At 47.0% G+C, this 144,179-nt stretch overlaps 2 long non-coding RNA genes across 3 annotated transcripts; one reads left to right on the forward strand and one right to left on the reverse strand.

Annotated features, from left to right (window-relative positions):
• Positions 1-22,533: 22,533 nt before the first annotated feature.
• Positions 22,534-90,894, reverse strand: LOC140471883 (uncharacterized). 2 transcript variants are annotated; one of them, XR_011957236.1, is made up of 5 exons: positions 90,741-90,894; positions 53,457-53,593; positions 49,334-49,462; positions 38,108-38,242; positions 22,534-22,809 (listed from the first exon to the last, which is right to left on the reverse strand). It is a non-coding gene; the product is annotated as an uncharacterized lncRNA (long non-coding RNA). The 2 variants fall into 2 exon arrangements; XR_011957237.1 differs by lacking the exon at positions 53,457-53,593.
• An 8,890-nt stretch (positions 90,895-99,784) lies between these two features.
• Positions 99,785-135,093, forward strand: LOC140471886 (uncharacterized). The gene is made up of 3 exons (XR_011957239.1): positions 99,785-99,839; positions 100,884-100,990; positions 134,650-135,093. It is a non-coding gene; the product is annotated as an uncharacterized lncRNA (long non-coding RNA).
• The last annotated feature ends 9,086 nt before the right edge of the window (positions 135,094-144,179 follow it).

Raw genomic sequence — 144,179 nt, forward strand, 5'->3', positions numbered from 1 at the left:
GGTCTGACATACCTCCCACTGTACAGTAACCATCACACCCCGACATACCTCCCACTGTACAGTAACCATCAGACCCCGACATACCTCCCATTGTACAGTAACCATCACAGCCTGACATACCTCCCACTGTACAGTAACCATCACGGTCCGACATACCTCCCAATGTACAGTAACCATCAGACCCCGACATACCTCCCATTGTACAGTAACCATCACACCCCGACATACCTCCCACTGTACAGTAACCATCACACCCCGACATACCTCCCACTGTACAGTAACCATCACACCCCGACATACATCCCACTGTACAGTAACCATCACACCCCGACATACCTCCCACTGTACAGTAACCATCACGGTCCGACATACCTCCCACTGTACAGTAACCATCACACCCCGACATACCTCCCACTGTACATTAACCATCACACCCCGACATACCTCCCACTGTACAGTAACCATCACACCCCGACATACCTCCCACTGTACATTAACCATCACACCCTGACATACCTCCCACTGTACAGTAACCATCACACCCCGACATACCTCCCACTGTACAGTAACCATCACACCCCGACATACCTCCCACTGTACAGTAACCATCACGGTCCGACATACCTCCCACTGTACAGTAACCATCACACCCCGACATACCTCCCACTGTACAGTAACCATCACACCCTGACATACCTCCCACTGTACAGTAACCATCACAGCCTGACATACCTCCCACTGTACAGTAACCATCACGGCCCGACATACCTCCCACTGTACAGAAACCATCACACCCCGACATACCTCCCACTGTACAGTAACCATCACACCCCGACATACCTCCCACTGTACAGTAACCATCACACCCCGACATACCTCCCACTGTACAGTAACCATCACACCCCGACATACCTCCCACTTGACAGTAACCATCACAGCCTGACATACCTCCCACTGTACAGTAACCATCACAGCCTGACAGACCTCCCACTGCACAGTAACCATCACGGCCCGACATACCTCCCATTGTACAGTAACCATCACACCCCGACATACCTCCCACTTGACAGTAACCATCACACCCCGACATACCTCCCACTTGACAGTAACCATTACACACCGACATACCTCCCACTGTACAGTAACCATCACGGCCTGACATACCTCCCATTGTACAGTAACCATCACGGCCCGACATACCTCCCACTTGACAGTAACCGTAACACCCCGACATACCTCCCACTTGACAGTAACCACCACGGCCTGACATACCTCCCACTGTACAGTAACCATCACGGCCTGACATACCTCCCACTGTACAGTAACCATCACGGCCCGACATACCTCCCACTGTACAGTAACCGTCACACCCCGACATACCTCCCACTGTACAGTAACCGTCACACCCCGACATTCCTCCCACTGTACAGTAACCATCACACCCCGACATACCTCCCACTGTACAGTAACCATCACACCCCGACATACCTCCCACTGTACAGTAACCATCACACCCCGACATACCTCCCACTGTACAGTAACCATCACACCCCGACATACCTCCCACTGTACAGTAACCATCACACCCCGACATACCTCCCACTGTACAGTAACCATCACACCCCGACATACCTCCCACTGTACAGTAACCACCAGACCCCGACATACCTCCCACTGTACAGTAACCATCACACCCCGACATACCTCCCACTGTACAGTAACCATCACACCCCGACATACTGTACAGTGGGAGGTAACCATCACAGCCTGACATACCTCCCACTGTACAGTAACCATCACGGCCCAAAATATCTCCCACTGTACAGTAACCATCACGGCCCGACATACCTCCCTCTGTACAGTAACCATCACACCCCTACATACCTCCCACTGTACAGTAACCATCACACCCCGACATACCTCCCACTGTACATTAACCATCACACCCCGACATACCTCCCACTGTACAGTAACCATCACACCCCGACATACCTCCCACTGTACAGTAACCATCACGGCCCGACATACCTCCCACTGTACAGTAACCATCACACCCCGACATACCTCCCACTGTACAGTAACCATCACACCCCGACATACCTCCCACTGTACAGTAACCATCACGGTCCGACATACCTCCCACTGTACAGTAACCATCACACCCCGACATACCTCCCACTGTACAGTAACCATCACACCCCGACATACCTCCCACTGTACAGTAACCATCACACCCCGACATACCTCCCACTGTACAGTAGCCACCACGGTCCGACATACCTCCCACTGTACAGGAACCATCAGACCCCGACATACCTCCCACTGTACAGTAACCATCACACCCCGACATACCTCCCACTGTACAGTAACCATCACACCCCGACATACCTCCCACTGTACAGTAACCATCACGGTCCGACATACCTTCCACTGTACAGTAACCATCAGACTCCGACATACCTCCCATTGTACAGTAACCATTACAGCCTGACATACCTCCCTCTATACAGTAACCACCACAGCCTGACATACCTCCCACTGTACAGTAACCACCACAGCCTGACATACCTCCCACTGTACAGTAACCACCACAGCCTGACATACCTCCCACTGTACAGTAACCATCACGGTCCGACATACCTCCCTCTGTACAGTAACCATCACAGCCTGACATACCTCCCACTGTACAGTAACCATCACGGCCCGACATACCTCCCACTGTACAGTAACCATCACACCCCGACATACCTCCCACTGTACAGTAACCATCACACCCCGACATACCTCCCACTGTACAGTAACCATCACACCCCGACATACCTCCCACTTGACAGTAACCATCACACCCCGACATACCTCCCATTGTACAGTAACCATCACACCCCGACATACCTCCCACTTGACAGTAACCATCACACCCCGACATACCTCCCACTGTACAGTAACCATCACACCGCGACATACCTCCCACTGTACAGTAACCATCACACCCCGACATGCCTCCCACTGTACAGTAACCATCACAGCCCGACATACCTCCCACTGTACAGTAACGATCACACCCCGACATACCTCCCACTGTACAGTAACCATCACACCCCGACATACCTCCCACTGTACAGTAACCATCACACCGCGACATACCTCCCACTGTACAGTAACCATCACACCCCGACATACCTCCCACTGTACAGTAACCGTCACACCCCGACATACCTCCCACTGTACAGTAACCGTCACACCCCGACATTCCTCCCACTGTACAGTAACCATCACACCCCGACATACCTCCCACTGTACAGTAACCATCACACCCCGACATACCTCCCACTGTACAGTAACCATCACACCCCGACATACCTCCCACTGTACAGTAACCATCACACCCCGACATACCTCCCACTGTACAGTAACCATCACACCCCGACATACCTCCCACTGTACAGTAACCATCACACCCCGACATACCTCCCACTGTACAGTAACCACCAGACCCCGACATACCTCCCACTGTACAGTAACCATCACACCCCGACATACCTCCCACTGTACAGTAACCATCACACCCCGACATACTGTACAGTGGGAGGTAACCATCACAGCCTGACATACCTCCCACTGTACAGTAACCATCACGGCCCAAAATATCTCCCACTGTACAGTAACCATCACGGCCCGACATACCTCCCTCTGTACAGTAACCATCACACCCCTACATACCTCCCACTGTACAGTAACCATCACACCCCGACATACCTCCCACTGTACATTAACCATCACACCCCGACATACCTCCCACTGTACAGTAACCATCACACCCCGACATACCTCCCACTGTACAGTAACCATCACGGCCCGACATACCTCCCACTGTACAGTAACCATCACACCCCGACATACCTCCCACTGTACAGTAACCATCACACCCCGACATACCTCCCACTGTACAGTAACCATCACGGTCCGACATACCTCCCACTGTACAGTAACCATCACACCCCGACATACCTCCCACTGTACAGTAACCATCACACCCCGACATACCTCCCACTGTACAGTAACCATCACACCCCGACATACCTCCCACTGTACAGTAACCACCACGGTCCGACATACCTCCCACTGTACAGTAACCATCAGACCCCGACATACCTCCCACTGTACAGTAACCATCACACCCCGACATACCTCCCACTGTACAGTAACCATCACACCCCGACATACCTCCCACTGTACAGTAACCATCACGGTCCGACATACCTTCCACTGTACAGTAACCATCAGACTCCGACATACCTCCCATTGTACAGTAACCATTACAGCCTGACATACCTCCCTCTCTACAGTAACCACCACAGCCTGACATACCTCCCACTGTACAGTAACCACCACAGCCTGACATACCTCCCACTGTACAGTAACCACCACAGCCTGACATACCTCCCACTGTACAGTAACCATCACGGTCCGACATACCTCCCTCTGTACAGTAACCATCACAGCCTGACATACCTCCCACTGTACAGTAACCATCACGGCCCGACATACCTCCCACTGTACAGTAACCATCACACCCCGACATACCTCCCACTGTACAGTAACCATCACACCCCGACATACCTCCCACTGTACAGTAACCATCACACCCCGACATACCTCCCACTTGACAGTAACCATCACACCCCGACATACCTCCCATTGTACAGTAACCATCACACCCCGACATACCTCCCACTTGACAGTAACCATCACAACCCGACATACCTCCCACTGTACAGTAACCATCACACCGCGACATACCTCCCACTGTACAGTAACCATCACACCCCGACATACCTCCCACTGTACAGTAACCATCACAGCCCGACATACCTCCCACTGTACAGTAACGATCACACCCCGACATACCTCCCACTGTACAGTAACCATCACACCCCGACATACCTCCCACTGTACAGTAACCACCACGGTCCGACATACCTCCCACTGTACAGTAACCACCACGGTCCGACATACCTCCCACTGTACAGTAACCATCACACCCCGACATACCTCCCACTGTACAGTAACCATCACACCCCGACATACCTCCCACTGTACAGTAACGATCACACCCCGACATACCTCCCACTGTACAGTAACCATCACACCCCGACATACCTCCCACTGTACAGTAACCACCACGGTCCGACATACCTCGCACTGTACAGTAACCATCAGACCCCGACATACCTCCCACTGTACAGTAACCATCAGACCCCGACATACCTCCCATTGTACAGTAACCATCACAGCCTGACATACCTCCCACTGTACAGTAACCATGACAGCCTGACATACCTCCCACTGTACAGTAACCATCACGGTCCGACATACCTCCCACTGTACAGTAACCATCACGGCCCGACATACCTCCCACTGTACAGTAACCATCACGGCCCGACATACCTCCCACTGTACAGTAACCATCACGGCCCGACATACCTCCCACTGTACAGTAACCATCACACCCCGACATACATCCCACTGTACAGTAACCATCACACCCCGACATACATCCCACTGTACAGTAACCATCACACCCCGACATACCTCCCACTGTACAGTAACCATCACACCCCGACATACCTGCCACTTGACAGTAACCATCACACCCCGACATACCTCCCACTTGACAGTAACCATCACACCCCGACATACCTCCCACTTGACAGTAACAATCACACCCCGACATACCTCCGACTGTACAGTAACCATCACACCCCGACATACCTCCCACAGTACAGTAACCACCACAGCCTGACATACCTCCCACTGTACAGTAACCACCACAGCCTGACATACCTCCCACTGTACAGTAACCATCACGGTCCGACATACCTCCCACTGGACAGTAACCATCAGACCCCGACATACCTCCCATTGTACAGTAACCATCACACCCCGACATACCTCCCACTGTACAGTAACCATCACACCCCGACATACATCCCACTGTACAGTAACCATCACACCCCGACATACCTCCCACTGTACAGTAACCATCACGGTCCGACATACCTCCCACTGTACAGTAACCATCACACCCCGACATACCTCCCACTGTACATTAACCATCACACCCCGACATACCTCCCACTGTACAGTAACCATCACACCCCGACATACCTCCCACTGTACAGTAACCATCACGGCCCGACATACCTCCCACTGTACAGTAACCATCACACCCCGACATACCTCCCACTGTACAGTAACCATCACACCCCGACATACCTCCCACTGTACAGTAACCATCACGGTCCGACATACATCCCACTGTACAGTAACCATCACACCCCGACATACCTCCCACTTGACAGTAACCATCACACCCCGACATACCTCCCACTTGACAGTAACCATCACAGCCTGACATACCTCCCACTGTACAGTAACCATCACAGCCTGACATACCTCCCACTGTACAGTAACCATCACACCCCGACATACCTCCCACTGCACAGTAACCATCACACCCCGACATACCTCCCACTTGACAGTAACCATCACACCCCGACATATCTCCCACTGTACAGTAACCATCATGGTCTGACATACCTCCCACTGTACAGTAACCATCACACCCCGACATACCTCCCACTGTACAGCAACCATCACGGCACGACATACCTCCCACTGTACAGTAACCATTACGGCCCGACATACCTCCCTCTGTACAGTAACCATCACACCCCTACATACCTCCCACTGTACAGTAACCATCACACACCGACATACCTCCCACTGTACATTAACCATCACACCCCGACATACCTCCCACTGTACAGTAACCATCACACCCCGACATACCTCCCACTGTACAGTAACAATCACACCCCGACATACCTCCCACTGTACAGTAACCATCACACCGCGACATACCTCCCACTGTACAGTAACCATCACACCCCGACATACCTCCCACTGTACAGTAACCATCACACCCCGACATACCTCCCACTGTACAGTAACCATCACACCCCGACATACCTCCCACTGTACAGTAACCACCACGGTCCGACATACCTCCCACTGTACAGTAAGCATCAGACCCCGACATACCTCCCACTGTACAGTAACCATCACACCCCGACATACCTCCCACTGTACAGGAACCACCACGGCCTGACATACCTCCCACTGTACAGTAACCATCACGGCCTGACATACCTCCCACTGTACAGTAACCATCACGGTCCGACATACCTCCCACTGTACAGTAACCATCACACCCCGACATACCTCCCACTGTACAGTAACCATCACACCCCGACATACCTCCCACTGTACAGTAACCATCACAACCCGACATACCTCCCACTGTACAGTAACCATCACACCCCGACATACCTCCCACTGTACAGTAACCACCACGGTCCGACATACCTCCCACTGTACAGTAAGCATCAGACCCCGACATACCTCCCACTGTACAGTAACCATCACGGCCCAAAATATCTCCCACTGTACAGTAACCATCACGGCACGACATACCTCCCACTGTACAGTAACCATCACGGTCCGACATACCTCCCACTGTACAGTAACCATCACGGCCCGACATACCTCCCACTGTACAGTAACCATCACACCCCGACATACCTCCCACTGTACAGTAACCATGACACCCCGACATACCTCCCACTGTACAGTAACCATCACACCCCGACATACCTCCCACTGTACAGTAACCATCACACCCCGACATACCTCCCACTGTACAGCAACCATCACACCCCGACATACCTCCCACTGTACAGTAACCATCACACCCCGACATACCTCCCACTGTACAGTAACCATCACACCCCGACATACCTCCCACTGTACAGTAACCATCACACCCCGACATACCTCCCACTGTACAGTAACCATCACACCCCGACATACCTCCCACTGTACATTAACCATCACACCCCGACATACCTCCCACTGTACAGTAAACATCACACCCCGACATACCTCCCACTGTACAGTAACCATCACACCCCGACATACCTCCCACTGTACAGTAACCATCACACCCCAACATACCTCCCACTGTACAGTAACCATCACACCCAAACATACCTCCCACTGTACAGTAACCATCATGGTCTGACATACCTCCCACTGTACAGCAACCATCACACCCCGACATACCTCCCACTGTACAGTAACCATCACACCCCGACATACCTCCCACTGTACAGTAACCATCACACCCCGACATACCTCCCACTGTACAGTAACCATCACACCCCGACATACCTCCCACTGTACAGTAACAATCACACCCCGACATACCTCCGACTGTACAGTAACCATCACACCTCGACATACCTCCCACAGTACAGTAACCACCACAGCCTGACATACCTCCCACTGTACAGTAACCACCACAGCCTGACATACCTCCCACTGTACAGTAACCATCACGGTCCGACATACCTCCCACTGTACAGTAACCATCACACCCCGACATACCTCCCACTTGACAGTAACCATCACAGCCTGACATACCTCCCACTGTACAGTAACCATCACAGCCTGACATACCTCCCACTGTACAGTAACCATCACACCCCGACATACCTCCCACTGCACAGTAACCATCACACCCCGACATACCTCCCACTTGACAGTAACCATCACACCCCGACATATCTCCCACTGTACAGTAACCATCATGGTCTGACATACCTCCCACTGTACAGTAACCATCACACCCCGACATACCTCCCACGGTACAGCAACCATCACGGCACGACATACCTCCCACTGTACAGTAACCATTACGGCCCGACATACCTCCCTCTGTACAGTAACCATCACACCCCTACATACCTCCCACTGTACAGTAACCATCACACACCGACATACCTCCCACTGTACATTAACCATCACACCCCGACATACCTCCCACTGTACAGTAACCATCACACCCCGACATACCTCCCACTGTACAGTAACAATCACACCCCGACATACCTCCCACTGTACAGTAACCATCACACCGCGACATACCTCCCACTGTACAGTAACCATCACACCCCGACATACCTCCCACTGTACAGTAACCATCACACCCCGACATACCTCCCACTGTACAGTAACCATCACACCCCGACATACCTCCCACTGTACAGTAACCACCACGGTCCGACATACCTCCCACTGTACAGTAAGCATCAGACCCCGACATACCTCCCACTGTACAGTAACCATCACACCCCGACATACCTCCCACTGTACAGGAACCACCACGGCCTGACATACCTCCCACTGTACAGTAACCATCACGGCCTGACATACCTCCCACTGTACAGTAACCATCACGGTCCGACATACCTCCCACTGTACAGTAACCATCACACCCCGACATACCTCCCACTGTACAGTAACCATCACACCCCGACATACCTCCCACTGTACAGTAACCATCACAACCCGACATACCTCCCACTGTACAGTAACCATCACACCCCGACATACCTCCCACTGTACAGTAACCACCACGGTCCGACATACCTCCCACTGTACAGTAAGCATCAGACCCCGACATACCTCCCACTGTACAGTAACCATCACGGCCCAAAATATCTCCCACTGTACAGTAACCATCACGGCACGACATACCTCCCACTGTACAGTAACCATCACGGTCCGACATACCTCCCACTGTACAGTAACCATCACGGCCCGACATACCTCCCACTGTACAGTAACCATCACACCCCGACATACCTCCCACTGTACAGTAACCATGACACCCCGACATACCTCCCACTGTACAGTAACCATCACACCCCGACATACCTCCCACTGTACAGTAACCATCACACCCCGACATACCTCCCACTGTACAGCAACCATCACACCCCGACATACCTCCCACTGTACAGTAACCATCACACCCCGACATACCTCCCACTGTACAGTAACCATCACACCCCGACATACCTCCCACTGTACAGTAACCATCACACCCCGACATACCTCCCACTGTACAGTAACCATCACACCCCGACATTCCTCCCACTGTACATTAACCATCACACCCCGACATACCTCCCATTGTACAGTAAACATCACACCCCGACATACCTCCCACTGTACAGTAACCATCACACCCCGACATACCTCCCACTGTACAGTAACCATCACACCCCAACATACCTCCCACTGTACAGTAACCATCACACCCAAACATACCTCCCACTGTACAGTAACCATCATGGTCTGACATACCTCCCACTGTACAGTAACCATCACACCCCGACATACCTCCCACTGTACAGTAACCATCACGGCCCGACATACCTCCCACTGTACAGTAACCATCACGGCCCGACATACCTCCCACTGTACAGTAACCATCACGGCCCGACATACCTCCCACTGTACAGTAACCATCACGGCCCGACATACCTCCCACTGTACAGTAACCATCACACCCCGACATACCTCCCACTGTACAGTAACCATCACACCCCGACATACATCCCACTGTACAATAACCATCACACCCCGACATACCTCCCACTGTACAGTAACCATCACAGCCCGACATACCTGCCACTTGACAGTAACCATCACACCCCGACATACCTCCCACTTGACAGTAACAATCACACCCCGACATACCTCCGACTGTACAGTAACCATCACACCTCGACATACCTCCCACAGTACAGTAACCACCACAGCCTGACATACCTCCCACTGTACAGTAACCACCACAGCCTGACATACCTCCCACTGTACAGTAACCATCACGGTCCGACATACCTCCCACTGTACAGTAACCATCAGACCCCGACATACCTCCCATTGTACAGTAACCATCACACCCCGACATACCTCCCACTGTACAGTAACCATCACACCCCGACATACCTCCCACTGTACAGTAACCATCACACCCCGACATACCTCCCACTGTACAGTAACCATCACACCCCGACATACCTCCCACTGTACAGTAACCGTCACGGTCCGACATACCTCCCACTGTAAAGTAACCATCACACCCCGACATACCTCCCACTGTACATTAATCATCACACCCCGACATACCTCCCACTGTACAGTAACCATCACACCCCGACATACCTCCCACTGTACAGTAACCATCACGGCCCGACATACCTCCCACTGTACAGTAACCATCACACCCCGACATACCTCCCACTGTACAGTAACCATCACACCCCGACATACCTCCCACTGTACAGTAACCATCACACCCCGACATACCTCCCACTGTACAGTAACCATCACGGCCCGACATACCTCCCACTGTACAGTAACCATCACCCCCCGACATACCTCCCACTGTACAGTAACCATCACGGTCCGACATACCTCCCACAGTACAGTAACCATCACGGTCCGACATACCTCCCACAGTACAGTAACCATCACACCCCGACATACCTCCCACTGTACAGTAACCACCAGACCCCGACATACCTCCCACTGTACAGTAACCATCACACCCCGACATACCTCCCACTGTACAGTAACCATCACACCCCGACATACTGTACAGTGGGAGGTAACCATCACAGCCTGACATACCTCCCACTGTACAGTAACCATCACGGCCTAAAATATCTCCCACTGTACAGTAACCATCACGGCACGACATACCTCCCACTGTACACTAACCATCACGGCCCGACATACCTCCCTCTGTACAGTAACCATCACACCCCTACATACCTCCCACTGTACAGTAACCATCACACCCCGACATACCTCCCACTGTACAGTAACCATCACACCCCGACATACCTCCCACTGTACAGTAACCATCACACACCGACATACCTCCCACTGTACAGTAACCATCACGGTCCGACATACCTCCCACTGTACAGTAACCATCACACCCCGACATACCTCCCACTGTACAGTAACCATCACACCCCGACATACCTCCCACTGTACAGTAACCATCACACCCCGACATACCTCCCACTGTACAGTAACCACCACGGTCCGACATACCTCCCACTGTACAGTAACCATCAGACCCCGACATACCTCCCACTGTACGGTAACCATCACACCCGGACATACCTCCCATGTACTGTCGCTCTGAGCTGGTCACTCCATGTTTGTACACACTCACTTTGAACTGACTTCAATGCTCACAAAATTATTGCCTTGCCTTACCCTGCCTTTAGCAGCGTTTCCCCTCAGCCAGAGCTACCAGGCTCACCTGTCTGCTGTATTGTCTTGGTGTTTAGCAGAGACATAAATCAGGAAGCTTGATATCATTGTCCACAGTCAGTCACTGTGCCCAGCACAGGGAGTCAGGGGGAGTCTCCGATCCCAGTTCGAGAGCTGGGACACGGTCTGTCAGCCTCTCATGGTTGTTGGGGTCAGGATTCTTCCCCTGTGAGGGGGTGAGGAGATGAATGTTAGGCTGCCCCATATCCCTCTTAGCTCTTTGTGCCCTCGTGTGGGATAGTTCCTTCTGGAATGTGAGAATTACCAAGGAGGATTAGGGAAATGGAAGTGGTTGGTACAGCTGTTAGTGCTGGGACAGTTGGGGGAAAGTTGTCGAGGGGTTCTGAGTGAGGGAGTGGGCAGCACAGACACCAGGCAGAGTTGGGCAGAGGGGCAGAGAAGAGATTAGAGAGAGACTGAGAGAAGGTGCTGTATTCACTGAGGGTGGGAGAAGTGGGGATGATGCCACTTACCCTGGTAGAGGGGAAAAGGTCACTGAGCTCCTTCCTACACTGCTGGGCATTCACCCAGAAGGCTGGAATCACACTGACCCAGGGGTCAGCCTCGGACCAAGCCGGAAGGGTCTGGTGTCACAGCTTCCCCTGCCAGCGCTGGAGGAAGATAATGTCCCTCTTATGCATCATGTCATACCCCAGGACCAGGGGCTTGTCCACAATGGGGAGCCCCAGTTTTACCCCCTCTGCCATGTCCAGGCCAGTTTCAGATTCACAATTCAAGAGTAAAATGACTTTTTAAAGATGGCTCCTGGAAACAGGGAGGCCGGTGCATTCTGGGATATCCAGTCAGAGGGCAGCTGTTATGACGAAGGGGAAAAATCATTGTGTTAGTATCAGATGAGAGGAAGACCACGCGGGCAGGGAGGGTAGTTAATGAGGCAGATTGGGGATGGTATCATGAGAAAATGCACTTCACCTGGTGGAGAGTAACCCTCCATGAAACCAGATTAAAATGATACTTGACCATATCATAAGATGGTTTAGGCCTCTGTCTGTCTGAATCAAAACAGGGATGAAATATTGGGTGCAACAAACTTGGAGTGGAGAATTATACAGTAGATTAAAATCCTCAAAAAAGGGGTAACACAATGTTCCAGACTGTTAAAAGGAGTCGGGAAAATCCCCTGCCTTATATTTACCGACATTATCCAATCCTGCAGCAATGATGCCGGAGGACAGGAAAATGGCTAATACTGCAACTTTGTTTACTGTGGAGCAAGGGACTGAGTGAATAGGTCGAGGCTGGAACTCTGAGAGTGAATAAACGGTCACTGAGGAAGTCCCAGGGACTCCAGGACAGTCGGTCTGGATTTGTTCAAGGAAGATCGTGTGTAATTAATCTGACTGTCTCGGTCTGAGGCACTAACCTGTAACTGCATGTGAATTATTTGGATTTGAAGAGAGATCCCATGGCAGACTGTTTATAAACAGAAATTATGGGGTCCAGGTGAATGAAGCAAACAACCCAGAGAAGAGTAAGGCAAGGCATTTCGGGACATCAGCAATAGAGGAGAATGTGCAATAAATGAGAACGTGGTCAGTGTGGGCAGATAAATGAAGGTAGCTGGAAACACCAAAAATCTCGTTAATGGAGCAAATGGCATCATTTCCTCTGTAAGCCAAAGGGCAGAATTTCGCAGCAGGAAGCTTATGTAGGAACTGTATGAAGAATGAGTTCAGTCAGAGCTTGGGGACTGTGTGCAGTTCTGGTCACCCCATCACATGGAAGGATGGGATTGGACTGGAGAGGGTACAGAGGAGATGCTTCACCCTGTGACAGTGGAAGTGTAGTTATGAGTAAAGATTGGAACGGAGGGTGCTGATAGGAGATTAGATTGAGGTGCACATATTGTCAGGATCCTGGGTCGAAAGGGAGAGAATACCTTGCACCTGTTGGAGAGCTCAGTTATCAGTGGAAATTATTTAATGTAATTGGTTGAAATATTAGAGAATTGATGAGGAAAGTTGTTATTTAACGCAGTTTATGGTCGGGATCTGGGAGTCACACATGTAAGTGGTATAGAGGCAGAAACTCTCAAACCATTTTAAAAAGGTGCCGGGATCTGCACCTGAAGTCCTACACTGTCTGGGGAGACAGAACTAGGGCTTTAAAAAACAACATTACATCTTGTCCAATGCAGACAGTGGACAGAGTGATCTCCTCTATACTGTGCTATTTTCTGAAGTTTGCAAAGGTTACCAATATCTGATAGGATTAATATGTAGGGATGAGGGGTGAGGGCAGGGAGGAGCAGTGTGTGAATTGATTAGCATCACAATAATACTGACCCCATCCTTTATACACAATGCTACTTCACTGTGTTGTCCTGTTTATCCTTCCTGTAGAAATGGGGAAAAGTTTTTGATTATCCAGGTCTGTCTTGGTCACACTGCAGCCATATCTCCATAATCCCAGCTCAATCTGACCTGGTTCACACTATTTAACGCTACCATTTCACTGGCCTTGTTCAAAATTTCCCAGCTTCATTCTTGCCCCATTGAAGCCTGCTCTCAATCAACTAATGTTTCTCAGTCACAATTATTGCATGTCATTCTCTACAACATCCTGAACTTTACAATAAAATGATCGCTGTGCCCCAAAACCATCCTCTACCGACACTGGATCCACTTGCCCCACCTCTTTCCCAAGGACCAGATCCAATAGTACATGCTCTCTTGGGCTGGATACATACTCCTGCAGTGAGTTCTCCTCCATGTAATCCAGGAACACTTGTCCCTCGTGACCTTTCACCAACAGTATCTCTGTCTATATCTGGCAACATTACGTTTCTCAGTATAACCGATCTGTAGTATTGTCATCGCTCTCAAATGACCCTGCATATTTATTCTCTCCATCAGTTCTTTGGTTCCTGGCAGACAGACTGTACCTTACAGTGTAAGTGTACACTTGTTGTTCTGTAGCTCCAGCCAAATTCATTCTGTCCTCGGACGGATCCTCTTTTTGTGGGCGGCACGGTGGCACAGTGGTTAGCACTGCTGCCTCACAGCGCCAGAGACCTGGGTTCAATTCCCGCCTCAGGCGACTGACTGTGTGGAGTTTGCACATTCTCTCCGTGTTTGCGTGGGTTTCCTCTGGGTGCTCCGGTTTCCTCCCAGAGTCCAAATATGTGCAAGTTAGGTGAATTGGCCATGCTAAATTGCCCGTAGTGTTAGGTAAGGGGTAGATGTAGGGGTATGTGTGGGTTGCGCTTCGGCGGGGCGGTGTGGACTTGTTGGGCCGAAGGGCCTGTTTCCACAGTGTAAGTAATCTAATCTAATTTTTCTCTTGGACCTCTTAACTAACACTAATCAAAACAAATACTTCTACCTTCATCTTTTCCCTTCACTTCTATCATTTCAGAATCCCTTTTCCCCAGCACTATTAAACACCCAGTCCTGCCATTCCTTGAGCCAGCTCTCGATGATCAGTCCATCAGATTTCCACACACCAATCTGCATCTGGAACTCCCCACACTGAGTATTCACGTCCATGCAGAGTACCTCAGATTAAGGCTTTCTTTCTTACTCCATCTTCCACTGATAAACTTGTTGTAAATTAGTACCAATTGTATCTCACATTAGTTTGAGAATTCTGGTAGTCTCCTCTTCAATTCCATTTTGGATCCTAAGCACACGCCAAGTTATTTTCAATCCCTCCCAAACACCGCACAATGAACTCAGTCCCAGCTCTGTCATGTTAGCCCATCCAGCTGGTACAGCTGCTGCCTTCCCCAGAACCAGTCTCAATGTCCCAGGAATCTGAAGCCCTTCCTGCTGAATCATCATTCCAGTCACACTCTCATCTCCCTAAAACCACGAGTCCTGTTCTCACTTGGACACGGCACTTGGAGTATTCCAGGGATTGTTGCATTTGCGGACCGGCTTGCTAACCATCCACCTTGCTCCCTAATTTCTGACTCGCAGACCACTTCGCCCTTCCTACCCAGGTCATTCCTACCAACATGAACATGGCCTTTGACTGCTCACTGTTCCCCAGACGAATGTCCTGCAGACACAGTGACATTCTTAACCCCACTATCCTGGAATTACAGACACACTGACACCTTCTTCACTTTCCTGTCTCCCCTGTGACTATTGCTCCTCCTTCCTTCTCCCTCCCCACCTGTACAGTCAGGCTGCTTGTGGTGCCACAGACATGGCTCTGACTGCTCTCCCTTGAGCAGCCTACAATGTACTCAGCTTCCAAACTGGGAAACTGAATTGGGAGGGAGATACCAGGATTTTCTTGTATTCCCTCATTGTTTCTCTCTGGTTGCCTCATCCCTCGGACCCTTCCTTCTTCCAGGCTGTCATGTCTGCAGGGTAATCTGCTGTGTGTGTGTACTATCCACCTAACTCTCAGCATAACAGATGTCCCATAGAGTCTCTAGTCACTGTCTGAACTCCATGACCAAGTGTCCATCTAGGACACAAGCAGGGGCTATGACTTCCCAATGTAACAGAACACATTTTCCATCGACAAACAAGTCTTGCCATGTCTTAAAATGCAACATGTCTGGAGTAACTTAATTAATTACTTAGAATGAAGTTAGCATTCGGGAAATAACAATATGGTTAAGTCCCTTATTCAACTGGGCTTACTGAGGTTAATTTATTATATTTGCTCACAATTTCAGTTCTCCCTCTTATTTCTGTGTTCAACCCTTATTTCAGAAGTTGAAAAAAAATTATAGCAATTAACTGACTGTCGCTAATAGCGGTGCATTTATCAGCCAATGAAATTACAGCCTTTTCTGCGATGGCTCTTGCACTTTTTTCAAACTCAGTGCAGGCAGGTCCCAGCAGCAGAAGTTATCTCTGTGACTCCCAGGGACGTGTAATCCTCCAGCTCCCACTCCACTCTGCTCCCTCACAGCGTCACCGTCTCTGTGACTCCCAGGGACGTGTAATCCTTCAGCTCCCACTCCACTTTGCTCCCTCACAGGGTCACTTGTCTCTGTGACTCCCAGGCACAATTAGGCTTCGATCCTCAGTGTTGATTTATATCCTCCCACTTTGCTGCCTCTGTAACTCCCAGGTGTGAGTGAGCCTCATGCTCCTGCTCCAAGTTGCTCCCTCACATGTTCACTCCCTCTGTGACTCGGTGTTAATTTCGAGCCTCCTGCTCTGCTGTTTCTCCAACTCCAAGTCCTCGACGGCCTCAAACCTCGCTACTGATTAATATTCTCCCGCTCTGTGCTGCTCTCTCTCAGGTTCCCTCCCTTTGTGACTCCCAGGTAACGATAGGCCTCAATACTCAGCTGAAATTTATAACATTCCATTCCGTATTGCTCTCTTATATGATCGCCGTTGTGCCTGGAAAAACATTAGAAAAGGCAGGACTAGACAAAGCAGAGAGTGTTACAGTGATTGAGCGTGCTATATGGGATGGAACAGGTATTCTGGGGAACTAGGCAAACCTGCAGCAACTCAAGAACGTTACTGGAAGATACAGTGAGAGTTTCAGACATTGAAGAAGGCAAGGGAAAAGAGAGATGGTGGCTTGTGCATGACGGAGCTTTGTAGAGTCTAAGTGACTTTTTCTGAGCTGCTTACAGAGATGTGTAGACTTCAACAAATGCAAATTGAGAGCCAGCAAGTGTTGTCTGGTCCTGGAGATTTGGATGGAGACTTGGATGTGACAGAGTGAGAAGACTTGCAGTAACTGGGGGGAATATAAGCCTTTGGGGCACTGGTAATTTTCAAGGACCCCCAGGACTTGAGGTGGTGTAGAAATTGTGAGCATTCCAAATAGTGGGATTGTAGGGGCTGGAAGTCCTGAGATGGATAGGGAGGAAGAAAAGTGCCACTTTAGCAAACACAATCATTGTAATTAGAGATTTAGGAAGGGAACCTGTGCTATCAGTGATTGCAGTTATATGGAGAGTAACAGAAACTGAAGGGGTTTCACATTTAAAATGGGAGAGATTTTGGATGATCAGAAGTTTAAACAAGAATAAAGTAATTTTAGTGATCTCTAGAACAGATGGGAATGGAGGAGGTGAGATATTGTGAGGAACTGTCAGATTTATATGGCGGGGAGGATGTGAGATAAAAAAGGGAGAGGTGCATTATCTGTTTGCAGTTACAGACATGAGGAGTGTTGTAGCGCCTGCTGGAGGGTACACGGATAACAACAGTTCCAACGGCTGGTGCAGTGGCTGAGGAAGTCAGCTCACTACCACCTTCTCAGGGACAACTCCATATCACCAATAAATGCTGGCCCAGCCAACAAAGCTCATCTTCATGAATAAATGAAGGAATAAAAGATCTACAAGTAGCTCTGAGGTCACTCAGGAAGGCCCTTTCAACAGCACTTCATAAACCCGGAACCACTATACCCTGGAAAGAGAGGAACTCCAAGTGCACGGAAACACCAACATTTCCAAGGTGCCCTCCAAGCCACACTCCATCCTCCCAGCACTGAGTCTGTCCCTACACCCAAAGGACTGCAATGGGTCAGGAAGGCAGCTCCCCACCACCTTCTCCAGGGAATTACAGATGGGAAGGTAATGGGGAAACTCTGCTGTTTACAGCCAGACAGAAAAATAAATCCAGCAGTGGGTGTGAAATGACATTTCCGTTTCAGAACAACATGCTGAGCATGGAGAGAGGATTTGTCTGATTGGCACAAGACAGAGAGTGTGAAGAAAGGGGTCTTTTTCACCATGGGAACTGGTGATGGGGGGAGCACCGCAGGGGTCAGTGTTGGGACTACACTCTACACGTTATTCATTAAGAGTCGGACCAAAGGATGTGAAGGGGTACGAGAAATGGGTTTCCAAGAAAGATCGCAGGGATGAAATTTGTGTCATATGAGGAGCAGGTGAAGTCTCTGGGACTGCACTTGTTGAAGTTTCAGAGGCGGCGGCAGAATCTCATTCAAACTTACAGAAAACTGAGGGGCCTGGATGGAGTGGACGGGGGCAAGATGTTTCAACGAGCAGGAGAGACCAGAGGCCAAGAGCACAGCTTCAGAGTGAAGGGACCACCCTTTAGAATAGAGATGTGGAGGTATTTATTCAGCCAGAGGGTGATGGATCTGTGGAACTCACTGTCTCATGGGGCTGTGGATGCTAAGTGATTCAGTGTATCTTACTCAGAGATAAGCAGGTTCTGGATGAATAAAGAGATCAAGGGTTACAGGGAGTGAGAGAATGGGGTTGAGAAACAATTCATACACAATCGAATAGTGGAATAGACCTGATGGATTGAATGGTCTAATTCTACCCCTATATATGATGGTCTTATGGACTGCGCTTATTCCATAAGTTTCTAAGTGTGCAGTTAGTATTTCTGGCATATCGTTTATGATACATTCCAGCACTTTCATGATTATTGCTGTCAGCTCTTGGTTTCAGATCAACTGCAGAAAGGTTCACCAGGCTGGTCTTCAAAATGGAGGGATATTGATGAAAAGAGGTGGAGAGGTTGAACTTGCAGTCGTTAAAATTTAGAAAATGAGTCAAATTTGTTGATACACCAAAGATTCTTGTGTTCTTACAGATTCGATACTGAGACATTGTTTCACTGAGCAAGGGTCTGTAACCGGAGATGAAGGGGAATACAGTTACCAGAGAAGCTAAGAGAGAAAAGCTGGGCTGTAGAGACTGGAGGATGTTACAGAGTTCGGTGGTTTGAGATCACTGTTGGTGGTTAGAGATCAGGTGGTTGTCGGGCTGAAAGATGTCAAGTGGAGTTACAGGATTATCAGTTCTGAAGGATTTACAGAGATCAGGAGGAATATAGGGACTAGAGATTACACAGTAGTAGTTGGAGCTACAGAAATGTTCAGAGAAAGGGAGGGTTATAGGCACTGGAGAGTAGACAGATGGGGTGGTATTTGGAGCTACAGGTGTTTATAGAAAAAGGAAGGACTGGAGGGACTGAAGATTACACGGATTGGGGTGGTAGTTGGAGCTGCAGGAGTTTATAGAGACTGGGAGGATTGTTGGTGCTGGGAATTACACTGACATGGACAAGAGTGGAGGGGAGGGTTGAAGGGGCTGGATCAGTTCAAACAGCCAGGGAGAAGTGTAGGGATTGGAGGAGCCAGAGATACTGAGGGTTGTAGGGCTGCAGGAGTTCAGAGAGTTACTGAGGACTGTGAAGGCAGGTCTGCAGCATTCCCATCAGTTACACAGAGATGTGGAATGCTGTTCTGGTGGGGGTTACAAAAATCGAGAGGGTTGCAGATACTGGAAGATATTACAAAGACAGTGAGCTGTAGTATTTGAGGAGGTTACAGCAACAGGATGCGTTGAGGAGTTGGAGGCTGCTCCAGGTGTTAAACATGCTACAAAGGATCAAAACCTTACATCGATCAGGGGATTGGAAGATCTGGAGATAAAGAATGAGAATTGCAGTGACTGAAGAATATCACAGAGATGGGGAGTAACATATGAGTTAGAGGAGTTATAACATGGGATAGGCTGTATTCAATGGAGTCAGGGAAGATACAGGGAGATCTGAAGGGACTACAGGCGATCAAAAGGTCAGTGAGGCTTCTCACTGTCGGATTGGGTCAGTTTACGCAGGCATGGGGTATTTTATAGAATTGAGCTACTTACAGAGATTAGGAGAGTTGCATAGAATTGAGGAAAGAACAGAGATATGGAAGGCTGTAGTTAATGAAGACTTTTGTTGATGTCAGATGCTGAGGTTCTGGAAAGTATACGGACTGGCAAGCTGTACAATCTGTCAGAGTTTACAGAGACAGGAACAGCAATACATCCTGGAGACACAAACACAGATAGGGAGTATTACAGACACTGGAGGAAGTTTCTTCTTTAGGGATGGTTGTAGAGGAGTGTAACGTTTACACAGATAGGGATGTAAGAGCTGGAGAAGATTATGGAGATGATTAGATTGGTAGGGGGACCGGAGGAGCTTACACTGACAGGGCGGGTGATAGTGACGGGAGAATGTTACTGAGATAGTAAGTCTTATACAAACTGATCGGGAGAGTCACAAGCATTGGAGCTGGTTCCACAGATCGGTAGTTTTACAGGGTCCTGAGAGGATTACGCAGATAGGGAGGTTTGTAGGATGCCCACATTTTCAGAGTGTTTCAGGAATGGAAAAGGTTACACAGTTAAGGAGGGATGTTGGAGCTGTGGGAGTTCACAGAGACTCGGAGGTTTGAAGGGGTTGGGGCTGATTATGGATAGATGGATATATTTAGGGGCAGTAATATGGAACGCAGAGGGAGAGTTTAGATTAGATTCCCTACAGCATGGGAACAGGTACTTTGGCACAACATGTCCACACCAACTCTCCAAAGAGTAATCCACCCAGACCCACTTCTCTCCGACAATGCACCTAACACGATGGACAATTTAGCATGGCCGATTCACCTGACCTGCACATCTTTGGACTGTGGGAGGAAACTGGAACACCTGGAGGAAACTCACGCAGACACAGGGAGAAGGTGCAAACTCTACACAGGCAGACAGTCACCGAACGCTAGAATCAAACCTGGGTCCCTGGCACCATCGCTCATCACTGAACCACCGTGCTGTCCCAAATTGCAGAATTACACAAAGAGAGAGTGTTTGAGGTGCTGAGAGGACTATAGGGAGTGGACGAGCAAACAGAGATGTGGAGTGCTGTTGTGGCTTGAAAAAGGTCTGGAGGTGTTCATATCGGTAAGGAGGTCGGTAGGGTTGGGAGAAGGTTACTGTGGTCGTGTGGTGCTATAGGCCAGGAGGCAGGAGTGTGATCGGACCTGCAGAAGGTTACAGTGATATCATGTTTTCTTGGGGCTTGAGGAAAGTACACAGGTGGGTATTTTGCTTCAGGCTGGAGGATTTTACAGAGACGGGGTTACTGTAAGTATTGTGCAAAACTATAGAAATGGGAATTATTGTACTGAGTGCAGAATGAGATTACTGAGATTGGGCATGTTATCGACATTGGAGCAATTTACATACAGGGAGAGTCGTCAGCATCGGAGTAGGTTTCAAATATACAGCGGGAATATGGGAGTGGTGGAGGTTACAGAAATAGGAAAACTTCTGGGAATTACAAGCATTCACGATATTGGCACAAACAAGTTAGACCGAAAGGCATGTTTCCTTGCTGTATGACTCTATCACATGACAAGAGACAGCGTGAGGAGGGAAGATAGAACAGAAAGATCCCAGGTTTCAATACCATCTCCTTGAGGGAGGCCTGCTTTCCCCTCTGTTGAACTGATCCTCACTAAGACAGCACAGGCCTGAATTGATAACTGTCAACTTAATGTATTGCAGCAGAGATGTAAATTAACAAGACGGTGGGGTTTGAGCCTGGGACCATCATGCTCTGTGTTTACCCTTCAACACTGTATCTGTGTCATGTCTTCTGGACCAAAGTTCGATCCCTTAAATCCACTCTGCTCTGTTCACTGTGAGTTATCTTGCCTCGCTGCAGGATTTACTGAAGGCTCCAGCTCTCACTCTCCACCTCTCTGGCTGACCAACCATCTTCAGTGTGGTGATGGACGAGACAGGAATTGGGAATTCTGTTGAGTCAAAAGCATCCTGAGTATCTACAGGAGATAGAGAAACAGACAGAATGGGAAATTAGACTGATGCAGTGAGGGTTACACATGGAAAATGGCACTAAGTCCCACAGAGATCTGGAAAATCCCTGTCTCCATCCCTGGTCTGTGTTGCCTCATCTCCCTGGAGTGGAGAATTCTGTTGGCTTAGGATCTGGAGTAGCTGCAAAAGGTGCAGTCACTGGCATCAATTAGACCCTCACAGTGACAGATACCACATGGAGAGAGACTGTGTGATATCACCAGAGTGCAGGAAGGTATCAGGATCAAACCACGGTCAGGAAGAAGGTGCACTGGGATCAGTACTCAGGGATGAGGGAGCTATCAGTAGACCAGGCAATGACCTCGTGTTACTCTCACTAGACTGTTCATCCAGAATTTAACGCCGACCAGATATCCTTTCCTAATTTAATGCCAGAGTCAGGGATACACATCTAACTGCTTAATAATACCCTTTCAGTAAGCAAATCTGTTATAGGCTGCCAGTCTGGCCTACATATGAATCCAGACCCAGCGCAATGGGATCGACGCTGAAATGCCCACTGTAATGATCTGGCAAGTCACTCAGCTCTAAGGCTGGTCAGGGTGGGCATGCGATGCTGGCCAGCCAGAGACAGCAACATCCCATGAGTGAATTAAAATCAACACTGCTGGGAGCAGTGTCCTGGCCAATCATGTCAGTAGGTTTATGGACAGGGCTTTAAACTGACAGAGAGGATGCAGGGACAGGCTTCAGGTGAAAGGAGCTTTCCAAATCCAGAGAGAAAAGGTGAAGCCTCAGAACAGCATGGGAATGTGGCTGAAGACAAGCAGAAAGGAACAGGAAGGGACAGAGTTTAACTAAAACTGTACATCAATGAATTGTTTTGTGACAGGACATTGTGGGGAAGAGGAAATTATAATGTTGTTTTGATTTGGAATGGACAAAGTATCTTCATTAAGGTAATAGCCTTGTGACACAGAGATAAATGAGACTTAGTCACCAGACAGACGTGATTACAGGGTGAACAAAAGGTGGAACATAAATATTCAACAGTAAACAACCTTACAGGATCTCAGGCAGAATGGAAAAGCAAGATGGGAACCCTGACACTAATGGACAACAAAGGCATTACAGAGAAAGCACTTGGTCTCAGATTATGCAGCTGAATCAGCCTGAATGCAAATTCTGGGTGCTATGTCAAAAACACAAGCAGGAAAACAGTTTTTAAACTGGTTAAAAACAATGACTGCAGATGCTGGAAACCAGATTCTGGATTAGTGGTGCTGGAAGAGCACAGCAGTTCAGGCAGCATCCAAGTAGCTTCGAAATCGACGTTTCGGGCAAAAGCCCTTCATCAGGAATAAAGGCAGTGAGACTGAAGCTTGGAGAGATAAGCTAGAGGAAGGTGGGGGTGTGGAGAGAATAGCATAGAGCACAATGGGTGAGTGGGGGAGAGGATGAAGGTGATAGGTCAGGGAGGAAAGGGTGGAGTGGATAGGTGGAAAAGGAGTTAGGCAGGTAGGACAAGTCCGGACAAGACAAGGAGACAGTAACTGAGCTGGAAGTTTGAAACTAGGATGAGGTGGGAGAAGGGGAAATGAGGAAGCTGTTTAAGTCCACATTGATGCCCTGGGGTTGAAGTGTTCCGAGGCGGAAGATGAGGCGTTCTTCCTCCAGGCGTCTGGTGGTGAGGGAGCGGCGGTGAAGGAGGCCCAGGACCTCCATGTCCTCGGCAGAGTGGGGCGGCGAGTTGAAATGTTGGGCCACGGGGCGGTGTGATTGAGAGGTGTGGGTGTCTCGGAGATGCTGCCTTGCAGTGTTTTATTGCTCATCCCTGCATTAAACAGGAATTCATTAGAAATTGTAGCAAAGGTGGTGTGATAATTTTTGAAGACTTCAATCTTTGTCTAATCTGGGACAGACACATTGGCAAGAGTGATATTATCCGAGATCCTCCTTGAATGTTTTTGTCAGTGTTTCTTTGAATAACACATTGTGCAAATAGCTAGGGATGTAACTATCTCAGATAGACTATTGGGTGATGAAGCTGAGTGAATGAGTAATATCACACCGAGATCCTCCAAGAAATTATACCGGAATTCAAAGAGATTATGACATTTTAAAATGACCATAAAGCACACCCGAGCATCAGTAACAAAGCCCATTATATGATTTTGAGAGAGAACTGACCAAAGTAAACAGGGGAAACAGACTGAAATGTCAGTCTGTAAATGAACAGTGGAAACCATTTAGAGCCAGAGAAACCTAGAGACGTACAGCACATAAACGGACCCTTCGGTCCAACTCGGCCACGCCGACCAGATATCCTTTCCTAATCTCGTCCCATCTGCCAGCACTTGGCCCATATCCCAATAAACCGGTTTTATTCATATACCAATCCAGATGCTTTTTGAATGCTGCAATTATACCAGCCTCCACCACTTCCTCTGGCAGTACATTCCCTACATAACCACACTCTGCGTGAAAAGGTTTCCCCTTAGGTCCATTTTAAATCTTTCATCTCTCACCCTAAACCTACGCCCTCCATTTCTGGTCTCCACTACCCGAGGGAAAAGACCTTGTCTGTTTATCCTATCCATGTCCCTCATGATTTTATAAACCTCAGGAATGTCACCCCTTAGCCTCTGACGCTCCAGGGAAAACAGTCTCAGTCGTTTCAGTCTCTCCCGATCGCTCAAATCCTCCAATCCTGGCAACATCCTTGTAAAACTTTTCTGAACACTTTCAAGTGTCACAACATCCTTCCAATAGGAAAAAGATCAGAACTGCATGCAATATCCCAAAAGTGCCCTAACCAGTGTGCTGTACAGCTGCAACATGACCTCCAAACTCCAATAATCAATGCTCTAACCAATAAAGGAAAGCATACCAAACACCTTCTTCACTATCCGCTTACCGAGGTAACACTTACGGGGGCATGGGCGTGGACATGGATTGGACGGTGGGTGTGGCGGGCGGGGGGGGGCGGTGTTGAACGGGTTTGGGGACGGGCTGAGGGTGATGTCGGACGTGTCTGGGAAGTGGGGGCAGGCGGCGGGTGCAGGGTGGTGTCGGACGCTTTTGGGGGCAGGATTCGCTGTTGGGTCAGTTTGGGGGGGCGACGTTGAGAGTCAGGTGGGGGCGGTGTTGGATGGGTTTGGAGGCGAGGGGGGTGTGCTTTTGGGGTTTGGCAGGGTGTGGGGGCTCGCTCATGGCTTGCTGCTGCCTAGTCACCTGAACAGGGAGCAGACTGGACTGAAAACACCGAGCCCCAGAGGAAAGGTATTGAATCGATTAACCAAATAATCAATTATCTGAACGGAATAGTGTCCGTCCATCTTGTTCAGACAATCGGGGTTCCTCTGTAAACCATCTGGACTATACCCTAGTGTCGTGTGAGTGTTACCTTCACCCAATCAACCCCTGCTCGATCCTGCTGAATGGTCCCAATATTGGCCCAGTTCCAGTTTAAGACCTAAATCTGTCAACCCGTCTGATCTTTCTCCACAACTATGTTAAAACAAAGACAGTTGTGGTGACTGGACGCAATGTGCTCTCCGACTGATACTTCAGTCACTTGCCTGACCTGGTTGTCTGAGGAGAGGTCCAGTTTTGCACCCGCCTGAGTAGCATAGAGCCCTCTACGTCTTGGTTTAGGAAACTTTCTTGGACACATTTTACAAATGCCACACAGTGCGGGCCTTTTACCCTCTGGGTGACCCAATCAATCCAGGGACAGTTAAAATCTCCATCCAATACTACTCTATTATTTTCATAGGTACCTGCAAACTCACTATATATTTGCTCCTCTCGTCCCCGCTGGCTATTTGAGGGTCTAGAACACGATCCCAGCAGACTGACCATCCCCTCTTTGTTTCTAACTTTTAAATTTATGCCCTCATTTGATGACTGCATAACAGAATTGTCTCGATACACAGTTGTTATGTCCTTCCTAATGAAAAGGACAACTCCCCTTCCTCACTTACTTGTCCTTCTATCACGCCTGCAGTTTCTGTATCCTGGAACACTGAGCTGCCAGTCCTGCCCTTCTCTCAGCCATGTTTCGGTTATGGCTATAATACCCCAGTCCCCAGAGCTAATCCATGCTCTGAGCTCGTCTGCCTTACCAGTCAGGCCTCGTGTGTTGAAATAAATGCCCTTTAAAACCAGATGTCTTTTCCCTCCCTCGACTGTGCCCCTGGATATCCTGAATAGGTAACTTGCTCTTGAATGCTGATGTATTTCCCCTGACTTTTCGATGGTCCCTCTCTCACTCAGAGTCTCAACTCCCTGCCAAACTAGTTTAAATCCTCCTGGGTAACACGAGCTAATCTCCTCCCTGGGATACTTGTGCCCCTTTGCTTCAAGTGCAAACTATCCCCTTTGTACAGGTCCCCTCTACCCCAGAAGAGATCCCAATGACCCCTGAACTGAAAACCCTGCCCACTATACCAGCTCCTCAGCCACACATCCATCCGGCCTACCTTTCTACTTCTATCCTCACTGGCACTTGGCACTGGGGGTAATCTGAAGATCATTAAGGTCAATATCCTGCTTTTTTTAACTTCTCACCTGACTCCCTGTACTCATTTCACAGGACCCCATCCCTTTGTCTACCTCTGTCATGTGGACCAATGTTCACAATGACCTCAGGATGTTCACCCTCCCCCTTCATAATGTTCAATAACGACTCAGAGACATCCTTGATCCTGGTACCTGGGAGGCAGCACACCATCCTGTGGTCTCTTCTGGAGCCACACAGTCTCCTGTCTGTCCCCCTCACAACTGAGCCTCCTATCAGTATCACGATCATTACAGAGGATCTGGCAAACAGAGACAGGGAGGAACTCCCTGCAGTTGGGTCCATGTTAGGAAAGTGGAGTATTTTAAAATGATGCAGTGAGACCGCAGGGGCAGCGTGCTCCTTGAAGAGTGAATAATAAAGGCAGCAAGTCCAGGGAATACTGATCAAGTGATATCGTGAGTTTGATAAAGAAAATACAGTGCAATAAAATCAGGTGAAGCCCTTCACAAGTATAGAGAGTGCAAGGGGATTGTGGAAAATGAGGGACAAACAATGGTCATGAAATATATTTGGCAGATACAATTGTGGAAAAGCCACAGGTAATTTATCAGCATCGTGAGAGTCAGAGGATTCCCAACGAAAGAGTGAGGCCTGTGAGAAACCAAAGGGACAATCTGTGCATAGAGCCAGAGGAAGCAGGTGAGGTCTTCAATGAATACTTCCCATCTGTATTCACACAGGAGAAAGACATTATTGCCGGGGATTTCATTTGGGATGCTGAGGTTCCAGAATATGTTAAGATCAATAAGGAGGAGGTATTAAATGTTTTCACAGGCATAAAGGTGGAGAAATCCCCAGTGCCCAGGGAAATGTATCCCAGGCTGCTATGTCATTCAGAAAAGGACATCTGCCCACCCTCACGTGGTCTGCACGACATAGCCACAGCAAAGTATTTGCCTCCCAATTACCATCTTCAAAGGCCAAGCAAGTGACTCAGTTCAAGGGCAGCTAGGACTGGGCAAGAAAGGCTGGTCAGCCAGAGACACCCACATCCCATACCTGATTTAATACATAATCCATTAGGATGGTCCCACTGGAACCATGCTGGGAGCAGTGTCCTGGCCGATCATGTCAGTAGGTTTATGGACAGGGCTTTAAACTGAGAGGGAGGATGCTGGGACAGGGTTCAAGTGAAAGGAACTTTCCAAATCCAAAGAGAAAAGTTGAAGCAATGGAACAGCATGGGGATGTGGCTGAAGGCAATCAGAAAGGAACAGGAAGGGACAGAGTTTAACTAAAATTGTACATCAGCAAAAAGATTTGTGACAGAAAATTGTGGGAAAGAGTAAGTTATGTTTTCTTAATGGACAACATCACTGTAATAAGGTCGATGGATTTGTGACACAGAGATAAAAGAGATTTAGACACCAGGGAGACATGGATACAGGGTGAACAAAAATATTCAATGGTTCACAATCTTGCGGAAACTCAGGAAAAATGGGTAACACTAAAAAATAATGGATAACAAAGGCATTACAGAGAAAGCATTTGGCTGCAGATCATGAAGTAGTGTCAGTCTGAATGTAATTACTACTTGCCAAGGACACAAGCAGCACAGCAGTTTTAGCCACTGAACAGTATGCCATTGCTCATCATTGCATTACACAGGGACTCGTTGCAATTTTTTTAACAAAAGCATTTTGATAATTTTGGAAAACTTCAATACTTGTATAGTCTGTGACAATCACACGGTCAACATTGATATTGGAAGAGGAGTTCGGTTAATTTTTTTTTCAGTGTTTCTTTGAAAAACACATTGTGCAACTGTTAAGGGACATAACTATCGCAGAGCGACCGTGTAATGAAACTTAGTGAATGAGTAATGTCACCGGGAGAGATCCTTCGGGAAATTGTGATAAAGTGCAGTTTATAGAAATATAAAGTTTTAAAGTGATTTAAAGAAAGGACAAGCTACAACTAGAAACAAAAATAGCCAATTACATGTGTGTGAGAGGAGAACTGACCAAGGTAAACAGGCTAAACAGACTGGAACATGTGTCTGTAAATGGACAGTGGAAATCATTTGAAGGAACAGTGTAAAACACTCAACAGAAGGACATTCCACTGAAACAGTAAAAACCTCAGCAAGAAATCCCCACTGGTCCCGCACACAGGACAAAAGGGACCATACTAGATTATGAGGCTGAGAAGATCCCCAAAAAGTACTTGAAATCCTGAAGTGATAGAGTGTTTTAGGAGTAAATGTTAAATAGATTGCAAAGGGTATGCTAGAAGGAGGAGGGCAGTGGGAAGGGGAGCCATGGTCAGGGTTTATTGACACAATGGGAACAGGGAGAGGTGAAGGTGCTGGAGGTGGTGAGAGTGTTACAGAGAGGGGTCAGGGTCTGAACGGTGTTACAAAGCCAAGATGGATTGCTGCAGCTGGATGTGTTTACAGAGGTAGGGAGGGATAGATGGATTTTTATTTATTCATTCCTGGGATGTGGGTGTCACTGCCTGGGCTAACATTCTTTGACCCAACTGCTAATTACCCAGAGGGTAGCTCAGAGTAAGCCATATTGCTGTGGGTCTGGAGTCAAATGTTGGCCAGACCAGGTTAGAATATTTAATGCCCTTCCTTAAAGGAAGTAAGTGACTTGAGGAGTTCTTCCCACTGATCAACAATGTTTTAATGGTGGCCCCACCAATGCCTTCTACAGATACAACATGACATCCCAACTCTTACTCTTAATGCTCTCCCCAATGAAGGTAACCACCTCAAACGCCTGCTTCACCAGCCTGTCTACCTGTGACACCACATTCAAAGAACTGTCTACCTGGGTCACTGGATCTCTGACTAAAAACACTACCCAGGGCCTGAACATTAACTGTACAAGTCCCACCCTGGTTTGTTTCACCAAAATGGAACACCTCACCTTTATCTAATTAAACTCCATCTGCTATTCTTCAGCCCACTATCCCAGCAGTACTGTCCATCCTGTTGTATCATAGATAACCTTCTCCACTGTCCAGTTTACCACCAATTTCAGTGTCACCCAAACACCTTACTTAGCAGGAAACCAATATTCCCAACCAAACCATTTATCCAAATGACAAACAACAGTGGGCCCACTCCACCGCTGGTCACATGTCTCCAGTCAGAAAAACAACAGGTCTCCCATCACCCTCTGTCTACAACCATCAAGGAAATTTTGTATCCAGTTCACTAGCTCCTCCTGAATGCCATATCCTTTTTCACTGATCTGAGCTTATTACCCAGTTTACCAGACAGAATACAGAACGCAGAACAGTTCAGCCCATGACCCTTCGGCCATGATGCTATGCCAACCTTTTATCCGACTGTAAAATCAAACTAGCCTACATACCCTTCATTTTACTACTATTCATGTGTCTGTTCAAGAGTCTATTAGATGTCCCGAATGTGTCTAATTTTACTAGAACCATTGACAGTCCATCCAACCACCTACCATCTCGATCCTCTTATCCATCTTCCAATCACCTTAAAATTATGCCGCCTTGTAACAGCCATTTATGCCATAGGAGAAAAAGTTTCTCACTATTCCCTCTCTCTGTGTGATTCTCATCATCTTGTTCACCTCTACCCAGGTCGCCCCACCTCCTTCCTCTCTCCCATGAGAAAAGCCTTATCTCCCTCAAACTTTCTCCATAAGAAATGCCCTCCATTCCAGGCAGCATCCTGGTATATCTCCAGTGTACGCTATCTAAAACTTGCACACCCTTCCTGTAAAGATGGGATGAGAACTGAACACAATATTCCAAGTGTGGTCTCACCAGGTCGCTATAAAGATGCAGTAAAACCTCACGGCTCTTGAAATCAATCCCCTTGCTAAGAAAGGCCAACACAACATATGACTTTTTAGCAACCCTATCAATATGCGTGGCGATTTTGAGGGATCTATGGACATGGACGCCATGATCTCTCTGTTCCTCCACAATGCCAAGTATTTTGCCTTTTAACGCTGTATTCTATATTCAGGTTTGACCTTCCAGAATGAATCACTTCACACTTTTCCAGATTGAACTCCATTTGCCACTTCCAGCCCAGCTCGGCGTCCTGTCAATGTCCCATTACAACCTACAACAGCCCTCCACATTACCCACCATTCCACCAACCTTCATGTTATTGGCAAACTTACTAACCCACTCTCCAACATCCACATCCAACTCATTTGCAAAAATCACAGAGAGCAGAGTCCCAGAGCCGATTGATACAGAACCCCACTGGTCACTGAGCTCCAGGCTCAATACTGTCCATCTACTGCCACCCTCTGTCTTCTCTGGGCCATCCAATCCTGTATCCAGACAGACAGATTTCCCTGTATCCCAATCATCCTTCTTTTCTGAATGAGCCATCAACGTATTCTGTCATATCCTCAAAGAATTCAATAAGGTTTTGTGAGGCATGACCTGACCCCTTACAAACCCATACTGACTGTCACTAAATTAACTATGGTTTTCCAAGTAGTCATAATTCCTTTCTTTAGAGTCCTCGCCAATAATCTGCACCACACAAACATCAGACCAAATCTGTAATTTCCAGAATTCTACCTCCGTAATATGGTCCAGACGCTACAAATCTTCTCTCCTCTGCCATGTTCCCCAGAAGGGCACTGGAGGGTGGTGGGGATTACAGAGATAGAGAGGAATATCAGGACAGGAGGATTTTGCAGACAGTAGGAGGTTTCAGTAATTGCGAGGTTTCATGGTGATGAAGGCATTTGAGGAGGGAGGGAGGGAGGATTGTAGGGAAATGAGAGGTTTCACAGTTTAGGTGTTTTGTTAGAGCTGCAAGTGGTTACTGAGTTCGGGAGGTTTAAGCACTGGTGGATATTCCATGAACATGTGGTTTTGATTGCAATGGCAGGAAGAGGATTCAGGAAGCTGGAGAGTATGGGGTCTGAACGAGGTTACACAAATGGGAAGAGTGGTCAGGAGTGGAGGTGTTTACAGAGACAGCAATGGTCTGATCTGGAGCAGAGGACCCAGATTGGGAGGGATGTGGGGACTGGAGGTGGTTTCACAGAGAGGGAGGACCATAGAGCCACAGGAGGTTACAGAAATGTGGAGAGCTGTAGGGCTGACAGGGGTTCATGGAGATGGGAATGTTGGGAGGGATAGAGAAGGTTACAGGGATAAGGATGTTTGTAGGACAGGGCTGGATTACACAGACAGGGACTGTTTTAGTGAGCTGAGCAGATTACAGAGATAAAGAGGTTTGTATCATCTGGTGAAACAAACAGGGATATGGAGGGTCATCGTGACTGAAGATGTTTATAGAGATAGGAAGGCTTAGGTTCTCGGGGTTATTTAGACATGGAGGCTGTGGAATCTGGATTCTTTTTTGAGAGATTGGGTAGCAAGTTTGGTTGGAGACATTTTCACAGATAAGGGAGCATAGCACAAATAGAAGGAAGTTCCTGCAGTAGGGAGGGTTTGAGTGGAGAGTGATGTTTACACAGATGGGGGTAAGAGCTGGAGAAGGTTATGGAGATGAGTAAATGTTTGGAGATACAGGAGAAGCTTACATTGACAGGGTGGGTGATCGTGACGGGAGGATGTTACATTGTTCATGAGTCTTGTAGGAACAAGATCAGGAGAGGCACAGGCATTGGAGTGGGATCTACAGATCGGGAGTGTTGCAGGGACCTAAGAAGATAACACAGATAGAGATGGTGGTAGGGTCTCCACAGACTGATGGCGTTTTAGGGACTGGAAGAGGTTATGTAAGAGCTGCAGGAGCTTATGGAGAGTTGAAGAGTTGGAGCAGTTCACAGAGGAAGGGTTCTCCCACAGGAGTAGGTCACAGATAGTGAGGGTTGTGTGGCCGGAGAAAGTTAAAGAGAGGGGAGTTTTCGGGACTGGTAGATAGTAGACTGACAGGGACAGTTGAAGAGACTGTAGCAAAAATGCATGGAGAAGGTTACACAGATAGGGAGGTGAGTAGGGACTGAAGGTGAATACACAGGCATGGAGGGTTGTATTGTTAGACGGAGCTGAGAGGGATAGGGACTGGTGTACGGATTTACACAGATTGGGAAGGTTGTGTTGTTGGAGAAGGTTACACTGATACAGACAGTGTTAAAGAGTGTTGAATGGACTACAGAGGAGCTCAGAGAGAATGTATTATGGGGAGTGGAGGAGATTACAGACACAGAGATGGCTGTCGATTTGAACAGATCTTCTACAGATCCTCAGTGCTGTAAGGCTGAAGGGAGGTTACAATAATAAGGGTTACCTACACTTAATGACTTTTTTGATATAGAAAAAGTCTCAGAACGGGACTGTCAAAAGGAAGTACAGACAGTCCAGATGAGTTGACAGAGATATAAATGTTTTTGGGGCTTTCAGGATGGGACAGTGATTGGGAGTGATGTAACAAATGGCAATATTTATAGAGAAGGTTCTAAAAGCAGGAGGAGGTGACAGTCATATCGATCGTGGTAAGGACTGGAGAAGCTGACATCGCCAAGGAGTGTTTTAGAAACTGTTGGAGATTACACATATAAGGAGAGTATTGGGGATGAGGCAAGGTTCAAGAGACAGGGATGGTTTACAGGACTGGACAATAACCTGAATAGAATCTTCACACAGTGTGGAAACAGGCCATTCGGCCCAACAAGTCCAAAACAACCTCTCTAAAGAGCATCCTAACCAGACCCATCCCTCTCCCTGTCCAATAAACCCTGCATTCCTCATGGTGAACTCACCTAAACCACACTTGCCTGAATACTACAGTCAATTTATGACGGCCCATCCACGTATCGTGCAAATGTTGGACTGTGGCAGGAAACCAGAGCACCTGGAAGCAACCCACACAGTCTGGGGGAGAACATGCAAAGTCCACACAGACAGTCGGCCAAGGCTGGTATTGAAGCCAGATTCCAGTCACAGTGAGGCTGATTATACAGAGCACTCCAGAGATTGGACAATTTCACAAAGTTCACAAGGGTTTATTAGAACAGGAGGAAAATATATAAAGGAACATTAGAAGCTTACATAGATGGTGTCCATGAGAGGGACTGGAGGAGGTTAACGCAATAGGGAGGGTTGTGCATTCTCTCGACAATTAGAGGTAGGGACGGTTGGGGAGACTGGATGAAGTTAGTCATACTCAGAGTTGTACACACTCTGAGTAATGGCAGATGGAGTTTACTTCTGATCACTGTGAGGTAATGCACTGTGGGAAGTCTCATAACCGAAGGATATACATCATGAAGGGTAGGACCTCCTGGAGAACTGAGTAACACCAGGACCTTGGTGGGCAAGTCCCTGGATGTCTGAAGGTGTCAGCACAGGTTGACAGGGTGGGGAAGGCACCTGAACTGGGAGGAGGGGGACCCACATCCTGATGGGGCAAATTGTTAGAGCTGCTTGAGAGGATATAATCTAATCTGGCAGGGTGTTGCACCTTAAACAGTGATAAGGCCAGAAAGAAGATTGAGGTTGGTGCACAAGTTAAAGACAGCAATTTCAGCAGACAAGGCAGGCAAGACCATAGCAGGAAATGGGGGAGGGGGAACTGATGATTAAACTGCATTTATTTCAATGCAAGGGGCCTGACAGCTAAGGAAGATGAACTCAGGGCATGGATTGGAACATGGGACTGGGATATTATAGTTAGTACAGAAACACAGCTGAGGGAGGGACAGGACTGACAGTTCATTGTTTCAAGGTGGAGATGCAACAGGAAGCATCGAAGGGGAGGCAGGAGAGGACGCGTGGTGGTGGGTTTTCATTGCATGAATCATTACATCAGTACCTAGAGAGGATATTCCTGTGGGATCACGCAGTGACACTATGTTAGTGGAACTGAGAAATAAGAATGGGTCATCACTCTGACACGATTGTCTTACTGACCCCGAATAATCAGTGGCAGACTGAGGAACAAACATATCAGGAGATCTCAAATATCAATCATAATAATAGGGCTGTTATCTTTGGGGTTTTTAAACTTTCCAATCCTAGACTGAGACTGCCAGTGTTCAGTGTTTGCAAGGGAGGAATTTGGTAATTGTCTTCCAGAAAACTCCCAATCAATATGTAAATGGCCTGAAAAGAGAATGGGGCAAAATCTGACCTCCCCTTGGGAAACAAGTTAGGGAAAGGGACTGAGGTGTGAGTGGGAAAGCATTTTGCCAAAGTGACTCAAGTCTATTAGTTTGAAAATAGCGATGGAAAAGGACAGGGCTGGTCCACAGGTTCAAGTTATAAAATGGGGCCAGACTAATCTTGATAATATTAGCCAGGAACTCTCAAAGGGTGACGAGGGAGTCTATTTGCAGGGAAAGGGAAGTCGGGCAAGTGAGAATATTTTAAAAGTGAGATAAGCTGAGCGATCAGCGCCAGCATGTTCCTGTTTGTGTGCAGGTCAATGCTGACAGCATTCGGAAACACTGGCTGTCTATTGAGGGTCTGGTCAAGGAAAAGGGGGCAACATGTCAGGTACAGCCAGATGGATCAAGGGAATCCCTGAGGATCACAGGGACTTTAGGAATACACTTTGGATAGAAATCAGGAATGCAGAAATGGTACATGAAATAGCCTCAGCAGAGAATGAGAAGGAGAATCCAAAAGTGATTGTATAAATAGATTAAGAATAAAAGAGTAACTCTAGACAAAATAGTGTCCATTATAAATCAATGAGACCATTGGTGTGTGGAACCGCAGGATATGGCATGCCTGACTATTGCTCAGTCCATTGAGTGGAGGATTTGGGATGTCATGTTGAGATTGTGCAGACATTTATGAGGCATCTTCTGCACTCCTCTGTCGAGTTCTGGTCGCCCAGTTATAGGGAGGATATTATTAAGCTGCAGGGGGTTCAGCAGAGATTTACCAGGACATTGTTGGATTTGGAAGGCTTGATTTCTGAAAAATGGCTGGATAGGCTGAGTCTTTTTTCACTGAAGCCTGGAGTTTGAGATGTGATGTTGTAAAAGTTTATTTTTTAAAAATGAGGTATAGATCGAGTTGTCTTTTCCGTAGGATGGGGGAGTCTCAACAGGAGGGACCACATTTTTCAGGTCAGAATAGAGAGATGTTCAAAAAAAAAGACATGGGGGCAAATTGTTACACAGAGGGTGTTTTGATTGTGGAATGAACTTCCTGAGGAAGGGTGGACGTGGTTACAATTACAACGTTTAAAAGACAGAGATACTAAACAAATATTTTGCATCAATTTTTACTGTGGAAAAGGATATGGAAGATAAAGAATGTAGGGAAATAGATGGTGACACCTTGCAAAATGTCCATATTACAAAGGAGCAAGTGCTGGATGTCTTGAAATGCATAAAGGTGGATAAATTCCCAGGACCTCATCATGTGTACCCTCAAACCCTGTGGGAGGCTAGAGAAGTGATTACTGGGCCTTTTGTTGAGATATTTTTATCATCGATAGTCACAGGTGAGATGCCGGAAAACTGGAGGTCGGCTAACGTGGTGCCACTGTTTAAGAAGGGTGGTAAGGTCAAGCCAGAGAATTATAGAGCAGTGAGCCTGACGTCGGTTGTGGGCAAGTTGTTGGAGGGAATCCTGAGCGACAGGATGTACATGTATTTGGAAAGGCAAAGACTGATTAGAGATAGAGATTTATGCGTGGGCGATCATGTCTCACAAACTTGATTGAGTTTTTTGAAGAAGTATCAAAGAGGATTGAAGAGGGCTGAGCGGTAGATGTGATCTATATGGACTTCAGTAAGGCATTCGACAAGGTTCCCCATGGGAGACTGATTAGCAAGATTCGATCTCACAGAATACAGGGAGGATTGGTATTTGGATACAGAACTGGCTCAAAGGTAGAAGGCAGAGGGTGGTGATGGAGGTTTGCTTATCAGACTGGGGGTCTGTGACCAGTGGAGTGCCACAAGGATTGGACCTAAGAATGGTGAATAGCCAAGGGTAAGGGAGTCCAAAACTCGAGAGTACAAACGGGACATGAGAGAGCAAAGATTTAAAGAGGGAGCTGAGGGGCAACATTATCCACAGAGGATGGTGCACAGACAGGACGGACTGCCAGGGGAACAGGGGAGAAACAAGAAAAATGACAACATGGAAAAGACATTTGGGCAGGTACATGGAGGGGAGAAGGTTTGAAGAGATAAGGGCCAAACGCAGGCAAATGAGACTCATTCATTATAGGAAACATGGAGAGCATTGATGAGTTGTACCACAGGTTCTGTTTCCGTGCTGTATCACTCTGTATCCAGTTAAAGAAGATTACAGTACTGAAATAAAGTATGTTGTAGACACTGAAGCAATTTCCAGCAATAAGGATGGTAGTCTGGAATGCAGTACATTTCAAATATGTGGAGGACGATCGGGAAGGGAGGGAGTTACAGGGACAGGAACTATTATAGGAGTTAAAACTTACTGAAGACACTGGTGCACAAACCATGCCATAGGCACAAAGTTGCAGAGTCGTGAGTCTTTGCACAGTGATGGAGGGAGAACACAGAACAGAAAGATCCCAGGCAGCATTCCCAACCTCTCGTCGGAGGCCTACTCTCCCCTCTGTTGTCCTGATGCTCACTAAGACAGCGCAGGCCTGGATTGATAACTATGAACTCGCCATGCTGTCTCAGTGCAACGTAAATTAAAGTAGAGGTGGTGATTGAGTCTGGGGTGTGTCTGTACTGTACTGTGCTCCCCATTCAGCACTGTATCTATATCATGTCCTGTTAGCCGATATATGGAGCCATCTCATTGCTCCCTGCTCTGTGCACTCTGATTGATCTTACCTCACTGCAGGATTTATTGAAGACTCCACATCTCCCTGCCCTTTGTCTCTCTGGCTGACCAACCATCTTCAATGAGGTGATGGACGAGACCCCCAGCAATTGGGAGGTCTACTGAGTCAGGAACTTCCTAAATACCTACAGGATACAGAGAAATAGACAGAATAGAAAATTGGACTGATGCAGTGAGGGTTACACATGGAGAATGGAAATGAGCCCCACAGATATCTGGAAAATCCCACTCCATCCCTGGGTTGTGCTGTTGCACTTCTCTGGAGTGGAGTATTCTGTTGGCTCAGGATCTGGAGTAATTGGAAGAGCGGGAGGAGCTGACAGAGGCAGCAATTAGACCCACACAGTGAGGGATACCACATGGAGAGAGACTGAGTGATATCACCAGAGTGCTGCAAGACTACAGGATCACACAATCATGTTGGAAGAATGGGTTTAGCTTCATGTATCAGTGCTCAGGGATGAGCAACCAGTGAGCAGGTGAAGTGATGGCTGAGTGTTATTATTGCTAGAGTATGTATCCAAAACCTCAGCTAATGTTCAGGGGAAGAAGGTTTGAATCCCACCATCAGAAATGGAGGAGTTTGAAATTAATAATTTTAAAAATAGGAATTGACAATCCATAAATAAATATGAAACCGTTGCTGATGTACAAATAAAAAACAAATACTTGTCCTTTAGATAAGGACATCTGCTCATCCTCACTAGGTCGACACGACATCCCCACAGCAAAGTGTTTGACTCTCAATTACCCTCTGAAATGGCCGAGCAAGTTACTTAGCTCGAAGGCAGCTAGGGCTGGGCAAGAAAGGCTAGTCAGCCAGAGACACCCACATCCCATACCTGATTTAATAAATAATCCATGAGGATGGTCCCACTGGAACTGTACCGGAACCAGTGTCCTGGCCAATCATGTCGATAGGTTTGTGGGACAGGGTTTTAAACTGACAAAGAGGATGCTGGCACAGGGTTCAGGAGAAACGAGCTTTCCAAATGCAAAGAGAAAAGGTGAAGTATGGGATCAGCATGGGAATGTGACTGAAGGCAAGCAGGAAGGAACAGGATGGGACAGAGTGTAACTACATCAGGGAATAGGTCTGTGACAGGAAATTGTAGGAAAGAATAAATTATGTTTTTTTGGAATGGATAATGTCTCTTCAATAAGGTAGATTGATTTGTGACAAAGAGATAAAAGAGGTTTAGACACCAGAGAGACGTGGTTACAGGGCGAACAAAAGGTGGGCATAAATATTCAATGGTTCACCACCTTGTGCAAACTCAGGCAAAATGGGTAACACTAACAATAATGGATAAGAAAGGCCTTACAGAGAAAGCATTTGGTCTCAGATCATGAAGTAGAGTCAGTCTGAATGTAAATTCTGGCTACTACTTGCCAAGGACACAAGCAGCAGAACAGTTTTTAGGCCACCGAACAGCATTCCATTGCTCATCACTGCATTAAACAGGAACTCATTGGAATTTTTTTTAACAAAGGCATTGTGATAATTTTGGGGAACTTCAATATTCACATAATCTGGCACACTCATACTGACAACAGTGATGTTGGAAGAGGAGTTCAGAAAATTTTTTTTTCGGTGTTTTTTTTTGAATAACAAATTGTGCAACTGGCTTGGGACATAACAATCTCAGAGCGACCGTTGTGTGATGAAACTTAGTGAATGAGTAATGTCACCTGGAGAGATCCTCGGGGAAATTGTGATAAAGTGCAGTTTAAAGAAATATAAAGTTTTAAAGTGAACCACAGAAAGTATAAGCTACAACTCAAAATAAAAACAGCCAATTACATGTGTTTGAGATGAGAACTGACCATGGCAAAGAGGCGAAACAGACTGAAATATGTGCCTGTAAATGAACAGTTTGAAGGAACAGTGTAAATCACTCAACAAAAGAACATTCCATTGAAACAGACAAAATCTCAGCAAGAAATTCCCACCAGACCCTCACTCAGGACAAGATGGATCATATTAGATTATGAGGCTGAGAAGATCACCAAAAAGTACTGAAAATCCTGAAGTGAGAGAGTGTTTTAGGAGTAAATGTTAATGGATTGCAATGGGTCTGCTCGCAGGAGGAGGGCTGTGGGAAGAGGAATCAGTGTAAGGGTTTAATGTCACAAAAGGAACAGGGAGGGGTGAAGGTGCTGGAGGTGGTGAGAGTGTTACAGAGAGTGGTAAGGGCTGAACGGTGTTACAAAGCCAGTCTGAATTGCTGCAGCTGGAGGTGTTCGCAGAGATAGTGAGGGACATATGTATTTTTATTTATTCATTCATGGGATGTGGGTCTCACTGCTAATTACACAGAGGACAGCTCAGAGTCAGCCATGTTGTAGTGGGTCAGGAGTCACATGTTAGCCAGGCCAAGTTAGAATGTCAGATGTTCTACACAAAAGGAGGTGAGTGAACCAGATGAGTTCTTCCCACTGATCAACAATGCTTTTATGGTGAGCTGACCAATGTCTTGTACAGATACAACATGACGTGCCAACTCCTACTCTCAATGCTCTGCCCAGTGAAGGAAACCATCCCAAACGCCTTCTTCACCAGCCTGTCTATCTGTGACACCACTTTTAAAGAACTGTGTACCTGGGTCACTGGGTCACTGATCGACAACACGACCCAGGGCTCTAACATTAACTGGACAAGTCCCACCCTGGTTTGTTTCACCAAAATGGCACACTTCACATTTATCTAATTAAACTCCATCTGCTATTCTTCAGCCCACTATCTCAGCAGGACTGTTCATCCTGTTGTATCACAGATAACCTTCATCACTGTCCAGTTTACCACCAATTCCAGTGTCACCCAAAAAACTTATTTAACTTACTTAACAATATTCCCATCCAAACCATCTATCCAAATGACAAACAACAGGGGACCCACTCCACCGCTGGTCACATGCCTCTAGTCAGAAAAACAACATGTCTCCCACCACCCTCAGTCTCCTACCATCAAGCCCAATTTTCTGTCCGGTTGACTAGCTCCTCCTGAATGCCATAACCTTTTACACTGATCTGAGCTTATTACCCAGTTTACCATACCCTTCGGCTATGATGATATGCCAATCTTTTATCCGACAGTAAGTTTAAAAAAAAGTGGCAGATAGAGTTTAATTCAGATAAATGCGAGGTGCCGCATTTTGGGAAAGCACCTCTTAGCAGGACTTACACATTTAATGGTAAGGTCCTAGGGAGTGTTGCTGAACCAAGAGACCTTGAGGTTCAGGTTCATAGCACCTTGAAAGTGGAGTCGCAGGTAGATAGGATAATGAAGAAGGTGTTTGGTATGCTTTCGTTTATTGGTCTGAGTGTTGAATACAGGAGTTGGGAGGTCATGTTGAGACTGTACAGCACATTGGTTAGGCCACTGTTGTAATATTGCGTGCAATTTTGGTCTCCTTACTATTGGAAAGATGTTGGGAAACATGAAAGTGTTCAGAAAAGATTTCCAAGTATGTTGCCAGGGTTGGAGGATTTGAGCTATAGGGAGAGGCTGAACTGGCTGGGGCTTTTTTCATTGGAGTGTCGGAGGCTGAGGGGTGACCTTATAGAGGTTTACAAAATTATGAAGGGCATGGATAGGGTAAATAGACAAAGTATTTTCCCTGGGGTTGGGAAGTCCATAGGTTTAGGATAAGAGGTGAAAGATATAAAAGAGACCTAAGGGGCAACTTTTTCACACAGAAGGTGGTACGTGTATGGAATGAGCTGCCAGAAGAAGTGGTGGAGGCTGGTACAATTGCAACATTTAAGAGGTATTTGGATGGGTATATGAATATGAAGGTTTTGGAGAGATTAGGACGAGGTGCTGGCAGGTGGGACTAGATTGGGTTGGGATATGTGGTCGGCATGGACGGGTTGGACTGAAGTGTCTGTTCCCATGTTGTACATCTCTATGACTCTAACTTCCATTCCCTTCATTTTATTATCATCCATGTGCCTATCCAGAAGTATATTAAATGTCCCTCATGCATCTAATTTTACTGCCAACGCTGGCAGTGCATTCCACATACACCACTCTACATGTAACAAACCTACCTCAGAGATCTCCCCTTAACCATCTGCTAATCACCAGAAAATTATACCCCCTTGTAATAGCTATTTATGTCAGGGTAAAAAATCTCTCTCTATTGACCCTATCTATGACTCTCATCACCTTGTTCACCTCTGCCATGTCACCCCTCACCCTTCTTCACTCCAATGAGAAAAGCCTTAGCTCCCTCAACCTTTCTTCATAAGACATGCTCTCCAGTACAGGCAGCATCCTGGTAAATCTCCTCTTTACCTTCTCTAAAGCTTCCACATCCTTCCTGTAATGAGGGGACCAGAACTGAACACAATATTCCAAATGGGGTCTAACCAGGGCTCTATCGAGCTGCAACACTGATTGGCAACTTTGAGGGATCTATGAATCTGTTCGTTCACACTGCCAAGGATCCTACCATTAACCAGGAATTCTGCATTCAACTTCAAGCTTTTAAAATGAATGACTTCACACTTTTCCAGATTGAACTCCATCTGCTACTTCTCAGCATCTTGTGAATGTCCCTTTGCAACCTACAACAGCCCCCCACACTATCAACCACTCCACCTACCTTTGTGTCATTGGGAAACTTACTAACCAACTCTTCCACTCACACATCCAACTTATTCATAAAATCACAAAGAGCAGAGGTCCTGTAACCACTCCCTGCAGAAAACCACTGGGCACTGAGCTCCAGGATGAATGGTTTCTATCATCGCCCTCTGTCTTCTGTGGGCCAGTAATTCTGTATCCAGAAAGACAGGTTTCCCTGTACCCCATGCCTCTGTATTTTCTGAATGAGCCATAAAGGTGTTTCGTCACATTCTCAAAAGATTCAATAAGACTTGTAAGGCATGGCCTACCCCTTACAAAACCATGCTGACTGTCTCTGATCAAACTATGGTTTCCCAAGGAATAATAAATCCTGTCTCCCAGAGTCCTCTCCAATAATTGCACACCACAGACATAAGACTGACAGGTGTGCAAATCCCAGGATCATCCCTATTCCCTTTTCTGAACAAGGGAATAATATTTTCCTGCCTCCAATCATCTGGTCCGACTCCAGTGGACAGTGAGGGTGCAAAGGTCATCACCCAGGTGCGCAGCAATCCATTCCCTCACTTTGTATGGTAACTTTGGACGCATCCATCCATTACAAAATTCTCAGCACATCCTCCTTCTTAACATCCACCTGTTCACGTACATCAGCCTGTTTCAGGCTGTCCTCACAAATGACAAGGTCCCTCTCAGCAGTGAATACTGAGGCATAGTATTCATTAAGGACCTTGCCTACCTCCTGTGACTCCAGGTACAAGTTCCTTCCACTATCCCTGACCGGCCCTATCCTCACTCTGGCCTTGCTCTTGTTGCTCCCATTAAGTGGAGAATACATTACGGTTTTCCTTCATCCTTCCCAACAATGCTTTTTCACGTCCTCTTCTCATTGCCCTAAGTCCATTCCATGGTTCCTTCCTGGTACCTTCAGAGAATCCCTACTGTGTGGAAATGGGCCATTTGGCCCAACACCTCCATACCAACCCTCCAAACAGTAAACAACCCAGCCCCATTCCCCACCCTATTACTCTCCATTTGCCTTGACCTATGCACCACACCTACATATCCGTGAACACTATGGGTAATTTAGCATGGCTGAGTCACATAATCTGCACATCTTTGGACTGTGGTGGGAAACCAGAGCACCTGGAGGAAAAACCACGCAGACATGGGAAGAATGTGCAAACTCCCCACAGACTGTCGCCTGAGGCTGGAATCGAAATGGAGTCCGTGGCGCGATGAGGTTGCAGTGCTAACCACAGAGACATCGTGCCACTCAATGCAACTCTCTGGAGCCCTGTCTGATCCTTGCTTCCTCAACCTTAAGTAAACTTCCTCCTTCCTCTTGACGAGATGCTAAAGTCCATGTGGACAACTTTGACTGCTCTGCCTTCATCTATCTTTGGCCACCTCCTTGAAGAGTCAATCCGGTTTGTGAAACATGGTTTTCCACTCACAAAGCCATGCTGACCATCTCGAATCAGCTATTGCCTTTGTAAATGTAAGGAGCTCCTTTCTCTCAGAATCTCATCCAACAACTTCCCCATCACTGGGCTGTCATTTCCTGGCTTTTCCCTGCAGTCCTTCAGTGATGGAACAGCGTTAGCCAACCTCCAGTCTTCCAGTGCCTCACTGTGTCTGTTGATAGTATAAGTATCTCTGTTAGAGACACTGAAATCTCTTCTCTAGCTTCCATTAATATTCTAGGATTGACCCAATGAACTACTGAGGATTGATCTACCTTTATTTGTTTTAAGATTCCAGCACTTTCTCTTCTCTGGTGAGGATTCTTTCCAAGACATCACTATTTATTTCCCCAAGTTCCCGAGCTTCCCTGTCTTTCTCCACAGTAAATGCTAACAACACTATTTTGTCTAATATCTCACCCACCTCCTGACAGTTAAGGTGCCCTATTCTCTACCAAGTTACTCTTTAGCCTTTAGTGAAACTTGTGTGAAGGTTTCTGAAAATTCAAATAAACCATATCCTCGGTACAGCCGCTCCTACACTGTATCTATTCTGCCATTGATATTCACACCAATAAAAATGAAATCCAACAGGTTAAAACACATTCTCTTTTTATTAAAAGTGTTTCGAAGGGTCCAGTTATTGTTCACTGAGACATACTTTCAAACATATTTCAGCTCCCGACCTACTATCAGGTTAACACGATTTGGTTTCAGACTGGCAGCAGAAAGGGTTATGGGAGTTCATGTTTATCAATCTGACAAAGGTAGCTTACAGGTTCAACAGGTAATAGATGTTTTGGAAATAAGGAGGGTCGTGGGGACTGAAGGACATTATGGAGATAGGGAGTGATGTCGGGCCTGAAAGGGGCCAAAGAGATCTGCAGGGCTGTTGGGTCTGAAGGAGGTTCATGGGGATTGAAGGAGGGTACTCTGAATGGGAGGGTCGTTGGGTCAGGATGAGATTATGGAGATAGGGAGGGTCGTGGGACCTTTTGGAGATTATGGAGTTAGGCAGGTTTGTGGGGAATGATTCGGTGATATGGATAGGAAGAGTCGTGGGGACTGAAGGAGTTTATCGAGATAGGGAGGGCTGTGGGTACTGAAGGAGGTTATATAGATAGTAAGTTTATAGAGAAGCACAGGAAAGAAGACCAGGTATCGGCCATTTGACCAGAGTCGGTCCCACCATTCAATATGATCACGACTGATCATTTAACCCAGGACAATATTCCTGCTTTCACACCTTACTCTGATATTATAGTGACTACTGGCATTTAGTGATACAGGGGGCTGTAGGAACCTGGACAGGGGTGTCGGGGGTGTCTTGCAGAGATAGGGAGGGTTGTGGAAGCTAGGACAGGTGACAGATACAGGGCGGGTTTTAGGAATGGGAGGACTTTACAGGGATTCGGAGGAATGCAGGGATGGGACGTGATAACAATCACAGGGAGGATTTGGGAGTTTGATCTGAGACGGGTACAGCTGAAAACAGAAGTGAGTCAAACATTCAGGACAGGTAGGGACAAGGTAGGACTAATAAATTAAGCTGCATTTATTTCAATGCAAGGGGCCTAACAGGGAAGGCAGATGAACTCAGGGCATGGTTAGGAACATGGGTCTGGGATCTCATTGCAATTACAAAAACATGGCTCAGGGATGGGCAGGACTGGCAGCTTAATGTTCCACGTTACAAATGCTACAGGAAGGATAGAAAGGGAGGCAAGAGAGGAGGGGAGTGGCATTTTTGATAAGGGATAGCATTACAGCTGTGCTGAGGGAGGATATTCCCAGAAATACAACCAGGGAAGTTATTTGGGTGGAACTGAGAAACAAGAAAGGGATGATCAGTTTATTAGGATTGTATTACAGACCCCCCAATAGTCAAAAGGAAATTGTCAAACAAACTTGTAAGGAGATCTCAGCTATCTGTAAGAATAATAGGGTAGGTATGGTAGGGGATTTTCACTTTCCAAACATCGACTGGGACTGCCATAGTGTTAAAGGTTTAGATGAAGAGGAATTTCTTAAGTGTGTACAAGACAATTTTCTGATTCAGTATGTGGATGTACCTACTCGAGAAGGTGCAAAACTTGACCTACTCTTCAGAAATAAGGCAGGGCAGGTGACTGAGGTGTCAGTGGGGGAGCACTTTGGGGACAGCGACCATAATTCTATTTGTTTTAAAATAATGATGGAAAAGGATAGACAAGATCTAAATTTGATGTTCTAAATTGGAGAAAGGCCAATTTTGACGGTATTAAACAAGATCTTTTGAAAGCTGATTGGAGGCAGATGTTTGCAGCGAAAGGGACAGCTGGAAAATGAGAAGACTTCAGAAATGAGACAACAAGAGTCCAGAGAAAGTATATTCCTGTCAGGGTGAAAGGGAAGGCTGGTAATTATTGGGAATTCTGGATGACTAAAGAAATTGAGTGTTTGGTTCAGAAAAAGCAGGAAGCATATGTCAGGTATAGACAGGATAGATCGAGTGAATCCTTAGAAGAGCATAAAGGAAGTAGGAATATACTTAAGAGGGAAATCAGGAGGGCAAAACGTGGACATGAGATAGGTCTGACAAATAGAATTAAGAAGAATGCAAAGGGATTTTACAAATATATTAAGGAAAAAAGGGTAACTAGGGAGAGAATAGGGCCCCACAAAGATCAGTAAGGCGGCCTTTGTGTGGAGCCGCAGAAAATGGGGGAGATACTAAATGAATATTTTGCATCAGTATTTACTGTGGAAATGCATATGGAAGATATAGACTGTAGGGAAATCGATGGTGACATCTTGCAAAACATCCAGATATACAGAGAAGGAAGTGCTGGATGTCTTGAAATGGTAAAAGGTGAATAAACCCCCAGGAACTGATCAGGTGTAGCCGAGAACTCTGTAGGAAGCTAGAGAACTGATTACTGGGCCTCTTGCTGAGAAATTTGTATCATCAATAATCACAGGTGAGGTGCCAGAAGACTGGAGGTTGGCAAACGTGGTGCCACTGTTTAAGAAGGGTGATAAGGTCAAGCTAGGGAATGATAGACCGGTGAGCCTGAACTCAGTGGTGGGCAAGTTGTTGGAGGGAATCCTGAGGGACAAAATGCACATGTATTTGGAAAGGCAAGGACTGATTAGGAATAGTCGACATGGCTTTGTGCGTGGGAAATCATGTCTCATAAACTTGATTGAGTTTTTTGAAGAAGTAACAAAGAATATTGAGGAGAGCAGATGATAGATGTGATCTATATGGACTTCAGTGAGGCATTCGACAAGGTTCCCCATGGGAGGCTGATTAGCAAGGTTAGAACTCATGGAATACAGGGAAAAGTAGCCATTTGGATACAGAACTGGCTCAAAGGGAGAAGACAGAGAGTGGTGGTGGAGGGTTGTTTTTCAGACTGGAGGCCTGTGACCAGTGGAGTGCCACAAGGATCGGTGCTGCGCCCTCTACTGTTTGTTATTTACATTAATGACTTGGATGCGAGCATAAGAGGTACAGTTAATAAGTTTACAGATGACACCAAAATTGGAGGTGTAGTGGACAGTGAAGAGGGTTACAACAGGATCTGGACCAGATGGGCCAATGTGCTAACTGGCAGATGGAGTTTATTTGAGATAAATGCGATGTGCGGCATTTTGGGAATGCAAGTCTTAGCAGGACTTTACCACGTAATGGTAAAGTCCTAGGGAGTATTGCTGACCAAAGAGACCTTGGAGTGCAAGTGCATAGCTCCTTGAAAGTAGAGTCGCAGGTAGATAGGATAGTGAAGGCGGAATTTGGTATGCTTTCCTTTATTGGTCAGAGTATTAAGTACAGGAGATGGGAGGTCATGTTGTGGCTGTACAGCACATTGGTTTGGCCACTGTTGGAATATTGTATGCAATTCTGGTCTCCTTCCTATTGGAAAGATGTTGTGAAACTTGAAAGGGTTCAGAAAAGATTTACAAGGATGTTGCCAGGGTTGGAGGATCTGAGCTACAGGGAGAGGCTGACCAGGCTGGGGTGGTTTTCCCTGGAGCGTCGGAGGCTGAGGGGTGACCTTACAAAGGTTTACAAAATTATGAGGGGCATGGATAGGATAGGATAAATAGACAAAGTCTTTTCCCTGGGGTCAGGGAGTCCAGAACTAGAGGGCACAGGTTTAGGGTGAGAGGGGAAAGATATAAAAGAGACCTAAGGGGCAACATTTTCACGCAGAGGATGGTACGTGTATGGAACGAGCTGCCAGAGGATGTGGTGGAGGATGGTACAATTGCAACATTTAAGAGGCATTTGGATGGGTATATGAATGGGAAGGGTTTGGAGGGATATGGGCCGGGTGCTGGCAGGTGGGACGAGATTGGGTTGGGATATCTGGTCGGCATGGACGGGTTGGACTGAAGGGTCTGTTTCCATACTGTACACGTCTATGACTCTATCACTCATAGAGGTTATAAAAATAAACTGTGTGGTCACGTCTGGAGGAGACTAAAGCTATAAAGGTTTGTAGTTACCGAAGGAAATTACATCAATCGGGACCAGCAGAGTTTACAGAGACTGAGTGCATTTTAGAGACAGGAAGAGTTCATAGTCATCATAAGAAATGCAGAAACTAATTTATGAGAGAAGCAGGGTCACTCTGCACTGTGCCCAGAGACAAGGAGGAGTCTCACAGCTGGAGGAGGTTACTAAGGTACAGAGCTTTTTTGTTGTTGTGACGGGGAAGGTCACAGAGATCATGAAGATAGTAGGAGTTCAAAAAAGTCACAAAGGCAGGGAGGTGTTTCAGGTCTGGAAAGGACTACACTGACCAGGATGGCTTAAGGAACTGAAGAGTTGTTTTTCTTCAGTTAAGGAGAGATGTGACAGAACCCGGGATTAAAGGCAAAGGCAGAAACTTGGAGAGTTTTACTGATATGAGGAGTTTACAGGGATAGGTAGGATTGTAGGGGCTGATAGAGATAGGGGAAGTGGTATCAATGAAACAGACAATGGAGAAACTGACAGACGTAGGGAGGGTTCTGTGGAACAGATGAATTTACAGACAAGATGGTGATAATGAAGCCTGAGAATTTTCTCATGTTCCTTGCCCAGCATTGTTCCAACATCATCCCCTCAGGGTCTGAATTAAAGTCCACTACCTCCTCCCTGTGCTGTTTACTGTGAGTGATCTTACCGGCTGCAGGATTTACTGAAGGCTCCAGATCTCCCTCTCCATCTCTCTCTGGCTGACCAACTGTCTTCAATATGGTGATGGACGATTCAGGAATTGGGAATTCTGCTGAGTCAGGGACATCAAGAATACCTACAGGAGACAGGGAAATAGACATAATGGTAAATTACACTGCTGTAACGAAGGTTACACATGGAGAATGGCACTGAGTCCCACAGAGATATGGAAAATCCCAGTCTCCATCCATGGCCTGTGCAGTTGCTTCCCTCTTGAGTGGAGAATGCTGTTGGCTCAGGATCTGGAGTAGCTGTTCGAGCGAGAGACACTGACAGAGGCAGCAATTAGACCCACACAGTGAGGGATACCACATGGAGAGAGACAGTGATATCAGCAGATTGCAGGAATGTATCAGGATCACACAATGGTACCATCAGAAGTGGTTCTGACCAGTGAGCACTGCTACCAGTACTCAGGGAGGACTGAGCTATTGTATTGGGATAGGTTCCTCTGGTACCAGGATTATGCAGTGTGCGATAAACGGACACAGATGAGGAGGGGGACAGGTCTGAGGTGAATGGAAATTCCCAAGTCCAAAGAGAAAGGTTGAAATATTGGAACACCATGGAGATGTGGATGAAGACCAACAGAAACAGTAAGGGACTGAGTTTATTTAAAATACGACATTGTCAAACAGATTTGTGACAGGAAATTATTGGTTAAAATAAAGTAAATGCCAGTTCCGCCCCTCACAATTCCTTATACACCACAAGTGACATCATTTCCGCCCATCACATCATCGCTGATGTCACACACTCAGTGACTTCCTCGCCCCCCCACTGCCGTGTTTGCCACCACTTCCACCCCCACCAACGCCACTTATCTGCATTCTGCTGACACCACCCCCAGGTCCCACCGTCATCATCCCTGCCCCCAGAACCCTGAGGGGAACCCCACCCCTGCTCATGACTCCATCCCCATCCCCCCGAACACCACACCCACTCCAGTTACAGGCTCCGTCGCCTCCCCCAGCTCCACACCTACGCTTGGTCCCAGCTACCAGTCCTGCCGAGTTTTCACCATTCCCCCGGACCTCCCCCTCACTGAGGACGAATGATCAGTCCTCAGCAAAGGCCTCACCTTTATCCCCCTCCGTCCACACATCAATGAATTTAATACACGCCGTGACATCGAACACTTCTTCCACCACCTCCACCTCAGAGCTTACTTTTACAATGAAGACTCCCGCCTATTTTCTGAGGACCCCTTTGCCACCCTCCATTACACTCCATCCACCTGGACACCCCGCGCTGGCCTATTACCTGCCTTCGATCTCTTCATTTCTAACTTCCACCGAGACATTAACCGCCTCACCCTATCTCCCCCCTCCCCCACTCCAACCTCTCACCCTCACAACGTGCAGCCCTCCACTTCCTCTGCTCCAATACCGACCTCACCATCAAACCAGCAGATAAAGGGGGTGCAGTGGGAGTCTGGTGCACTGACCTCTACCCCGCTGAAGCCATGATGCCAACTCAAAGACACCTCCTCCTACCACCCCCTTCTACCACGACCCACCTCCCATCACCAAACCGTCATCTCCCAGAGCATACAGAACCTCATCACCTCAGGAGGAGATCTCCCACCCACAGCTTCCAACCTCATTGTTCGGGATCCCCCACCGCCCGGTTCTACCTCCTTCCCAAGATCCACAAGCCTGACCACCCTGGCCGACCCATTGTCTCAGCATGCTCCTACCCCACCGAACTCATGTCTACCTACCTCGACATTGTCCTATTCCCCAGTCCAGGAATTACCCACATTCGTTTGAGACACCACTCACACCCTCCACTCATCCAAGACTTCCATTTCCCCGGCCCCCAACACCTCATCTTCACAATGGATATCCAATCCCTCGACACCTCCATCCACCATGACCAGGACCTCCAGGCCCTCCGTTTCTTCACCTCCCGACGTCCACAACAGTACTCTTCCACCGACACTGTCAGTTGTTTGGCTGAACTTGTCCTTACACTTAACAATTTTTCCTTCGAATCCTCCCACTTCCTCCAGACCAAAGGGGTAGCCATGGGCTCCCGTATGGGTCCCAGCTATGCCTGTCTCTTTGTTGGCTATGTAGAACAGTCCATCTTCCGTAGTTACAATGGCACCACTCCCCACGTCTTCCTCCGCAACATTGATGACTGCATTGGCACCACCTTGTGCTCCCTCGAGGAGTTTGAGCAATTCATCAACTTCACCAACACATTCCACCCTGACCTTAAATTTATCTGGACCATCTCTGATACCTGCCTCCCCTTCCTGGACCTCTCAATCCCATATAATGACAACCGACTTGACACCGACATTTTTTACAAACCTACCGACTCCCACAGCTACCTAGTTTACACATCTTCCCACCCTACCGCCTGCAAAATTCCCAACCCCTATTCCCAATTCCTCCGCCTCTGCCGTACCTGCTCCCAGGAGGGCCAGTTCCACCACAGAACACATCAGATAGCCTCCTTCTTTAGAGATCGGAATTTCCCTTCCCACGTGGTAAAAGATGCCCTCCAACGCATCTCGTCCACATCCCGCACCTCCGCCTTCAAACCCCACCCCTCCAACCGTAACAAGGACAGAACGCCCCTGGTGCTCACCTTCCACCCTACCAACCTTCGCATAAACCAAATTATTCGCCGCCATTTCTGCCACCTCCAAAAAGACCCCACCACCAGGGATATATTTCCCTCCCCACCCCTCTCCACTTTCCGCAAAGACCATTCCCTCCATGACTACCTGGTCAGTTCCACACCCCCCAAAAACACACCCTCCCTTCCTGCCACCTTCTCCTGCCACTGCAGGAATTGCAAAACCTGCGCCCACACCTCTCCCCTCACCTCTATCCAAGGCCCTAAAGGAGCCTTCCACATCCATCAAGGTTTTGCCCGCACATCCACTCATATCATTTATTGTATCCATTGCTCCCGATGTGGTCTCCTCTACATTGGGGAGACTGGACACCTCCTAGCAGAGCACTTTAGGGAACATCTCTGGTACACCCGCACCAATCAACCCCACTGCCTTGTGACCCAACATTTCAACTCCCCCTTCCACTCTGCCGAGGACATGCAGGTCCTGCGCTTCCTCCACCACCGGTCCCTCACCACCCGACGCCTGGAGGAAGAACGCCTCACCTTCTGCCTTGGAACACTTCAACCCCAGGGCATCAATGTGGACTTCACCAGTTTCCTCATTTCCCCTTCCCCCATCTCACCCCACCTTCAGCCTTCCAGCTCAGCCCCGCCCCCATGACCTGTCCTAATGGCCTATCTCCCTTCCCACCGATCCACTCCACCCTCCTCTCTGACCTATCACCCCCATCCCCACCCCCGTTCACCCATTGTACTCTTTGCTACCTGCCCCCACCCTCCTCTCTGACCTATCACCCCCATCCCCTCCCCTATTCACCCAATGTACGCTTTGCTACCTTCCCCCATCCTCCACTCTGACCTATCACCTTCTTCCCCACCCCATTCACCTATTGTACTCTATGCTACATTCTCCCCATCCCCACCCCCCTCTCATTTATCTCCCCACTCTGCAGGCTCCCGGCCTCTGTTCCTGATGAAGGGCTTTTGCCCGAAACACCGATTTTCCTGCTCCTCGGATGCTGCCTGACCTGCCGTGCTTTTCCAGCACCACTCTAATCTAGACTCTGGTTTCTTGCATCTGCAGTCCTTGTTTTTACCTTATTGGAGGAAGAGACTACCAAAGTAAGGCATGTAGTAGACACTGAACCAAGTGACAGGGATAGGGATGGTAGTCTGGAATGCAGTACATTTCACATATGTGGAGGGACTATCGGGAAGGGAGAAGGTTACAGCGATAGGATCTGTTATAGGAATTAAAAATTATGAAAGACACTGGACCACAAGACATGCCATAGGTACACTGTTGCAGAGTAGTGAGTTTTAATATAACAGAACTTACATTGGGATGGTGATTGAGCCTGGGGTGTGTGTGTGTACTGTACTCCCCTCCAGCACTGTATCTATGTCATGTTGTGTTAACAGATGTTTGGAGCCCTCTCATTGCTCTTTGCTCTGTGCACTGTGGGTGACCTTACCTCACTACAGGATTTATTGAAGGCTCCAGATCTCCTTTCCCTTTGTCTCTCTCTGGCAGACCAACTGCGTTCAATGAGGTGATGGACGATCCACCCAGCAGCTGGGAAGGCTATTGAGTCAGGACTTTCCTGAATACCTACAGGAGACAGAGAAATAGACAGAATGGGAAATTAAACAGATGCAGTGAGGGTTACACATGGAGAATGGCACTGAGTTCCACAGAGATCTGGAAAATGGAGTGATATTAAGTAATAGTTCCAGGTTGCTGGAAGAGGTCAGGATCACACAATTGTGTGGGAAGAATGGGTTTAGCTTCATGATGCCCTGGTATCAGTGCTCAGGGATGAGCACCCAGTGAGCAGGTGAAGTGATGGCCTAGTGGTATTATTGCGAGAGAATGGATCCAAAACCTCAGCTCATGTTCAGGGGAGGCAGGATTGAATCCCACCATCTGAAAAGGAGACATTTGAAATCAATAATTTTAAAAATAATAATTAACAATCCACAAATAAGTATGAGACCATTACTGATGTACAACAAATCCAAACACTTGTCCTTTAGAGAAGGACATCTGCCCATCCTCACGTGGTCTGCACGACATCCCCACAGCAAAGGGTTTGCCTCTCAATGACCCTCTGAAATGGCCGAGCAAGTTACTCAGTTCAAGGGCTTCTAGGACTGGGCAAGAAAGGCTGGTCATCCAGAGACTCACACATCCCATACCGGATTTTTTAAAAAATCTATGAGGATGGTCCCCCTGGAATTGTTCTGGGATCAGTGTCCTGGCCAATCATGTCGGTAGGTTTATGGACAGGGCATTAAACTGACAGAGAGGATGCAGGTGAAAGGAGCTTTCCAAATCCAAAGGGAAAAGGTGAAGCAATGGAACAGAATGGGAATGTGGCTGAAGACAAGCAGAAAGGAACAGGATGGGACAGAGTTTAACTAAAATCGTACATCAGGAAAAAGATTTGTGACAGAAAATTGTGGAAGAGAGTAGATTATGTTTTTTTTTAATGGACAACGTTGCTGCAATAAGGTCGATGGATTTGTGACACAGAGATAAAAGAGATTTAGACACCAGGGAGAACAAAAATATTCAGTGGTTCGTAATCTTGTGCAAACTCAGGCAAAATGGGCAACGCTAACAATAATGGATAAAAAAAGGCATTACAGAGAAAGCATTTGGCTGCAGATCATGAAGTAGAGTCAGTCTGAATGTAAATTCTGGCTACTACTTGCCAAGGACACAAACAGCAGAACAGTTTTAGCCACTGAACAGCATTCCATTGCTCACCACTGCATTAAACAGGAACTCATTGGAATTTTTAAACAAAGGCATTGTGATAATTTTGGAAAACCTCAATATTTGTATAATCTGGGACAATCACACGGTCAACATTGATATTGGAAGAGGAGTTCGGTTAATTTTTCTTTCAGTGTTTCTTTGAAAAACACATTGTGCAACTGTTAAGGGACATAACTATCGCAGAGCGACTGTGTAAAGAAACTTAGTGAATGAGTAATGTCACCTGGAGAGATCCTTCAGGAAATTTGAGTTTGAGAGGAGAACTGACCAAGGTAAACAGGCTAAACAGACTGAAATATGTGTCTGTAAATGAACAGTGGAAAACATTTGAAGGGACAATGCAAAATACACAACAAAAGGACATTCGATTGAAATAGTAAAAACCTCAGCAAGAAATTCCCACTGATCCCTCACTCAGGACAAAAAGAATCATACTAGATTATGAGGCTGAGAAGATCATCAAAAAGTACTTAAAATCCTGAAGTGAGAGAGTGTTTTAGGAGTAAATGTTAATGGATTGCAATGGGTCTGCTGGCAGGAGGAGGGCTGTGGGAAGGGGAGCCACGGTCAGGGTTCATTGACACGATAAGAACAGGGAGAGGTGAAGGTGCTGGAGGTGGTGAGAGTGTTACAGAGAGTGGTCAGGGTGTTACAAACCAGGACGGATTGCTGCAGCTGGAGGTGTTTGCAGAGGTAGGGAGGGACATCGGTATTTTTATATATTCATTCATGGGATGTGGGTGTCACTGCCTGGAACAACATTCTTTGACCCCTCTGCTAATTACTGAGAGGGTAGCTCAGAGTCAGCCATATTGTTGTGGGTCTGGAGTCATATGTCGGCCAGACCAGGTTAGAATATTTGATGTCCTTCCCTAAAGGAGGTGAGTGAACCAGATGAGTTTTTCCCACTGATCAACAATGTTTTAATGGTGGCCCCACCAATGTCTTTTACAGATACAACATGACATCCCGACTCTTACTCTTAATGCTCTCCCGAATGAAGGTAACCATCCCAAAGGCCTGCTTCACCAACCTGTCTACCTGTGACAACCACTTACAAAGAACTGTGTACCTGCATCCCTGGGTCTCTGACTGAAAACCCTACACAGGGCCCGAACATTAACTGTACAGGCCCCAACCTGGTTTGTTTCAAAATGGAGCACCTCAAATTTATCTACTTAAACTCCATCTGCTATTCTTCAGCTCACTATCCCAGCAGGACTGTTCATCCTGTTGTATCATAGATAACTTTCTTCACTGACCACTTTACCACCAATTTCAGTGTCACCCAAAAAACTTACTTACCAGGAAACCAATATTCCCATCCAAACCATTTATCCAAATGACAAACAACAGTGGACCCACTCCACCGCTGGTCACATGCCTCCAGTCAGAAAAAACAACATGTCCCCCACCACCCTCTGTCAACAACCATCAAGCAAATTTTGTATCCAGTTCACTAGCTCCTCCTGAATGCCATAACCTTTTACATTGATCTGAGCTTATTACCCCGTTTACCAGACAGAACACACAACACAGAACAGTTCAACCCAAGACCCTTCAGCCATGATTTCACGACAAACTTTTATCCAACTGGAAGATCAAACTAACCTACATACCCTTCATTTTACTATTATCCATGTGTCTGTCCAAGAGTCTATTAAATGTCCCAGATGTGTCTAATTGTACTACCACCATTGGCAGTGCATTCCAAACACCTACCATTCTCTATCGTCTTATCCATATCCATTCACCTGAAACTTTATGCCACCTTGTAATAGCCATTTATGCGATAGGAGGAAAAGTCTCTGACTATTCACTCACTCTGTGCCTCTCATCATCTTGTTCACCTCCACAAAGCCGCCCTGCCCCCTTCTCCAATGAAAAAAGCCTTAGCTCCCTCAATCTTTCATCGTAAGAACTGCCCTCCATTACAGGCAGCATCTTGGTAAATCTCCTGTGTACACTCTCTAAAATGTGCACATCCTTCCTGTAAACAGGGGACCAGAACTGAACACAATATTGCAAGTGTGGTCTCACCAGGACGCTATAAAGATGTGGTAAAACCTCACGGCTCTTACAGTCAATCCCCTTCTAAGGGGAGCCAACACAACATATGCCTTTTTAACAACCCTACCAACGTATGTGGTGATTTTGAGGGATCTATGGACACGGACCCCATGATCTCTCTGTTCCTCCACACTGCCAAGCATTCTGCCTTTCACCTTGTATTCTGTAATCAAATTCGACCTTCCAGAATGAATCACTTCACACTTTTCCAGATTGAACTCAATCTGTCACTTCCAGCCCAGCTCAGCGTCCTGTCAATGTCCCATTGCAACCTACAACAGCCCTCCACATTCCCCACCACTCCACCAACCTTCATGTTATTGGCAAACGTACTAACCCACTCTCCAACATCCACATCCAAGTCATTTACAAAAAATCACAGAGAGCAGGATCCCAGAGTCGATTGTTACAGAACACCACTGGTTACTGAGCTCCAGGCTCAATACTGTCCATCTGCTGTCACCCTCTGTCTTCTCTACGCCATCCAATCCTGTATCCAGTCAGACAGATTTCCCTGTATCCCAGTTTTCCTTCTTTCCTGAATGAGCCATCAACATATTCTGCCATATCCTCAAAGAATTCAATAAGGTTTGTGAGGTATGACCTGACCCCTCACAAACCCATACTGACTGTGGCTAATTTAACTCTCATTTTCCAAGTAGTCATAAATCCTGTCTTTAGAGCCCTCTCCCATAATCTCAACACCACAGGCATTCGACCAAATCTGTAATTCCCAGGATTCTACCACCGTAAGATGGTTTGGACTTTACAAATCTTCCCTCCTCTGCCATGATCCCCAGAAGGGCACTGGAGGGTGGTGGGGGTTACAGAGATAGAGAGGAATATCAGGACAGGAGGATTTTGCAGACACTAGGAGGTTTGCAGTGCCACAAGGAGGCTTCAGTAATTGTGAGGTTTCATGGAGATGAAGCCTTTGAGGAGGGAGGGAGGGAGGGAAGATTGTAGGGAAATGAGAGGTTTCACAGTTTAGGTGTTTTGTTAGGGCTGTAAGTGGTTACTGAGTTGGGGAGGGTGTAAGCACTGGTGGATATTACAGAAACATGTGGTTTTGATTGCAATGGCATGAAGAGGATGCAGGAAGCTGGAGAGTATGGGGTCTGAACGAAGTTACACAAATGGGAAGAGTTGTCAGGAGGGGAGGTGTTTACAGAGACAGCAATGGTCTGATCTGGAGCAGAGGACCCAGATTGGGAGGGATGTGGGGACTGGAGGTGGTTTCACAGGGAGGGAGGACCATAGACCCACAGGAGGTTACAGAAATGTGGAGAGCTGTAGGGCTGACAGGGGTTCATGGAGATGGGAATGTTGGGAGGGATAGAGAAGTTTATAGGGATAAGGATGTTTGTAGGACAGGGCTGGATTACACAGACAGGGACTGTTTTAGGGAGCTGAGCAGATTACAGAGATAAAGATATTTGTATTGACTGGAAGAACAAACTGAGATATGCAGGGTAGTCGTGACTGAAGATGGTTATAGACATAGGGAGGCTTACGTTATGGGGGTTATGGAGGCTGTGGAATCTGGATTTCTTTCAGAGAGTGGGATAACAATTTTGGTCAGAGACAGTTTCACAGATAAGGGAGAATCGCACAAACAGGAGGAAGTTGTAGAGAAAGGTGTTGTTTAACCAGATAGTGGTGTAAGAGCTGGACAAGGTTATGGAGATAGGTAGATGGTGGAGGCACAGGAGGAGCTTACATTGACATGGGGGTGATAGTGACAGGAGGGTGTTAAATAGATAGTGAGTTTTGTAGGGACTGGATTGGGAGAGGAACAGGCATGGAGTGAGTTCGACAGATCAGGATTACTGCAGAGACCTGAGAGGATTACACTGATAGGGATGGTGGTCGGGTCTCCACAGACTGTTGGTGTTTTGGGAATGGAAGAGATTTGGTAGATAGGGAGGGATGTAAGAGCTGCAGGAGCTTATGGAGAGTTGAAGAGTTGGAGCAATTTGCAGAGGTAGGTTTCTCAGACAGGAGTAGGTTATAGATTGTGAGGGTTGTGTGGTCTGAGTAAGTCAAAAAGAGGAGAGTTTTCGCATCTGGAAGAGGTTACACTGACAGGGACAGTTTAAGAGACTGAAGTAAAAATGCATGGAGAAGGTTACACAGATCGGGAGGTGAGTAGGGACTGAAGGTGAATACACAAACATGGAGGGTTGTATTGTTAGACGGAGCTTAGAGGGATCGGGACTGGTGTAGGGATTTACACAGATAGGGAAGTTTGTGTTTTTGGAGAAGGTTACACTGATACAGACAGTGTTAGGGAGTGTTTAGTGGACTACAGAGGAGCTCAGAGAGAATGTATTATGGGGAGTGGAGGAGATTACAGACACAGAGATGGCTGTCGGGTTGAAAAGACCTTCTACAGATTCTCAGTGCTGTAAGGCTGGAGGGAGGTTATAACAGTGAGTGTTGCCAAGACTTAATTATTTCACTGAAATAGAGGAGGTCTCAGCACGTAACTGTCAAAGGGAAGTTGAGACAGTCCAGATGAGTTTTCAGAGATACAAATGTTTATGGGAGTTTCAAGAGGGAACAATGATTGGGAGTGCTGTACCAAATGGTAATAGTTATAGGGAGGGTTCTAAAAGTAGGAAGAGGTGTCAGATATATCGATCTTTGTAGGGACTGGAGAAGGTTACATCACCAAGGAGTGTTTTAGAGTCTGGAGGAGATTACAGTGCTAAGGAGAATATTGGGGATAAGGCCAGGTGCAAGAGTTGGGGATGCTTGATAGGGCTGGACAATAACCTCAATGGAATCGCCATCGTGTGCAACCAGGCCATTCGGCCCAACCAGTCCATTCCAAAACTCTGAAGAGCATCCTACCCAGACCAACCCCTCTACCTATACATTAAACCCTGCATTTCTCGTGGTGAACTTACTTAAACCACACAGTCCTGAATACCACAGTCAATTTATGATGGCCAATCCACTGATGGTGCAAATTTAGGACACACACACACACACACACACACACACACACCAAGGGAGCGACACGCAAACACACACAGTGAGGGAGATACCCGCAGACACACAGCGAGCGAATGACATGCACACACGCACAGTGAGGGGGATACACGCAGACACACAGCGAGGGAAGGACATGCACACACACAAACAGTGAGGGGGATGTACGCAGACACACAGCGAGGAAAGGACATGCACACACGCACAGTGAGGGGGATACACGCAGATACACAGCGAGGAAAGGACATACACATTGAGGGGGATACACGCAGACACACAGCGAGGGAAGGACATGCACGCACACACACAGTGAGGGGGATACCAGCAGAGACATACGCAAATCGAGGGAGGGACACACACACGCGTAGCGAGGGATGGACATGCACACACACAGTGAGGGAGGGACACACACACACATGGCGAGGAGGACACGCACACACACACAGCGAGGGAGGGACACGCACAGACACGCAGCAAAGACACACAAACACACACATACACAGAGGGAGGGACACGTACACAAACAGCAAGAAAGGGATACGCACACACAACGAGGAAGAGACACGCAGTGAGGGAGGGACACGCACATACACTGCAAGGGAGGGACACACACACACATGTCGAGGGGGAGGGCATGTGCACTGAAATTGAGAGGGGGCACGCACACACACAGCGAGAGGGGACACACACAGACACGGCAAGGGTGGGACACACGCACACAGCGAGCGAGGGACACACAAACAGCGAGGGAGTGAAACACACACAGACACACACAGACACACACACACACACACACAGAGCGAGGGAGGAACGTACACACACACATGTACACACACAGCAAGGGATGGACATGTACACACAGCGAGAGAGGGACACACGCACACAGCAAGGGAGGGACACACACACACACACAAACACACAGCGAGGGAGGGACACAGACACACACACACACACACACAGCGAGTGAGGGAAGGACATGCACATACACACAGAGCAAGTGAGGGACACACACACACACAAAGTGATGGAGGGTCATACACAAACACGCACAGTGAGGGAGGGACATACACACACACACACAAACACACACGAAAACACACAGGGAAAGAGGGACAAGCACACACATAGCGAGGGGGAGGAAATATGCATGGAAAGTGAGATGGGGCACACACACACAGTGAGAGGGGACACACACTGAAACAGTGAGGGAGGGACATGCACAAAGAACAAGGGAGGGGGACATATACACATACACACTTCGAGGGAGTGACACACACACAAAGCGAAGGAGGGACATGCACATATACACACAGGTAAGGGGATACACGCAGACACACAGCGAGGGAGGGACACAAACACTCACACAGCGTGGGAGGGACACACAGGCACAGTGAGGAAGTGACACGCATACACACACACACAGCGCGGGAGGGACATTCACATACACTCCAAGAGGGACACACATAGTCAGCAAGAGGGAGACACACACAGCGAGGGAGGGACACTCGCATGCGCAAGCACACAAACACAGACAGACACACAGTGAGAGTGTGACACGCACACACACAGCGAGGGAGGGACACGTGCACAAACAGCGAGGAGGGGACACATGCACACACAGCAAGGGAGGGCCACACACACACGCACGCACGCACAGCAAGAGTAACACACACACACACACACACACACACGGCAGGAAACTGATACATAAACAGTGAGGGAAGGACACTCACATACACTGCAAGAGGGCAAGAGGGATACACATATTCACAGCAAGAGGGGACACGTACACAGTGAGGGAAGAACACACACATGCGCAAGCACACAAACACAGACACACAGCTTGAGGGGCACGTATACACACAGACAGTGAGGGACATGGACACACACACACACACACACACACACACACACACACACAGCAATGGGGTAACTCACACATACACAGCGAGGGAAGAACACGCACACACACACAGCAAAGAAGGGACACACACACACACACACACACACACACACACACACACACACACACACAGATACAGCGAGGGGGTGACACATGCACACACAGCGAGGAAGGGCCACGCACACACACGCACAGCAAAAGGGACACACACACAGAGCAAGGGGAGGGACACACACGCACACACACAGCGAGGGAGGGATACGTGCATGAGGGAGCACACAAATACAGACACACACAGCGAGAGAGGGACACGCACACACAGCCAGGGAGGGACATGCATACACAGCGAGGGAGGGACAAACACAAACACACAGAGAGCAAGAGAGGGACATGCGCATACACAGCGAGGGGGGAGACACATGCTCACACAACGAGGGAAGGCCAAGTACACACTCGCACAGCAAGAGGGATACACACACAGAAAGGGGGAAACTCACACATACACAGCGAGGGAGGGACACACACACCCACACACACAGCGAGGGAGGGACACGCAGTGAAGGGACACCCACACAGACACAGTGAGGGAAGGACATGCACGCGCACATACACAGAGAGCAAGGGACACACACACAGTGAGGGAGGGACACACACACAGAGTGAGGGAGGGACACGCTGACACACGCAGCGAGGGAGGGAGCATGGACACACACAGCGAAGGAAGGACAAGCACACACACCGCGAGGGGGAGGGCATGTGCACACAAATTGAGAGGGGGCACACACACGCAAAGCGAGGGAGGGACACGCACGTACACAGTGAGGGGGATACAAGCGGACACACAGCGAGGGAGGGACAGGGACACACACGCAAAGCGAAGGACGACACGCAAACACACACACAGTGAGGGTGATACACGCAGACACACAGCAAGGGAGGGGCATTACACACTGCGAGGGACGGGGACACACACACGCAAAGTGAAGGAGTGACACGCACACATACACACACACACACAAACACAGAGCAAGGGAGAGACACGCACACACAATGAGGAAGGGACAAACACACACACATACGATAATGGGAATACACGCAGACACAGTGAGGGAGGGACACGCACATACACTGCAAGGGAGGGACATGTGCACAAGTCGAGGGGAGGGAATGTGTACAGAAATCGAGAGGACACACACACACACAGCGAGAGAGGACACACACAGACAGGGTAAGGGTGGTACACACGCACACAGCAAGCTGGTCACACTCACACACACAAGGGACGGACACACGCAAAGCGATGGAGTGACACGCACACATACATACACACACAAACACAGAGCAAGGGAGGGACATGCACACATGCACACAAGGGACGGACACACACACAGTAAGGGAGGGACATGCACACAGATATACACACACACACACACATACACATAAACACAGAGCAAGGGACAGACGCGTGCACACACAGCGAGGGAGCGACATACAAACACACACAGTGAGGGAGTTACCCGCAGACACACGGCGACGGAGGGATTCACACACAGCGAGGGACAGGGACACACACACGCAAAGCAAAGAAGGGACACGCAAACACACACACACAGCGAGGAGGATACACGCAGCCACACAGCGAGGGAGGGACACACACACACAAATTGTGAGGGACGGGGACACACACACTCAAAGCGAAGGAGGGACACACGCACACACAAACACACACACACGCGCGCACGGCAAGGGTAGGACACACACACACAGCAAGCTGGTCACACACTCACACACAAGGGACAGACACACACGCAAAGCGAGGGAGTGACACGCATACATACATACACAAACAAACACAGAGCAAGGGAGGGACATGCACACATGTACACATGCATACAAGGGAAGGAGACACGTAAAGTGAGGGAGGGACACGCACAGGTTTACACACACGCAAACACAAAGCAAGGAGGGACACATGCACATACAGAGAGAGAGGGACATCCAACACACAGCGAGGGAGTGACACACAAACACACACAGTGAAGGGGCTACCCGCAGACACACAGTGAGGGAGGGACACACACACAAACACACACGAAGTGAGGGAGGGACACACACACACATACAGCAAAGGAAGGACACACACATGTCAAGTGGGAGGGCATGTACACAGAAATTGAGAGGGGGCACACACACGCACAGCGAGGGGACACACATAGAAACGGCAAGGGTAGGACACACGCACACAGCAAGGGGAGACATGCACTCATAGACACACAAGGGATGGACACACGGACACACAAAGCGAGGGAGGGTCACGCACACATATATACACATACAGAAACACAGAGCAAGGGAGGGACATGCACACATACACAAGGGATGGACACACACGAAAAGTGAAGCAGGGACACGCACACATACACAAACACGGATCAAGGGAGGGACATGCACACACACACACAAGGGACGGACACACACACACGCAAAGCGAGGGAGGGACACGCAAACATACACACACACATACATATATACACAGAGCAAGGGAGGGACATGCACACACGCGCACACACACAAAGGGACTGACACACACGCAAAGCGACTGAGGGGGACACACAAACACACACACACACACACACACAGAGCAAGGGAGGGACATGCACGCGCACACACGCACACACAAGGGACAGACACACACACAAAGCGACTGAGGGACACGCGCGCACACACACACACACATAGAGAGAGAGCAAGGGAGGGACATGCACACACGCACACACAAAGGGACGGACACACACGCAAAGCGACTGAGGGACACGCGCGCGTGCACACACAAACACACACACACAGCAAGGGAGGGACATACATAGGCGCGCGTGCGCACACACACACATACACACACAGTGAAGGAAGGGACAAGAACACACACGGCGAGGGAGGGACACGAACACACACGGCGAGGGAGGGACACACACACAGCGAGGGAGGGAAACACAAACACACACAGAGACGGAGGGACACGCGTGCACACACAGCGAGGGAGGGGCACACACACACGCACACACACAGCGAGGGAGGGGCATACACACACACACATACACACCCCGAGGGAGGGACACTCACACACACACAAACACAAACACACACACACAGCGAGGGAGGGACACGCTCACACACGGCGAGGGAGGGACACACACACACAGCGAGGGAGGGGCACACACACACACACACACACACACACTTACACACAGCGAGGGAGGGACACGCACACACACGCACACACACACACACACAGTGAGGGAGGGACACACACACACCGTGAGGGAGGGACACACAAACACACACAGAGACGGAGGGACACGCGCGCACACAGTGAGGGAGGGATACACACACAGCGAGGGAGGGACATGCAGACACACACAAAGCGAGGGAGGGACACACACACAGAGCGAGGGAGGGGCACACACACACACACAGCGAGGGAGGGACACATACACACCGCGAGGGAGGGACTTGCGCGCGCACACACACACACACACACACACACACACACACACACACACACACACACAGCGAGGGAGGGGCACACACACAGCCAGCGAGGGAGGGACAGACACGCACACACACAGAGCGAGGGACGGACACGCACACACACACACACACACACACACACACAAACAGTGAGGGAGGGACACACACAGCGAGGGAGAGACACACACGCTCACACACGGCGAGGGCGAGACACGCTGACACATGGCGAGGGAGGGACACACGGTCACACACGGCGAGGGAGGGACACCCACGCTCACACACGGCGAGGGAGGGACACACACGCTCACACACGGCGAGGGAGGGACACACACGCTCACACACGGTGAGGGAGGGACACACACGCTCACACACGGCGAGGGAGGGACACACACGCTCACACACGGCGAGGGAGGGACACACACGCTCACACACAGCGAGGGAGGGACACACACGCTCACACATAGCGAGGGAGGGACACGCTCACACACGGCGAGGGAGGGACACACACACAGCGAGGGAGGGAAACACAAACACACAGAGATGGAGGGACACGCGTGCACACACAGCGAGGGAGGGGCACACACAGACGCACACACACAGTGAGGGAGGGGCATACACACACACACACACCCCGAGGGAGGGAAACTCACACACACACAAACACACACACACACACAGCGAGGGAGGGACACGCTCACACAGCGAGGGAGGGACACACACACACACAGAGACGGAGGGACACACACGCTCACACACAGCGAGGGAGGGACACACACACACACAGCGAGGGAAGGACAAGAACACACACGGCGAGGGAGGGACACACACACACAGCAAGGGAGGGAAACACAAACACACACAGAGACGGAGGGACACGCGTGCACACACAGCGAGGGAGGGCCACACACACACACAATCACACACACACACACACTCACAGCGAGGGAGGGACACACACACACAGTGAGCGAGGGACACACACACACAGCGAGGGAGGGACACACACACCGCGAGGTAGGGAAACACAAACACACACAGAGACGGAGGGAGACGCGCGCACACACAGCGAGCGAGGGACACACACACACACACACACTAAGCGAGGGAGGGACACACACACACACACACACACACACACAAACAGAGAGGGAGGGACACACACACACACACACAGAGCGAGGGAGGGACACTCACACACACACAAACAGAGAGGGAGGGACACACACACACACACACACACACACACACAAGAACACACACACACAGCGAGGGAGGGACACACACACAGCGAGGGAGGCACACGTGCACAAACTGCGAGGGATGGACACACAGCAAAGGGGGGGGACACAAACACACAGAGAGGGAGGAACACACGTGCACACACAGCAAGGAAGGGGCATGCACACACGTACACAGAGAGGGAAGGACACGCTCACACACGGCGAGGGAGGGACACGCTCACACACGGCGAGGGAGGAACACACACAGACACACACAGCGAGGGAGGGACACGCTCACACACGGCGAGGGAGGGACACACAAACACACAGCGAGGGAGGGGCGCACACGAACACACAGCGGGGGAGGGGCACACACACACAGCTCGAGAGAGGGACACACACACTGCGAGGGAGGGAAACACACACAGACACAGAGATGGAGGGACACGCGCGCACACACAGCAAGTGAGGGACACACACACACACACAAACAGAGGGGGAGGTACACACACACACACACACACACACACCACACACAGCGAGGGAGGGGCACACACGCACACACACGCACACGCACACACACAGCGAGGGAGTGGGACACACAGCGAGGGAGGGAAACGTGCGCAAACAGCGAGGGAGGGACACACAGCAAAGGGGGGACACACAAACACACAGAGGGAGGAACACGCGCACACACAGAGCGAGGGAGGGACACATACACAGCGAGCGAAGGACACACTCACACACTGCGAGGGAGGGACACGCTCACACACGGCGAGGGAGGGACACATACACAGCGAGCGAAGGACACACTCACACACTGCGAGGGAGGAACACGCTCACACACGGCGAGGGATGGACACACACACAGCGAGGGTGGGGCACACACACACACACACACACACACACACACGCAGAGCGAGGGAGGGACACACACACACACAGCGAGGGAAAACACACAAACACACACAGAGACGGAGAGACACGCGCAGACAGCGAGGGAGGGGCACACACACATGCAGCGAGGGAGGGACACACACGGACACACAGAGCGAGGGAGTGACACGCTCACACACGGCGAGGGAGGGACACGCTCACACACGGCGAGGGAGGGACACACACACACACACACAGCGAGGGAGGGACACACAAACACACACAGAGACGGAGGAACACGCGCGCACACACAGCGAGGGAGGGACACACACACAGCGAGGGAGGGACATGCAGACACACACACAGCGAGGGAGGGACACACACACAGAGCGAGGGAGGGACACACACACACCCAGCGAGGGAGGGACACACACACACCCAGCGAGGGAGGGACACACACTCACCCAGCGAGGGAGGGACACACACACACACACACACACAGCAAGGGAGGGACACACACACACAGCAAGGGAGGGACACACACACACACGCAAAGTGAGTGAGGGACACACGCACACACACACACACACACACAGAGCGAGGGAGGGACGCACACAGATCGAGGGAGGGGCACACACACACAGCGAGGGAGGGACACACACACACCGCGAGGGAGGGACACACACACACAGACGGAGGGACTTGCGCGCAGACACAGCGAGGGAGAGGCACGTGCACACACACACACACACACACGCACACACACACACAGCGAGGGAGGGGCACACACACAGACACACACACACAGCCAGCGAGGCAGGGACACACACACACACACACACACACACAGCGAGGGAGGGACGGACACGCGCACACACACACACACACAGTGAGGGAGGGACACACACAGCGAGGGCGGGGCACACACACACACAGCGAGGGAGGGACACAAACGCTCACACACGGCGAGGGAGAGACACACACACACACACAGAGCGAGGGAGGGACACACGCTCACAGCGAGGGAGGGACACACGCTCACAGCGAGAGAGGGACACACACGCACAGCGAGGGAGGGACACACACACACCCAGCGAGGGAGGGACACACACACACCCAGCGAGGGAGGGACACACACACACCCAGCGAGGGAGGGACACACACACAGCAAGGGAGGGACACACACACACACAGCGAGGGAGGGACACACACACACACACACACACACACACAGAGCGAGGGAGGGACGCACACACAGATCGAGGGAGGGACACACACACACCCAGCGAGGGAGGGACACACACACACCCAGCGAGGGAGGGACACACACACACACACACACACACACACACACACAGCGAGGGAGGGACATGCAGACACACACACAGCGAGGGAGGGACACACACACACCGCGAGGGAGGGACACACACACACAGAGACGGAGGGACTTGCGCGCAGACACAGCGAGGGAGGGGCAAGTGCACACACACACACACACACACGCACACACACACACACACACACACACACAGCGAGGGAGGGGCACACACACACAGCCAGCGAGGCAGGGACACACACACACACACACACACAGAGCGAGGGAGGGACACACACGCACACACACACAGCGAGGGACGGACACGCGCACACACACACACAGAAACACACACACACAGTGAGGGAGGGACACACACAGCGAGGGCGGGGCACACACACACACAGCGAGGGAGGGACACAAACGCTCACACACGGCGAGGGAGGGACACGCTCACACACGGTGAGGGAGGGACACACTCACACAAAACAGCGAGGGAGGGACACGCTCACACACGGTGAGGGAGGGACACACACTCACAGCAAGGGAGGGACACACACGCACAGCGAGGGAGGGACACACACAGCGAGGGAGGGACACACTCACACAAAACAGCGAGGGAGGGACACACACGCACAGCAAGGGAGGGACACACACACATACAGCGAGGGAGGGACACACACACACAGCGAGGTAGGGACACACACACACACAGCGAGGGAGGGACACAAACACACACAAGCAAAGTGCGGGAGGGGGACACACACACACACACACACACAGAGCGAGGGAGGGACACACACACAGACCGAGGGAGGGACACACACACACAGATCGAGGGAGGGGCACACACACACAGCGAGGGAGGAAAACGTGCACAAACAGCGAGGGAGGGACACACAGCAAAGCGGAGACACACAAACACACCGAGAGGGAGGGACACACACACACAGCGAGGGAGCGGCGCGCACACACACACACATACACACACACACACACACAGCGAGGGAGGGGCACACACACAGACACACACACACAGCCAGCGAGGCAGGGACACACACACACACACACACACAGCGAGGGAGGGACACACACGCACACACACACAGCGAGGGACGGACACGCGCACACACACACACAGAAACACACACACACAGTGAGGGAGGGACACACACAGCGAGGGCGGGGCACACACACACACAGCGAGGGAGGGACACAAACGCTCACACACGGCGAGGGAGGGACACGCTCACACACGGTGAGGGAGGGACACACTCACACAAAACAGCGAGGGAGGGACACGCTCACACACAGTGAGGGAGGGACACACACTCACAGCAAGGGAGGGACACACACGCACAGCGAGGGAGGGACACACACAGCGAGGGAGGGACACACTCACACAAAACAGCGAGGGAGGGACACGCTCACACACGGTGAGGGAGGGACACACACGCACAGCAAGGGAGGGACACACACACATACAGCGAGGGAGGGACACACACACACACACAGCGAGGTAGGGACACACACACACACAGCGAGGGAGGGACACAAACGCACACAAGCAAAGTGCGGGAGGGACACACACACACACACACACAGAGCGAGGGAGGGACACACACACAGACCGAGGGAGGGACACACACACACAGATCGAGGGAGGGGCACACACACACAGCGAGGGAGGAAAACGTGCACAAACAGCGAGGGAGGGACACACAGCAAAGCGGAGACACACAAACACACCGAGAGGGAGGGACACACACACACAGCGAGGGAGCGGCGCGCACACACACACACATACACACACACACACACACACACACACACACTCACAGCGAGGGAGGGGCACACACACAGACACACACACACACAGCCAGCGAGGCAGGGACACACACACACACACACACAGCGAGGGAGGGACACACACGCACACACACACAGCGTGGGACGGACACGCGCACACACACACACAGAAACACACACACACAGCGAGGGCGGGACACACACACACTCACAGCAAGGGAGGGACACACACACACAGCGAGGGAGGGAGGGACACACACACACAGGGAGGGAGGGAAACGTGCACAAACAGCGAGGGAGGGACACACAGCAAAGGGGGGACACACAAACACACCGAGAGGGAGGGACACACACACACAGCGAGGGAGCGGCGCGCACACACACACACACACACACACACACTCACAGCGAGGGAGGGACACACACACACTCACAGCGAGGGAGGGACACACACACACACACACACACACACACACACACACTCACAGTGAGGGAGGGACACGCACACACACACACACAGCGAGGAAGGGACACACACACACCGCAAGGGAGGGACATACAAACACACACAGAGACGGAGGGACACGCGCGCACACACAGGGAGCGAGGGACACACACACACACACACAAACACACGCACACAGAGCGAGGGAGGGACACTCACACACACACACAGCGAGGGAGGGACATACACACAGCGAGGGAGGCACACGTGCACAAACAGCGAGGGAGGGACACACAGCAAAGCGGAGACACACACACACAGAGCGAGGGAGGGACACACACACACACAGCGAGGGAGGGACATACACACAGCGAGGGAGGCACACGTGCACAAACAGCGAGGGAGGGACACACAGCAAAGGGGGGGGACACAAACACACAGAGAGGGAGGGACACACACACACCGCGAGGGAGGGACACACACACATACACACAGACTGAGGGACTTGCGCGCAGACACAGCGAGGGAGGGGCACGTGCACACACACACACGCACACAGAGCGAGGGAGGGACACTCACACACACACAGAGGGAGGGGCGCGCACACACACAGAGCGAGGGAGGGACACACGCTCACAGCGAGGGAGGGACACACGCTCACAGCGAGAGAGGGACACACGCTCACAGCGAGAGAGGGACACGCACACACAGCGAGGGAGGGACACACACACACCCAGCGAGGGAGGGACACACACACACCCAGCGAGGGAGGGACACACACACACCCAGCGAGGGAGGGACACACACACACCCAGCGAGGGAGGGACACACACACACCCAGCGAGGGAGGGACACACACACACCCAGCGAGGGAGGGACACACACACCCAGCGAGGGAGGGACACACACACACCCAGCGAGGGAGGGACACACACACACCCAGCGAGGGAGGGACACACACACACCCAGCGAGGGAGGGACACACACACACACACACACACACACACACACACACACAGAGCAAGGGAGGGACACACACACACCCAGCGAGGGAGGGACACACACTCACCCAGCGAGGGAGGGACACACACTCACCCAGCGAGGGAGGGACACACACACACACACAGCAAGGGAGGGACACACACACACAGCAAGGGAGGGACACACACACACACAGCGAGGGAGGGACACACACACACAAGCAAAGTGAGTGAGGGACACACGCACACACACACACACACACAGAGCGAGGGAGGGACGCACACACAGATCGAGGGAGGGGCACACACACACAGCGAGGGAGGGACACACACACACCGCGAGGGAGGGACACACACACACACACACACAGACGGAGGGACTTGCGCGCAGACACAGCGAGGGAGGGGCACGTGCACACACACACACACACACACACGCACACACACACACAGTGAGGGAGGGGCACACACACAGACACACACACACAGCCAGCGAGGCAGGGACACACACACACACACACACACAGCGAGGGAGGGACACACACGCACACACACACAGCGAGGGACGGACACGTGCACACACACAGACAGAAACACACACACACAGTGAGGGAGGGACACACACAGCGAGGGCGGGGCACACACACACACAGCGAGGGAGGGACAAAAAGGCTCACACACGGCGAGGGAGAGACACACACACACAGTGAGGGAGGGAAACACAAACACACACAGAGCGAGGGAGGGACACACGCTCACAGCGAGGGAGGGACACACGCTCACAGCGAGGGAGGGACACACGCTCACAGCGAGGGAGGGACACACGCTCACAGCGAGGGAGGGACACACGCTCACAGCGAGGGAGGGACACACACACACCCAGCGAGGGAGGGACACACACACACCCAGCGAGGGAGGTACACACACACACCCAGCGAGGGAGGGACACACACACACACCCAGCGAGGGAGGGACACACACACACCCAGCGAGGGAGGGACACACACACACCCAGCGAGGGAGGGACACACACCCAGCGAGGGAGGGACACACACTCACCCAGCGAGGGAGGGACACACACTCACCCAGCGAGGGAGGGACACACACTCACCCAGCGAGGGAGGGACACACACTCACCCAGCGAGGGAGGGACACATACACACACACACACACACACACACAGCAAGGGAGGGACACACACACACACACAGCGAGGGAGGGACACACACACACAAGCAAAGTGAGTGAGGGACACACGCACACACACACACACAGAGCGAGGGAGGGACGCACACACAGAGCGAGGGAGGGACACACACACACCGCGAGGGAGGGACACACACACATACACACAGACTGAGGGACTTGCGCGCAGACACAGCGAGGGAGGGGCACGTGCACACACACACACACACACACACAGCGAGGGAGGGGCACACACACAGACACACACACACAGCCAGCGAGGCAGGGACACACACACACACACACACACACACACAGCGAGGGAGGGACACACACGCACACACACACAGCGAGGGACGGACACGCGCACACACACACACAGATACACACACACACAGTGAGGGAGGGACACACACAGCGAGGGCGGGGCACACACACACACAGCGAGGGAGGGACACAAACGCTCACACACGGCGAGGGAGAGACACACACACACAGTGAGGGAGGGAAACACAAACACACACAGAGACGGAGGGACACACACACACACAGCGAGGGAGGGGCATACACACACACACACAGCGAGGGCGGGACACGCTCACACACGGCGAGGGATGGACACACACACAGCGAGGGAGGGACACACACACACACAGCAAGGGAAAACACACAAACACACACACACAGATGGAGAGACACGCGCAGACAGCGAGGGAGGGACACACACAGACACACAGAGGGAGGAAGTGACACGCTCACACACGGCGAGGGAGGGACACGCTCACACACGGCGAGGGAGGGACACACACACACACACAGCGAGGGAGGGACACACAAACACACACAGAGACGGAGGGACACGCGCGCACACACAGCGAGGGAGGGACACGCACACGCACACACAGCGAGGGAGGGACACACACACACCGCGAGGGAGGGACAGAAAAACACACACAGAGATGAAGGGACACGCACGCACACACAGTGAGCGAGGGACACACACGCACACAGAGCAAGGGAGGGACACACACACACAGTGAGGGAGGGAATCGTGCACAAACAGCGAGGGAGGGACACACAGCAAAGGGGGGACACACAAACACACAGAGGGAGGAACACGCACGCACACACAGCGAGGGAGGGACACATATACACAGCGAGGGAGGGACACGCTCACACACAGCGAGGGAGGGACACGCTCACACACAGCGAGGGAGGGACACACATACACAGCGAGGGAGGAACACGTGCACAAACAGCGAGGGAGGGACACACAGCAAAGCGGAGACACACAAACACACAGAGAGGGAGGAACACACGCACACACACAGCGAGGGAGGGATAAACACACAGCGTGGGAGGGACATGCAGACACACACACAGCGAGGGAGGGACACACACACAGAGCGAGGGAGGGGCACACACACACACAGCGAGGGAGGGACACACACACAGAGCGAGGGAGGGACACACACACACACAGAGACGGAGGGACTTGCGCGCACACACAGCGAGGGAGCGGCACGCGCGCGCGCGCGCACACACACACACACACACACACACACACACACACACACACACACACACACACAGCGAGGGAGGGACACACACACACCGCCAGGGAGGGACATACAAACACACACAGAGACGGAGGGACACGCGCGCACACACAGCGAGCGAGGGACACACACACACACACACACAGCGAGGGAGGGACATACACACAGCGAGGGAGGCACACGTGCACAAACAGCGAGGGAAAGACACACACACACACACACACACACACACAGCAAACACACAGAGAGGGAAGGACATGCTCACACACGGCGAGGGAGGGACACACACACACACACAGCGAGGGAGGGACACGCACACACACACACACACACACACACACACACACAGCGAGGGAGGGACACACACACGCATAGCAAGGGAGGGACACACACACACACACAGCAAGGGAGGGACAAGCTCACACACGGCGAGGGAGGGACGCGCTCACACACGGCGAGGGAGGGGCACACACACACACGGCGAGGGAGGGGCACACACGCTCACACACGGTGAGGGAGGGACACACACACACACAGCGAGGGAGGGGCACACACACACACAGCGAGGGAGGGGCACACACGATCACACACGGCGAGGGAGGGGCACACACGCTCACACACAGCGAGGGAGGGACACGCTCACACACGGCGAGGGAGGGACACGCTCACACACGGCGAGGGAGGGACACGCTCACACACGGTGAGGGAGGGACACACACGCACAGCGAGGGAGGGACACACTCACACAAAACAGCGAGGGAGGGACACGCTCACACACGGTGAGGGGGGGACACACGCTCACAGCGAGGGAGGGACACACACGCACAGCAAGGGAGGGACACACACACATACAGTAAGGGAGGGACACACACACATACAGCAAGGGAGGGACACACACACATACAGCAAGGGAGGGACACACACACATACAGCAAGGGAGGGACACACACACATACAGCGAGGGAGGGACACACACACACAGCGAGGTAGGGACACAAACACACAGAGCGAGGGAGGAAAACACACACACAGCAAGGGACGGACACACACACACACAGCGAGGGAGGGACACAAACACACACAAGCAAAGTGCGGGAGGGACACACACACACACACACACAGAGCGAGGGAGGGACACACACACACAGACCGAGGGAGGGACACACACACACAGCGAGGGAGGAAAACGTGCACAAACAGCGAGGGAGGGACACACAGCAAAGCGGAGACACACAAACACACCGAGAGGGAGGGACACACACACACAGCGAGGGAGCGGCGCACACACACACACACACACACACTCACAGCGAGGGAGGGGGACACACACACACACACACTCACAGTGAGGGAGGGACACACACACACACACGGCGAGGAAGGGACACACACACACCGCAAGGGAGGGACATACAAACACACACAGAGATGGAGGGACACGCGCGCGCACACACACACACACACACACACACACACACACTCACAGTGAGGGAGGGACACGCACACACACACACACAAACAGCGAACGAGGGACACACACACACACACACGCACACAGAGCGAGGGAGGGACACTCACACACACACACACAGAGGGAGGGGCGCACACACACACAGAGCGAGGGAGGAACACACGCTCACAGCGAGGGAGGAACACACGCTCACAGCGAGGGAGGGACACACACACACCCAGCGAGGGAGGGACACACACACACCCAGCGAGGGAGGGACACACACACACCCAGCGAGGGAGGGACACACACACACACACACACACACACAGAGCAAGGGAGGGACACACACACACACACAGCAAGGGAGGGACACACACACACAGCAAGGGAGGGACACACACACACAGCAAGGGAGGGACACACACACACACACAGCGAGGGAGGGACACACACACACAAGCAAAGTGAGGGAGGGACACACGCACACACACACACACACACACAGAGCGAGGGAGGGACGCACACACAGATCGAGGGAGGGGCACACACACACAGCGAGGGAGGGAAACACAGCAAAGCGGAGACACACAAACACACCGAGAGGGAGGAACACGCGCACACACACAGCGAGGGAGGGATACACACACAGCGAGGGAGGGACATGCAGACACACACACAGCGAGGGAGACACACACACACAGAGCGAGGGAGGGGCACACACACACACAGCGAGGGAGGGACACACACACACACACAGAGACGGAGGGACTTGCGCGCAGACACAGCAAGGGAGGGGCATGCGCGCGCACACACACACACACACACACGCACACACACACACACACAGCGAGGCAGGGACACACACACACACACACACACAGCGAGGGAGGGACACACACACACACACACACAGCGAGGGAGGGGCACACACACAGACACACACACAGCCAGCGAGGCAGGGACACACACACACACACACACAGCGAGGGAGGGACACACACACACACACACACAGCGAGGGAGGGGCACACACACAGACACACACACAGCCAGCGAGGCAGGGACACACACACACACACAGCGAGGGAGGGACACACACGCACACACACACAGCGAGGGACGGACACGCGCACACACACACACAGAAACACACACACACAGTGAGGGAGAGACACACACAGCGAGGGCGGGGCGCACACACACACAGCGAGGGAGGGACACAAACGCTCACACACGGCGAGGGAGAGACACACACACACAGTGAGGGAGGGAAACACAAACACACACAGAGACGGAGGGACACACACACACACACAGCGAATGAGGGGCATACACACACACACACACACAGCGAGGGAGGGACATACACACACACACACAGCGAGGGAGGGACACGCTCACACACGGCGAGGGAGGGACACACACACAGCGAGGGAGGGACACACACACACACACAGCGAGGGCGGGACACGCTCACACACGGCGAGGGAGGGCCACACACACACACACGGCGAGGGAGGGGCGCACACACACAGCGAGGGAGCGGCGCACACACACACACACTCACAGTGAGGGAGGGACACACAAACACACACACACACACACACCGTGAGGCAGGGACATACAAACACACACAGAGACGGAGGGACACGCGCGCACACACAGCGAGCGAGGGACACACACACACACACACACACACACACACACAGAGCGAGGGAGGGACACTCACACACACACACAGCGAGGGAGGGACATACACACAGCGAGGGAGGCACACGTGCACAAACAGCGAGGGAGGGACACACAGCAAACACACAGAGAGGGAGGAACACACGCTCACACACGGCGAGGGAGGGACACGCTCACACACGGCGAGGGGTGGACATGCACACACGTACACAGAGAGGGAAGGAGACACTCACACACGGCGAGGGAGGGACACACACACACACACACACACACAGCGAGGTAGGGACACGTACACACACACAGCAAGGGAGGGACACACACACACACAGCAAGGGAGGGACATACACACAGCGAGGGAGGCACACGTGCACAAAGAGCGAGGGAGGGACACACAGCAAACACACAGAGAGGGAGGAACACACGCTCACACACGGCGAGGGAGGGACACGCTCACACACGGCGAGGGGTGGACATGCACACACGTACACAGAGAGGGAAGGAGACACTCACACACGGCGAGGGAGGGACACACACACACACACACACACAGCGAGGTAGGGACACGTACACACACACAGCAAGGGAGGGACACACACACACACACACACACACAGCAAGGGAGGGACACGCTCACACACGGTGAGGGAGGGGCACACACACACACAGCGAGGGAGGGGCACACACACACAGCGAGGGAGGGGCACACACACACACGGCGAGGGAGGGACACACACGATCACACACGGCGAGGGAGGGTCACACACAGCGAGGGAGGGGCACACACGCTCACACACAGCGAGGGAGGCGCACACACACACACGGCGAGGGAGGGACACACACGATCACACACGGCGAGGGAGGGACACACACGCTCACACACAGCGAGGGAGGGGCACACACACACACTGCGAGGGAGGTACACACACGCTCACACACAGCGAGGGAGGGGCACACACACACACGGCGAGGGAGGGACACACACGCACACACACGGCGAGGGAGGGGCACACTCACACACACACAGAGCAAGGGAGGGGCATACACACACAGCGAGGGAGGGACACACGCACACACACAGCTAGGGAGGGACACACACGCACAGCGAGGGAGGGACACACACGCACAGCGAGAGAGGGACACACACGCACAGCGAGGGAGGGACACACACACACACAGAGAGGGAGGGACACACACGCACAGAGAGAGGGAGGGGCGCACACACACACACACACAGAGGGAGGGACACGCTCACACACGGCGAGGGAGGGACACACGCTCACACAGCGAGGGAGGGACACACACACACACAGCGAGGGAGGGACACACACACACACAGCGAGGGAGGGACACACACACACAAAGAGCGAGGGAGGGACACACACACACAGCAAGGGAGGGACACACACACACAGCAAGGGAGGGAGGAACACACACACACAAGCAAAGTGAGGGAGGGACACAAACACACACACACACACACACACACACACAGAGCGAGGGAGGGACACACACACAGATCGAGGGAGGGGCACGCACACAGAGCGAGGGAGGGGCACACACACAGAGCGAGGGAGGGGCACACACACAGAGCGAGGGAGGGGCACACACACACAGCGAGGGAGGAACACGTGCACAAACAGCGAGGGAGGGACACACAGCAAAGCGGAGACACACAAACACACAGAGAGGGAGGAACACACGCACACACGGCGAGGGAGGGACACGCTCATACACGGCGAGGGAGGGACACACACACACAGCGAGGGAGCGGCACACACACACACACACAAACACACACACACACACACACACACACACACTCACAGTGAGGGAGGGACACGCACACACACACACACACACACAGCGAGGGAGGGACACACACACACACCGCGAGGGAGGGAGGGACACACACACACACACACACACACACAGAGCGAGGGAGGGACATACACACAGCGAGGGAGGCAAACGTGCACAAACAGCGAGGGAGGGACACACACACACACACACACACACACACAGATCGAGGGAGGGGCACACACACACAGCGAGGGAGGGACACGCTCACACACAGCGAGGGAGGGACACACACACAGCGAGGGAGCGGCGCACACACACACACTCACAGTGAGGGAGGGACACGCACACACACACACAAACAGCGAGGGAGGGACACGCTCACACACAGCGAGGGAGGGACACACACACACAGCGAGGGAGCGGCGCACACACACACACACACACTCACAGTGAGGGAGGGACACGCACACACACACACACAAACAGCGAGGGAGGGACACACACACACACACACACACACACACACACACAGCGAGGGAGGGACATACAAACACACACAGAGACGGAAGGACACACACACACACAGAGCGAGGGAGGGACACTCACACACACACACACACACACACACACACACACAGCGAGGGAGGGACATACACACAGCGAGAGAGGCACACGTGCACAAACAGCGAGGGAGGGACACACAGCAAAGGGGGGACACACAAACACACAGAGAGGGAGGAACACACGCGCACACACAGCGAGGGAGGGACATGCACACACGTACACAGAGAGGGAAGGACACGCTCACACACAGCGAGGGAGGGGCACGCACACACAGCGAGGGAGGGGCACGCACACACAGCGAGGGAGGGACACGCACACACAGCGAGGGAGGGACACACTCACACACGGCGAGGGAGGGACACACTCACACACGGCGAGGGAGGGACACACTCACACACGGCGAGGGAGGGGCACACTCACACACGGCGAGGGAGGGGCACACTCACACACGGCGAGGGAGGGGCACACACGCACACGGCGAGGGAGAGACACACATGCACAGCGAGGGAGGGACACGCACGCACAGCGAGGGAGGGACACGCACGCACAGCGAGGGAGGGACACGCACGCACAGCGAGGGAGGGACACGCACGCACACAGCGAGGGAGGGACACACACACACAGCGAGGGAGGGACACGCTCACACACAGCGAGGGAGGGGCACACACACGCACAGCGAGGGAGGGACACACACACACAGCGAGGGAGGGGCACACACACACAGCGAGGGAGGGGCACACACACACAGCGAGGGAGGGGCACACACACACAGCGAGGGAGGGGCACACACACACAGCGAGGGAGGGGCACACACACACACAGCGAGGGAGGGGCACACACACACACAGCGAGGGAGGGGCACACACACACACAGCGAGGGAGGGGCACACACAATCACACACGGCGAGGGAGGGACACACACGCTCACACACGGCGAGGGAGGGGCACACACGCTCACACACGGCGAGGGAGGGACACACTCACACACACACAGAGCAAGGGAGGGGCATACACACACAGCGAGGGAGGGACACACACACACACACAGCGAGGGAGGGACACGGACACACACAGCGAGGGAGGGACACACACACACACAGCGAGGGAGGGACACACACACACACAGCGAGGGAGGGACACACACACACACACACAGCGAGGGAGGGACACACATACACACAGCGAGGGAGGGACACACACACACACAGCGAGGGAGGGACACGCTCACACACAGCGAGGGAGGGACACGTTCACACACAGCGAGGGAGGGACACGTTCACACACAGCGAGGGAGGGACACACACGCACAGCGAGAGAGGGACACACACGCACAGCGAGGGAGGGACACACACACACAGCAAGGGAGGGACACACACACACAGCAAGGGAGGGACACACACACACAGCAAGGGAGGGACACACACACACAGCAAGGGAGGGACACACACACACAGCAAGGGAGGGACACACACGCACAGCAAGGGAGGGACACACACACACCCAGCGAGGGAGGGACACACACACACCCAGCGAGGGAGGGACACACACACACACACACACACACACACAGAGCAAGGGAGGGACACACACACACAGCAAGGGAGGGACACACACACACACAGCGAGGGAGGTACACACACACACAAGCAAAGTGAGGGAGGGACACACACACACAGAGCGAGGGAGGGACACACACACAGATCGAGGGAGGGGCACACACACACACCGAGGGAGGAACACGTGCACAAACAGCGAGGGAGGGAAACACAGCAAAACGGTGACACACAAACACACCGAGAGGGAGGAACACACGCACACACACAGCGAGGGAGGGGCACACACACACCGCGAGGGAGGGACACACACACACACACAGAGACGGAGGGACTTGCGCGCACACACAGCGAGGGAGGGGCACACACACACACACACACACACACACACACACAAAGCGAGTGAGGGGCACACACACAGACACACACACACAGCCAGCGAGGGAGGGACACACACACACACACACACACAGCGAGGGCGGGACACACACGCACGCACACACAGCGAGGGACGGACATGCGCACACACACACACAGAAACACACACACACACAGTGAGGGAGGGACACACACAGCGAGGGCGGGGCACACACACACACACACGGCGAGGGAGAGACATGCTGACACACGGCGTGGGAGGGACACACATGCTCACACAGAGCAAGGGAGGGACACACGCACACACAGCGAGGGAGGGACACGCTCACACATGGCGAGGGAGGGACACACACACACAGCGAGGGAGGGGCACACACACACAGCGAGGGAGGGGCACACACACACAGCGAGGGAGCGGCGCACACACACACACACTCACAGTGAGGGAGGGACACGCACGCACACACACACACACACACACACACACACACACACACACACACAGCGAGGGAGGGACACACACACACCGCAAGGGAGGGACATACAAACACACACAGAGACGGAGGGACACGCGCGCACACACAGCGAGCGAGGGACACACACACACACACACACACACACACACACACACACACACACACGCACACAGAGCGAGGGAGGGACATACACACACACACAGCGAGGGAGGGACATACACACAGCGAGGGAGGCACACGTGCACAAACAGCGAGGGAGGGACACACAGCAAAGGGGGGACACACAAACACACAGAGAGGGAGGAACACACGCGCACACACGGCGAGGGAGGGACATGCACACACGTACACAAAGAGGGAAGAAGACGCTCACACACGGCGAGGGAGGGACACACACACACACACACACACACACACAGCGAGGGATGGACACGCACACACACACAGCAAGGGAGGGACACGCACACACACACACACAGAGCGAGGGAGGGACACACACACACATAGCAAGGGAGGGGCACATACACACGCACAGCAATGGAGGGACGCGCTCACACACGGCGAGGGAGGGACGCGCTCACACACGGCGAGGGAGGGACGCACTCACACACACAGCGAGGGAGGGGCACACACACACACAGCGAGGGAGGGACACACACGATCACACACGGCGAGGGAGGGACACACACGCTCACACACGGCGAGGCAGGGGCACACACGCTTACACACGGCGAGGGAGGGGCACACACGCTCACACACGGCGAGGGAGGGGCACACACGCTCACACACGGCGAGAGAGGGACACACTCACACACACACAGAGCGAGTGAGGGGCATACACACACAGCGAGGGAGGGGCACACACACACACAGCGAGGGAGGGGCACACACACACACACACAGCGAGGGAGGGACACACACACAGAGAGAGGGAGAGGCGCACACACACACACACACACACAGCGAGGGAGGGACACGCTCACACACAGCGAGGGAGGGACACACGCTCACAGCGAGGGAGGGACACACGCACAGCGAGGGAGGGACACACACGCACAGTGAGGGAGGGACACACACGCACAGTGAGAGAGGGGCACACACGCACAGCGAGGGAGGGGCACACACGCACAGCGAGGGAGGGGCACACACGCACAGCGAGGGAGGGACACACACGCACAGTGAGAGAGGGGCACACACGCACAGCGAGGGAGGGGCACACACGCACAGCGAGGGAGGGGCACACACGCACAGCGAGGGAGGGGCACACACGCACAGCGAGGGAGGGGCACACACGCACAGCGAAGGAGGGACACACACGCACAGCGAGGGAGGGACACACACGCACACAGCGAGGGAGGGACACACACACACAAGCAAAGTGAGGGAGGGACACAAACACACACACACACACACAGACCGAGGGAGGGACACACACACACAGATCGAGGGCGGGGCACACACACACAGCGAGGGAGGAACACGTGCACAAACAGCGAGGGAGGGTCACACAGCAAAGCGGGGACACACAAACACACAGAGAGGGATGAACACGCGCGCACACACAGTGAGGGGGGACACACACACAGCGAGGGAGGGACATGCAGACACGCTCACACATGGCGAGGGAGGGACACACACACACACAGCGAGGGAGGGGCACACACACAGCGAGGGAGGGACACGCACACACACAGCGAGGGAGGGACACGCACACACACAGCGAGGGAGGGACACGCTCACACACAGCGAGGGAGGGACATGCAGACACGCTCACACACGGCGAGGGAGGGACACACACACACATGGCGAGGGAGGGACACACACACACACGGCGAGGGAGGGGCACACACACAGCGAGGGAGGGACACACACACAGCGAGGGAGGGACACACACACAGCGAGGGAGGGACACACACACTCACACAGAGCGAGGGAGGGGCACACACACACAGCGAGGGAGGGGCACACACACACACAGTGAGGGAGGGACACACATACACACACAGAGCGAGGGAGGGGCACACACACACAGCGAGGGAGGGGCACACACACACACACAGTGAGGGAGGGACACACACACACACACACAGTGAGGGAGGGACACACACACACACACACAGCGAGGGAGGGATACGCACACACACGGCGAGGGAGTGACACGCTCAAACACGGCGAGGGAGGGACACACACACACACGGCGAGGGAGGGGCGCACACAAACACACAGCGAGGGAGTGACACACACACACACAGCGAGGGAGGGACACACACACACACAGCGAGGGAGGGACACACACACAGCGAGGGAGGGACACACACACACACAGCGAGGGAGGGACACACACACACACAGCGAGGGAGGGACACACACACACACAGCGAGGGAGGGACACACACACACAGCGAGGGAGGGACACACACACACAGCGAGGGAGGGACACACACACACAGCGAGGGAGGGACACACACACACAGCGAGGGAGGGACACACACACACAGCGAGGGAGGAACACGTGCACAAACAGCGAGGGAGGGTCACACAGCAAAGCGGGGACACACAAACACACAGAGAGGGAGGAACATGCGTGCACACACAGTGAGGGGGGACACACACACAGCGAGCGAGGGACATGCAGACACACACAGAGACGGAGGGACACGCGCGCACACACAGCGAGGGAGGGGCACGCACACACAGCCAGCGAGGGAGGGACACACACACTGCGAGGGAGGGGGACACACACAAACACACACACACACACACACACAGAGCGAGCGAGGGAGGGACACACACACACAGCGAGGGAGGGACACACACACTCTCACACAGAACGAGGGACGGACACGCACGCGCACACACACACACACACACACACACACACACACACACACAGAGTGAGGGAGGGAAACACACAGCGAGGGAGGGGCACACACACACACAGCGAGGGAGGGACACACACACACAGAGCCAGGGAGACACACACACACACACATACAGCGAGGTTGAGACATGTGCTCAGAAAGCGAGAGGGGACACACACACACACAGCGAGGGGACACACACACACAAAGTGAGGGAGGGAGACACGCAGACATATGCACACACAAACACACACACAGCGAGGGAGGGACATGCTCACACACAGCGAGGGAAGGGGACACACACGCATACACACACACACACACACACAAACACAGAACATTGGAGGGACACGTGCACACACAGTGATGTGTCTCCTCGAACGTGTAATCGTCCAGCTCTCACTCCAGTCTGCTCCCTCACAGGGTCACCATCTCTGTGACTCCCAGGTACAACTAGGCCTCGAACCCCAGTGCGGATTTATATTCTCCCAGGTGTGAGTCAGCCTCAAGCTCCTGCTCCAAGTTGCTCCCTCACACGGTCCCTCCCTCTGTGACTCGGTGCTGATTTCGAGCCTCCTTTTTATCCAAATCCAAGTCCCAGTCGGCCTTGACCCTCGCTGCTGATTTATATTCTCCCGCTTTGTGCTGCTCTCGCTCAGGTTCTCTCCCTTTGTGACTCCCAGGTAATGGTAGGCCTCAAGCCTCAGCTGAGATTTACAACATCCCATTCCGCACTGCTCTCTTACAGGATCGCCGTTGTACCTGGAAGACAGTGGGGAAGAGGAGGATTAGACAGAGCAGAGGGTGTTACAGTGATCGGGGGAGCTGTAGGGGATGGAACAGGTTCTCTGGGGAGCTAGGCAGACCTGCAGTAACTAAAGAATGGTACTGGAAGATACAGAGAGAGTTGGAGACACTGAAGAAGGCAAAGGAAATAGAGAGATTGTGGATTGTTCATGACGGAGCTTTGTAGAGTCGAAAGGCCTTCAAAGTTTGTGAGAAGATTTGTAGCTCGGGTGCTCGTTGTTGTGGTTCTGTTCGCCGAGTTGGGAATTTGTGTTGCAGACGTTTCATCCCCTGTCTAGGTGACATCCTCAGTGCTTGGGAGCCTCCTGTGAAGCGCTTCTGTGACCTTTCCTCCAGCAATTATAGTGATTTGCATCTGCCTCTTCCAGTTGTCAGTTCCAGCTGTCCGCTGCAGTGGTCAGTATTTTGGGTCCAGGTCGATGTGCTTATTGATTGAAACTGTGGATGAGTGCCATGCCTCTAGGAATTCCCTGGCTGTTCTCTGTTTGGCTTGTCCTATAATAGTAGTGCTGTCCCAGACAAATTCATGTTGCTTGGCATCTGTGTGTGTGGCTACTAAGGATAGCTGGTCGTGTCGTTTCGTGGCCAGTTGGTGTTCATGGATGCGGATCGTTCGCTGTCTTCCTGTTTGTCCTATGTCGTGTTTTGTGCAGTCCTTGCATGGGATTTTGTACACTACATTGGTTTTGCTCATGGTGGGTATCGGTCCTTTGTCCTGGTGAGCTGTTGTCTGAAATTGGCTGTTGGTTTGTGTGCTGTTATGAGTCCTAGTGGTCGCAGTAGTCTGGATGTCAGTTCAGAAATGTTCTTGATGTATGGTAGTGTGGCTAGTCCTTTGGGTCGTGGCATGTCTTCATTCCATTGTCTTTCCCTGAGGCATCTGTGGATGAAATTGCGTGGAGTTTGACCCCACCCCGCAGCTCACCAACAGGATAAACAACACACTGAGAAACCGACAAAAGAAAACGGACACATAACCAGGTTTGACCGACAGAGAATGAAAACTGAAAGCAACAACACCCCCAGATTCTCAGGACTACCTAAACTGCACAAACCAGACATCCCACTCAGACCCACAGTATCACTACCAGGGACACCATCACACAAACTGGCCAAAGAACTACAGCAGAAACTGAAACACCTGATCAGCGGATCCAGACACTCTGTACAATCAACACAGGAATTCTTGGACATCATCAGAAATATACACATAGACAAGGAAGAAACGATGGTCTCATTCGATGTAACAGCACTGTTCACCTCTATCGACAAAACCCTAGCCAGAGAAACAATAGCCAACCTGCTGGACATACAGAACAGACAACAAAACGGGGAACCTATCAACAAAGACGGCATACTCAAACCACTGGACCTGTGTGCCTCACAACACACTTCACATTCAACAACCAAATATATGAACAAATCAACGGCACACCCATGGGCTCAACCATCTCTGGACTCATAGCAGAAGTGGTAATGCAAAGGTTAGAACAGTCTTACGGCAAATTCAACCCAAAATCTGGGTCAGATATGTGGATGACACCTTTGTAATCATTAAAAATACAGAAATAGAGAACACACACCGGATCATCAACGCCACACTCACAGGAATCCGATTCACTAGAGAGGAAGAAAAGGACAACCAACTCCCATTCCTAGACGTGACGGTACAGAGAACACCGAACAGAGAATTCACCACAAAGGTATACAGGAAAGTCACACACAGAGACCAAGTCCTGAACTACGAAAGAAACCACCCCAACACAAACAAAAGAAGTTGCATCAAGACACTGTTCAAAAGGGCCACAACACACTGCAGTCCACCAGAACTGCAAAAAGAGGAAGAAGAACACCTCTACAATGTATTCGCCAAAAACGGATACCCCCGCAATTTCATTAGGGATTGTCTGTATGGATTTGCTAGATGACAGTCATCTGATATTGATAAGGGCAGTGCAGATGATGTGGTTTATATGGAGTTCATTAAGGTCTTTGACAAGGTCCCACACGGAAGGCTGTTCCAAAAGGGAAGATCCCATTGGATTTAAGGTAAGTTGGTAAATTGGTTCCACAATTGGTGGAGGGTTGGTTTTGTGATTGAAAGCCTTTGCCCAGCGGGTGTACCACAGGGATCTGTGCAGGAGCCATTGTTGTTCATTATGAACATTATTCACTCGGATGTGAAAGTAGAAGGAATCATTAGTAGGTTTGCAGATAACATGAAAGGTGAGGATATTGTCCACAGTGAGGGGGATGGACTCAGGCTGCAGTCTGATATCGATCAGATGATAAACTGAGCAGAGTAATGGCAGATGGAGTTTACTTCTGATCACTGTGAGGTCATGCACTGTGGGAAGTCTAATCTGTGAATGATATACATCATGAATGGTAGGTCCTCCTGGAGAACTGAGGGACACAGGGACCTTGGTGGGCAAGTCCCTGGATGTCTGAAGGTGTCAGCACAGGTAGACAGGGTGGGGAATACACCTGAACTGGGAGCAGGAGGGGGACCCACATCCTGGTGGGGAACGTTACTGGAGCTGCTTGAGAGGATTTAAACTCGTCTGGCAGGGCTGTGTGACCCCAAAGAGTCGTACGGCCAGAAGGAAAGTTGAGGCTGGTACAAATGTTCAAGAGAGCAATATAAGTAGACAAGGCAGGCAAGAACATAGCAGACAATTATGGAAAATTGGTGGATTAAACTGCAGTTATTTCAATGCAAAGGGCCAGACAGATAAGGCAGATGAACCCAGAGCATGGATGGGAACATGGGATTGGGATCCCATAGATATTACAGAAACACAGCTGAGGGAGCAACAGGAGCAGCAGCTCAATGTTCTGGAGACAGATACTTCAGGAAGGATAGAACAGGAGACAAAACAGGAGGAGAGCTGGTGGGTTTGATACCTAGAGGGAGTATTCATGTAGGATCGCCCAGTTAAACGATATTAATGGAACTGAGAAATAAAAATTGGTCATTAGTTTTCTACGGTCGGACTACAGCGATAGGCAATGGGAGATGGAGGAGCAAATATGTCAGGAGATTTCAGATATCTCTTAGAATAATAGGGTTGTAATGATAGGGGATCTTTACCGTTCCAAACCTGGACTGGGATTGCTACTAAGTTAAGCATTTGGATGGAAGGAATTTGTTAAGTGTGTTCCGAAAACTCCCAGTCATTATGTAAATGGCCCAACTGGAGAATGGGGCTAAACCTGGCCTCCCCTTGGGAAACAAGGTCAGGAACGGGACTGAGGTGTTAGTGGGGGGGCTCATTGGAAAGTTACCACAATTAGTTTGAAAATAGCGATGGAAAAGGACAGGCCTGGTCCACAAGTTAAAGTTATTCAATGCCCGAAACGTCGATTTCGCTGCTCGGAGGATGCTGCCTGAACTGCTGTCCTCTTCCAGCACCACCAATCCAGTATTTGGTTTTCAGCATCTGCAGTCATTGCTTTTACCAGAATGGGAAATTAGACTAATGCTTTGAGGGTTACACATATAGAATGGCACTGAGCCCACAGAGATCTAGAAAATCCAGTCTCCATTCCTGACCTGTGCTGCCTCATCTCTCTGGAGTGGAGAATTCTGTTGGCTCAGGATGTGGAGTAGCTTCAAAAGTGAGAGACGCTGACAGAGGCAGCAATTAGACCCACACAGTGAGGGATACCACATGGAGAGATACTGAGTCACATCACCAGAGTGCCGGGTCAAACAATTGTGTAGAAAGAAAGGGTTTTGATTCATGTTGCTCTGGGATATACAAACTGTGAGCAGGCGAAATGATAGCCTAGTGGCATTATTGTGTGACAATTTATCCAGAAACTCAGCAAGTGTTCTCTGGACACAGGTTCAAATCCCACCATTGCAATTGATAGGATGTGAAGTAAATGCTTCAAGAACGATGTAATTAAAAACCTCTAAGTGGGTATTAAACAATTGCTGATGTTAAGAAAAAGTCATCGGGTGCATTCCTGTCTTTAGTGAAGTATTTTAAGGTGGGACTGGGATATCACAGGTATTACAGAAACACAGCTAGTTTTGCCCGAAACGTCGATTTCGAAGCTACTTGGATGCTGCCTGAACTGCTGTGCTCTTCCAGCATCAGTAATCCAGAATCTGGTTTCCAGCATCTGCAGTCATTGATTTTACCTCGAGGGACAGGACAGGCAGCTCAATGTTCCAGGGGACAGATGCTGCAGGAAGGACAGAAGGGGAGCTGAGAGAGGAGGAGAGCTGCTGGTTCTGATGGGGTGAAACATCCCAGCAGGACTGAGAGAGGATATTCCTGCAGGATCGCCCAGTGAAGCTGTGTTCGTGGAATTAATCAATAACAATGGGTCTTCCCTTTCCTCTGATTGTTCTACAGACCCCGGGAGCCCCGCCCTCCTGCACCTTGACCTTCTCAAGATGGCGGCCCTTAGACCCGCGCTCCCTCTTCCCTCAAACAAATGGCGGCCGTGACTCTGGGCCGCTTCCCTGATCAGAGACCGCCGCCTCCTTACCCGGGCTTTGAGGATTATTTTCGAGTTATTTTTAACCGGTATCCAGGACTTGTGAAATCTCTCCACTCCTTTCTCCCAGCTTGGCTCACTCACACTGGCTCTGAGCGCCGCTCTCTGAAGCCGATCGCAACGGCTGCCGGAGAAATCAGCTCCATGTCTCTCTCTCTGCGCCCTGACCAATGTGATACTGCGCATGCTCCACATAGAAACCAAACTGCGCGTGCGTCTGAGGATATCAGTGAGTTCATAGAGAATATTCGTATCTGCACAGACTGATGGGTAAAATATTAGTCATTAACAATTGCTTTGTCGAGTTATAGTCATAGAGATTTCTAACATGCAAATTGTCTGATCCAAATCAACCATACCGGCCAGCTATGTAAATTACCAATCGTACTGGGTGTTTGAAAATAAGTTTCTTACTCGAGTCTTGTAAATAGATCGGAAATATGTACGTTATCAGATTTACATTTCAACTACAGTATTTTTAAAAATCTCACATTGATTTTTGAGAGACGTTTAATGCTCCACTATGTCGTGAGAATGATCAATCCTGCAAAATAGTTTGCTCTCTGACCAATCTTGAAGCGTTCACTCCCGAGAATGCTTTGGCCCCTTTCCTCATTCACTCTGGTTAAAGGACCGGCCGCTACTCAGTCCTTCTGTTCCGCCCCTTCCTCTCAATTGCAGAGTTAATTCGGGCGTGACTTAGCAGGCAAGGGACAAAGGAAGTTCTAGTAGACGTTTTGTGTCGCGGTGAAAATATCCCGAATCTTGGACCGAGAGGCCTGGGTTCAATTCACAGCTTGTGCAGATATGTGTAATAACAACTTTAGCAGGTTCATTAGGAAAACCAAGGGAAGTCAGGAACAGAGTGAAAACAAGAGAAAATGCATGTATTGTGGTGGGGCTCTCAATGCTCCGATGATTTGACTCTTTACCAAGCGTTTCAGGGTCCCAGTACAGACTGTTGTACTGCTCTTGTACCACGATTGTAGGGCAAAGTGGTGGGATATAGAGGTGCTTTTCTGGAAGGCGCTCGGTTTTTGTGGTGAAAACAGTTGAGAAGGAGTCGGGTTTTGTCTGGAGCTCCCTGTCCCCCTCCTGTTGCAGCCTCTTATTATTGCCCTGACTCTACCTCGTACATGGAGAAAGTGAGGATTGCAGATGCTGGAGATCAGAGCTGAAAAATGTGTTGCTGGAAAAGCGCAGCGGGTCAGGCAGCATTCTCTACCTCGTACATGTTTGGTAGAGATCAGTGACACTTCGTAAGCCCACAATACAAGATCCATTACTTTGTTTAAGACAGTAAAACTCTCTTGTAGCACAACAGTCAGAGAACAATACAGCAGAACAGGCCCTTCAATCCTTGATGTTGTGCCAACCTGTGAACTATTCTCAGCTTGTCCCCCTACACTATCCTGAAATCACCCATGTGCTTATCTAAAAGATTGTTTAAATCTCACTCATGTGGCTGAGTTAACTACATTAGTAGGTAGTGGATTCCAAGCCCTAACCACTCTGAGTAAAGAACCTGCCTCTAACATCTGTCTTAAATCTCTCACCTCTCAATTTGTAGATATACCCATTCATACACACTAATGTCATCATCCTAGGAAAAAGACCTTCACTGTCTACCCTATCTAAGCCACTGATCATCTTGTATGTCTCTATCAAATCCTCTCTTAGCCTTCTTCTTGCCAATGAGAACATGTTCAAGTCTCTCAACCTTTCCTCATAAGACCTTCCCTCCAGACCACACAACATCCTGGTAAATATCCTCTGTGCCTTTTCCCATGCTTCCACATCCTTCCAGAAACATAGGCATCAGAACTGCACACAATATTCCAAATATGGCCGCACCAGTGTTTTGTATAGTTGCAGCATGACATTGCGGCTCCAGAACTCAATCCATCTACAAATGAAACCTAACACACTGTATGCCACCTTAACAGTACTGTACACCTGGGTGGCAACTTTCAGGCATCTATGTACATGGCCTCCAACATCATTCTGCACATCTACACTACCAAAAATCTTTCCATTGACCCAGTACTCTGCCTTCCTGTTATTCTTCACAAACTTTACATTTAGCTGCATTGAACTCCATTTGCCACCATTCAGCCCAATTCTGAAGTTTATCCAAGTCCCCCTGCAACCTGTAACATTCTTCCAGACTGTCCACTACTCCACTGACTTTCGTGTCGTCTGCAAATTTACTAATCCATCCATCTATGCCTGCGCCTAAGACTTTTATAAAAATGACCAACAGCAGTGGTCCCAAAACAGATCCACTAATAACCGCACTGGAGGCTGATTATTTTCCATCATCCACCACTCGCTGCCTTCTTTCAGAAAGCCAGTTTCTAATCCAAACTGTTAAATCACACTCAATTCCATGTCGCTGCATTTTCTCTAACAGCCTACCATTTGGAACCTTATCAAAGGCTTTACTGAAGTCCGTGTATCCCACGTCAACTGCCCTACCCTCATTTATATGATTGGTTACCATCTCAAAAAACTCAATGAGGTTTGTGAGACACGACCTGCCCTTGACGAAACCATATTGATGATCTGAACTCATATTGTTGTTTGCCAGATGATTACAAATAGTGTCTCTTATAATGCTTTCCAAAACCATTCCTACAACAGAAGTAAGGCTCACTGTTATATAATTACCTGGGTCATCTCTAATGCCCTTCTTGATCAAGGGCATAACATTTGCAATCATCCAGTCCTCTGGTAGTGAACTTGTCGGCAATGACAACTCAATATCAAAGCCAAAGTCTTTGCTAACTTCTCCCTAGCTTCCCAGACAATCTACAGATAAATCCCATCGCCCAGAGGACTTGTCTACTTTCAATCCTTCTAGAATTGATAACACCTGTTCGTAACTAACCTCGATCCTTTCTAGTCTAACATCTTCTACCTCATTATTATCTACAATATTCTAATGTTCCTGAGTGAAAACCAATGAGAAATGTTTGTTTAGCACCTCTCCGATTTCCACAGTGTCCACACTCAACTTCCCACTTCTGTCTTTGATTGGCCCGATTCCTACCCTATCCTTTATTCCTCACATACCTATAGAAAGCTTTAGGGTTCTCCTTTACTCTATTCGCTAATAACTGCTCATGTCCTCTCTTTGTTCTTCTTAACTCCAAGCTGATCTGTAAGTCTCCATCGCCTCATCTGTACCATTTGTCTCATCAACATATAAGCCTCCTACTTCTTAACAAGAGATGCAATTTCCACAGTAAACCAAGGTTCCTTTACCTTAACACTTCCTCCCTGCCTGACAGGGACATACCTATCAAGGACACGCAATATCTGTTCCTTAAACCAGCTCCACATTTCCATTGTCTGCATCCACTGCATTTCGCTACCCCATCCTATGCATCCTAATTCTTGCTGAATCGCGTTATAATTGCCACTGCCCCATTGATAAGTCTTCACCTGTGGCATATACCTATCCCTTTTCATCGCTAAACTAAACATAACTGAATTATGATCACTCTCTCCAAAGTGCTCACCTACACCTAAATCAAACACCTAGTCCGGTTCACGACCAAACACCAGATCCAATGTGGCCTCCCCTCTTTTCGGCCCTTTGATATACTGTGTCAGGAAACCCTCCTGTACACATTGCACAAAAACTGATCCATCCGACGTACTAGAGTTATAGCATTTCCAGTCAATGTTGGGGAAGTTAAAGTCCCCCATAATGACCACCATGTTACTTTCACTCCTACCCAGAGCAACTTTTCTAATCCTCTCTTCCCCCTCCCTGAAACTCTGTGGCGGCCTATAAAAAATCCAAGCAGTGTGACCTCCCCTCTCCTGTTTCTAACCTCAGGCCACACTACTTCAGTAGACAAGTCCTCATCAAATGTTCTCTCAGCCACCGTTATACTATCCTTGACTAACATGACATGCATGGGCCCATTGTGGTGCTTCAAATTCCATGAGGCAGCCATACTGTCTATGACAGACAGACTCAGTCTGGAACCTCCTCTATCCTTAAGACCTTATGCACTGCCTACACTCCTCCATTTCCCCTTTGCACGTTCTCTTTTCAACCCACCCCACCCCACCTGCATCACTCCACAATTAGAGCTGTCAAGGGCAGAAGTCTGTGGAAAACCCTCCCTAACCTTCTCTAGCCTCTTTTAAGATGTATTTTAAAATCATTCTCCTTCATCAATGTTTTGATCATCCATGGAACACCTTAGGAGATTTGCCATTATGAAAGATTCCATACAAAGCAAGTAGTTGTTGTTATTGCTGTACATTAGGAGAAACAGGAATGATGCTTTCAATATTCTAACAAGTAAGTCACTGATAGGCGCAGTGTGTAGGCTAAATAATAACATCACATTGTGATGGACAATAAACAAAAAAATAACTAATGCCTGTAAAAATGGCATGTCTATTACCATGGGTGATTTTAATCTACATGTCGATTGGTCGACCCAGCTCAGTCAGGGTAGCCTTGAGGAATTCATTAAGTGTATCCATGATAGTTTTTTTGAACAGTATGAAATGTAACCGACAAGGAGCAAGCTATCCAAGTTCTGGCCCCCATGCAATGAGAAAGGAATAATTAATGACCTCAGAGTTAGGGATCCTCTTGGAAGAAGTGGATACATATGGAGTGAAGTTAGAATACATATGGAGAGTGTGAAGATAAATTACCTGCCCTCGATCTCTTCATAGCCAACTGCCGCTGTGACATTAACCGCCTCAACTTCTCCACCCCTCTCACCCACTCCAACCTCTCACCCTCGGGACATGCATCCCTCCACTCCATCCGTTCCAACCCCAACCTCACTATCAAACTGACAGACAAGGGAGGCGCGGTAGTAGTTTGGCGCACCGACCTTTACACCGCTGAGGCTAAACACCAGCTCGCGGACACCTCCTCCTACTGCCCCCTTGACCATGACCCCACCTCCCACCACCAAACCATCATCTCCCAGACCATCCAGAACCTCATCACCTCAGGGGATCTCCCAGCCACCGCCTCCAACCTCATAGTCCCTCAACCCCACACCGCCAGTTTTGACCTCCTGCCCAAAATCCACAAACGTAACTGCCCCGGCCGATGCATTGTCTCAGCCTGATCCTGATCCTGCTCCACCGAACTCATCTCTGCATACCTCGACACGGTCCTGTCGCCCTTAGTCCAAGACTTCCTCACCTATGTTCGGGACACCACCCACGCCCTCCACCTTCTCCATGATTTTCGTTTCCCCGGCCCCCAACGCCTTATCTTCACCAGTTCCTATACACCTCCATCCCCCATCATGAAGAACTCAAAGCCCTCCGCTTCTTCCTTTCCCACTGTACCAACCAGTATCCTTCCACTGACACCCTCCTTCGACTGACTGAACTGGTCCTCACCCTGAACAACTTCTCTTTCCAATCCTCCCACTTCCTCCAAACCAAAGGAGTAGCCATGAGCACCTGCATGGGCCCCAGCTATGCCTGCCTCTTCGTAGGATATGTGGAACAGTCCATCTTCCGCAGCTACACTGGCACCACCTCCCACCTTTTCCTCTGCTACATCGATGACTGTATTGGCGCTGCCTCATGCTACGACGATGAGGTTGAACAGTTCATCCACTTCACCAACACCTTCCACTCCGACCTCAAATTCACCTGGACCGTCTCAGACTCCTCCCTCCCTTCCTAGATCTTTCCATTTCGATCTCGGGCGACCGAATCAACACGGACATTTAGTATAAACCTACCAGCTCCCACAGCTACCTAGACTATACCTCCTCCCACCTTGCCCCCTGTCGAAAACGCCGTCCCATATTCCAAATTCCTACGTCTCCGCCGCATCTGCTCCCAGGAGGATCAGTTCCAATACCATACAACCCAGATGGCCTCCTTCTTCAAAGTCCGCAATTTCCCCCTAGACGTGGTCGACGTTGCCCTCCACCGCACCTCCTCCACTTCCTGCTCCTCCGCCCTTGAGCCCCACCCCTCCAACCACCACCAGGACATAACCCCACTGGTCCTCACCTACCACCCCACCAACCTCCATATACAGCGTATCAACCGTCATCATTTCAGCCACCTCCAAATGGACCCCACCACCAGGGATATATTTCCCTCCCCTCCCCTATCAGCGTTCCGAAAAGACCACTCCCTCCATGACTCCCTCGTCAGGTCCACACCCCCCACCAACCCAACCTCCACTCCCGGCACCTTCCCCTGCAACCGCAAGAAATGCAAAACTTGCGCCCACACCTCCCCCCTTACTTCCCTCCAAGGCCCCAAGGGATACTTCCATATCCACCACAAATTCACCTGCACCTCCACACACATCATTTATTGCATCCGCTGCACCCGATGTGGCCTCCTCTATATTGGGGAGACAGGCCGCCTACTTGCGGACCGTTTCAGAAAACACCTCTGGGACACCTGGACCAACCAACCCAACCACCCCGTGGCTCAACAATTCAACTCCCCCTCCCACTCCACCAAGGACATGCAGGTCCTTGGACTCCTCCATCGTCAGACCATAGCAACACGACAGTTGGAGGAAGAGCGCCCCATCTTCCGCCGAGAAACCCTCCAACCACAAGGGATGAATTCAGATTTCACCAGTTTCCTCATTTCCCCTCCCCCCACCTTGTCTCAGTCAAATCCCTCGAACTCAGCTCCGCCTTCATAACCTGCAATCTTTTTCCTGACCTCTCCGCCCCCACCCCCACTCTGGCGTATCACCCTTACTTTGACCTCCTTCCACCTATCGCATTTCCAACGCCCCTCCCCCAAATCCCTCCTCCCTACCTAATATCTTAGCCTGCTGGACACACTTTCCTCATTCCTGAAGAAGGGCTTATGCCTGAAACGTCGATTCTCCTGTTCTTTGGATGCTGCCTGACCTGCTGCGCTTTTCCAGCAACATATTTTCAGCTCTGATCTCCAGCATCTGCAGTCCTCACTTTCTCGTCCAGTGCAAAGATAAAATCTAATACCTTGGTCCTGTGCTTGGACATGGGGAACTAAAATAGAATGAGGGAGAACCTGGATAAGGTAGACTGGAAACAAACATTTCATGGTGGGACAGTTGATGAGCAGTGAAAGATTTTTAAAGACATTTTAGGAAGTGCTCAGCAAAGGCATATTCCAGTGAAAAGGAAGGACTGTAAGAAAAGGCGGTGGACAATAGATAGGGAATTCTACACCAGTTAGTTTATTCTCTGTAGTTGGAAAGATGTTTGGGTCTATTATTAAGGAAGAAATAGCAGGGAATCTCGATACAAATTGTCCCATTGGGCAAACAGAGCATGGATTCATGAAGAGCAGGTCATGCTTGCCAAATCGTTTGGAATTCTATGAAGACATTTCGAACAAGGTGGACAACGGGGACCCAGTGGATGCGGTGTACCTGGATTTCCAAAAGGCCTTCAACAAGCTGCCATGCAAGTGGCTATTGCATTATATAAGGGTGCATGGGATAGAGTATTAGCATGGATAGAAGATTGGTTGACTAACAGGAAGCAAAGAATGGGGATAAATAAGCCTTATTCTGGCTAGCAATCAGTAACTAGTAGCATGCCTCTAGGATCAGTGTTGGGACTGCAATTATTTAGAAATGATACAGATGATTTGGAGTTGGGGACCACATGTAGGGTGTCAAAGTTTGCATATTAGACTAAGATGAGTAGCAGGACAAAGTGTGCGGAGGACTGGGAAACTTTGCAGGGGAACATAGATACATTGAGTGAGTGGGCAATGGTTTGGCAAGTGGAATATTATGTTCATAAATGTAAAGTCATACTCTTTGGTTGGAGTAACATTAATAAAAAGATTATTACTTGAATTTTTAAAAAAGGTACATTATTTGCTATGCAGAGGCACCTGAACATCCTTCTGCAGGAGGGTTAGTCACCAGGCATAACAATCAAATCAGAAGGCAAATGGAATTTTGTCCTTCATTGCTGAAGGGATTGTGTTTAAAAGCAGAGGTTATGTTCTAGCTACAGTGGGTGCTGGTGAGGCCACACATGGAGTACTGCATGCAGTTTTTATCTCCTTACTTGCTCAAGGATGTACTGGCACTAGAGGGGGTGCAGAGGAGATTAAGTATGTTGATTCTGGAGGTGAGGGGTTTGGCTTAACAGAGACTGAGTAGATTGGGATTATATTCAGTGGAATTCAGAAGAATGGATAGATATAAAATAATGAATGGAATAAATAAAATAGAAGTAGAGAGGATGTTTCCACTGGCAGGTGAAGCTAGGACAAGAGGGCATCACCACAACATTAGATGAAGCAAATTTAGGAGTGAATTGAGAAGGAACGTCTTGACCTTGATGGAGTGCATTGCCCAGGGAAGTAGTTGATGCTCGTTCAATGAACGTTTTTAAAGCTAAGTTAGTTTTTTTTAAAAAGAAATAATTAATTAAGGAATACGGTGAGAACGTGGGTAATTGGTTCTGCATCCCCGTAATGATCAGCCATGATCTTATTGAATGGTAGAGCAGGCTCGAAGTGCAGGACGGCCTTCTCCTTTTCCTCAATCTCTTGTTCTTATGTTATGCATTCCTCCCTCACTCGTGACTTGGAGGTGCTGGTGTTGGATTAGGATGGACAAAATTAAAATTCACACAACACCAGGTTATAGTCCAACAGGTTTATTTGAAAGCACTACTTTGCTGGTCCTTCATCAGGTGGTTGTGTGATTTTTAACTTTGTCCCTCACTCTTTTAACTGATAAACAGCAACAAAAGCCACGAAGCAGTGCGCATGCTCCAGCCAACAGTTGGTATTGTGGACAATGAAGAAGGTTATCTCAGAATACAATGGGATATTGATCAGATGGGCCAGTGGGCTGGGGACAGGCAGATAGGATTTAATTTAGATAAATGTGGTGAGTATATCTGGTTGTCAGAGACAGGTTGGACCGAAAAAGTGATTGATGTCAGCGGCGGACCAATGCCTAGACAGGGGCGGAGCTGGAGGACTTGGCGGGGCAGTTTTTCCTTCGACCAATCAGTGAATGAGGGCGGGACTAGACTATACCACGTGATCATCCTCGCGGTGGGCGCGGATTTTAGGGACATGTGCGGAGTGCTATTGGTAAGGAAAGAAATAAACAAACAGCAGGAAGGGGGAGGGAAATGGTGTTGGAATGGCCTGAGAGGTTTTACAATCATTTGATACACATCGGAAAATACAAATTTGAAACTTTTGCACAAACGGGAATATGCCTCGTTGAGTAATCGACCCGAGTGAGCGCCGCCATCTTTATTCGGGGCAATGATTCACTGGACACGTACGCGGCCGCCACCTTTGTAGGGGGCAATGTTCAGAGGGATGGATGTACAGCCTTCCCTGGTAAAAAGAGTCAGACGGCAGGATTTACACAGCATTTTCAAACCCAGAGAAATGTTTTTTTTTTCTGGATTTGTTTCATCATTCATTTAAGTGATTTGGATGTGAATAGACGCCGTATAGTTAGTAAGTTTGCAGGTGACACCAAAATTGGAGGTATTGTGGACAATGAAGGAGGTTATCTCAGAATAGAGTTGGGTATTGATCAGATGGGCCAATGGGCTGAGGAGTGGCAGATAGGATTTAATTTAGATAGATTAAGCTAGGATATCTGGTTGGCATAGGTTAGACCGAAAAAGCCTGTTTCTGTGCTAGACATCCTTGACTGTGGGATCATAAAAGTGAACTCTGCTCTGGTTCACCTCTGGGTTCTCTGATGTCCACTTGTTCAGTATCTAGCTTCCTCAGTGTCTCATGGGTGTATTTTTTGCTGTGTATAGTATTTGACTATTACTTTCACAGCTGTTTTGTAAATGAATTGAAAAATGTAGAGCTGGAAAAACACAGCAGGCCAGGCAGCATCCGAGGAGCAGGAGAATCGACGTTTCGGGCATGAGCCCTTCTTCAGGAATGTAAATGAATTGTCCACTGCTGCCCGGCTCCTGACCATACGCTGTTCCATTATCAGTTTATCTTTTCCACAATATCTTTGACAGTCAAGAATTCTTTTTTCCAATAAGCGAGTGCATTTTCCTTCAATTTCTGACAGTCAAATTCTGCACCATTTTCATTCCCTGTAATTCATATTGCACTCCCTGAAACATCAACTGTGTATTTCTCCTTCCACAGAAACCAGTGATCAATGCCAAAGCCTTGTTGCCTGTGGAGAGGGTGATGTTTGACTGCCTTGTACTGCTGCAGTTTGTGTGGTGAAGGTGCTCCCACAGCATGGTTGGGTAAGAGACATTACAGATTATTCACTCAGCGATATTGAAGAGTAGAAGATATCTGTACAAATCATCATGGTTTTAATTTCACAAAAATATTATTGAGAAGTTTTGACATAAGGCTACAGATGGAGAATATTGTGTCCAGTGACCAAAACCATTGCCAAATAAGCAGTTTTTCAAGAATGCCTTAAAGGAAGTAAGTAGATCTTAGAGGGTTAGAGTGGGGATTCCAGACCATGTTCCGTTGGAGTCTATAGAAACAGTCACACAGCTGAACTCAAAAATAAACACATCATTGAGAGTCTGAACTAAAATGAGTTATTGAGATATGAAAGGGTGTGTGGTGCAGGGAGATAGGAATGATTACAGCCAGGAATTAATTCAAAGGTGCGAAAGTAAATTGTTGTCGCTTACAAATGGGAGTCTTTTGATTGATCAGCAAGTTTTGGTACAAATGAGCACTTCGGCAGTAGAGTTTTCAATATTCTTGAGATTATTGGGAGGGTGAATGTGGGATGCTGGCCAGGAGTGGGTTTAGACAATGAAATCTAGAGTTAACAAAAGGAATAAATGAGAGTTTCAGCAAATGAGCTGAGACTGTGGTGAGGTCAGGTGATATCACTGAAGTTGAAATAGTGGTCTTAGAGGGGGTCTGGCTTGTCATCCTCGCCTCATTCAGCTGTTTGTCAGTTTGTGGATAAAGTCTGTAACAAGCTCAGGAAGCCCTGGCAGAACCCAAAATGGGCATCACTGAGCAGGTTATTGCTGAGCAGCTGCGTGACAGCACTGTTGATGACACCTTCCAACATTTCACTGCTGAGCGAGTGTGGACTGATGGAGGGGAATTGGCTGAGTTGGATCTGCCCTGTGTTGTTGTGTTGGAACATCCCTGAGCAATGTTCCACAAAGTCAGTAGGTGCCAGTGCTGGAACAGTACTTGCCTTGGTGGGCAGCAGGTTCTAGAGCACAGCCAACAGTATTATTGGCAGGGCCCATACCTTTTAAACTGCTTATCCATTTCTTGATCTGATTGGAAATGAGTTTTCAACCAAGTCGATTGATATCTGTGATGTGAGGGACCAATGTAGAAGGCTCATCCACTTGGCACTGCTGGCTGAAAATTGCTGCTAACGCTGTCCTCTTATCTGTTGCATGAATGTGTGAGACCCCTCCATCGGTAAGGGTAGGGATATCTGTGATGCTTCCTCCAGTGAGTTGTTTATTTGTCCATCACTATTCTTGACTAGGTGTGGCAGAACTCTGATCTAATCCATTGGTTATGGGTTCACTTAGTTCTACTTGGTGTCGCTTGTGCTGTTTGGCATGCAGGTTTGGTAGCTCCACCAGGTTGGCACCTCATTTTTAGGTATGACTGGTACTGCTCCTGGCATGCCCTCCTGCATTCACCATTGAACCAGGGTTGATTCCCCACGCTTGATGTTAATGGTTAATTGCGGGTTATCAGGCCATGGGATTTCAGATTGGGCTGGAGTACAGTTCTGTTGCTGCTGTTGGCCCACAGTGAGGCAGAAGTTGCAGGGTCAAGAGGGCTGACTGTGTGGTTGTAGTTGCCAGTGCATTGGTAGATGGAATGTGGTCCATCCAGTTTCATTCCTTTGTTGAGACTGTGCAGTGATTAATACAATGAGTGACTTGATGGGCCACTGTCGGGTTTCTTTCCCTCAAGGACATTGTCAATGGCAGAAAAACATCCCCAATGGTTCCATGGCAAACAGTAGATTCTTCATTCCATTTATTTTTTTCTTCAATTCAGAGCCAACCTCTACCGATTTGGGATTCAAACCTGAACTTCAGTTGTATATTTTAATATTCTTGGTAAATGATAAATATGACAGGCTTGTTCACTTATTTTTAGAATCACTATCACAGGTTTTGTTTATTGTTTTGGAGATAAAAACACCGTCCATTATCCTGTCTCCTCCATCCTCCCCTCCAACAACAAGAGTGAGGAGCACATGGAGTTTCACTCTCCATAACATTGAGACAATCCAATCAGCTGCCTCTGCTTCTTTCCTCCCTCTCCACTAGCCCACCGAGCCAAACTGCCTCACAAGGGTGCTCCTCATTTTAGTCCTAAATTTGCATTTCCTCGAGTCCCTTGTCAAGCCTTATTCGAGGTCATCTTGACCATTTACCCTAGTGTAGCTAAATCATGGACATTCCAAATCTCTGTCTCATCCTCCTGCTTGTCACCACCCTCCCCCCACCCCCCCGCCCACCCCCCTTCGCAATTCACTGATATTGTTCCATGATCTGTCTGTCTGTCTTTTCTGGTTATGTCCTTCTCTCCCATTCTGCTAAAACCTAATATTTGACCTCGCCATCATTGGAAAATCCTGCTCCATCTCCACTCTCCTTTCTGAGTTCCTTGTATTTGGTGTCCCTCCAGGATCTATCCTTGGTCCATCCTGTTTCTCACCTACATACTGCCAGGAGGTAACATCGCCCAGAAGCACCGTGTTAGGTTTCACATGTACACTGGCAATGCCCAGCTCTCCCTCTCCATCATCCGTCTCCATTACTCCACTGTTACTCAGTTATCAAACTGCTTACCGCGCTTCGATTAGCTGCAATTCACTACAATGAAACACTATAATTGTTAAACCCATTGCCTTCAGTTGCTATTCCAAATTCATTTCCCTTACTGCTGTGTCCCTCCCTCTCACTGGGAAGTGTCTGAGGCAGAACTACATTCTTCACAGTATTGCTTTCATATCTGACCCCAAGATGACCTTCTGATCAGACATCTACACAATCACAAACACCACAAATTCCAATCTCTAAAACGTTGCTTGTCTCCTTCTCACCCCAGCTCCATTGCTACTGAAACCCTAACCTGTGTCGGTGTTGCCTTTAACTTGACAAATCTGAAACAGAACCCCTTGATTCCGCGACTGAACCAGAATCTGGTTCAAGACTCACCCGTAATGGGACATATCTTCTCCATATTTACCCTGTCAAACCATGACAGAATCCTGTATGTTTCAAAGAGATCTCCTCTCATTCTTCCAAAGTCCAGTGAGTATATTCCCAACTTATTCAGCCTTTGCTTACAGGATAATCCCTTCAAAACAGGGATCATCCCAATGGATCTTCTCTGAAATGCCTCCAATAAACTGCTCTATTTCATGAACTAAAGTGACCAAATCTGTTCACGTTACTCCAGATGTGGTCTCACTTGCCATTTGTTTAGTTGCCCTAAGGTATATACTCCAAACTCTTATGTTGCAATCTCTTTGAAATAAGGGACAGCATTCCATTCCCCTTCCTGATTCCATGTTGTAACTGTGTGCTCGCTTTCTGTGTTTCCTGCTCATTTCCCCCAGTCCCTTTGTGGTGCAGCTTTCTACAGTTTATCCCAAGTTATACTCTATTTGACAACTTGTTGCCCAGGTTTCCTGTGAATATCTCTCTGTAAACTGTTTATAACCTTTTGGAACTTTCCTGTTAACCCTTTTCTAGGAGATTACCCCCTAATTATTCTAAACATGTACTGTGAGCACTGGGCAGTGGGAAGCATGCACAGTTGCTATCTTTCAGGGATACTCTGTTTCATGACTGGGAGGAGGTTGCTGCCCATTGGTCAGAATGGAGACATCTTGCCCATCAAGGTGCATGAGCCTTTCACACCCCATGTCTTATTGAGGTGGCACAGCGGCAGAATGGAAGGAAAGAAAAGGAAGCAAATCCTGCTCTCCATATCTCACTGAATCTTGGGACATTCTGTCCCATGTTCAGTCACATGAAGTCCCAATTTGGAAACTCATAGAAACCCACATAGATTTGCCCTTGAAGTGCCTGCTGACCTCCACCAGGGGTAATGTGTACAGTCCTCCTGGGCCAGGAGGAGGCGATTGTATGAGTTTCAAACTTGGACTAACAGTGACGGATTTTATAAACTTGTATTACAGGCAGATATTCAGATGGTAATCTCAGTCATTGTAACGCCAAACTCTGACAGAATTACTCAATACATCAGGCCCTGGATATTCGTATTGTGTTCCAGATCAATACCATTTGCTGAATAAAAGTTCTCCTTTGAATCAAACCATCCTCTCAATAGATCTTCCCAAATGTTCAACATGTGTCCTGTAATCCTTGTATAATGAGCTGATGGGTGTAAGGTTTATTATTATAATGTGTAACTTTTATAAACCGCTTTGTCACAGCTCGCCAAATTTCCTTTGCTGCAAGGAGAATACTCTGTTTTTATAAACCGCTGATTTCCCAATGTCTGTTTGCGCTCTTTCAGGTACACATCAGGGTTGTGTTGGAACATTCTCCACTTGCCTGCATCAGTGCACACCCCCCCCCCCCCCAACAATATTAAAGAAAGTGAACATCCTCCAGGATAAAGTACTGTACCTGAGTGGTTTCCCATCCACCACCTTCAGCATTCCCTTTCGCCACCCTCGAGGCACAGTGGCATCACTGTGTAAAAGATCAAGTCAGCATTGTCCTACCCGACCATAGGACTGCTCTCTCATCAGAGAGAGATGTCTGGTAGTGGTTAACCTGAATATTACCACAGCGCAGGCAAGGGGAGAGGTTGAAAAGGAGAGTCCATTAATTGCGGATGGTTATTCTTGATGTGTATTAGCAACAAACATGTCACGTGAACAATTAATGTTAAAAAAGCCCCACAAATTCTGCAACTAAATTCCCCCGTTCCTTGAACCATCCTGGTAAATCTCCTGTGCCCCCTGTCAGGGACCCTGCCACCCTTCACAATGTGTGGGTGATCTGTGGTTCGCACAGACCCAGCTCTTCTGAACCCTGTGGGTGATAGCATCGAGCAACAGTTGCACTAAACCTCACTATCTGGAAGAGAGTGAGAGACAGAAATCCCGATGGCATTTAAAATCTATTTAGGAACACACTTGCAAGGCCAAGGCTGACAGGTCTATGGGCTCTGTGCTGGAAAATGGGGTTCAAATAGTTAGCTGGGAGATTTCTTTACAGCATAAACCCAATGGACCACAACGCCGTTTTCTGTCATGTAGACCACAGACGCATAATATAGGAATATGACAAGCCACAATAGAAACCAGGTCAGAGAAGGTGATCATCGAATCGATGATACGTGATTGATTAATGTTTTTTGGAGGAAAATGTGACAGAGGTTAAGCGGGACATTGTGGATCTCTGGGTGCAGGAATCTGAAATAAAAATGGGTTATCCTGAAGGCTGAAATTAAAGAAAGGCACATCACAGAGATTTGTGAGGGTGGACAAGATTAAAGATAGAGACTGTGTTGAGACTGGAGGAGATTAGAGATTGGAGGATGTTGCAGAGATTGAGATGTCTTTGATCCCAGAGATAGTGGTAGTTCTGAGGCTAGAGAGGAATTATAGAGATAACGATGAGTTGTTAGCTTTCCCAACCCGACCTCTTCACTGATAATGATTGTTTCTCTGTCCTCATCTGCCATTGCCTCCATAAGCCTACGACAATGAGAGTACACAGACAGTATGTTCCTGTTAAGGCCAAGGCTGGGAGGCATCGAGAATGCTGCATGACCTGCGAAATTGAGGCTCTGGTCAAGAAAATGAAGGAAGGATATGGCAGGTACAGACCGCACTGTGTTTGTGTGAATCCCTAGAGGACTGTAAGGGCAGTAGGAGTATACTCGCGGGAAACCAGGAGGCGAAAAAGGGGACATGAGATAGCTTTGGGAAGAAGGTTTAAGGAGAATCCACGAGATTCTACAAATACACTAAAGACAAAAGAATAACTAGGCAGAGAATAGCGACCCTCAAAGATCAACAAGACTGTCTATGGAACAGCAGGAGGTGGGAGAGATTCTGTAATTATTTCATTTCAGTTTTTACTGAAAGGGGATATGGAAGTTAGAGAAGTTGGAGAAATAAATAGTGATAACTTGGCAAGTGTACATATTACAGAGGAGGAGGTACTGGATGTCTTAAAATGCATAAAGGTGGATAAATCCCTGGAATCTGATCAGGTGTATCCCAGAACTTTGTGGGTAATTAGAGAAGCTTTTGCTGGGCCCCTCGCTGCAATATTTGTATCATCGATCGCCACAGGTGAGGTGCTGGAGGTTTGGTGCCATTATTTGAGAAAGGTGGTCAGGAAAAGCCAGGGAACTATAGACCAGTGAGCCTGAAGTCAGTGGCAGAGAAGTTGTTGGAAGGGATTCTTAGGGACAGGATTTACAAGTCATTGGAAAGGTAAGAAATGATTAGAGAGAGTTAGCATGGCTTTGTGAATTGAAATCATTAACTTGACTTGAGAAAGACACAAAGTTTCACATAACACACTGGTTAGCAGGTTCAACACCATAGAATTCTGGTGGAACTAGCTGTTTGGATATGGAATTGGCTGGAAGGTCAAAGAGTCATAGATGGACAGCACAGAAACAGAGACCCGTCAGTCCAACCAGTACATGATGATCAGATATCCCAATGCAATCTAGTCCCCCCGGTCAGCACCCGGCCCATATCCTTCCTATTCATATACACATGAAGATGCCTTTTAAATGTTGCAATCGTAATGGCCTCCACCATTTCCTCTGGCAGCTCATTCCATACACGTCCCACCCGCTGTGTGAAAACATTGTCTCCCAAGTCTCTCTAAAGTCTTTCCCCTCATACCGTAAACCTATGCCCTCTCGTGCTAGAATCCCCGACGCCAGGGAAAATACTTTGTCTATTTATCCTATCCATGCACCTCATGTTTTTATAAACATCGATAAGATCACCTCTCAGCCTCCGATGCTGCAGGGAATACAGCCCCAATCTATTCAACCTCTATTCAACCCCCAGCCTAGCTCAAATCCCCCAACCCTGGCAAAGTTCTTGTAAATCTTTTCTGAACCCTTTCAAGTTTCACAACATCCTTCCAATAGGAGGGAGACCAGATTTCTACACAACGTTCCAAAAGTGGCCTAACCAATGTCCTCTACAGCCACAACATGACCTCACAACTCCTGTACTCAATACTTTGTCCGATAAAGGAAAGCATACCAAATGCCGCCTTCACTATCCTATCTACCTCCACTCCAAGGTCTCTTTGTTCAGTAACACTCACCAGGACCTTACCATTAAGTGTATAAGAGCTGCTAAGATTTGTTTTCCCAAAATGCCAATCCTGAGCCAATTCACCCATCTGATCAAGATCCCATTGTACTCTGAGGTAAGCTTTTTCACTGTCCACTACACCTCCAGTTTTGGTGTCATCTCACTATACCTCCGATGTTCACATCCAAGTCATTGATATAAATGATGAAAGGTAGTGGATCTAGCAGTGATCCTTGTAACAGTCCACTAGTCACAGTCCTCCAGTCTGAAGAGCCAGTTCTGTATCCAAATGGTTAGTTCTCCCTGTATGCCATGAGCTCTAACCTTGCTGAGAAGTCAGTGTCATAGTGGAGGGTGCTTTTTGGACTGGAAGCCTGTAATGAGCAATATGCTGTCAGGCTGGGTGCTGGGTCCACTGCTTTTTGCCATTTATTTTAATGGTTTCTATGTGAATATAGGAGCTATGGTTAGTAGGTTTACAATAGACACCAAAATTGGAGGTGCAGTGGACAGCAAAGTTACCTGAGAGTACAATGAGACTCCAATCAAATGGGCTGAGGAGTGGCAGATGCAGTTTAATTTAGATAAATGAGGTTCTGCATTTTGGAAAAGCAAATCAGGGCAGGACTTCTACACTTAATTGGAAGGTCCTGGGGAGTGTTGCTGAACAAAGAGATCTTGGAGTGCAGGTTCATAGTTCCTTGAAAGTGGAATCATAGATAGGCAGGGTAGTGCAGAAAGTGTTTGGTGTACTTGCCTTTATTGGTCAGTGCATTGAGTACAGGAGTTTTGACGTCATTTTGCGGCTGTACAGGACATTCATTCAGCCACTTCTGGAATTCTACTTTCAGTCCTGGTCTCCCTGCTATCGGAATGATATTGTTAAACTTGAAAGGATTCAGAAATAATGCAAAGATGTTGCCAGGGTTGAGGGATTGAGTTATAGGGAGAGGCTGAATAGACTGAGGCTGTTTTCACTGGAGAATCGGATGCTGAGAGGTGACCATAGAGGTTGATAAAATCGTGAGGGACATGGATAGGGTAAACAGCCAGGGTCTTATTCCTGTTTAGGTGAGTCCAAAACTAGAAAGCACAGGCGTGAGGGAAAAGATTGAAAAGGGATATTAGGGGCAAAGTTTCAAGCTGAACGTGGTACGTGTATGGAATGAGTTGCCAGAGAAAGTGTGGAGGCAGGTTCAGTTACAACATATAAAAGGCATCTCATTGGATATGTGATTGGGAAAGGTTTCGAAGGCTATGGGCCAACTGCTGGCATATGGGACGAGCTTAATTTAGGATATCTGGTCGGCATGGACAAGTTGGACTGATGGGTCTGTTTCTGTGCTGTACATCTCTATGACACTAATAAATTAAAATTAAGATTTAGCAGAAGGTCAGACAATTCTCCTTGGAGCTGAGAAGGTTAAGCAGTGATTTCGACCAGGAGTTGATTTGTTTCCAGGGTATTTCATTCACAGAGAGACAGAGTGAGAAATTTTTAACGTCACAATTTTTAGTAACTATTTTCAGGTAACTGGCAAATAATGCAGGTTAAAAATGTGAAGATTATTTTACTCACTAAGTTCTGAGCATCTGGAACAGTTTGACCAAGAGCTGGATGCAGATTCAGTAGTTATTGTCAAAACAAATTTGAAATTTAACTTTTTTAAGGAAGGATTTGGAGGGCTATGTCCAAATGGGAGGTGAGTTGGGATAGATTGGCACCATCTCCAGAGGGAGAGAGTACAGCCCCAATGGGCTGAATAGCCCCCAGCCCCTGTCCTCTGTGATACTGACGCATTCACTGTGAATGATGAAGCTCATCCCAGGGCAGAGCCGTAGAGATGTACACCATGAAAATAAACCCTTTGGTTAAACTGGGCCATGCTGACCAGATATCCCAACCTAATCTTGTCCCATTTGCCAACACTTGGCACATATCACTCTACACCCTTCCTATTCATATACCCATCCAGATGCCAAATGGTTTAATTGTACCAACATCCTCCACTTCCCGACAGAAAATTCCATACACGCACCAACCTCAGTGGGGGGAAAAAATTGCCCCTCAGATCCATTTTAAATTCTTCCCCTCTCATCTTAAACCTATGCCCTCTCATTCTCGACTCCCCGACCCCAGGGAAATGACCTTGTCTATTTATCCTACCCAGGCCCCTCATGGTTTTATAAACCTCTATGAGGTCACCCCTCAGCCTCTGATGCACCTGGGAGGATCCCACCACTCAGGTCACAATGGGGCCTGGCTGATTGACACAGCTTCAGACCAATAGGAGAGTTGGCATGATCCTCCAGCCAATGGGAGTGAATGAGGGGTGGGTCCAGCAGGCCAACACATGACCATCAGCTTTGCAGACGCAGTGTCACTGTGAGGGGGGACTGAATGTGAAGGAGTGGGAGAGACAGCAGATACTGGGAGAGAGATGGAGTTAGTGTGGACTGGGAAGGTTGATAAACACTGTTTCAGTCTGCTGGACCTGAACTAGATACTCCGGGTAAATTAGAACCACAAGAACTCTTGATGCTGTAAATCACACACAACCAGAAGGTACTGGAAAAGCTCAACAGATCTGGCAGCATCTGTGAAAAGAAATCATTTCGCATTTCCGATCCAGTGACGCTTCCTCAGGAGCTGATGTTACTGAGAAAAAAATGTCCGTTTTTATACAGAAGGTAGGGGTTAAGGAGTAAATGATCGGTGGGGATAGAGTCCAAAGAGAGAGAGAGGAGCAGTTGGACAAAGGAGTGGATAACGATCTGACGGGGGGAGGATGAATAGCTGTTTATGGGGACTGTTAGTGGCTAACCATAGGTAATGTGTAATGACAGGCTACGTAATAACAAGGCCTGGTATGTGGGGTAGGGGGCAAAGACACTAGGACGTGGGAGAGTTCAGGACTTAAAATTATTGAATTTGATGTTGAAGCCAGAGAGTTGCAGGGTCCCCAAGTGGGAGATTAGGTGTTGTTCTTCCAGCTTGTGTTAAAGTGTGGCGCTGGAAAAGCACAGCAGGTCAGGCAGCATGCAAGGAGCAGGAGAATTGACATATTGGGCATGTCAGCATTTCATCAGAAATGTGGGTGGTGGAATATGGCTGAGAGATAAATAGGGAGGGGTGTTTGGGGTTGGGCGAAGGGAGCTAGGGAGGCAATAGGTGGTTGTAGATGGAGGGTAGAATGGACAATTGGAAAGGAAGAATATCAGGTGGGGCTGTTCAAGAGGGTCTTGCCGAGTTGGAGGGTTGAATCGGAGATAAGTTGGGGGAGAGGAGATGAGGAAACCTTGATGCCGTGTGGTTGAAAGTTCCCAAGGTGGAAGATGAGGTGTTCTTCCTCCAGGTGTCGGGTGGCTCGGATTTGTGGGATGGAGGACTTGCATGTCCTTGGCAGCATGGTGGCGGAGGGGGTGGGCGGTAGCCGAAATGGTCAGCTACAGAGCGGTGGGGTTGGCTGGTGTATGTGTCCCAGAAATGTTCCCTGAAATACTCCACAATTTGGCGTCCTGAGAGCAAGGGACACAATAGGTGAGGTGTTTGGGTGGGCAGGGAATTCTCTGCTGGATGTGGGAGGATACAGTGGTGCCTTGGATGGAGGTGAGGGGAAGGTGTAGGTACAGGTTTTCCACCTCTTGCAGTGGCAAGCGAAGGTGCCTGGAGTGGAGGGTGGGTTGGTGGGGAGTGTGGATCTAACGTGGAAGTCACAGAAGGTATGATCTCTGTGGAAATGAAAGGGATGGGGAGGGAAATATATCTCAGGGGGTTGGATCTGATGGTGGAAAGAGCAGAGGATGATGCGTTGTATCTGGGTGGAAGGTGAGGATGGTGGGATTCCATCTTTGTTGCATTTGGAGGGGTGGGGTTCAAGGGCAGTGGTGTGGGAAGTGGAGGAGATACACTGGAGGGCATTGTTGACCACATGTGCGGGGACATTTGCAGTCCTTGAAATAGGAAGCCATTTGGTATGTTCTGAAGTGTTCTTCCAGCATGCATCAAGCTTCACTGGAACACTGCAGTAAGCATGAGACAGAGATGTTGGACAGGGAACAGTCTTGTGTGTTAAAGAGCAGGCAACTGGAAGCTCAAGGTCTTTTTTGCAGGCATAATGTAGATCATCAGCCGCCACTTTCACCACCGCCACTGAGATGCTAGAAGGTTCCTGTCTCCTCCATTAACAGCTTTCCAACTCCCCACTCCTTTATCTTTCCAAATGTTCCTGTGTCTCTTTGGGCTCTGTCTCCACCTATGAATTACTCTTTAACCCCTATCTCCTGTAGCCCAAAGATCTATAGGTTAGGTGAATTGGCCCAGCTAAGGTTCCTGTAGGGTTCAGGGATGTGCATTAGTCCGGGTAAACGGTGAGAAATAGAGTAGGAGAATGGGTCTGGGTGGGATAAACTTTGGAGGGTGAGTGTGGAATTGTTGGGCCAAAGGGCCTGTTTCCTGAAGGGATTCTAATTTTCCCAGCTGTCATCGGTTCTGAGGAAGGGTCACTGGACCCGTGATGACCCATGGTGTGTGCAGGAGGCAGAAAGGAGAAAGGGGAAAATGGCAGCAGAAACCGGATGAAATGTATCAGTGTAGACTGGGAGGGTTTAGTTATACTCTGTGCAGGTAGTTAGTTTGAATTAGAAACTCTTGGTCCCACGTTTGCAGCAAAGGGGAAGATGGCTTGGGCCTCAGGCAGTGAGAGGACCTGGGTTATGGCCACCATCTTTATTTGGGGCAAGGTACAGCAAGGAGCATGAATGTGTCCTCTTCCTGGGTGGGGGCGGGGTGATTTGAAGAGGAGCATTTACACATCAAACACATACCAAGAGAAGTGTTTACCTTCACTATTCATCTTGCACTGACTGTGAGCTTTGTTTTGTGAATTCAGTTTATAGGATATTAATTCAGAATAATTGAGACTGGGATCTCATTAAACAAGTTTCTACAGTCAGCGGAGTCATCAGGATCTGAATATCATTGGCATTTAACTGTGGAACGAGAAAAGTCTGTCTGTTCTGTCTGTGGGAAAATATCTTCAATATTTTTGTCAAACCAAAAGCAGAAAGATGTTCAAGTTCATGATTGGATAACCCTTGGGGTATGTGTTCAATTCTTGGCCCTGCAGCTGTGGAAGGGGGTATTGGCCTGAGAGAGGGCACAGATTTATCCAAATTACACCTCGTCGTTTTGCAGGAGCTGTCAGATTTTGTCTTAATCATCCACTTTATGATGTTAATCTGTAAACTCCCTACTTCCAATTCTCTGCAAATTTCTCATTGAAATTCCTTGTGGACTCAAATTCCAGCACCATTTCAGGTGGAACGTTCCAGAATCTGACAACTGTCTGTTCATTCAGAAACTGCTGAAGTCCATTATGACTCTGGGGTTACAAAGGGCTGAATTGAAAGATGCAATGCTGGTCCTGAGCTCCCATTGAGATGCATTGGAACAGTACAGGAGGCTGAGGGCAGTGTAGGTGTGACCAGACAATGAAAATGACAGGGCTGCACTGTGAGTGCTGCTTGGCTCAATGAGAGTGTTTTGGAGTTGGATGTAAATAGTGAGGTGAGACAGGGAGAAGGTGAAGCTGAAACTCAGTTTTAGTTCAGGCCGTTCAGGAATTCACAGTCCCAATGGGAACAGCCAATTTGTCAGTGATACCTGTGGAGTATTTAAGTTTTTAAAGTATGACATATCAGCTTAAGTAAAGATGTTTTTTTGGTATTATAATGGACATGTTTGAAGTGAAGGAAGGTTACTCACTCATTTAAATTCTCTTAATGGGAATAACTAGATGAATGTCGAGAGACGTTATGACAGGAGCCCTCAGACCCGTGGTGTGCTCTTCTTGCACAATGTGGGAAATAAGGGCTGCTTCCAGTGTCCCTGACGGCTATTTGTGCAGGAAGGGTTCCCATCTGCAGCTACTGGGAAACTGCTTTTCAGAGCTGGAGCTGAAAGTGGACTCACTGTGGAGCATCTGCAATACTGAGAATGTTATGGACAGCACGTTTAGTGAGTTAGTCACACTGAAGGTGAGGGTTACACAGGCAGAAAGGGAATGGGTGAACATCAGATCTAGTAAAAGGCTCAGGAAGGGAGTACAGGAGTCCCCCGTTGTTATCCCCTTCTCATACAGATACTGTATACCGCTTGGGATTCTGTAAGGGCGGGAATGGGTGGGGTGGCTTCTCGGGAAATCAGCATCAGCCAGGTTCATGACACCACAGAGAGCTCTGCTGATCAGAACAAGAGGACTGCAAGTGGCAGGGCTATAGTGACAGGGGATTCAATAATCAGGGGTACAGCCAGGCACTTCTGTGCCCACAGACATGAATCCAGGATGGTATGTAATCTCCCTGGTGCCAAGATCCATGATATCATGGAGTGGCTGCAGGACATTCTGGAGCTGGAAGGTAAACAACCCATGGTCGTGCAACACACAGATACCAAGGACATCGCTAAACAGAGGGATGAGGGCCTGAAAGCTGGACATAGGGAGAGCAGAGATGCATTAAAATGTAGCTCCTGAATTGTAATAATGTCAGACTTACTCCCAGTGCCATGTGCTAATGAGAGCAGGAATGAGAAGGTTGATCAGCTGGATGTGTGGCTGGGGAAATGGTGTACAAGAGAAGGGTTTTGATTCTTCAGGCACTGGGACTGTTTTTGGGTGGGACCTGTACTAGCCTGACTGGTTACCCCTGGGCAGAGCTGAGACAAATCTGGTGGGGGCTTTTGCCAGTTCCATTGGTGAGTTTGTAACTAGTCTGGCAGGGGGATGGGAACGAAAGTGTAGGCTTAGATGGGTCAGATTCAGGACAGGGAATGGGAGGTAGAATATTAATGATGTAGTTAGCGGCTCAGAAAGCCACAGGAAAGGAGGATTAAACGAAGATTGAGTCCCTCTTCATCCATCAGTCCTGACATCCCAGGAATGTGAGTCAACAAAATCTGGAGCTGTTTACATGTCGATGACTCTATGTGCTTCAGCAAAATGCTGGAAATCTACAAAAAAAACAAAGCGCTGGAGATCCTCAGCAGGTCGGGCAGCATCTGAAATGGTGACAGATGCAGGAAACATTGCAGCCTTAAAGAAGTGTTTAGATGATCACACCAAGCACTACAATATCGGTTACACGCTGAGTGCCACAACATGGGACTAGCATAAATAGGTGCTTGATGACCAGCATGAATACGATGGGGCTGGAAAGTTGACGTTTTGGGTCAGGGTTATTTATCAAGACTGACAAAGGGTCCCGACCCAAAACATCAACCTTCCTGCTCCTCTGATGCTGCCTGACCTGCTGCACCTCCCCAGGTCCACATTGTACAGACTCTGACTTCCAGCACCTGCAGTCCTTAACTATCTTCACATCCCAGGACTCATCTGGTGATCCTCCTTTACACACTCTCAATAACCAGGAGAGCCTTCCTTGGAAAAGGGGAACAAAGGTGTATACAGTATTCCAGGTGTGGTCTCACCAAGGCCCTTCCAGAAAGGGATCCCTGCCCCCATCTTATCCATAATGGTCATCAAGCGCACATGCCTGGTGTGATCATCTCAACACTTCTTCAAGGCTGCAATGTTTCCTGCATCTGTCACCATTTCAGATGCTGCCAGACCTGCTGAGGATCTCCAGCACTTTCTGTTTTCTCTGTTATAGCATATTCAAAGGGGGGATTTGCAGTTGAGAAATTCAAATTGAACTTCATGTTACTTGATCCGTGCCGATCTGAATATCATTGGCCTTTTCATCTGGAAGGAAAGGTGTGTATTCTGTCCGTGGGTGAATATTTCAAATGTCAGTGTGACTGGAAAAGTACTGAGACAGTGAAGTCCATGTTAGTGTGGGGACTTGGTTTTTGAAAGTCTAAAAAATCATGGCACATTTCCCTGGAATAGTCAAGCCACAGATTGGTTTTGTATGAGGACAATTAGCCATGAAACCAGAAAGACCAAAGGATTCCTGCATCATGGAAAAATCTATGAAAATGGGATTGTTGTAATGGAGTGAATTATCAATCATTGATTGTAATCCATTGGTGTTGTCACATTGGTTCCAGCGCCGTAGGGAAACACGGGAAATGTGATGAATGCAGTGTAGGTTTCAGTTATTCAACTGGAAAGGTGAAGAAGAAATTTACAAGGATGATGCCAGGTCTCAGGAGTCTGAGGTACAGGGAGAGGTTGGACAAGTGAGGACTTTTTTGTTTAGAGCAGAGGACACTGTGGGGGAATATTTTATAGAAGTGTATAAGACCATGAGAGGCATGGGTAAGGTGAATGAACTCGGTCTTTTTCCCAGGGACTCAAGTGTTGGAGGGCATCAGGTTAAAGTTAGAGGAGAAAGAATACATGGGAAACTGAGGGGCAACTGTTCTACACAAAGGTGGTATGTATATGGAATGAGCTGCCAGTGGAAGTGGTTGAGGTGGGTATATTAACAACAAGTAAAAGACATTTGGACAAATGCATGGATAGGAAAGGTTCAGAAGCAGATGGGCCAAGTGCAGGGAAATGGGGTTAGTGTGGATGGACATTCTGATCGGCATGGGCCAGTTTGGGCCAAAGGGCCTGTCTCTGCTGCAGGATGCTATGACTCTAAGTGCATCTGCTATTTCTCCCCCAAATTCTGTTGGTATCATGGTATGTATTCTATCAGGGCAAGGAGACTTGTTTACCTTTAGCTCCATTAGCTTGCCCAGCTCTAACTCTTTCGTGATAATGATTGTTTCTTGGTCCTCACCTTCCTTAGTCTCCTTATCAATTACTGGCATGTTCTTCGTATCCTCCACTGTGAAGCCTGACTGCTGTGTGCTCATATTCCTGAACCCTGCTGGATAGGAATAACCAGGCACAGAACTCTGAGAGGTCTTCTTTGAGTCTTTTATTGATGAAACATGGCAGTTACATGGATAGTGTACATGCAAAACACCTCCAGGCAGCATCAGGTAACTCCCCGCCTGTCCGATGTGCCACTCCCATTCTTAAACCTTTGTGGTTTGGGACCTTGAATAGAGACTGTCTCTCAGTATTATCTCCATGGCAACGGCAGTTAGAAAGTCGAGGTCAGTTCAGCACTTTGTGGTTAACCACCCCCGCCCCCCCAACGCCCCCGTGGCTCCCTCAAGTACCTGACAGGCAGTTCAGTTTCCGTGGGGCTCTCTATCAGGATGCTGATGTGCAGGAGCCAGGGTTGGGGTGGGGTGGACAAAGTTAAAAATCACGCAACACCAGGTTATAGTCCAAGAGGTTTATTTGGAAGTACAAGCTTTTGGAGTGTGCTGTGATTTTTAACTTGATCAGGATTATCTCTATGGTAACAGTTAAGTGCTTCAACAATTACAGAGGCCATGTGTTCCCCACACAATAGGTTCCCCTCGAGCAGTGTAAACTGCTATTCTGTCCCTGGGGATAGCTACTCATCACTTTTTATCCCCAAATCCATCATGCTTTCTGTTGATCTTTGAGGTTTTAAAATCTCTGAATTTATCCTTGGTCTTTGCCAATTTGTATGCCTTCTACTTCAATTTCATAGACTCTCTTATTGCCTTAGACATGGCAGATTACTCCTTTTCCTACAGTCCTTCCTTTTCACTGATATATACTTTTGCTGAGAAATTTGAAAAATTACTTTGATATTCCTCCACTGTCTGAGAACTGTCCCACAGTAAAGTCTTTGCTTCCAGTCTGCATTAGCCAACTCCTGCCTCATCCTATTGTAGTCTCCTTCGTTTAAGCACAGGATCTTGGGATTGGATTTAATCTTCCCGCTTTCCATCTGTGTTCTAAATTCTATCAGACTTATCACAAGTCTTTTTATCAGATTATGAGGTGAGACGATGTTTCCTGGGAGTTTTGGGTTTCATTGTCAGCGACCACCTTGGCTTTGTAATAAAGTACAGGATAGATATTCACAACACAAGGTCTAAAATCATAAATCACTGTCTCCCCTCAGTTTAAAATTGCAAAATCATTATCTCCTACACGCTTCCTCACTATCTAAGTTTGGAACACTAATCCACCTGACTATCCTGCTGTTTCTGAAGATCTCCTTTGGTGAAGATGGTGAGTTTTGGATTCATCTTTCTGGTTATTACCGTAAGAAGATAAGCACTGGGCACAGGAGAGGCAATGCAGCCCTTCGAACCAGCTCCACCATTTAATACAGTGATGATTGAGCTCACCTCTGTCTCAACTGGATTTTCCCGCCAGCTCTCTCTCACCCTTCAACCCATTGCAAATTCAACAACTGTATCTCTTCATTAAATTGGCTCATTGTCCTGGCATCCACCGCATTTTGAAAAGGGAATTCCACAGATTCACAACACATCGAGATAAGTACATTCTTCCTCATGAGAATAGAATAGAGTCCCTATAGTGCAGAAACAGGGTATTCATCCATCGATTCCACACCAACCCTCTGATGACCATCCCATTCAGACCCACCCATTCCCTGTAACCCTGCATTTCCCGTGGCTAATTGCCTAACCAGCACATGCATGGACCCTGTGAGCAATTTGGCCTGACCAATCCACCTAACCTGCACATCTTTGGACTGTGGAAGGAAACTGGAGCATCGAACAAAACCATGCAGACATGGGGAGAATGTGTAAACTCCACACAGTTGCCTAACGCTGGAATCAAACCCGGGTCCCTGACGCTGTGAGGCAGCAGTGCTCGCCGCTGAGCCACCTCTGCTTAAAATCTGCTGCCCATTATTACCCTCCCCACCCCACAATTGGCTGAATGTATATTCCTTACGTCAGAAGTCCGGGTGTCTAAGTGGATGTCTCAGTAAATCCCAGTGACAGCCCACATGTCCTGTGTGTCTGAATAGATATCCTATAGACAACACCCTCCAGCCCACACTTTCTTTCACTTTCCAGGGGCAGGTCCCCAGAGGCTTCATGGGGACTACAACTCCCACAAGCCCTGAGGCAGGGACCACACGTGTGTGGGGAAACCCAGCCATGTACATGGACAGAATGTGGACGGGTTTTGGAGCATGTTCTTTGGGGTAACTAGCAGAAAGCATTTCACACTGTGAATGGCTGGAGAAGGGACGCATCTGCCTATAATATTGATCTGTTGGGGGGGTCAAAGTGACACTACGCCTAGATGGGACCAAGTTCCATTCGCAACTTGTCATAACAGTGGGAATTGACCAATGGGAAACAAGGAAGAATCTGACCCATTCTCCCAGCCTGAAGGTTCCTCTTCTGTCCAGGATCTGCCACCTCCCTTTCTGTTTCCTTTTGTTTCATTCTGCTGTTACATTATTGACTTGCAGCAACTGAAGTGAAAGGAAGTGAACCCAGAAAGTGTGCAGACTCTAACCAGGCACGGGAAGTGGTGGCAGAGACCTGTTTATCAACAACTCCATGAGAATGGGGAGGGTGTACTTTAGGGGGTAGCAGAGTCAGAATGGTAGGAGAGAGTAAGTGGGCTGGAGGGTTACAGCTTTGGGGGGAGAAAGGGGAAAAAGATATTCCAGAGAAACTAGAATTGTCTGTTCTGAATTTCTAATCTGTACATATTCCTTTAGACAGGGTGCTAGATGGTGAAGATTTGCAGACTGAAATCTCAAAATCACATGCAGATTGTGATTAAGTTAACCAGTATTTGATGAACCAAAGATGGAGAATCACTCGGCCAAAATCCTGCAACACTCTCTCTCCCAGCATTGTCGGTCTATCTGCGCCAAATGGACTGTGAATGGTTCAAGACAGGAGCTCACTACCATCTTCTGAAGGGTAACGAGAGATGGGGAATAAATGCTGGCTGAGACCGTGATGCCCATATCCTGGAAACGGTTTCTATCTCTAGTTGCTGAAACCCAATTGATGTTACTGCAGGATGATGAGGGACGCTGAGTGCATCCTCCAAGAGGCAGCACCATCACATTTCCCCTGCCTACATCCACACAGTAACACCACAACGCCAATGGAACAAAAGGCAGTGAAGCCAAAGGAGAACTGAAATATAGTTCTTCAAGGTAAAGTCATGAAAGGGGATTGGAACAGAGCAGGAACAGGAGACTGAGCTGGATGGTCAGCTGTTTCCCATTGAATGGTGGAGCAGGAGTGAAAGGCTGAATGGTCTCCTCCTGCTGCTATCTCCCAGGTATGTATATAGTCATGGAGCACGGGTAGGAAGGAGTGGGCAGGGATTCTCCAGGAGATTGCACTTCCACAACAGTTTTCAGTGAGCGATGGTTTGATGGATTTTATTGAACATTTATCTTTAACACAAGGTTTCTAAATTTTGGCTTTAAAATGTTGCAAAAGCTTTTTGCACAGCAAATAAAATTAAAGAAAATAACGTAAACTGTCTGAATATAACAGTTTTAACGCTTTCAACCTCCTGTAAAACAAAATCCTGTCTATTCCCAGACACCATCACTTTCCAGCTACTCAAACTCCAGGGAAATATTCCCTCCCTGTCTGAACCTTTGGTTTGATTTAACTGCTTTTCAGTTGTCATTCTGTGAGGTGTGAAGCGTTCTTTTTCCCCATTTCTCTGACCCAGAAATGTGAGTACAGCAACCTTCCCACCATCAAAATTATCATTCTGCCATTGTGCTTTTGGTTAACCTATAATCTCCAGCAGTGCAAAAGTGAGGACTGCAGATGCTGGAAACCAGAGCCTTGATTAGAGGGGTGCTGGCAAAGGCCTCTCGCCAAAACGTTGATTTTCCAGCTCCTCGGATCCTGCCTGACCTGCTGTCCTTTTCCAGCACCACTCTAATCTACACATATAATCACCAGCAGTAAACCATTTGTGTAACCAATTGAATATTTCCAAACAAAGCCTATTACGGGTCAAGCAAACCATTACAAGTGACAGAGTGAGAAGGGACTAAATCAAAGTAGAGTTGTGGGGAGGGGGTAGCGGTGGAGATAAAGTACTGTATCCCCTACAGTGCCCACCTCTATCTAAAGGCATCGAGAGCATTGATCCACACTACATGCTCCTTCTCCAAGGACACCCTGCTGTGTAGCCTTTATCCTTAATCATAGAATAAAATCCCTACAGTGTGGAAGGAGAGCAGTGGCCCATCAGACCCCACCGACCATCAAAAGAACATCACGCCCAGAGCACTCTAACAGTGTAACACTGCATTTCCCATGATGCACCTATTCTGCACAATCCTGGACACTGGACAATTTAGCACAACTGATCCACCTAACCTGCACATCTTTGGACTGTGGGGAAACCAGAGCACCTGGAGGGGACCCACACTATCACGGGGAGAATGTGGGGACTCCACACAGGCCGTTGACCAAGGCTGGACTCCAACCTTGTACCTGGTGCTGTGAAGTAGCCGTGCTACAATCACAATTTAAATCAAAACGGATGATCCCTGCTCATTGTCGCATTGCTGTTTGTGGAGACTTACTGCTCAGAGAGACATCCTGAGGTTCAGAAAGTGGCAATGTAAGTTCAGTCACCTCCAGCCCAGTTAATGTGGTTAACAACGACATCAATACTCCAACAGTGTCATCATGTACAAGGTCCACTCCTGACTCTGATGGACAGTAACATCAGAATCAGAGTCCTGCAGTCCACACGGAGCAGGTGGATGACCACGTCCCTGTGAGCACTCACTGGGCTCTCAATCGTGTAGAAGATGCAGCAAATCCCGTGTCACACAGAGGGGTGAACAGCAACTACCCAGTGTGAACACGCTGGGGTCTCAGTGGGGCAGGATGAATCACTGAATCCCCTCTCCCACACTGACCATCTGAATGTCCTCTCCCCCCGTGTGTGGACTCACTCGGGATTCCGCAGGTGCTGCATTTGAGTGAATCTCCCCCCCACACTGGGAACAAGTGAATGACCTTTCCCCAGAGTGAGCTCGCTGGTGTTTAAGCAGATCAGAGGACTGAGTGAATCCTTTCCCACACACTGAGTAGGTGAAAGGCCTCTCCCCAGTGGGAATGCACTAATGTTTCCGCTGGTGAGAGATTTGAATGAATCCTTTCTCACACATGGAGCAGGTGAAGGGTCTAAATCCACTGTGCTATCTCTGGTGCCTCAGCAGATTGTAAGATCGAGTAAATCCCTTCCCATACGTGGGGCAGGTGAACAGCCTCTCCGCAGTGTGACTGTGTCGGTGGGTGTCCCACTGGGTGGGGTGAGTGAATTCCTTATTCTGATTGAGTACGTCCTCCTGTTTTCTCGTTTGTTATCGACAATCGCATTCCCCTCGCACCAGAGCCTGTTCCAGTGTTACAGAAACAACAGAATGGTCAGCTACAGCTGGTCACCTGACTGATCACTGGACACGAACGGTTCACTCTCCACAGATGCTGCCAGACCTACTGAATTTTTCTAGCAATTTCTGATTTCCCAGCATTTGCAGATGTTTAGTTTTCCAAAACTCATCTTGTGTGTTTCAGAGGAGTTTATTGATGAAATTAGACGGTTTTGAAAGTTGTACATTAGGTCACACATCAGCTATGATCATCATGAATGGCAGAGCAGAGTTGAGGGGCTGAATGGCCTCCTCCTGTTCCAATGAAAGTTACCCATCGGCAGCTTGTTGTTACATTTCCCCTCACTGCTCACTTCACCTCCATGTCTAACACACTGTTACTGACTGAACAAACCTGCTCATGGTCAGTGGCTCCCTCTCCTGCCACCCGGGTTTAACTCTCATCATGGAATGCTGTCTCGTATTACTGCAGGAATGCCCACAAGGACTAATCCTGGATGTTCAACGTTTGGGAGAAGATTTGTAGCTCGGGTGCTCATTGTTGTGGTTCTGTTTGCCGAGCTGGGAATTTGTCTTGCAAACGTTTCGTCCCCTGTTGAGGTGACATCCTCAGTGCTTGGGAGCCTCCTGTGAAGTGCTTCTGTGCCGTTTCCTCCGGCATTTATAGTGGCCTGTCTCTGCTGCTTCCGGTTGTCAGTTCCAGCTGTCCGCTGTAGTGGCTGGTATATTGGGTCCAGGTCGATGTGTTTGTTGATAGAGTCTGTGGATGAGTGCCATGCCTCTAGGAATTCCCTGGCTGTTCTCTGTTTGGCTTGCCCTATAATGGTAGTGTTGTCCCAGTCGACTTCATGTTGCTTGTCATTTGTGTGTGTGGCTACTAAAGATAGCTGGTCGTGTCGTTTCGTGGCTAGTTGGTGTTCATGGATACGGATCGTTAGCTGTCTTCCTGTTTGTCCTATGTAGTGTTTTGTGCAGTCCTTGTCCCATGCAATGATCACGCAGTTTTGTCAATTTGTATTTTAAAGAATTGTCATGAGATTCCTGTTTATTTAACAGTATTATTCATTTATTCTATTCTTATTTTAAAATATTGTTTAATTTCCAGTTCATTACACACAGAAACTACCTAATTAATTCCCATTCACATTACAACAATAAACAGCTGATTAGTTTTCATTTGAGAAACTACAATGAGACACAATATTGCAGTCCTACCGTCCTGAGTGGGAACATTATGAAAGGAGCTTATGGAGCTGTGGCAGTGTCTCTATTACTAAACCCGAGGGAAGGTTTCAACTCACACCTCCAACAGAAATATACCAAGAGCTGCTCTGAATGTTGATTAGAGAGTACCTAAGCACAGACTGAACTGCTTTTCAATCCAACATTAGATCTGCTTTTATCTATTATATCAATCATCACAAAATCTGATACTTATCAGATTACCAGGTTACCAAGAAATATGCGTTGGAAAATTCGCTTTAGCCACTTTGCTTTTACAAAAAGACTTTCATCTATCCCTGTTTTCTCTAAGTGAAAGAAATCTGAAGAAGATTTTCACTTTTACGAAAAAAGGGGACATGTTTCCCATATAAATTAATGCTTCTTCGACTAACGCCTTTTCAGATTATGTAAGGTTTCATAATAATGCTTTAATTTCGGATAGTGGGGATATCTGTATCGAATTCTGTCGCTTATAAATTCCTGGAGAATATTTGAAACTGTTGCAGAATTCAAGATTACGATGTCTAAGTAATTAGATTGATTTTTTTTTGTTACAAAGGGGCAAGTCCAAACAATTGAAACACATTAAACATTGTTCTCTCATGCTATAAATTTGAAATAAAGTTGATACCTTCTTCAGTAAACTAACAAACTCTACCATCTATTACTTGTCAGTCAGCTGATTGCCTACTTTGTAACTAAATGTTGTGATTCATCTAAATATTACTCTGTCCTTTGATCAAAGTGAATTTGTAATTGTTGTTCAGTTTATGAATTGTCAGATACTTGTTTTTATTTTTCCATTCACCTGTTCATTTTGACCGTAAGATTGAAATGCTTTGAAAATATTGGAGTTTATCATTTAAAAATAAGGTTTGCACATCTCTCACATATCTCATTTCTTGTATTATGATTCAAGAATGTTTTCTGGTGGAATTCAAGTAAATTCCAGACATTTGTTCACTTCAATTAAGGTCTTTAACACCCAGTTATCAATCTGATGTTAATGTTTCAGCTGGTTACATTGACATTGATTAGGTACTCATTCAGAGAGATCAACTGACAATTATAAACTATTTGCAGGATTATTGAATTGAAAGAAAGATTCAGACGTGCAAACATTTTTTGGAAGGAATTGCTATTTCATTCAAATGTGTAGGCTTTTCAAGAATTCTATATCGCCTTTCACTGGTTTTCTTGAAGAGAAATCAAATTTATAATTCATGTGAATGCAAATGTGTTCGTATTTTGAAATTTGCATCAGATTTAAGAAGAAAAAGAGGAAGAATTAACATGAAAACTTCAGTGAATAGAAAGCACAGTAAATTAAATTGACAGAGGCAACTTTTAGTATTATCTCTGAATATTCAGTCAAATATTTCTAATGTCAAAAGAGAGTGGTGCCGGAAAAGCACAGCAGGTCAGGCAGCATTCGAGGAGAAGCAGAATCAACGTTTTGGGAATGAGCCCTTCATCAGGAATCTTTTCTGATGATGGCCTAATGCCCAACAGGTTGATACACCTGCTCTTTGGATGTGCCTGCCCTTTTCCAATGCTACAGCTTTCCTCACTTTCTCCAACTATGTTAAATGAACACGAACTGAAAATGTTCGTGTCAGCAGTTGAACAAGACCAAATTAACACATTTTTTGCAATATTTATAGTGAAAACCTGTTTGAGAACATGCAACAAATCAGATCAAACAACACCTCTTGCCGTTAGAACCCTTGGCCATTCATAATAAAGTATAACCATGCTTTGAACAACCAGTATGGTGTATAACTACTGAACTGAAATACCAGAGGACAACAATTGCATTTATTGGAGGGAATGATAACCAGATCCTTTATGTGATAATGGTGATTGATCTCAGAAACAATAACATTTTACTGTGATTATTCCACTGAACAGTACTTAGATGGTCATGAAGAGCTTTGTGCGGCTTTATGTGCAGTGTTTTCTGTGAACGTTGATTTCAGTAACATTGAGATATTTTACAAGATTGACAATTGACAGTTAAAGATAAGTTTTAAATGCAACATTTTAAAAAATTGTCAGTTTTGTTTAGCAAAACACAATTCTAAGTTTATGGAATCCCTACTGTGTGGAAACAGGCCATTTGGCCCAACAAATCTACACTGACGTTCCAAAGAATAATCCACTCAGCACCATTCTGCTCTCCGATTACTGGACATTTACCCCTGACTAATGCACATAACCTACACATCCCTGAACAGAACATGCAGCTTAGCATGGTCAATGTACCTAACCTGCATATCTTTGGATTGTGGGAGTTAACCAGAACATGCAAACTCCACAAAAACATGTGGCCGAGGATGGAATCAAACCCAAGTGCATAACACTGTAAGACACGAGTGCTAACCACTGATCCTCTGTTCTCAATGCCTAACCCCATGCAAGAAGTGAGATAAGTGAGAGACGTGCAAAGTCAAATTTCAAACGAACACTCTCTGATGTTGCCAAAGCGTATCAATCTTACATTCAATATGTATAGGTGAATCGAAAACAAAAAATAGAAATCCCTGACAAATCATGAATGAACAATAATTAGAAAATTAATATGATCAAAGGGAACAACAATATTCAGGTGAATTGCATTGTTTAAATACAAATTTGGGAATGAGCTAACTAATGAATAACGGGAAGTGACATTTGTTTATTTCACTGATGACGAAATTGACTTGCTTTTCATCTTTGTAACACTGCAGAATAACAATTTATGTGCCTGAAATGTTTGAATTAAGCTCTTCCCAATAAAAGAAATCAGTACAATCACATTGACTTCTTCATCTTTAAGACTGCAACAATATCAAATACTTTCCAGGAATTTAGAACTAGCAGAATTAGTTAATTTGGTTTCTTGGGAACTCAAAGAGAATAAACAGCAGATTCTGTGAATTAGTCATTCAATGTGATTATTCAGCTGAAGACAACATCCCATCTTTGCAAAAATGCTCAACTTTGAAAAATTCAAAATCCATTGTCATTGTTTAATGAAACAATACAGAAATGTTAATTCTTTTTCATTTGACTTAACAAAACGCAGGAATTATACATGATTTTGTGTCATGAAAAATACTTCAATCTTATGATGATTAGAAATACAGTAAATGTTCGCATCAAAGTGAAATATATTTAAATGAATTCAATTATGTTTCTTTCGGTAAAATAAGAATTAATATTAACAATGATTGAGAGATTGCACACTATATTAGTTATTCATGTAAAGAGCCATAATTCCACGTTTACAGCACGTACTGGATTGAATAATTATTAGGTATGAGCAACAACTGAATTATAAAATTCGATCAATGAATTTAGAAATAATGAGAAATCTCGTTTTGCTATGTGACTGAGGAATATGTGCAAACAAACAGGAATTATTGCAATGAAAAGTAATTGCAGGTCTGTGAATTTAAATTCTGTGATTACGGAGATCATTCAAATAAGCAAACATCAGACATTCACAATTAATGTTGGATGGGAAGTCCTTAGATCCACTGTGGGAAACTTGACCTGAAAATAAAGTTTCATATTGCAACGTTGGTACTCAGAAACAATTGGTTAAATTAAAATGTGAATCTCACTTTACTTGTTCAAAAGACTTTCTTAAATAATTGCACGATTATTACCATGACAATGACTTGATAATGTTGCTATATGAGCAATTAAAATGATTCAATATTTCAAAATATTTGCTGTTATGTTGATTGGATATTTATTAAAATTGGTAAATTGTGGAATAAAATATAGTAACTAGCTTTATGAATTGAAGAAAAAATGAGCCATTCAGTGATTATAGAAATTTTTTTCTTTCTTTACTAAAAAATGAAGGTAACACAAGAAATATAAATTTCTATCAAATGGTTTCATCATAGAGACATGTTATTTTAATTTAGATGATAAATATTATGGTCAGAATTCAGACATTTTTGCCAGAATTTGGAAGAAAGTTAATAGATAATGAAAGTGAGCATGAAAGTGAACAAATGATACAGTCAATGACATTTGGTACATAAAGGAATTATAATAATTGTTCATTATTGTACAGTGATGAATAATGTTGGAATAGAAAAGACAAAGAATTAACATGTTCAAAACAGTTCTTTTCTTACAATTAAATGAAACCAATAATCATTTTGCAAAGCACGTGATTTGGAAAAAAAAACCCAGTCATTTACTGTGTTATATAAACTGAAAACTACTTCCATTTTGCAAAAATGGAAACTTTCCCAAATTCAAAACTTAGGTTTGCTGAATTATACAACAAAAATGGTTGTAATTTGAAATATCTCTTGCACACAAATTTAAAATAAGTAATCTTAAAGATTTTTAGAATGACAAAACGTTTGTTGTTTGCATGATTGTATTACAGTCAATATCCGTGATAAAGTAGAAGCATTGTTTTAAACAACATAAATCATCTTTAACTACTGAACTGAAATAGAAGATATCAGTTCCACTTGTTGCATGGAATAGTAAACAAATGCTTACTGTTGTCATTGGTTTCAGGAGCAATAAGGTACTTACTCAGGTTATTCTACTGAACAATAATCAGATGGTGATGGAAGTCTTTGTGTTGCTTTATGTGTATTGTTCAGTGTGAACATTGGGTTCGATAAAATTGAGGTATTTGCATGAATTAGGAACAGAGTGATAATTGAGTGCGAATGATCTGATTTAAAATCAGACAGTTTTTGATATTTACGAGGATTGCTGAATGAAACGTTCTTAAACCATCATGCAATCAATGGCATAAGTGAGAGATATGCAAATTGAACTTTCAAGTGAACACACCCTGATATTTTCACACCATTTCAATGTCACATTCAATATAAATAGATGACTGGAAAGCTAAAAACAAATCTCACACAATTCATAAATTGACCAGTAATTAAAAATTGATAAATAATAGCAAGTGACATTTGTTTATTTTACTGAAGAAGTAATTGATCTTTTCTCATATTTATAGCACTGGAACATAAAATTCTGTGTTGTTTTAACTAAGATCTACAGAACAAGAGAAAATTAATGACTATCATGACTTTGTATATTTCAGCTTTATGACTGCAACATTCTCAAATATTTTCTGAGGAATATTGATTGAGTGGAATTAGATACATTTTGCTATGAGTAACTAGAAGAAAGTATATAGCAGATACTGTGATTATTGGAATGGACGATGAGACCTCCAAATAATCTACTGATATTGTGATTGGATATACAGTAAGTGTCAGAATCAAAGTAAATTATAATCAAATCAATTCAAAAATGTTTCCAAGTTTAAAATAAATACAATATTCACAATGATTGAGAGATTGTACATTGTAATGTCCTTGCAGTATTTATTGTACAGAAGCATAATTCCACATTTGTAGCCCTTACTGGATTGCACAATTATTAGATATAAGATATATTAGCAACAAACGGATTTTAAAAATATATATTCGTGAATTTGAGAATAATGAGATATCTCATCTTGATATTAGACTGAGTAATATGTAGAAATGAAGAGTAATATCGCAGGGAAAAGGAATTGGAGTTCTCTGAATTTCAAAGGCTGAGATAATTGTTATATTTCACCTGAGCAAAAATCAGACATTTACAAAGAATTTTGCACGGGATATTATTGGTCGTTTGGTATGTGCATGGGCCTGAACAAATAGGTATTAATATAGTAGCATTGACAATAAGAAAGAATGAATGAAATGTTCAAAAAAACACTGCATTTTTACAAAGTCTATGTTAAATTGCTGTGCAATTATTGTAATTGATTATTGCTTTTAGAATCCTGACAGATAAATTGACTTAATATTTTGAAAACACTTTGCTCTGATGTTGATTGGATATTCATTAAGATTAAGAAACTGAAAATTAAAGCATAAAACTTAGCTGTATGATGTGAAAAAAATCATTCAGCAGCAATTGAAAAAAAATGATTTTGTTTAAAAATGCAGGCAATGCAAGATTTATATGGTTCCAATAGTTTTATTGAAGAGTCATGTCAATTTTGTTGATGTAATTTTTACCACAATAAATGTTTCGAGATTTATTTTAGAATTAGGAGGAAAAGAATTAGGCCATGAAAGTGACTATTATTGTGAACAAAATACAGGGTCACTGACATTTGATACGGAAAGGAATTCTCATAATTGTGTGATTATTGTTCACTGACATCTAATATGGGAGGAAAAGGAGAATTGTCAACATTTCCAAGCAATTTTGTTTCTTATAATGAAATGAAAATAAATATAATTTTGTAGGGCAATTTGTTTGAAAAAAGGAAACAGTGATTTCATATGACATTTGAGCTGAAGACTCGTTCCCGTTTCCCCCATTGTAGTCTTCACAATAATTTAAAACTTAGTGTTGGTTGAACAAAAGAACAAATGGATATAATCGAAATGTTTTCTTGTACACCAAAAAAAGTAAATGTAAAGCAATTTTATCATGAAAATTATATCGCTCTGAATGTAATCATTTCACACACAATAAATGTATGTGTTGAATTGAAATGTCATCATAGCTGTAGAATTGTTTTCACTGGCAGGGAATGAGGACTCAGGAGGCAATCTGAGCTCAGGCATGTGGAAGATGTTTACTCATGTTTACTCATGCAGCAATCAGTTAATGAAGGGATCATCCCCCGAGATCAATCTCGGAAGGGAGATCCATAACACACTGTAACATGTACAGTAAAAAGCAGCATTTTTATGGACTTTCTGCATCACAATGGCCACATGCAATGTGATTACAGCCCTTCCCTCCTCATCCAGCCACCCAATTGAAACACATAATCGCAGATGGGCATTCTAATGGACATCCCCAGATTCCTATTGGGATCATTCCATGCATCTTATTGACTTAGATTCCAAAGTTATTCCTGAACTCCCTCAGGCCTCTCAGGATATCTTATCAGTTGGGACATTTTGAGTTCTGCTATTCATTATATTTTATTTTATCAAAGCCAATTACTCCTCATATTGTTCACTGTCTTAATTATATAGTACAAAGAAATAGAAAAGACAGTTAATTTTAGCTTACTTGCTATAAGATTAGTAATATGACTTAGTTATAAAGTTTGTTATATTGTGTAAAATTATACAGCTACTCTTTCTGTCAGGACTTTATAATTAATGAGCAGTCAACATCATACCGTGAAGTTAATTCCTAAAACTAGCTAACTTCAAATCTCTGGCTAAATGCTTTTCTATAATGTTTTTAGGAGGCATTGGTTACATATATCAAACTTATGTTGCAAATTTCCCCTATTATACTCAAGAATCTGTAATTAGAACCTTTGTTTAATATTCTGAGTAACTGTAAAATAATAACTATATCTGACAAATGAACTTTTCTGTTGTCATGATAGCTGCTTAGTGAGTTAACTGGGCTGCACCCTGCAGCTGCTGTTTATTCATTTACTGGGACAATTATCCTTTCATTTATGAGGATCAGGATTGGTCATTTGTCTGTATGTCGGCATGCTGTTATCAAGAAATTTCTGGAATGCTGTAGTCCTGGCGTTGGAGTAGGTCCATTGGTAGTGTGCTTTCTTTTAATTTAAGGCTGAAACAGAATGTTAGTGTCGTTTATCACCCCCTGACACCTTGTATTTTAGTTCTAAGGTAGGCTGCGTGTTTTTGATTGTCAGGCATTTTGTATGAGCCAATATGGACCATTCTATTGCAGGTGGGGGTAGGCCATGCCCAGAACAGCAAATCAGCTAAGATTCAAGTATTGAAATAAAAATCACCATTCGCTACCATTGGTTTCTGTACAATGCAATACGTTTACGTTACTGAGCCTTAATTTCACACTTAAAGCTGGATATACTGGATTTGATCAATTCTTAAATATTAGATATAAGCAACAATTAATCTTAAAAACATTTCATAGCAAACTTAAAAATGATTAGAAATCTCAGGTGTAAAAATGAACAGCATTTATTGGAGTGTAAAATAATCAGACGTCTCTTAATATGTAAGGACGAATATTAATCCAATGATTTCTGTGAACGTTCAAATGAGAAGGGAACAGATATTATCTGTGAGTGTTGGATAGGGAATCATTAATTAGTTTGTGTTTGCGTTATCCTGGAATAAGAGAACTATTATTCTTCTTTTAATATTGACACTAAGAAATAATGGATTAAATTAAAATGTGAATTTGATGATGTTTGTTTCAAAACCTAAACTGAATTACTGTGTGATTTTTGGAATGACAATGAATTGATAATTAATTTTAGAACTTTGGCAAAGTAAATGATTCAATATTTCCAAATGGATTTGCTCTGATGTTGACTAGATATTTCTTAATCTGTCAGCTGAGAATGCAAATTCTGGCGTGATGACATGGAAAGACATTAGACATTCAGTGAACGTTGATCAGAAATGGTTTGTCATTCACAATTCTCAGATCTTCAAGACTTCTATCCTTGGTTTCTCTACTTGTCTTCTGGAGAAATATAATATATAACAAGAACAAATTCTGCATTGTATTTAATTCATGCAATTTTTCATATCATCAATATTTAGACATTTGAGTCAGAATTATAATGAAAATAAGTCAATAAGGAAGATTTATTTTCACAGAAGCATACAGTCAACAGCATTTATCAACTTATTTGTTTCAATAATGTCTCTGAATAAACGGATAAATACATTTAATGGGGATCTGTTGACAATGTAATGAACCACAATATCATTTTATCATAATTTTTGGATTGGAAATCTATCAGAAAATAAATCCTATATTCAGGACTTGCTTCATCTCGATACATGTTACACGTAGTCATAACATGTCATCATGGGTCTGGGAAAGATGTAGTGTGTAAATGATAATAAGGTGTCTCCTCCATATGTTTGGATCTGGTGAGACTGTGATGTTTGCTATGATTATTCATCCTGAGCACAATAAGGCACGTACAAAGTGTTTTTCACCGACCAGTAATTAATGGTCTTGAAGACCATTACAAGTACTTTGATTTCAATAATGTTGAGCTGATTTCCATGATCTGGGAAATGTTTCACAACATTTTACCAAAATTCTGGATTCTAAGCATTCAATGTGTTTCGTGCAAACACCCTTCACTTGTCGTCATTCTCAAGTGAGGTGTCTAATGCTCAGGCACTGGCTGGAAGTCAAGGTGCCAGGAAGTCTGCTTCAACCTCTCCAAAACACAGCTCTTGGGCTGGTTGTAACAGGATCTCCCGAACCTTTGTGAGCTCTTTGACCGGGCTTTCCACTGTTTTCTGGAGCTGGTTACTTTGTCTACTGTTTCCTTTACTTTGACCTTTTTAGCTCTGCTTTCCCCAGCTGTAGGAATATTTAGAATGTTCAATTATGGGCCACAGGTCACTTGACCTTAGCGGACAGATAAAATATGGTTCACTTATTGTTGTAATAACGAATTGAGAATGAATCTTTGCATTTTAACAAATAAAATGTTTCAATTTTATCAGTGGTTTACAATGACATTGATTAGATAGTCATTAAGAGAGATCAACTGACAATTATATTGCAGCTATTTGCAGGATTATTGAATTGAAAAAGGATACAGATGTACAGAGATTTTTTTGGAAGGCATTGCTTTTTTAATTCTAATATCTTTGTTGTTCAAGAGGTCTATGTAGCTGTTCATTGGTTCTCTTGTCCAGATGCTAGTTAATAATTCATATCGCTTTTATTGTGCCCGGAGTTTTGAGATTTGTATCAGATTAAGACGAAAATGAGGAGCTATTAAAATGAGAACTTGAGTGAATAGAAAGCACAGTAAATTTAAATTATAGAGGAAACAGAGAGTATTTGCTCCAAATAAGCAAATTTTTTTTAATGTCGAAAGTGTGGTGGTGGAAAAGCACAGCAGACCAGGCAGCATCCATGGAGCCGGAGATTCCCGATGAAGGCTTATGCCTGAAACATGGTTTCTCCTGCTCCTCAGATGCTGCCTGACATTCTGTGCTATTCCAGCACCACATTCTTGACTCTGATCTTCAGCATCTGCTTTCCTCACTTTCTCCAAATATTTGTAATGGACATGAACTGAAAATGTTAGCCTCAGTAGTTGAACAAAACCAAATTTACACTTTTTTGTGCAATATTTGGACTGAAAACTGTTTGTGATCATGCAACACATTCGGACATATGAACACCTCTTCCATTAGAATCCTTTGCCATTCATAATAAAGAATAACCACTGCTTTGAACAACCAGTATCGTGTGTAATTATTGAACTGAAATACCAGAGGACAACTTCTGCATTTATTGGAGGGAATGATAACCAGATCCTTACTGTCGCAGTGGGGATTGATCTCAGGAACAATTCTGATTATTCCACTGAACAGTAATTAGATGGTCATGAAGAACTTTGTGTGGCCTCATGTTTAGTTTTTTGTGTGAGCAATGATTTTAAAAATATTGAGATATTTTACAAGATTTAGGAACACTGATAATCAAGTGTTCAAGGTATTAACTAAAGTCAACTTTAAAAAAGTTAGAATTGCTTAGAGAAACACAATTAAACTATTGTAGAATCCCTGTTAGCACAGTGTGGTAACAGGTCATTTCGTTGAAAAAAATGACCCTCCAAAGAGTAACCCATCCAAACACTTTCCCAACCATACTCCTCTACATTTACTGCTGACTAATATACACATCCCTGAACACAATGTGCAGTTTAGCATGGCCAGCTCACCTAACCTGCACGTCTTTGGATTGTGGGAGGAAACCACAGCAAAGTCACATAGACTTGGAGAGAATGGGTAAAGTACACAAAGACAGTCACCAAGGATGGGATCAAACCGAGATCACTGGCACTGTGAGGTAGCATTGTTAATGACTGAGCCACTGTGCAACTATATGCAATAAGTAAAATCAGTGAGAGGTAAGCAAAGACAAATTTCAAATAAACACCCTCCGCTATTGTCAAAGCACATAAAATTTACATTCAATACGAATAGATGAATGGAAAACAAAAAAAACTCCAACAATTCACGAATGAAAAATAATTAGAAATTTAATTTGATCAAATGTCATTCCAATATTTAGATGAATTGCAATTTTTAATAACAAATGTAGGTAATGAGCTGACTAATGAATAATTGGAAGTGGCATATGTTTACTTTACAGACGAAGAAAGCGACTTGTTTTCTCTCCTTGTAACACGGCAGAATAACAATGTGAATGTCCGAAATGTTTGAATCAAGCTCTTTCGAACAAAAAACTAATCACTTACAATCACTGAGCCATTTCACCTTTAAGACCACAACATTCGCAAATATTTTTCAGGAATTTAGAACCAGCAGAACTAGTTAATTTCTTTTCTTGGGAACCCGAAGAAGAGAATAAACAGCAGATACTGTGAAGAAGTCATTCAATACGAACATTCAACTGAAGACAACATTCCTTCTTTCTAAAAATGTTCAACTTTCAAAAATTCAAAATTTATTGTCATTATTTAATGAAATAATAAAGAGATGCTGATGCTTTTTCATTGGATTTTGTTGCATGAAAAATGCTTAAGTCTTAAGTGTTAGCATTGAAGTGAAATATATTTACATTAATACAACTATGTTTCAACAGGTAACATAAATATTGATTGTTACAATGAATGAGAGATTGTACAGTGCAATACATATGAAGAATTAACATGATTCAATATTTCAAAAGCACTTTGCTGTGATGTCGATTGAGTATTTATTAAGATCAGTGAACTAAGGAATAAAACATAGTAGCTAGCTTTACGTATTAAAGAAAAAATGAGACATTCAGTAATTATTGAACAAAATTCTTTTCTGAACTCAAAAATATATGCAATATACAAATTGCGAATTTCTTTTCACTGGATTCCTTGTAGAGATAGTACGTTGATTAATATTATAATCAAAGTATCAGAATTAGGAAGAGAATTAATAGATCATGAAAATGAGCATGAAAATAAACAAACAATGAAGTCACTGCTGGGTGGTATATAAAGCGATTGTAATAATTGTGTCATTATTGCACAATGATGAATAATGTTGGAATTGAAACAACAAAAAAATCAACACTTCTTTTCTTACAATGCAATGAAAGCAATAATCATTTTGTAGCATGCATGATTGGAAAAAGCAGTCTTTTAATATGACATACAGTGAAGACTAACCTTTTTGCAAAACTGTAAGAAGCTCATAAATTCAAAATGTAGCGTTTGTTGAATTTGCAACAAAATGGTTATAATTTGAATTGTCTTTTGCACACACACAACAGAAGAGGAGCTTAAAGATTGTTAGAATATTTTTTAAAAATGTTTCCAGTGTTATTGTATTACAGTCACTATCCATGATAAATTAGAATTATTGGTTTAAACAACAAAAATTTTCATTAACGACGGAACTGAAATGTAAGATATCAAATGCATTTACTGCATGGACGAGTAAACAAATGCTTACTGTTGTCATTAGTCTCAGGAACAATAAGATACTCAGGTTATTCCACTGAACAGTAATTAGCTGATGATGAATATCTTTGTGTCGCTTTATGTGCACTGTTGTGTGAACATTGACTTCAAGAAAATTGAGATATTTACGTGAATTAGGAATAGATTGATATTTGGGTGTTAAGGATCTTATTTACGATTAGACTTTTTAAATAGTTGATAGAATTGCTGAGCAAAACACACTTCAGACATCATGCAATAAATGAGATAAGTGATTGTGAGAAATGAAGTTCAGTCACTTCAATAACTTCAGTCTGGAACAAGACCTGAATCAGTAGTATCGTTTATTACGCTGTTGCAAGAGGGGTGTGGTGTCCACTGTCCACAAGGCACACACACACACTGAATTTAACGAGTACACAATATTTATGTAATTCGTTATTCTTCCCTCCTCCCATTGCTCGTCCCCTGTTTACATCTATTTCTAATCTAAACCGGCTGTTTATCTCTGAACTCATCCAGCCTCGTCCCTGACAAAATGTTTATCTCTGGCCTCATAAGGCCGTTTGACCACCTCCCTCTGTGGTCTTATTGTTATTTATCCTTCTTCACTGCCATCTGTTTCCGTGCTAACCAAAGCATAATTTCTTTTTATTCTTTATTTACACCGAGCCTTATGACCTTTTGATGGTTTTTTTTTTATTCCTGCTGAAGCGGGAAACAGATGCTTGTAACTGTACAGGCATATATAGCTTATCCTACACCCCTCTCCTCACAGCACCTTAACTGTTTGTCTATAACATCTACCATTATTTGCAGACACATTTCATTCTTGTATGCACATTTTAGCTAATACAAAAGCAATAATATATTTCATTCACATAGTTTTCATTCTTGTTAATTCGGCTCTTGGCTGAAGCAATTATACATTGGTGTGAGTTTATTTACCTTGAATAAACAATTATGATTGCAGAAGTAACGCTGCTTTACATATAGCCCACAGTGATAAATATGCAAAGTCAAATTTCAAATGAATGCACTTGGATATTTTCACAGCAGTTCAATCTCACATTCAATATAAATAGATGAGTGGAAAACGAAAAACAAATTTCACACAATTTATAAACAGATCAATAATTAAAAATGGATAAATAAAAGGATTTGGCATTTGTTTATTTGACTGAACAAGAAATTTATTTTTTCTCCTCATTTTTATAGCACTGGAGCATCAAGTTCTATGTACTGTTTGAACTCAGCTCTTCAGAACAAAAGAAAATCAAATATCATTACTTTGTATATTTCATCTGTATGACTGCAACATTCTCAAATATTTTCCAACGAATATTGATTGAGTGGAATTAGATACATTCTGTTATTAGTGACCTGAAAAAATAAATAGCAAATACTGTGATTATTGGAATGAACAACAGATGGAAACATATCTAATATTAAATTGAAAGGCAACTCAATTGATTCTTAGATATTTTCTAATCAACATTCAGAGCTGCTCTGGCACAACTCTGTGCAAGGTGGGAATTGAAACTGTGCCTCCTGGTCTGGTAACAGAGACATTATCAGAGCTGCACAACATTCCTTCATAATGTTCCCAACCAGGCTGGGCAGGTCTACAATCAAATGCTCACTGTGGTTACTCAAGTGAAAAATAATCAGATGTTTATTGTGATAATTGGATTGGAATTAAATGGATGGATCCTGTGTGTAATGTACTTAAAATTAAATAGTAATTTACAATAATGATGGGAATTAACAGATGTCTTAATTAAATATGATTTTATGATAATTTGTGGAATGACAACTTGACAGATTTGTGTGATTACTGTAAATTGATCAATAAAAATGAATACAATCATTCTACATGTTCATAATAGTTTCTCATTTTATAAAATGCAACGTAAATTTTGTTTGTTCTACATGTAACTTGGAACAAAATGATGAATTGGTCAGTCAATGGGACTATTCAGCTGAAGACAACTTTCATTGTTTCTGAAAATGTATGGTTTCTAAGAAGACACCATTTCCTGTGATTGTTTAATGAAACAAGAAAGATGTCAATCCTTTTTTTGTGTACTTCAAAAAAATTCATCAGAATTTAAATAATTGTGCACAAGAAAAATATTCAACTATTATTGTGATTAGAAGCACAATAAATGTTAACATTGAAGTGAATTACAATCAAATCATTTCAGAAGTGTTTCCAAGTTTAAAATGAAAAGCAATATTCACAATGATTGAGAGATTCTACATTGCTAATTCCTTGCAATAGTTATTATATGGAACCATAATTCCACACTTACAATCTTTGCCAAATTGAACAATTATTTAATATTAGCAACAAATTGATTTTAAAACTACTATTAATGAATTTAAGAATAATTAGGTATCTCATCTTACTATTCCACTGAGTAATGTGCAGAAATGGTAAGAAATATTGCAGTGTAAAGTAACTGGTGTTCTTTGAATATCAATGACTGTGATCTATCAAATGAGCAAAAGTCAGATATTTACACAGGATGTCGCAAGGGCAGTTATTAGTCTTTTTTTGGGTGTATTGGCCCGACCAAACAGGTTTTTATATTGTAGCATTCACAATAAGAAATATGGAAAATATTAATAACACATTAATGTAGACTTCGTAACAAGCACAAAGTGCTGCGTAATTATTGTAATTGTTAATTGTTTCTAGAATATTGATAGATAAATTAACTTAATATTTTGAAAGCACTTCGATTGCGTCATAATTAAGATTGATAAACAGAAAATTAATATATAAAAAGTCACTTTAATAATTATAAAAAATACTCTGCAACAATTGACACAGTTCAACATTGGGTTTTTTTGTTGAGTCATGTTTATTTTTTTAATTTTTATCGTGATAAATGTTTAGACATCTATGTCAGAATAAGGAAGAAAATAATTAGACCGGGAAAGTGAGTACTATTGTGAACAAAAGGTCAAATAAATGACATTTGGTACAGAAAATTATTTTGCTCAAAATGACTGATAATTATGTAATTATTGTTCATTGACAACTAATGCTGGAAGTAAAAGAAACAGATTCTAACATTTCCAAAGCAGGTTTTTTTTTCTTATAATGAAATTAAAATACAAATCATTTTGTATTGATTTGAAAAAGTGTCATTTAATGTGATATTTGAGATGAAGAATCGTTTTTTCCCCCAGTGTAGTCTTTTCAATAATTTAAAATTTCGTGTTATTTGAGCTAAAGAACAAATGGGTGTACCTACATTGTTTTCTTGCGTACAAAAGAAGTAAAGTCAACAACATTTTTATGTTTCGTAGAGTTAGTTAGCAAAATGCATTGAAGCTATCATGCATGAAGTGAGATAAGTGAGAGAGAGACAAATTAAATGTTCAAATGAACACGTCGATATTTTGAAAGCATATCAATCTTATGAATTATGAATTGGTGGATGGAAAATAAAAACATATTCCTGACAATTCAAGAATGAATAGTAATAAGAAATTTAATTTGTTCAAAGCACATAACAATATTTAGATGAATTGCAATATTTAGTTACAATTGTAGGTGATCAACTGACCAATGAATAATATGAAGTTGCATTTGGTTATTTTGCTGAAGAGGAATTTTGACTGTTTATTTTTTCATCTTTATAATACTGGAGAATAAGTATTTATGTGCTTGAAATGTCTGAACTAGGTTCTTTCAAACAGAGAAAAAAAAAATCAGTGAGTATCATTTCTTAGACTCTTCCAACTTTAAGATTGCAACATTCTCAACTACTTTTTCAAGGAATGTTGAACTAGCAGATATGATACGTTTTATTAGTGACCTGAAGAAAATAAGTAGTAGATATGGTGATGATTGAAATGCACAGCAGATTGAAGTATATTTCATGTTGTATTGAAAAGCAGTTCAATCTATGCCAGGTATTTTCTCATGAATATTTGAAGCTGCTCTGACACATCTCTGCTGAAGGTGGGAATTGAAATCATTCCTCCTGATCTTGTCGTAGAGACACTGTCAGAGCTCCACACGGACCCTTCATAATGTCCCCACCCCCGGAAGGGTAGGACCATAGTCACATGCTTACTGTGGCAACACAAATGAAAACGAATCAGATGTTTATTGTAATAATTTGTATGGGAATTAATTACATATTTTCTGTGTGTAATGAACTGACAAAATGAATTAGTAATTTACAGTAAAGGTGTAACAAAGCAATAATGACTTTAATTAAATATGAATCTCATGATGATCCATGATAGGAAAAAAAGCCTAATCATTTGATCATTGTACACTGATGAACAAAAATCAATCAAATAGTTCCATATGTTCAAAGCAAGTTTTCACAGAATGAAAAGAAAATTAAAATGCTTTTGCAACATAAATGAATAGGAAAATAAATGAATTAGTCACACAATACGACTATTCATCTGAAGACAACTTCCCTTCTTTCCCAAAATGTTCAAATTCCCAAAGTTCAAAATGTACTGTGACTATTTCATGGAACAATGTTAGGTCCTTTTGTTGTACTTCAAAACATCACAAGAATTTTAAATTATTTTGTTCCATGAAGAATGATTAACTTGTATCGTGTTTATAAATACAGTAAATGTTAACATGTAAGTGAAACATAATTAAATCAATTCAACTTTTGCTAGGGTTAAAATAAAAATTGATATTTACAACACACACTGCAAATCTTTACATTATTTCATGCATGAGCCATAATTCCACAGATATACCCTGAACTATATTGGACAATGATTAGATAATAGCAGCAATTGGATTGTCAAAGTTCTATCAGTTAATTTAAGAATACTGAGAAATCTTAGTTGATTATTTCACTGAACAATGTGGAGAAACGTCCAGGAATTATTCTAATGAAAAGTAATTACAGTTTTCTGAACGCTTCAGGCTGAGATTACCGTGATCATTCAAATGAGCAATCATCAAATATTTACAATGAGGCATTGAATGGGAAGTCATTGGTTCCATTATGGGATCGTTCAGCTGAACAGTAAATTGATTTTTATATTGTAGGGTTCGTACTCAGAAACAATTGATGCAATTAAAATGCGATTCTCACTATATTTGTTAGAAAGATTAACTCCAATAATTGTGCAATTATCGTAATGGCAGTGACTGGAAAAATAACATTATAATCTGAAAAAATAAATTGATTTAATATTCTAAAAGCACTTTGCTGTGATGATTATTGGATATTCATTAAGAGCGATAAACTGAGGAATACAATATCATGGCTAGCTTTATGGATTCACAAAAATGATCCATTCAGTTCTTATTCAGTAGAATTGTTTTTGGGTCAAACATGCAGGATTACAAGAATGACATGTTACCATCCATTGGTTTGCTTCTTGAGACGTACTTTTAATTTATATACTTTTGATCATGACCAATGTTTCGATATTCCTGTCAGAAGTAGGAAGTTAATAAGTATATAGTGAAAGTACGTATGACAGTGAACATAAGATACAGGGAACTTCCATAATTTTGTGATGATTGTACATTGATAAATAACTTTGGAGTAAAAAAAGTAAATCAACGTGTTCAAAGCAGTTTTTTTGCTCATAACAAATTGAAAATTAAAATAATCCTTCTGCAGTGCACATAATTTGAAAACGCATCAGTCCCCAGTCACAAAAAACATCGGGGCGAGACAATAAGACCCTTATGAAGGGGATTCTACTCAACAGGAATTCGAGGACCTTGAACATCTTCATGTCGTTCTTGCAAAGAACACTCTTATTATTCCTAAAGTTTTATTATCGTAAATATTTCGACATTTGTATCAGAACTAGGAAGAAAATGAGAAGCAATTCACATGAGTATTTTCATGAGTGAAAGTCAAAATAAATTTACAGTGCCATCTTTCATTATTTTCTCTGAATAAGCAGATAAAGATTTTTAAGGTGCAAGCTCAAAGTGTTTTCACCTACAGTTGTACGAAGCCAAAATACATCATTTTATTTTGCGATACTTCAACTGGATTGGAAATCTGCTATGTATGCTGACGTTAGTGTCCTCGTTCATTTGTAACAAGCATTGTTATTGTTTTTAGTAAAATATTTCGTGTGCAATTACTGAAGTGAAATATAAGAAATCAAGTGCATTTATTGGATGGAACTGCTCACCAAATGTTTATTGTGGTTCTTGTTCTCAGAAACAATAAGATACTTACTCAGGTTTTTCTCTGGAGCAGTAATTAGATGACCAGGAAGACATTTGTGTAGCTGTGTGTGCCGTGTTCAGTGAGCATTTTTTTTCAATTACAACTATATTTTAAGAATATAGGAAGGGATTAATAATCGTGTGTTAAAGATCTTAATTAAAGTCATATTTTCTTTTAAAAATTACGAGAATTCCTTTGTGCAACAATAATTTGGAGATCTCGGTATTGGACTAGGGTGGACAAAGTTAAAAATCACATGACACCAGGTTATAGTCCAACAGGTTTATTTATAAGCACTAGCTTGAAAGGCTATGGCTCTGCATCTGGTGATCTGGTCTCTTAGGAGAGACACTACTAGAGATACACAAGTGCCTTTCATTATCGTCCCAACAAGGAAGGGTGGGATTATAATCAATTGGGATTACTCAAATGAAAACTAACCAGTGTTTATTCCGAGAATTAGACTGTTTCTGTGTAATGGACTGAGAATGAAATAGTAATTCACTATAATAATGGTACTAAGCACATATGCTCTTACTTACAAATTAATATCAGAATAATGGGAAGAAAGATAAATCGACATATCATGAGCTTATTGTAAATTCATAAAAAATACAACTGCTGAATACGTTTAAAGCAGTTTTTCTTATAAAGAAAAAGACAATGAGAATGTTTAGCAGTCGGACGGAATCGGAAGAAAAGGTCATTCACTGTGACTATTCAGCTGCAGACATCTTCTCTTCCTTCCACAAATGTATAACTTGCAACAATTCCAAATGTATTCTGACTGATAAAGGAAAGAGCAAACGCCTGAAAATTCTATTTTTTTTTGTTTACAAAAAAGTCACAAATTTAAATAATCTTACTGACATCAGAATTACAATAAATCTTTGTGTTGAAGAAAAATATAATCAAATCAAATCAAAATATACATCGATATTCACAATAATTGGCAGAGTGAACACTGCAATATCTTTCCATCAGTTGATGTACTGAGCCATATTTCCACTTTTCTATCCCTGACTGGATTGATCAATGGTTAGATATTAGCAATAAATCAATTATTAATATGCTGTCAGTGAACTGAATATTAATGAGAAACTTCACATTGCCGTTTGAACGAGCAATGTGTCAAAATAAACAGTAATTATTGGTGAAATGTCATTAGATATCACTTAATCGATGAGGCTGTGATTACTTTGATTGTTGAAATAAGTAGCATTCCAATATTTCCAATGAGCATTGGATGGAAAATTGATGCTTTTTGGTGTAGAGCTGAATTTTTTTTATTGTAGCATTAGCAGAAATAATCAATGGATTAAATTATGATGTGCATCACACCTTACTGAATATTTTCAAGTTTTCTAAAAGGTTTCTAGTCCAATCTTCAATTTAAAAAGGGTAATTTTGGCTCAGCACATCAGTAACTGCAAACATTTTCAACACATCTCCAAAGTTATTAATCTTATCATTCAAAAAAACCCAAAAAAATTTCCGCTGTAAATGTCCTGGACTCTATCTTTAGATTATAGTCAAGTTTGTTCTCTACTTATTTTCTTCCTATTTCTGACACCAGTGGCTAAATATTGATTAGATTAAATGTCATATGAGTGAGGTATTAGTTTTCTCTGAAAGATGTGTGCAGCACAGGAATGGGTCCTTTGGCCCGTAACGTTGTGCTGAATATAATGCAAAAGAAACTCATCCCTTCTGCCTATCCTTGGTCCATATCCGTCCAAATTATCTCAATGAACATTAAATAGCCTTAATGTATCTGCCTCCACCACCAACCCTTGAAGTTCATTCCAGACACCTACCACTCCCTGTGTAAAAAGTAAATGTCCCTCACATGCCCCTCGAACTACCCCCCACAACCTTAAATACATGCCTCATAGTTTTGACGTTTCAACTCTGGGAAGAAACGTCCTGACTGACAACCCTACCTATGTATCTCATGATTGCATAGACTTCAATCAATTCTTCCCCTCAGCCACCGCCACTTCACAAAAAAGCAGCCTCTCCAAATCCAGGCAGCATCCCGGTAA

Source organism: Chiloscyllium punctatum, unplaced genomic scaffold, assembly GCF_047496795.1.
Source record: "Chiloscyllium punctatum isolate Juve2018m unplaced genomic scaffold, sChiPun1.3 scaffold_187, whole genome shotgun sequence".
Lineage (NCBI taxonomy): Eukaryota > Metazoa > Chordata > Chondrichthyes > Orectolobiformes > Hemiscylliidae > Chiloscyllium > Chiloscyllium punctatum.